General features: G+C 44.9%; 3 protein-coding genes and 1 non-coding gene across 6 annotated transcripts; 2 read left to right on the top strand and 2 right to left on the bottom strand.

Moving 5' to 3' along the window:
- Positions 1–25,381: 25,381 nt before the first annotated feature.
- On the bottom strand, positions 25,382–27,295 carry HOXB13 (homeobox B13). The gene is made up of 2 exons (XM_010987964.3): positions 26,631–27,295; positions 25,382–25,645 (listed from the first exon to the last, which is right to left on the bottom strand). Exons 1-2 carry the CDS (start codon positions 27,232–27,234, stop codon positions 25,392–25,394), a joined length of 858 nt encoding a protein of 285 aa, XP_010986266.3. The 5' UTR covers positions 27,235–27,295; the 3' UTR covers positions 25,382–25,391.
- Positions 27,296–60,273: 32,978 nt separating this feature from the next.
- Positions 60,274–85,290, bottom strand: TTLL6 (tubulin tyrosine ligase like 6). The gene is made up of 12 exons (XM_031468262.2): positions 85,172–85,290; positions 84,927–85,057; positions 82,969–83,125; positions 81,876–82,019; positions 81,192–81,277; positions 75,982–76,207; positions 74,537–74,712; positions 73,043–73,231; positions 72,119–72,296; positions 70,861–71,127; positions 61,042–61,411; positions 60,274–60,610 (listed from the first exon to the last, which is right to left on the bottom strand). Exons 1-12 carry the CDS (start codon positions 85,190–85,192, stop codon positions 60,357–60,359), a joined length of 2,199 nt encoding a protein of 732 aa, XP_031324122.2. The 5' UTR covers positions 85,193–85,290; the 3' UTR covers positions 60,274–60,356.
- A 24,744-nt stretch (positions 85,291–110,034) lies between these two features.
- Positions 110,035–135,267, top strand: CALCOCO2 (calcium binding and coiled-coil domain 2). 3 transcript variants are annotated; one of them, XM_031468265.2, is made up of 13 exons: positions 110,035–110,112; positions 116,753–116,942; positions 122,175–122,277; positions 122,556–122,689; positions 123,675–123,800; positions 124,478–124,566; positions 124,944–125,013; positions 125,615–125,737; positions 126,039–126,125; positions 129,192–129,287; positions 130,969–131,104; positions 132,160–132,188; positions 132,729–135,267. In XM_031468265.2, exons 2-13 carry the CDS (start codon positions 116,763–116,765, stop codon positions 132,900–132,902), a joined length of 1,347 nt encoding a protein of 448 aa, XP_031324125.1. In that variant the 5' UTR covers positions 110,035–110,112; positions 116,753–116,762; the 3' UTR covers positions 132,903–135,267. The 3 variants fall into 3 exon arrangements, with proteins under 3 accessions (XP_031324125.1, XP_031324124.1, XP_031324123.2); XM_031468264.2 differs by having other exon boundaries at positions 110,077–110,212; XM_031468263.2 differs by lacking the exon at positions 110,035–110,112 and adding an exon at positions 110,319–110,517.
- A 3,982-nt stretch (positions 135,268–139,249) lies between these two features.
- Positions 139,250–139,322, top strand: TRNAP-AGG (transfer RNA proline (anticodon AGG)). The gene has a single exon. It is a non-coding gene; the product is annotated as a tRNA-Pro (tRNA).
- Positions 139,323–143,677: the final 4,355 nt, after the last annotated feature.

Genomic DNA, 143,677 nt, shown 5'->3' with positions numbered 1-143,677 from the left:
CTCCCCAGCCCAACTTACAGTCAGAGTAGTGTTCAGATGACCTAAGGATACACTGGAAAGTTCTTTATCCAGTTTTAATATGAGTGCTGCTTACTCAGTCAGGCTCAACCACCTTCAGCCACCCGCAGGGAACTGGGCTGCAGGCTCTCTCACCCTGAGCACGAGGTCAGCTCAGTCAGAAACTCCCCCAACACGCTCTCCTTTTCCACAGGAATCTTAGTTGAGTCAGATCTCTTCTGTTCCAAATGGGGATTCTTGACTTGGGAAGAATACGACAAAGGACCCCTCCCAACACACACACACACACACACACACACACACACACACACCGCCCCCCAGATTGCTACTGAGCTCCTTCTCTGTTGTTTTACCAACTTCACATTATTATGGGGCCATATGTCATATCTCCACCTGGTTCCCTGGCTGTGTCCGATGTTTGGCTGCCTTGCAGACAAGGTCTCCTGCAGATTGCTCCCCCAAGGGTTTCTCTTAGATGGAGAAATGCACATGATTATGTTAAGACATGCTGTTTACTTCTGTTCTTAGAGCATTTAACTCACTTCACTTTGCAGAGAGCAAATGGAGGTGCAGAGCTACTTCGGGACTAAAAGCTGAGAATCCTGAAACGTTTAACTCATTTTTTAGCAGCTCTGGCCAAAGAAAGTGGAGAGCAGGGAGGGAAGGGATGGGATGAAGTGGGGAGAACCCCACACCCACACCTGTCAAGTTGCAGCCTGAAGAGGGTCAGTGCTCTCCCTCCACAAGATTAACCCCTGCGGACCCGAATCCAGGGCCACAGGGAGGATGCCAGGAGGGGGACAAGAAGCGGCTGCATTTGGTGGCAGCCGCCACAGTGTCTCCTCAGCCGGTCGAGAATTGGTTAAGATGCCTCACGCGAGACTCAGGCTCAACCCTAAGGGCGTCCGCCGCCCACCCCAGGTGGCTAGCACCCTAGGCAGGATTGGGTGGGCGGCCGCTAGGCCCGCTATCGGGATGAGGGTTCTGCGTGGCAAGGAGAGGCGCCAGAGATGCCCGGGGTGGGGGTCCATAGCAGGGAAAATCCTTAGTTCTGGCCCCTTCTGGTGAAAAGCTCTGTCAGCGAAGGAAGCGATGCGACGTCACCCTAGGTGGCCCAGGCTGGCATAGGGGTAGCGAGGTGCCGCCACTTCTCTGGCCCTCCTTGCTTTGTTAGGAGAAAGGGGGCGCGGTCCCCAGGGTTCCTTTCAGTCGTGGGCAGCCCGCCATCTCCGGGAGCTGAGCCGCCGGCCTCCGTCCCTCGGGCGGCCGGCAGGGGGCAGTGTTTGGCTGCAGGTGAGCCGACCTAGGCAGACCCTGAACCTGGTTTCCTCTGGTTGGGTCTTGCTACCCATCTGTCTGGACTTGTTCACAGACCACCATCTGCGTTCTTGCCTATCCAGACCGCACATCTCCCCTGGTTCTCCCAGGCTGCACTTCCCAAGTAACGATGCCTGCATCCCTCCATAAACTAACACATCACTCCACCCATGGGTAATCCTTCCGGGCCTCTGGCCAGACAGGGGTGCCAAATTAGAAAGAGGAGGTGGCTTGGCATCAGATTTGGGTTCAAATTCCTGCTCTACCGATTATCAGCTGTGTGACCTTGGACAAATTACTTGACCTCTCTGTGTCAAGTTTCTCATCTTTAAAAATAAGCTAATAGCAATAGCAATAGCTGTTGTGTGATATGCCAAGGATTTATAAGCCATATATGATGTATATTATCATCCCAGAGCTTCAGGTGAGAGTTTGGAAGACTTTCTGTGGCTCTCAGAGAGCAATAGCTGTAGGAAGTAGCAGAGCTGGCATCTGAACCCAGGTCTGGCCCTTTCTACCATGTTACCCTGCCTTGCAGGGCTGCAGTGAGAATCAAAATGTGAAAAATTTTTTCTTATTTTCTTCTGACAATTGGGCCTAGATCCTGGTGAGTGGTCTCTCTTACTGAGAAAGGAAGTAGGGAAAGCCATTTTTCAACTGTTAGAAATGCCCCCAGTTAGTGGGCTTGTGAAACCAAACTGCTAGAATACAAGTTCCAGAAGGACAGGGACCTCATCTTTCTTGCTCGCTTCTCTGACTCTATTGCTCAACATCCTACTTCCTGATGCATAGTAAATGCACAATAAATGTGAAGGGACATATAAGTTTGTATCCTTCCTACAATCATTCTGAGACAGATCCTAACGTGGAGCCATTTTTCACATCAACCACTCAATTACCAGGCGAGTGACACTAATTACTAACTCTAATGGCTATTATCTAATTTAATTAAAGTGGATTATTGGTTCTCTTGAAACTTCTGTCACCCTCCCATTATCTAAGTCAAGGGGATTCAGTAACAGTCTTTTTATTAGTATGTTCACAAGATAAATTAAGCAAATCAGCTTAATGACTCATCTTTGTGACTTATGACATTGAGAAGAAGGTGTGGTGAGATGACAAATGGGATCAAACTGAAGTCTTTGAGCAAATGGGGTGGGATGTGGCTCCAGATGTCCCAAGAATGCCCTCCCGTGTGGTCCCCTCAGCCTGGTCTCCATCCTCACTCCACTTCAACATTTTATTTGCCCTAGTCCCGAGTGGTTTTGAGGCCCTTGGTGCTCCTGATGCTGATCAGGCCCATAGGCCTAAAATACCAAATCCTAGGCAGACATATGAATATTGACCAAAAACAGGAGGGCAGAGCAAAGGCAGCCTTCAGTTCAAAACCTGGCACAGGCTCTGAAGGAAATTGGAAAATATAACAGGTTGTCCATACTGACTGTCTCCCTTAAAGTCCATTTTAGAAAAGCAACAACACAGAATAATCAAAACCCACAGGACTTTTTGGGTAGTGGTGTAGTAGAAAGAAAAAAGGCCTGGATTTGAGTCCTGAATCAGCCAGCTTCTTAGCTTAGCCTCTCAGCTCCTGTTTCCTCAACTCTAAATGATATTGTGATATACAATAAATACAGGGAGGTAGGTATAGCTCAGTGGTAGAGTGCATGCTTAGCATGTGCAAGGTCCAGGGTTCAATCCCCAGTACCTCCATTTATGTGTGTATATATACACACACACACACACACACACACACACACACACACACACACACACATATATATGTGTGTGTGTGTGTGTATTTGGTCTTCTGGCACAGAGCTCCTAAAACCCTTGGAATTTCCTGTGATGAGAGTGATAAAGAGATCATTTGTTATGTTAGTGAGGTGATTTGGGGTCCTTACTTAAGGTTGGAGGCTGGTTGCCAGCAGAGTCAAGCATGTGATTAGAGGATTGGAACTTTCAGTCCCATCCCCCAACCTGCAGAGATGAGAGAAGGGCTTGAGACTGAGTTCAGTTACCAGTGGCCGGTGACTTAATCAAGCATGCCTACGCAATGACGCCTCCATAAAAACCCCAAAGGATTGGGTTCAGAGAGCTTCCAGGCTGGTGGACATGGGAGATTCGGGGAGAGTGGCATGCTCACAGAGGGCATGGAGCTTCCATGCCCTTCCCCCACACCTTCCCCTGGGCATCTCTTCCATCTGGCTATTCCTGAGTTACATCCTTTTATAATAAACCATTATCTAAGTCAAGGGGATTCAGTAACAGTCTAGTAAGTAAAATGTTTCTCGGAGTTCTATAAGCCACTCTGGAAAATTAACGGAACCCAAAGTGGGGGCCATGTGAACCTCTGATGTACAGCCTGCTGGTCACAGGCACAGTGACAACCTGGGCTTTCAGCTGGTGTCTCAGCTGGGGGAGGGGACCCAGTCTTAACCCTTAACCTGTGGGATCTCTTGCTATCTCCGTGTAGGTAGTGTCAGAATTGAGCTGAAGTCTAGGACACCCAGCTGGTGCCCTGAGAACTGCTTGGTTGTGTGGGGGAAATCACACACACATACACACACTGGAAGTGGGTGTAGAATCCAAAATAGGGCCATACTCTCTCCTGGTTTTCTTCCTACTTCTCTGATTGTTCCTTTTATTTCAGTTGTGAACTCTGCTTCTCTCCTTAACCTTTGATAGATTCCATCCTCAGACTTCTTTCTCCCCCTACACCCTCTCTTGTTACAAAATGCTGTCAGGAAGTCTAGTCCATTCTTGGATCTTACTGCTACCGATATGGGGTGATTCCCAGATTTATCACCAGTCCTGTCCTCAGTATTCAAACACACTTAAAAAAAAAAAAAGAACTCTGGGTCAGGCCTCCAATCCCTGACCAATCAGCTGTAGCTAGGGTGGTGGAGTCTGTGTGAACATAGCAACCACCATTAGAATCACAGAGGTGGGGGGAGGGGCTCACCAGGGGAAACCTAGCAGGGAGTGCTGGACAGGCCACCACGGGGACCTCCCATTGAGGACCTTGCTACTTGAATGCCCCCACTGGTATTTCACCATTGGCACCTAAAACCCTGAATCTCCTCCTGTTCTAACCTCAGTGAATACCATTCACCAAGTCACCCCAGATAGAGCTCTGAGAGTCATTCTAGAATCTTCTTCTCTATCGTCGACCCCAATACATCTCATTGCTCACCAATTCCTTCTAATTCTACCTTCTAAATATCTCACCTCTCCATTCCGACTACCGCCTTCTGAGTTCAGGCCCTCCTCCTCAACCAGCTGACAGACTGCAACAGTTCCTTAGCCAGTCTCTCTGCTCCTAGTTTTGCTCCCTCTTATCCATTCTCCTCATTGATTGGCTTTGTTTTCCTGAATGAAATTGTTTACTTTCTGATTCTACGTAAAATGTGTGGTAATTTAAAGTACTAATCGATACAGAAAAAGAACAAGGAAGAATGTAAGCATTGCCTGAAATTTTACTTCCATGAGGTAACTATGCTATCATGTTAGTGATCATTCTCTTCCGCATTTCTTTATTCTTATAAACACGTGTGTAGATATTTGATTTATGAGATATGTATGTATATCATTTATGAGAGAGATACATATCACAGGCCAGCTCCTGCCTTGAAAGTTATGCTCTATAAATAGGGAGTTGCTTACAGTTTCTTTGCACGTACCATGTTGTTTCTCATCTCTTTGTCTTTATGCCCAAGACACCCTGTGCTAGTTTCTTAGGGCTGAGCTAAGTACCATAAGTTGGGCAGCTTAAAACAAAGGAAATTCATCCTCTCTCTCAGTCCTGGAAGCTAGAAGTCTGAAATCAAGGTGTTGGCAGCATGATGATCCTTCCAAAACCTCTAGGAGAGAAGCTTTCCTCACCTTTCAGCTTCTGGTGGCCCCAGGCTTCCCTTGGCTTGTACAGCATAACTCCAATCATTGTCTCTGTCCGCACACGGCCATTGTCCCCTGAGTCTGTGTGTCTGTGCCTTCACATGTCTCTGTGTGTCCATCTCTGTGTCCAAATTTCCCTCTTTTTAAGAGGCTCGCCTTTCTCCGGCATGACCTCGTCTTAACTAATTACATCTACAAGGACTCTGTTTCCAAATAAGATTGTATTCTGAGGCACTGGGAGTTATGACTTCAACATATCTTGGTTTTTTTTTTTTAGGGTGACACAGTTCAGCCCATAGCATACCTTGTTCCATTTTTCTACCTAACCAACTCCTCTCAAACCTTCATATTTCATCCAAGGCATCACCTTTCCAAGGAAGTTCTCCCTGAAACTCCCGTAGGTGGGCCTGTGTTTTCCCACAGCAGCTGTATCAACATAGCACATCTTACTGGAATCATCTGTATATGAATGAGTTCCCTTACTTAAACTAGAACCCCGTTGAGGGTAGGGACTATATCTTTTAATATGCCAAGCATAGGTCTCTTATATTAATTAGTTCAAGGCTAAGTGGGCTTCTCAAAAAGTTCTGAAAAACCCAAAGCATGTTCTGAAGTTTGGCACAAACTCATGTGGTGGCAAAATCTGACTTGATGTGACCTGAGGAATTTATTGAGGCAACTATAGGGAGTCAATATAGTCTTCATTTAACCTACCTAGAATGAATATTAATGTGTTTTGCTGCAAAAGTGTCAATATATTTAAGTTCTGTTCCCCCAGCCCCTCCAGGGGAATTATCCACTTCAGTGTTTGCAGCATATAACCTTTCTGAAAAGGAACAATATTGAATTTCACAACTCATCTACAGTATTGACACTAGGCCCAGGCAAGAGGACCCCCACCTTTGCTGCTCTTTTAGCTGGCCCTTCCCCACAAGGTGAAGAATCTATGAGACAGAAGGAGAGTTCCACCCGGAGCCTGGACACCCCCTCCTTTCTAGACTGTGGCCCAGGTCCCCAGGACACTGGAATTTGCTGTCCAAATGGCCCAAAGCCTGTACAAGCCTCTTTTCTGAGACTAAAGCCTGTGTAGACCTCTTTAATGACTCTTCCTTCCAGACAGAAGAGTATGCCACTGGCCTATTCACTCTCAAGTCCAAGGGCAGCTTTGCTGTAGGTAAAGATGGAAGCTGATCTTGCAGACTGAGATGTCCTTCTGCTCACAAAACCCCTCAAGGTGGTGGCTTGTTCCAAATCTTAGGGGGAAAACACTCAATCTTTTACCATTAAGTAGAATGCTAGTCGGTTTTTATAGGTGTTCATTGTCAAGTTGAAGATATCCCCTTCTATTCCTATTTCTCGGAGAGGATTTTGCTTAATTATAAAATGGGTGTGAATTTTGTCAAATGCTTTTTCTACCTCATTTGATAAGAGCATGTGGTTTTTAATGTTTATACTGTTAATATGGTGGATTACATTTATTAGTTTTTGAATATTGAATCTGCCTTGCATCCCTGAAATAAACTCCATTTGGTCATGGTCTGTATTTCTCTTTATATTTTGCTGAATTCCATCTGCTAACATCCTGTTAAGGACGTATGCATCTAAATTCACTAGGGAGTTCGGTCTATCGCTCTCTGGTGTGTGTTTGGGTACTGTCTTAATCTGATTTTAGTATCAGGGTAATACTGGCTTCATAAAATTAATTGATCAATATTCCTCCTCTTCCGTTTTCTGGAAGAGATTATGTATCTTTTTTTTTTCTTCTTTAAATATTTGGTAGAATTCTCCAGTGAATCCATCTAGGCCTGGAAATGGAGAGGGTAGGGGGAGTGGTTTGCATTATAAATACAATTTTCTTAGTAGTTACAGGATTGTTCAAATGACCTCTTTCATACTAGATGAGTTGAGGTAGTTAGCATCTTTTGAAGAATTGGTCTGTTTCATTTAAGTTGCCAAATTTGTGTGTACAGAGTTGTTCATTCTGTATTAGTTTCCTGGGACTGCTGTAACAAATTAACATAACATAATGGCTTCAAACATTTATTCTCCACCATTCTGGAGGCCAGAAATTCAAAACCAGTATCAATGAAGCAAAATCAAGGTGTTAGAAAGACTACACTTCCTCCAGTGGGGCATCCATCCTTTGCCTTTTCCATCTTCTGAGGCAGCCAGTAATTCCTTGTCTTGCGGCCACATCGCTTCAACCACTCCTTCCATGGTCACTTCACCTTCTCCTCCTCTGAGTCTGTTAAATCTCCCTCTGCCTTTCTCTTGTGATTGTACTTAGGGATAATCTCATCTCAAAATCCTTACTTAACTGTATCTTCAGAGACCCTTTTTTAAACAAGGTTATATTTACAGGTACCTAATATCTTTGTAGGCCATTATTCAGCCCACTGTGTACTAATTCCCCTTTTATCCTTCTGATGTCTGCAGGGTCTGTAGTGGTAGCTCTTCTTCCATTCCCATCATTAGGACCAGTATTTCTTCCCTTTTTTTTTTAAATTTGTTGATCTTGCTAGAGATTTATTGATCTTTTGAGATAATCAGCTCCTTGTTTCATTTTTTTCTTGTTCTTTTCTGTTTTCTGTTACTGTCTTCTTTTTCTGTTTTCAGTTTTATGGATTTATGTTCTTATTTTTATTATTTCCACTTGCTTTGAATTTATCTTGTGAATTCATTTTGCTCTCCTTTTTCTTCTAGGTTATTGAGGTGGGGACTTAGATTATTGCTTTGAGATATTCCTCTAATTTTTTATTAGAAAATATATGCATTTAGTGCTACCAACTTCTTTCTCAGCACTGCTTTAGCCACAATTTTGATATCACATTTTCATTTTCACTCAGTTCAATGTATTTTTAAATTTTGCTTGAGAATCCCCATTTTGACTCATAGATTATTTAGAAGTATGTTGCTTAGTTTCCAAGTATTTGGAGATTTTTCTGTTATCATTTTTTTTTTATCGATTTCTATTTTGGTTCCATTGTCATCAGGGAATGCATTCAGTATGATTTAAATTGTTTTAAATTTATTGAAATTTGTTTTATGGCTAATGATATGGTTTATCTTGGTATATGTTCCACAGACACTTGAAAACAATGAGTATTCTGCTGTTATTGGATGGAGTGTTCTGTTAATGTCCATTAGATCCTGTTGGTTGATGGTGATGTTGAATTCTATATCCTTGTTGATTTTCTGCCTCATGGAAGCCTAAGGGCAGGACTTTAAATGAGAGAAATATGGGGGGGGAGGGTATAGTTCAAGTGAGAGAGTGCATGCTTAGCACGCACGGGGTCCTGAGTTCAATCCCCAATATCTCCATTAAAAAAATTTTAAAAAACCTAATTACCTCCACTGCCCAAAAAATGAGAGAAATATGTAGAAAAGGGGGATGGAAATCAGGCTCAGGAGAAGGAAATGACTCACTCAGGTAGTGGGTGACAGAATAGAACATCCTCACCCGACTGGTTTTGATTAGGGAAGACATCCTGGAAAAAAAATCAGAATGCAACTTTCCCCCTCTTTTAACAAGATGCTACTGAATTCCTCTCTTTTGTAGATGTTCTACCGATGGAATGGAAGCAGCCCAGAGTAGGGAAGAGAGAGCTTCATCCTGTCTGGAATTGGACATTTATCCCCTCATCTCTGGCTGGGTCCACAGCTGGGTTTAGCTGGGTACACACCTAAACCCGAGGTCAAAGGTCTTCCACTATCAGCCTTAACTCCTGCTCTAGCCCTCTCCATCCCTTTCCAGAGCCCTCCCCACATAGGAAGGGGGAATCTGGACCAAGTCTGCACCAGCCACTCTTCCACAGTCAGTGATAATGAGGGAGCCTGAAGCTGGAGGCTGGGCTGTCTCCTGGCAACTGTGCCCACTACCAAGAGCAGGACAGACAAGTTCCATTTGGACCACACTGTCCCCAAAGGCTGCACAACTCAGGCTGTCAAGGGTACCTGCCCTTGGGAATTCAGCTCCTGGAGGTAAAGGGTATTGGTCCTGGAAAAATCTAAGGAAGCCTAGAGAACCTCTCCCCTCTCTGTTGCCTTGTGCTGTAGAGGTGGTATTGGGGCGGTGGGGGGGGGGGGCTGCACACTCCTGGAGGGACCCCTGGGACCAAACCTTTGCAGACTGCCTGCTCCAGGAACATGGAGCCTCCCCATCTCAGAGTCCAGCAGGCCCCTGATGGCATAGGCTGGTCTCACCTGGTGCCTGAGCCCTTTGCTGGACTGGTTTGGACGTTACCCTCCAAGCCTTTCCCAGATACATACTCCCACTGCTTCTTTCTGTCTCTCTCTTTCTCGCTCTCACTCTCTGGGTCGCCTTTGCCTCTATCTTTTAAAATCTGTTTTCTTCTTTTTCTTTTCTTATATCCTGCATCTTTTTCCTATCTCTTCTCTTTCTTTATCTATTTCTTCCCATCTTTCATTCTATTCTGCCTCTCCTCCCCCCTCTTTCCTCCTTTTTATATGATCTGCAAAATGCAGTTTTTCTTCTCAGAGCTGATTCTCTGAGAGATGAGGAGGAGTCATTCTTTGGGTGATCTTAAATTTGTATTGCTAGTGGCCAGTTAAATTCTTCCTGCAAAAGTCTTCTACAATCTTCTTGGGGGAAGAATATAGCTCAGTCGTACAGCACATGCTTAGCATACACGAGGTCGTGGGTTCAATGCCCCGTACCTCCAATTAAAAAAAAAAAAAAGACCTATACCTTTTCTAGCTTTTCATTTTAAAATTATATACACTATGCAAACATGTCTTAAATAAAAACTTGCCATTTATCTGACTGAAAAGAAAATCCCTTTTTTTTTCTCCCTCCTTCCCTGCCCCTGGCCTTCCACATATCAAGCAGAGTTTTACCACCTTCTGCAGGGGCAGGCCTGCCACCTGCCATGGAGTTGCTGGGCCGATGACAGTTTGTGGATGTTGTCACCTCATAAGTGCAGGAACGGCATCAGGAACCAGCATCCTGGTGGTCAAATCACCTCAGCAACCTTTCTGATTTTTAAGAGAATTACATTCACATGGTTAAAAAACCACCCCTCCCATTCTTGCTGTAGCCCCACCTCTTGGCGGAAACTCTTGTGATTCACTTCTTATGTGCCTTTTATGGAAACGAAAATGGCCATGATAAAATAGTCTAATATCCCCTCTTTTTAGACAAAAGATAGACTACTATAATCCTATTCTACACTTTTTTTCACTTAACAATAAAATCATGATTGTATTCATAAGTGTTCATTGAGTAATTACCAGGTGTCAGACCCCATGCTGGGCACTGTGGGACATAAAACATGTGAACAAGACCCAATCCCTGTATTCAAGGATCCTGCTGTCTAGTGATAGCCTGACAGGCTCATCCATAAATAAAAACACTGTGTCTTAGATAAATTAGATTTTATATAACCATGCTGTGTTTTAACGCTGCCTTAAAATCAGTAAAGTCAGGGGCCATGAAAGCACCAAAGAGGGAGGAGACCTGACCACTCAGGGGAGAATCTGAGCTAAACGTTGAAAAATGGGTAGGATTCTGAACACACATGGTTGGGGGTGAGGTTCTATGTGGTCAAAGATCTAGGGATGGGAAAGTTCTGGCACATAGAAGGAAGTAAAAAGTAGCAGCTTCGGGGGTTGGGAGAGGACAGGGCTGGAGAGGGAATGTGTGCATGGGAAGCAGAGAGAATGTGGGCTTAACAACCTGCATCTAAGTCCCGGCTCTACCTCCATTAGCCAGTGGATTCTTCATCCGCAAAATGTAAAACGTGGATACAAAGTGTTATCTCACAGCAAGGTTAGGATTCAATAAGGCAACATTAGTGAAAATGCTGCAAATCCTTCAGGGCTATGCAATGTGAATTGCTAAGGCTGCAAATGTAAATATGAATTTGATCTGATGTGGCCTGGGGAGCATAAAGCAATGGTCGGGGTTTATTCTAAAGGCCTTTGAGAAGATGTCATGGAAGAGCCTGGGATGAAGAAGTGACTTACAGGACTGAAAAGGAAGGAGCAAGGGGTGGTGTGAGAGGCATTTCATTAAGTGCTGTGAGGTGGTATTAAAATCTTACCTCTTGGTTACCAATGAAAGGCAACCACATATCAAATAAATTTTCACTTTATCATAAATGTGATTTACAGTTTTACTTTCCAGTGCAGTTTTTAGTTCTATGATATGCAACTGTGATAGTGTCCTTGGAATATATTGATTTATTCGCTCCTCGTTTATTTATTCATTCAACCAACATTCATTCAGCACCTACACAGAGTTAGGACTTGTGAACCTAAAGTCAAGATACCAAGCTGTGCTCTGAGGGCTGAGTGAACACAACCTCTCATTTGGATCCCGGTGTCCCAGAGCCTGAGAGAAGCTGTCCCTCTCCTCGAATCCCATGGTCATCAGTGCTGACATCCTTGTCAGCTCCCTGCAGCTGGAAGGGATCAAGCACAGCAGGGCTGAGGACCACAGGAGTGTCAGGTTCAGAGGGGGGAAGTGATGGCACCAATGGTGTGGATCATAAGATTAGCCAAGAGAAGCCCAGGGCAGAAAATTCCTTTGCAGGTAATTGGGATTTGGTCATGTATCACTACCCAGTTCAGTTCTCTGCTCCTACAGCTTTGCAGTTTCCTGCTCTGAGAGATCAGAGGAGCCAGACTGAGGTGTTACAAGATGCAGGGCAAACCTCACCAGCCCCTGTAGTCAACCAAGGTGGCAGAGATGGTCCAGTCACTAGAAAACCCCTTGGCAACTTGGAGGCAGACTTTCCAGCCCAGAGTCACACCTCCATCCAAGAGCTTGGACAAAAATCATTCTGGGCAATGGAAACATTCAGAGTAAAAATAGTAAATGGGGTACATTGAGATGCTTCCAAGGAAACCTTCCCAGGGAAAAATAAAATGTTTTATTGGGAAAGGCTGGCATCGATCATCCAAAGCATCTCTAAAATGAAACAACCATCAGTCTCCTGTTACTGACACCTGGGTTGAAGGAGCAGCTCCTCCGGGAAAACACTTATTTTGCACACGAGTGAGGAATCCTTTGTTTTAGAGCCTTGGCTTACGGTCCAGGAATGTGGCAGTAGGAAGGGAGACAGCTGATTCTTAGATCCAAGGCCTAGGGAATAGTTCTGCTTATAAGGCCAAGTAAACACCATCTTGGGCCATGCTGAGAAGGAAGCAAAACTGGTTTTAATTGTCACCTACACACACACACTCCACCAGAGTCCCTGACACCAAGTTTTCAGCTCTCCCAGGCCTCAGACCACATGGCACCAAACACGCGGATAAAAAAATTCAATTAAACACAATGGCATCATTTCCTCCAGGCCCCTGAGATGTTAAACGACTGGAAATTTAGACATGTTCATTTTGTTTATGGAGTTCTCTTAAGAAAGGGGGAACAAGTCTGAAGAAAATATTCTTGGATCTCAGGTGGGGCATCAGAGTAAAAAAGCACAAAAAGAAGGACAGAGCACGTGCCCCCGCTACCCAGCCCTGAACTCCCAGAGGAACAAATCTTTCTAGAGCAGTTTTATACAAGTGATATAAAGTGTGTATGAAATCAGCCACAAAAAGTGTGAAACATCTGCTATTCCATGGCAGCTAGGCACGACTCATGTCGTTTGTTAAGACAGAGACCAAAAAGCAGGGATTTTTAAAAATGTTTTGCTATGAGGCAGCTGAAAATGAACTTTCAACTTCGTCTTCATCATTATTTTTGCTTTTCTCCATATGAATTATTTATTTATTTTTTAATGGAGGTCCTGGGCACAGGACCTCGTTCATGCTAAGGCATTCGCTCTGCCACTGAGCTATTACCCTCTCCACCTCCAACCCCCACGATGTGGCTAATTCTTGACCATTTCCTTAGCTCTCCCTTCTACTTGGCCTGGGCATACCCAGGCCTGCAGGACAGAAACGTCGTCACTTATGTGAATAACTCAGCCATGAAGATCATCCAAAAGATGGGATAGGGGTAAAGAAACCCCATGGGGGCATAAAAACTGGCTCAACCCTGAGAGATCTTTGTGAAATAGTAACCCCCCACAACAGCCCCCTCGCCCCCATTCAAATTTCTCAGCCTTATTCTCAAAGCTGCATAGAAAAGCCTTCAGGACAAAAAACAATGAGTGGAGGCTCCTCTCACCTCCAAAACAATAAGGTGCTTCCTCCAGGGTATTCATTTACCTTCTCTGTAAAATGGGCAGATTCCTTCCCTCTCCTTGTACGTCATTGAACCACATGAGATAAAAGATGTGAATGCACACAGGTACTTGGAAAAACTTTAAAGCACCGTATCAATGTAAGAGGGCTTTTTCCTCTCCCAGAGCCAGGACCTGAATCCAACCCACTGACTGGAAGTCCAGAGCCACCTGCTTCCACCACAGCCACTGAGCATGGAGGTGAGCTCTGTCTCTGGCCAGGGCAGGGCCAGCCCAAGGTAGCAAGTGAGAACCTGTGAACTGTGTTAACCTGCTGGGATGGGGCAGTGTGACCTGGGAAGTACACGCAGATCCTAATTTTCCCAGGGCTCTGGGTGTAGCTGCAGAAATAGCGCTGGGTTTCCTTTCTCTTGAATATTAAAATGCCTCCTAATGTTCTCTCCACATCCCAGATTAGGATATGGAGCTGGAAATTAGTATTCTGTTCCAACACACTGTGGCACCTTCGCTTTGGGGGTTGAAATGATGGTTTTTAATAAGCTGGCTCCAGGCACCTGTCACCAGTAATAGAAGTTCTGCTAGGGAAGATAGATTGCTTCTTGTTAAAAGACCACAGGGCCGTAAATTTCCCAAGTCATAACTCAGCATCCAAATCAGGACTGGGGAGAATCGCTTCCATCTTCTAGCGCTAACCCCTGGGCCCCTGGGCCCTGCTGATCCTGACCATTGACCTCAGTCATAGTTCTTCACACTCGCTCATTGCACTTGCATTTGGGGGAGTTTGGTGAGAGCCGCATAGACATAACTTGCAGATATGACTGTGGCCATGACTGGATCAGTGGAGGGAGACTACAGGAAGAACCAGAGCCATGAGTTTTGATGCTCTGTTGTCAGCAAGCTCAAATCTCTGCTGTCCCAAGGATCCAGGTCATTAAGACTTCGAAATAAGCTCGTTTTAGAAATTCAAGCAAATGTCATCATGTCCATTAATGTTAGGTTTTTCTTGCTCTTTAATCTGACCATTTGCACCAGTTGTAGGGAACTGGGACTGCTGCCTGGATAATTTGATGTTTTAAGACACCACATAGCTAGTACAGTTAAACATCTATCTACCCTATAATCCAGGAATTTTACGGGAAATTAGTCAATCTGTCCACCAGAAGACTTGCTCAAGAATATTCATAATAGTTCTTATTCCGATTAGCCAAATATAGAAACAACTCAAATGTCCATCAAGAGGTGACTGGATGAACTACTCGTAGTTTCTCCATACAATGGAATAGCATTAAACTATTGATACACATAACAACATAGAGGAACTGCACGTACGTTTTGTTGAATTGTATAAACCTGACCCAAAAGATGTCTGTACTCTAACTGTATGCAGGACAGGCAAAATGAATCCGTAGCAACAGAAACCAGAATGGCAATTATCTCTGGAACTTTATACTGGAAAGGGGTGAGAGAAATCCTACAGGGGTGCAGTAAATGTTCTGTATCTTGTTCTGAGTGGTGGTTACGTGAGTAAATACTCCGAGCCATACACTTAAGATAAATGCACTCTGCTGAATTATGCTATACCTCAAAAATTGGGGAAAGCTTGTTTTAAAAAACATCCACAGTGCATTTTACTGACACAGAAAGGTGCCTCTGATGTCTTTCTTATATCAATTAAAAATCCAACTTTATCCCGATGGTAAATGAAAAAGAAGTGAAATGACAATTCAAAATTAAATATCATCACCTAATATTGTGCAGTGGTTGTAGCAGCCTTCTCTCTGAAGCACAACAGGAAGTAACCGTGGTGCCAAATAGTTTGAAGGGTTTTTCCCCTTTCCTCCTGCATCCCAGGGATTAAGCATATGTTCTGGCCAGCACACAGCACCACACAGGATAGTGCCAGTAAAACTAGATACAGACACCAGACACTATTCCACTCCCTGAAGGGTCTTCCCCATCATGATCTGGGAGCGCAGCTGTCTGGGAGCCTCCAAGTCCTGCCTGCTACCTTCTTAAGTGAAAAAGTAGATTATAAAATAGATCCAAAATGATTCTTTCTGAAATTAAAAAAAAATCGTTTATATTACATATAAATGCACCCTACTTCAATTTCATGTGACAATGTTAGCCAAGTCAGCTATTTAAATGTTAATTTTAACTCTCTTTGTAAACCTCTTCTAGCCTATTTTTATTTATCTTCTGCTCCCTAGGAAAATTGAAAGCCACATGCGTGCAACCATAATGGAAAAACTTTCTTTCCTCAACGTGGGAAGGGCCAGGCTCTTTTTTTTTCCCCCCTCATCATCACTAGCTGTTCAATATTTACTTCTGGTCTCTGTGAACCAAAGATAACACCCTAGCAAGGGGTGAACTGATCCAGCTTGGGTTGGTCCCCTCCCCTTTCTTACTTCCTCCACCTACCTATTTCCTGCATTGTTTTTTCCTGTGTAAACAGATATAGGCTTTGGGGAGTGGGGAAGAAGTGTTAAAATTTAAAAAGTAAAGTACACCAATCTTAAATGTTCAGCCAAATGATTTTTCACATGTATACACACCCATGTAACCACCACCCTGATCAAAACAGAATTTTTCCAGCGCTCCAAAGGCCGTCTTTCATTCCTTTCCAATCAATACCTAGCAGGGGGAGTTTTTAACCTAAAAATTTTGAAGCTTTCTATTCCCAGGAGATTCAGCTCTCACCCTCCTACCAAACACACATAGAGACGTAACCATGTTCTCCTCTTTTGTGAATTATTTTAAAAAGTATACATGGAAATGATCAATTATTAGAGAAAAGCTTTTCCAAATGATGGCATATCTGGAGGACTGGATACTATGCAATCATTAAATACATGCTATTGAAGAATGGTTAATGACACTGAGAAATGTTCATAATCAAATATTAAGGTAAAAGGCAAGATTCAAAAATGTTCATGCAGAATTTCAATTTTGAAATTATTCACATTTGCAAGGAAAAACAACTAAAGAAAATAGAACAAAGGGCTCGTTCGGGTTAACTTTTGGTGGTAGGATATGGGCTGGCTTTATTTTTTTCTTCATAATATTTTAAAAATATTTTTGAAATTCTTGACAAGGAAAATGTGTTAATTTTCCAATCAATGAAAAAGTTTTCTTTTTCAATGTGGGGACAAGCTAAATGACCAACATTAGGGAAATGGTTTTGTAAATTATGACAACTCATTTTGTTTCATATTACACATTTTAAAATGGCATTTAGAAACCTGCAATAACTTGGGAAATTGCTAATGACATAGTAAATATATAGTATGTTTTAAAATCAAGATAGGATACATGTAACTAAGTTGGGGAGAGGAAAGACAAAAGTAACTAATAACAGTGGTTGCAAATTTTAAAATATGAGCATTGGAATGAAGAATGGAAAAAATGTTTGTAGATTGTTAATTAAAAAAATTTAAAGTATGTGCATGTTCAAAGCCCCATAAACCTATTTTCTGCTATCTGGATAGGGTTTTTTGCACTTTGAGATTTTTTTTCCTTTTCCTTTTTTTTTTTTTTTTTTTAGATTAGGAATGTTGGGGGTAATTATTTCAATGTCTTTAGTCTGAAGCTTTTGGGGAGCAGTGTAGATGTAGCTTCTTTCACTCTAAATGAGATCTCAGAGAAACGGTTGTACCAAATAAATACTGTAAATCCTTAAATTTCATAAACGGCGGAACAGAACTAACGAAAAACTACACAAATGCCAAAGACTTAAGATCATCTCTGAAAAGCTCACTCCATGAGGCCTTCGCATTTATTTTTCCGAATAATCCTTTCCGATCATTTCTCCTCCACAGAACTGAGGTGGGGGGGGGGTGGATGTGAGAATGAAACAGCAGACTAAAATTTAAAAAGCCTTCCTCAAAGCTTCGCCTCCCACTCCCCACGCCTCCAATCCCGATTGCTTAGGGCCCTCCTGGGCCAACGGTGGCCCTACTTGCCCTAAAAGATGCGGGGCATCTCGGTTAACTTGACCCAGGCGCCCACGCCGCTTTTCCCCAATGGTCAGACAAAGGGAGAGGGGTTGGCTGGGTTCTTGCAGGGCTCCGAAGGCCTGGGGATCGAAGGTTAGGGAGGAGAATAAGACAACAACCCTCTTCGGTCCAAGTCCTCGGGCAGGTAAAAGCCAAATGGGGGTGGAGGGGAGGACAGAGCGCGGAGAGCAGTATCCTGACAACTCCCTCAGGCCCCTTTTCCGGTTTGCCAGTGAGGACCAGCCTCCAGGCATTTTATCTGTCCCTAAATTAGGAGTCCGGGAGCTTGTCGTAAATTCGCCGGGGTTTGGTGCCTTCTTCGCCGCTCGCTGAGCCGCCCGGGCTCCTCGCGGGAAGCCCGGCGCACGGAGCCGCCCCTCGCAAGACCCAGAGCAGCCCTGAGCGCCCAGCTCCCCTTACACTGGGTTTTATTGATCCAGGAAAAGATCCCGGGATCAAGTCTTTGATCATCCCTTGCTCCAGGATCCTAAATTCTTTAAAAAGAAGAAGAAACAAAACCACTAATACCGTCTCAACAGGCTGCTCGCACAGCCTCCGCCGGCGGCCGGTCACTGGGAAGCACGCGCCCGAGTCCCAGGTCCGGCCGGAGGCTCCCCAGGCCAAGGATGGGGGATCGTCCTCCGTCACGGAAGGGGAGCGCCCCGTTTACCAAGTCTGTTTCTGGATCCTGGGGAGACCAAAGGCTCCGCGGGGCTCCTCTGCTGCCCTCTGGGATTATTCTGCCGAGGGAGGGGCGCTTTTAAAATAGGCCTCGGGGTGACCTACTCCAGTCTTTCCTAATAATTCATCTACAGTAGCTATTATTCGTTTGCTGTTTATGCATTTGCTTTTCCTGGTCGTTAAAAAAAAGGGGATTTTACTGCCTAAAAATAAGTTTAAGAAAATATGAATTACGAATGAGTGAAAATGAAAGTTACATTACGTTGATCCTGACGAAATTACTGGTTTGACTTGCCGGATGGCCTCAATAATAGGGGTTTTTAAAATGCAATCTGGCGAATTTTTCCGCGGAAGGCAGAGATCAAAAGCTCGTCGATGAAGCAGTGCAGGCTTGGGTGGGAGAGGCCGGCCTATCGCGTTCCGGATCCTTCCACAACCCTCTTCCGCCAACACATTTCCCTCCACCCTCTCCGCGTCCCTGTCCATCTCCCCGAGGGGTGAAGGAATGTTTATGGCCTGGCTCAAGTTCAACGACAAAATCCAGCCTAGAGTGGGAGGGGCGGCGAATTTCCACCGCCAACCAGACAAAGAGCGAGCTCAGGTCTCCTGCAGGGGCGACAGGCTGGGCCCACCTAAAATGGGAAGCTGAGAGTCCGCGCGAGGGGTATGGAGCTCTCTCTCCGAGAGCTGTCTCTTTATCCCTGACCTGGGGCCTGCGGTGTGCGGCCGGTCGGTCGGTCGGTCCCGCCGGCATCAACACTCGGTGCGTGAGCGCCTAGTGGGAGTGGGGCGGGCACAGTTTGAATGGGCGAGAGGCTGTCTGATCGCAGCACAGGCTTAGCCCAGCGGTGGGGACCCAGTGAGAACGTCCCTGCCCTCTTCCCTGCCAGCTCTGCCCGGCACAACCAGAGCCAGATTCCAGACCTCTCTCCCTCAGAGCCCTGCCTCTTCTGTCCCCTCTGCCGAGTTTTCTCACACCTTCCCACCTGGATTTGATATTCTAAGCATCTTTCGAGGTCTTTCTCCAACGTAGTCTTTTCCAGGAAGCCTGTCCATATGCCATGGGGGAAAGGGGTGTATCTTTCTCACTCCCTGTTCCCCATTTGTAGTCATTTGTTCCACCTTGCAATGCGGAGATCACAGAATATAGTCCCCTGGTTTTAGGTCACATCTAAGGAAGCTGCAGACCCAAAATCTGGCAGGCAATAAGAGGCAGAGAGAGAAGCAGGGCTCGGTAGGAAGGGAAATTGTTTTTCCATTGTATCTCCTCCAGCCTCCCACCTCAGTGGAAGGTTTTGCATGCAGTAGGCACTCAATAAATGAGTGGTGGATTGAACTAAATTTCCACTCACATTTAATCCCCTGTCATTGCACTTATGCCAGTCTGCCCAGCTCACCCGGAGGGGCTGGGTCCAGGGAGTTTGAGTGCACATCTGTGACCTCGGGGGATGGCTCCAGATGGAAACAGGTGTTTGTCGGTGTCTAGAGAGACCTTTGAGGAGCAGTAATGTTGGGAGTGGAAGAGAGGCTTGGCTTCCTGCTCTCTTGTGCTGGTGTGGACTACAGAGCTTAGTCCTTAGGAGCACCTGCTTTGGGCCCCCAGCTCAGCCACTGCTGGCTGTGACACCAATCAAGTAACTTACCCTTAGTCTTAATGTCCTCATTTTATAAAGTGGGTTTTGTCAGTGTAGGGACGGTAGGTCTGAGAGGGCATGGGCAGGAACCGGCTGGGGCTGGGAGGGTTAGGGGAGTCCAGAGTGTATCTGTAGATTACTTTTCCCACCCCAAGACCAGTGAGTTATCAGTGTCCGTGGCCAAGGATGTGGGCATGTGGCCCCCTGCTGCTTCTGGGCAGGTTCTGAGCCCCTGTGCAGATGTGCCAGCCATGGGCATCCCCTCCAGTTGCTCCTCAGATCCCAGCACTCACCACGCTTCTGAAGAGGGCATAAGAATGGCAGAAAAAAGACAGCTTTCAGGAGACTAAGGTGCACTGATTTATTTTTTAAAGGGCCAGAGCCTTTCCCTTAAGTGTGCCTTAGTAAATCATCATTATTCTTATGATTATGGTTAATTTTCATTTAGTTTTCAAAGTAGGTGTTGTGTAAAGTATTATAGTTTTAAGAACGACAACATTAACAAAAATATTAATTTTGTCTGTACCAGGATTCCATTCAGGCGGAGACAAACATAAGGTCCTATGGGGGGCCTTGGTCTCACTCCTCAGTCTCTCCCCCGCCAAGGCCACGGTGGTCCCGCGTGCTGCGAAGGGCTTTCTTTGTCCCTTTCTGCCGAGGCGGCTGCCGGTCTCTCCTGGAACCGAGGACGCGCCTCGTGGGGTGATTTCTTCCAGAGTCAAGAGCCTGACACCTGCCCTTCCCTGCCGCCGCGACCGGGGAGACTCCCAAATTCCAGGGAGGACCCCTAGGGCTCCCGGAGCGGGTTCCAGACTGAGAGAGCAGTATCGCCCTTGGCCCACGAATCAGCTAGTTTACCTTATGAGAGAGAAAAGCACTCTTGGAAGTAGCAAAATGGGCCTGTCTTGATCTGAGAAATGGGAGCATAACACTCTTGCTCTCTCTGCAAAGGCCAGGGCCAGAATTCAGCTGGCCCCAAGGCCCTGAGCTGCGCAGGAGCCGGCCTGAAGTTTCCAGACTCCGAGAGGCGAGGCACAGGGCTCTGCTCGCGCACCTTAGGCTAGAGGAGGAAGGAAGCAAGCGCAACGCTGGGTGCCCCCACCACCACCACCAGCCGGGTCGGGGGCGGGGCTCAGCGAGAGAGCGCACAGCCCCAGGCTCCCCACCTCGCGGCTGAGAGCCCGGCGAAGGCTGGAGTGCTCCTCCCCAGCGCAACCCGGGGCCTCCTCGCCTTCCCGCCAACCGTGGCGCCTCGGAACGGTCTCCCGATTGCTCTGGCCTTTCCAACGCCGCTTGGCCTCCTCCTTCCTTCCTAAGGCCAAGAGATGTCCCTCCCCCTTACCATAAAGAGTTTAGGAGAGTGGATGTAGGGCTGGCGGCGACCACCGACCTGAAACTTCAAGTTCAATGGCAAAGTCCCCGACCCTCTCCTCACCTCTGGGCGCAGACAGACGTTGCCTTTCCCTCCCCATCATTCTGAGGGTGATTGAACTCTTGCTGCCCTCTGTCATTTTTGGAGGCAATTTAGGGGAGGAGGACCAGTGGTGGAACTCTTTCTTCTTCTGCGGCTCCGACCACCCCCACCCGCTTTCTACACAAAAGTAACTGGTAGCCTGGAGGGGAAGGAAGGCTGGCATCAGTTTCCCATTGGATGTTTTAAAATCTCTCTTCAGGCCCAGGCCAGCGCCTGGGGGGAGGGGCGGGATGTCCCACTCGTTTGAGAGGCCGAGGGCCGCTCCATGCTTTATACCCCCTCTACCATAGAGGGACTCTTCTAGTGGGTGAGAATACGGTATACGTTTCTTTCAAAAAAAAAAAAAAAAACGGAACCTCGTCTTTCGCCCCCTCGGCAGCTGTTGCCTCCGCGCTTTATTCCAAGTTTACGGTAACGGATTCATTTATTTAATTCACCACAGTTTGAAGCTCTGGGGTTTTCATTAGACCAGACGGGGGCGGGGGCAGAGGGTTTCCCCCGAAGGAAACCTAAAATGCAGCACTTAGGACCTTGAATAAAATCTTAATGAAGCGGGGGAGGGGAGCTGGAGGAGGGGAGGGCAGTTTGTGCCCCGTTGGAGGAGGGGAGCCGGCGCTGCTGTTGAACTGGGGGGCTTGATTTGGGCCTTTTTCCTGCCGCAGGGGCAGCTTCTGGTCCTGGAACCACTCGGAGTAGGGGTGGCTGGCGGGGCGGGGGACAAGGCAGTGCAGATCCTCGGCTGGCCGCAGACTCGCGAGTTCCGGGGTGGTGGGAAGCTTTTGCCAACAAGAGTAAAGGACCCTAGAGCTGGGGCCTCGAGTTCGACTCCGCTGGGCTGCTTCGGGAAGGGAGATACGAAAAGAGCTTCCAGAGGTCTCGCCTACGCACTTCGCCACTACCCCTAATTCGGCCTCTGGAGGCCTTAATAAAATCCACCTGGTTTGGAGTTGGAAGTAAGTGATTTCGATCCTGGAGCCAGCATAGATGCGACCCTCCGATCCTTTTTCAACATTTGCTAAGATTGAACCGGTGAAGTTTGGCTCGGAGAAAGGAAGAGGGCACGGAGGACAGCCCTGAGTAAAATTACATCTCGCTGCAAAAAGGACGCCAGGTGTATCTCCCAGAATATATTTGTGCGCCTCTGAGTGTATTTGTCCATGAGGATGTTGTTTAAATTTACCGATTTTTGAACGTTATATTCATATAATTCAGTGTAAATAAATTTAGCAAAACACTCTTCTGTTGCTTAAAATGGCCCTATTTTAAAAGCAAATAGCTGCAGGCAAGTAAATGTAGATACCTGGATTTTGTTGTAATTTAAACACAAATTAGGGAAAGATTTTAAATGGTCGGTCTTGGTGGGATAGGGTATAATTCTCCTCGGGAGTGAAACTGGTGTTTGGAAAGGGCTTCCATAAAAGAGTTTAATACAAAACGAAATTAAATTTTTTTGCACAGGTTCCAAACAAGTAAATGATTCATGGCGGGGAAAGAGGGGGTGGAGAGGGGTTCGCCGCGAATTTTTCTGGCGAGAAAGATAAATACAATATTTCACTGAAACGAAGACCTGGATCCAGGGCAGATGGCGCCGCAGCCTTGCTCCCGGGGAGCTCTGGCCGCCCTTTTTTCTCTATTCGAAATCGCTCCTGCTGCCCTCCTTGCCTTTCTCCTGGGTCTCTCGGCCGCTGAACCGATACATTTGCCGGTACCCTGGCCCAATTCCAGGCGACTCCAGGTCCTGGCGCTCTCACAAGCAGCCCCGACTTCCCCAACCCCTGAGGCCCTATGTATCCGGAAACCAGAAGGCTCGATTAGGGGGTTAAAGCTGAGCCCCTGGCGGGTTTCCCTGAAATTGCGAACTTCTGCCGGAAGGGGGCGCCCTTGTCTTTTTAATAATCCAAACGCTTTGGTAGTAAAATAAATCTCTAAAATCCCAAATCTTTTGTTCATTCTGAAATTATTGCGAGAGAATAATAGAGGAGCCCCGAAATTTTAAGCCCCTGATATCAGAGTGGAGAAGTTAGATCCCTGGGAGTCCAGAGTATCGAGGCTCCTGACTCCTTCAGGCCTCTACCTAGGCCATCGCGCGTTAAGTCCAAGTGGCAACCCCTCTTGTGGCCTTTCTCCTTCCCTTGTGGGGAGCCGGCACCATGGCGCTCTCCCTCATTTGTCCCACACTCTACCCACATGCCTATCTGCGCTGAAGTCTCCCATTTCTGAAGCGGCAAGGGAGGGTTTTGTACTACCCTTGCGAACCTACGATGTTAACAGCGACTCGCCTTGGGACTTCGCTTGAAAGGGAACGTGGAAGGCAAAAGCAACCTCCTCTGGGCGGGGCGCATTACCGGGGAGCTGAAACTGGACCACAGGGCTTCGAAGGATTGTTTAAATCAGGAATCTGACACCCCCCTCCCAAGCATACACATTCTAAAGAGACCAAGGGGGACAGAGAGTGAGTAACTGCCTGTCTTCGGGGCCTTTCCCCTCAGCCTCCGACTCCTCTTTGGTAAATAGATTTAGTAGAGCCTTCTCAGCTCTTTCCCTGAAGAGGAGCCAGGACTGGGGTCCCACCCGACCACAGTCTGGAAATACCAGAATCCTTCAGCTGAGGCGGCCAACTCAGGATTTTCTGGAGAACAAGCACTCTGCTTCGAGATGGACCGGCCATCCAGACCGTGGCCGCGGCCCCCCTCGGTCTGCTCGCATCCCACCTGCCCTCTGCTAGGTGGTTCTGAACGTGTGTCCGGCGGCGGCTCCTCTCCGACTGATGTCTGTGCGCTAGAAGAGTGTCTGCCGGGATCCCCTCCCCAGCCCAGGTTGCAGGAAGATCCAGCGAATATCTGCTGGCTTTGCTGCATGGCTAAGGTAGCGAGTCCCACCCGGCCCTGGGCCCAGGCACGCGAAACCAGGGACATGTGTTAGGGTTCCTGGCTCCGCAAGCAGTCTGCCCCAGGTTTCTGGAATTCCGCATTATGGGTCTCTGTCTACATGGATGTGGAAAACACAATTGGCGCCATCCCGCCTTCCACCCACCCGAGATTCAGGGTACATGAACTGAAAGTGAAAAGGAAATAAGTCTGTGCCCACTGCTGTCCCAGCAGCCTGCCATTCCCCACTCTGAGACTGGGTTTTGGGATTCTTCCACCCGTAGTTCTTTCACCTGAAAAAGGGCCTGCCACATCGCAGGCCTGAGCCCTGCAAGCTCCTCTGCGTGTCACCGGAGGCCAAGCAGAGGAGGAATGGATGGCGAAGGGGCCATATTCTGTTTTTTCTGCTTCTGGGCTATACCAGTGTGTTTGGGCCGTGACTGCCATAGTATAGGATACTAGTCTCTCATTCTGTTACCATTTATGCCTGGGAGGGGCTCCATCTACAAAGCCACAAATGTCTATTTCACGCAGCTCCCAAATGCCCAATGAACCATGACCTGATTAGGTCAGAACCACCAGGAACATTAAGGAAGGACTTGGAAAGCTTTGGAGAAGTGGTGAATTATCCAGGCACTTTCTCAAACCCCATTTCTCTGGAAGGAAGAACAGATCCGGGAGGCCAGCCTACTTGCTTCATTTTCACACATGGTCAAAATTGAAGAGTTGGGACTGGGGACTTCTGAGACCATTGGGTACACAATAGGGGGTGGACAGGGAGGGAGGGAGAGGTACTCTCCATCGTTATCCACTCTGCCTAGCTGTCATCTTCTTAGAAAAATGCTAAATGGGCAATGTAATCACAGGGGTGAATCTGCTATTTCTTGTCTCCTCTACCCTCACTGGGATGGGGATGGGCTTTGGAAACAAAAGGGAATCCAGAGAACGCTGTCCTGCCACTTGTCTCCTTCCACATTTATTCATGATCAGCTCAATCCATGAAAGCGGTTTCTAAAGTGCTCTACAGAGCTCTAGATAGAAAATATGAGACTAATTATCATGGCAGCTGGTACTGGTTATGGTGATTATTGCCACTGCCAGGATGAATGATTATGACTAGGACAGGTCCTTCAGGTGATGTTACCTGGTTGGACTGGACTGTATCTCTGGGCCTCCCTGGCTCTCTGGGACATATGGAGTACTCGGGCTGTCCAGGAACAGCCCAGGAGTGTTGGTCTGGGAAATGTATCACCTCTGGGAGCCTCTTATCAGAGTCCTGGGACCCAGCTTGGCCCTGGCAGGCTCCTAGTCTCCCGAGGATACCCCCACTTCCCCCTCCCTTCCAGCCTGGGTGTCCCTCACGGAGTAGCGCTTGTCTTGACCTTGGCCAGGACCTTCTTCTCCTTGACCCGGCGGTTCTGAAACCAGATGGTAATCTGGCGCTCAGAGAGACTGGTGGCCACCGAGATCTTGCGCCTCTTGTCCTTGGTGATGAACTTGTTAGCGGAATACTCACGCTCCAGCTCACGCAGCTGCCCCTTGCTGTAGGGAATGCGTTTCTTGCGGCCGCGGCGAAAGGCGCAGCCATCTGGAGGGTGCTGCGTGCTTGAGTCTGGCAGCAGGAGAGGCAGGGAGAGAAAGACATGCTCAGATCACCGCCTGGTGCAGACCCAGGCCCCACAAGTGAAGTCATCCCATAGAAGCACCCAGGCCACCCTACAGGCATTCGTGCACTCCCATTCCCCCAAAGCACAGGAGGACATCTCAGCATCCAGATGGCTCTCCGATCACCCCTCAGCCGTGGAAAGAAGAGGTTTCTGCAGGCCATCTTTACTCATCACTGCCCTCACACCTGCAAGTCTGCAAACACACCCATCTCTCAGAGCCAGACCTTTGCCCACGGTCAACACACATCCACCCTCACGAGCATTTTCCAGCTCTTGGCCACCCATAGATTCTACAGGCAATTTCTGTATAGGAAGGAACACATTTCTGCCTCCACTCCCGACACACACACACACACACACACACACACACACACACACACACACACACATGCACACACACATGCACCAATGTACACACCTAAGTCATGGCTGCAAAAAATCTAAACTTCCCTTTGGAAAGTGAAAAACTCATCTGAGAGAAAGTGAGATGTTGCATTCTTTACACAGCATCCAATATCTCTGTTTCCACCCACCCTACTCCACCCCCACACTAAAGGAATTGAGAGTTATTTAACCCTTTTGTAGAATTAAACTGGGATCCTGTTGGGCAGGGAGACCCTGAGCCCCAGACAACAGCTAAGAGAGCCAAACACTCTGATATGTTGAAAGACTGGTCCCAAGGCCTCCTGTGGAGGTCAGGGGGCCAGGTGGGCCTCAGGTTTCAGACAGCACCCAGCACTGACCCTCTGGGGTCTCCACCCAGGCTCTCTAACTGCCTAGACTCCTTCAGAATCCTAAAAGCCAACCAAGGAGAACCAAGTTCCTCCTCACCAGCCCCAAATTTCCTTCCACCTCCTCCCAGGCAAGTGCCAGCACAGCCTACAACCCAACGCTTGGCGCCAAAGGGATCCAGAGTAGTGGGCAGTTTACCTGCGAATGCCGCCTTCCAGAAGGGACCCGGTGGGTTCTGTTCTCCCTGGCAACACATCTGGCTGTTCCAGCCACCAGTAAGGGCCCAGGGCTGGTAACTGTCCACAGGCAGCAGGGAGTCGTGGCGAGGCTCCCCAGGGCCGCTCAGGGTCTGTACCACCGACATATCCAAGTAACTGGCCATAGGCTGGTAGGGTCCCGGGTACCCCGGATAGAAGGCAAACTCGGTAGGACGGCTGGCGTACTCCTCCCCGGAGGCGGGAGTCTCCGCAGGGTAGGCGGCCAGGCTGGCCCCCTGGGCACAGGGTTTCAGCGAGCTCCGGGACACTCGGCAGGAGTAGTACCCGCCTCCAAAGTAGCCGTAAGGCACCGGAGCTGGGGGCGCCCCCTGGGGCACCCCGGGGCATGGGTGGCACTGCTTTGGCGGTTCCGCGGAGCCTGGCAGATCCAGGGGGGCGTAGTTGACAGCGGGCATCAGCGTCGGCGTCGCCGCTGGGTGGCTGGTCAGTGGGGAGTGGACGACGAGATTCCGACTCGCTCCCGTTCCCAGCAAGCCTTCGATCTCCTTGGCCCCGTCCAAGGTGGCATAATTGCCGGGTTCCATCGGGCCGAGGGTCGGTTCATGGGGTGCTGGGGGTGGGGGATACAGGGGGCAGCCAGCTCGCTCTCCCCACCCAGGCCCCGGGAATCCAAAGCGTTTTAAATCGCTCCCAGCTCGCTCGGCGCCTGCATTCGCTCAGCCCGGCCGTCCTGACGCAGGAGACGCAGGTGCCCGGGCACGCGCGCTGATTGGCTGCGGCCTGGCGGAGAGAAGCTAGTAAAATCTTCATGGCAGAAATCGCAAAAATACTTTCTCTCTCTCTCCCTCTCTCCCCCTCTCTCCCCCTCTCTCTCCCCCTCTCTCTCCCTCTCTCTCCCTCTCTCACCCTCTCTCTCCTTCCCTCTCCCTCCCCTCTCTCTTTCTCTCTCCCCCCACCCCCGCCTTTCTCTCTCCTCCCCTCCCCCCTCCCGACTCCCCTTCTCCCTCCCTCCCTCCCTCTCTCCCTCCCTCCCTCCCTCTCTCCCTCCCTCCCTCTCTGTCTGTCTTTTATTGCACTTGAAAAACAAGAGAAAAGAGGTATCCTTTTCCTGCTTTCCAGTTTGGAGCAACCCAGCTAGGTCGAGGGGAGGGGAGTAGTGGGAGGCGGGAGAGGGGACATGGAGCCGGCCCCGCCTCAGCCGCCTAGTTGCCTCCTCTCCCTCCCTAGCTCTGTCTCCTGTGCCTTGGCAGGTTTAACGAGAGAATAAAAAGCTCTCCCTATAAAGTGTCCATCTCTCGGGGAGGGGGGGGGAGTCGGGGGGGGCTGCCCCCCACTCTGGGCCTGAAAGGGGAACCTGGGAATGAGCCTGAGCCAGAAGAGGCTGGTAAATAGGAATTAAAGGGTATTTCTGGAAGACTCTTGCTTTGGGTCGTGGCTACTAGCATCCCAGTTCACTCCAGGTGCCACTCCCAACACGGATGCGCAGTGATAAGCTGCTCCCGGGTCCAGGGACCCCAGCTACTGCCCAGAAGGCTCCAAATTCAGAGAGAGGTGGAAGGGAGAGAGAGGGGGACACGAGCTCCAAAGAAGACATGAGAGCTGGAGCCTGGGACGCTGAACGTTCAGACCTGGAGGGAAAATGGAGCTGCTGGACCTGTAAAAGGGGTCTGGATTTCTGTTTAAGGGTGGAGGCAAAGCTATGGAAAGATGACGTACATGACCTGTATATTCAGAGAGAGAGAGAGACAGAGAAAGAGTCATCAAGATAAGACCCAGGGCCAACAGCACAAGGAGGGAAAGAGAGAAGTTGAAGGAGGGAATGGGAGAGGATCTTATAAAATCCTGAAGTACCAGTTGAAAAAGATAAACCCTTTCTCCCGCTCCCCACCCCTCTACCCCCCGCTTTCTGGGATCTAAGGAATTTCTAGGAAACCAGGCCTGGCTAACTGGCCATGAACTACTTTTGGAGATTCTGGACCCCAAGAACTCAGAAGCCTGGCTTATGTGAAGGTGCCTGCCCAGCCTCTCTGCCCTTCAGTCCTCCTCCTATGTTCCAAGGGGCCCATGAAACTCACCCAGGCCCTGGCATACTCCCACCCAAGCTCAGTGTCCAGAAAGCCCAGGACCTCTTTCTGCTTTCTCTGGGCTTTACATTTCCTTAGAAGGAAAAAGGGATGGGAGAGAGAGCCCCAACCACTGGAGGAATTGCTTGAGGCCCCTCAGTTGGGGCCCATTGTGCAGTGCAATGCAGAAGACTAACTAATTTGTCTCACAAGTCTATCTTCAGAGGTTTTCTGTTTTCCTCATTGCCCCACCCAAATCTGATCCTTCTGGGCTCACTTTTTCTAGAACTCACAGTTTCGGGTTTTTTTTTCTGGAGAATACAGAAACTTTTCCATTCTACACCAGGGTCAAGACAATTTTATAGAACAGACCACCCTTCACTCTAGGTAGGCTCAGCCATGCCCCCACAGCAACCTGTACCTGAACTTGAACCATCTTTTGGGAAAGGACCCAGGCAAACTGCAGTTGCCCCAAGCTGTAGGGCTGTAGTGGAGATTACAGATCACCCTCAATGAACATTGCTAATAATTGAAGACACCAAGCATGAAATCCTCACTGGATTTTATTGTATTTGAAAACAGCATGAGAGAAAGGGTAGGAGATGTCTCTTCAATGCTTTCCAGTTTCTTATCGCAGCCTCTTGCTTGTCTAATTAGGTAAGGCAGAATAGCCAGGATTTTTACCTAAAGACCAGAAAAAAAATTTTTTTTTACTGTTTTTTGCTTGGTAGATGACAACACAGGCAAGACTAGATCCCTAAATTTAAAAAAAACAGATTAATCAATTCCATTCCTGGGAATACACCCAAAAGAAATAAACGTATATTTATCAATAGGCATGTGCTAAAATGTCCAAAGCAGCTTTATTTACTATAGCTCAAAAATAGAAACAACCCAAATGTCCTTCAATAGAATGGTTAAATAAATCGTACTATAATTAAAGAATGGACTACTACACAGCATTTTTAAAAAGCACTGCTACACATAACATGGATGAATTGTACAGATATGTAGGTGAAAGAAGCCAGACACAAAAGAGTAACTTTTGTATGATTCTATTTCTATGCAGTTCAAGAATAGGCAAAATCCATCTATGGCGATAGAAGTCAGAAGAGATTACCCTGGGGAGGGGGGCTCCTCACTGGGAGTGACATGAGGAAGCCTTCTCGGGTGCTGGAAATGTTCTCGATCTCAGTCTATGTGCTAGTAACATAAGTGTGTTCACTGTGTAAAAATTCAAGAGATACACTGGATATTTCTGCAGTGTACATCAGCTTATCTCTATTTTTAGAAGAAAAAATGACTAAGTACAAAAACTTAAATCCAGAGCAACATTGCCGGCCACTGTGCTTTTCTGGATATACAATGTTCTTATTCATGTCCACAGAAGTAAGTAGCTAAAAGCATGTAACTCTGCATTGCTGTGGAATGCAGAGATGACCAACTCAAACCTTGCCCTGGAGAAGTTCGCCAGTTGTGCTTCATTTCAGTACCAGTAAATACTATGGGACCTTTGTTTTTGTTTTACTCTACAATTTATTTAGCATCTACTAGATCCCAAGGAACAGGTCTGAATACCCTATTTACTAACATATGAGCATGTTCTCCCATTTTCTGTACATGTATTTGCATCTGCCTGTGACCTATCATAAACCTCAACTGTTGGCAGATGAGGTAGGATTAAGCCTCCTCGTCTGTAAAAAGTATCTGTCTCCTCCTGAGCACTATAATTCCTACCTCACAGGAATGCTGTGAAGATTAAATGAGATTTTGCAAGTGAAAGCATTTTATAAACTGAATAAACATGAGTGCTATTTGTGTTTCTGTATGTGAATCTGTTTCTAGTGAACGATAAGCCACCCGATTTTATTTGAAAAGAAAAGGGTAGCACATTCTTAGAATACATGAGGTTCTGAGTTCAATCCCCAGTACCTCCTCCAAAAATAAAAATAAGTAAAACTAACTACCTCCCCCAACAACAACAAAAGAGCAGTTACTGTAATGAGTAGTGGTCACTCCTCACTTGCCTCTTTCAGCCCTGAGTAAGCCTGAGGTTCCCATATAGAGAAACTGAGACTCAGCATCCTCCCTGGGCTCTATAGGAGTTAGGGGCTGAAGTCCCAGGACGACCCAGGAGTCCTAACCTCCCCGCCTGCCTGGGCTGAGCCGGCCCTCCCCTCAGCCCCGCAGATGCCTTTGTGTCCTGCTGGGAGCCTCCCGGCAGACGCTCCGGACCCCTGAGCCTCCTCCGACCCCCAACCCCCTTTACTGACCTAGCCAAACGCGCTGAAAGCCTCAGCTGCTCCTTTACATACCGGCCAGACACCTTCAGGAAGGTCAAGGCCAAGTTGAAAGTTAAGAGTCTGTTTACCTCCGGGAGCCCATTCAGCGCGGCCCCACAGACCGCCTGTGACCTTTACAGCCGGGCCTTTGAGCGCGGCCGCCGCGCCCCCCGGGGTTCCGGCCACGGGGACTTGGCACCTCCTTGTCAGCTCCCGCCCCGCCCGGGCTCCGGAGCGCCGGCCGCGGGGAGGGGGCGAGGGAAGCCCACCCGCCCGCTGGGGCATTTGCGAAATTATATTTTATTTTTGGCAAAGCGAAGTGAATCCTCGAGGCCTTCGTTCCCCCACCTGGAACAATACGTGGTCGCGACGACAGCGGCCCTAAGGTCGGTCGTGAGGAATAATGAGAATTTATTTACAGCGGCGACGCTTCTTTTTCGGGAAAGGTCGGGGCTCCGCTGGCCCGCCAGACTGCGCCCGCCCGGCCGAACTGCTCCAGGTCGTTTCCTTCTCTCGGTTTCATGAAAATGGCCTAGTCGGGGAGCGCTCTTTCCTTTCTTTCCGCTTTTCTTCCAGCCTTCCTTTCTGTCTGTACGTCCTCTCATCCGCCTTTAGTCTTTCGGTATCTTTCTTTCCTTTTTATATTTGTATTTTTCTTTCTGCCTTCCTTGCCTTCAATTTTGGTTATCTTGCTTTGGGAGCGTTCTTGTTTTCTTTCTTTTTGTCATTAGTGCTTACTTTCTCTCCACCCAACCTACCCCCGTTTACCTTTATTTTTCCTTTGGTTCCTTTCTCCCATTCTGTCACTTACACTGGGTTTTTGGTTTGTTGGTTTGCTAGCTTCTTCTTTTCTCATTTTTCTTTCTTTCGTTTTCTCTTCTTTCTTCCCTCCTTTTCTGTTTTTCTCCCTCATCTATTTCTTTTCTTTTTTTCTATTTCTTTCTCTCTTGTTTCCATTTTACTTTTCTCTACCTGTCCTGTCCCCCAACAGGCACAGTCGTCTTCCCTTCCCGGCCCTCTCAATTTTCCATTGTTCTTCTCCGAAGTCTGCACATGGCCTGTCGGCAGCTCCCCACGGCTGAAGCCTGCCCTTGGCTGGGAGGCCTTGCAGGGCGGTTCTGGAGCAGTGTGGCCGGCCAAGGAGCCCCACCAGCAGCTAGAACAGCCAGTCCCCATTGGGGATGACAGGCCACCCTGGCCCTTCTCCTTGAAAAGAAGTCAAACGGGGCCTCGCTGGGCCGCAGAGGAAAATCTTTTGGACAACATGACGGCGGGGCCAGCATGGAGCCAGAGAGTAGAGGTCTGGATGGCCAGGAGGAGGCCACCATTACTTCGGAGTCCCTCTCACCCGGGCAGCCCTGCGACATCTGTGGGATCAGGACTCTCAGGACAAACCCAAGTGCTTCAGGGGCCGAGGCTGAGGGAACCAGCTACAAAATTAGAGCTGACTGTGGCCTCCACCATCGAGCAAGTGGATCTGAGGAGCAATCAAAGATGATCTGCTAAGGGGAGAAGCTAGTGCTGGCCACACAGCCGCCTCTGCCCTGATGGCACTGAGAAACTGAGAAACTCTGAGCCCAGGAACCGTGAGTGGGGTGTAGAGTCGAGGGAGGGAGGCAGGGAGTGAGAAGGCGTGGGGAAACAGAACCCCTATCCTGCAGCACTAGGAGAGCCGGCGGGCTGGCTGCTCCTTGCCAGCCGATAGGAAGGCCCACAGGCCCCAGAGGCCCCAGCCCCTTCTTCTGATCCTGCGCTTTGCTGGAAGGCCAACCTCAGTCACCGTGCAGCCCCAACCCAAAGATTTTCTGCCACATCTGGCCCCCAGCCAGTAGGAAAGCTGGACCCACGGGGCCGCACTGCGGAGCGCAAGGTTTAGGCAAGATTTTAATCTAGCTTGACGCGGTAGGCAAAGTCATTTCCCCTCTCTGAGCCTCCGTTTTCCTATCCGCCCTGTGTAAGGAGGGGAGGTCTGGACCAGCTACCCTTTAAGTCTGAGTCAGTGTTCACGTTGGGCAGAAGAGTGGCAGGCAGGCAGGCGGGAGCAGGGAAGAGAGCGTTCCTGGAGGTTAAGGGCGTTAGTGTGGAGGAAAACCACACAGAGAGCCAGAAAGAGGCCACTACACTCACCACTGATTATTCCACGCCGGCTTAGGGCAGGGCACAATTATTAGGTCCTTGAGGGAGCCCATCCCCGAGACCTGGCCTCTGAGAAGCAACCCTCATGTACTGACTCAGCTGGGATGATCGGCCCTAGGGTGTAAACTCTGAAGCAGTCCATTAAAAGGTATGAAATTGGTGCGGGAGATCACTTCCTCCACCCCACCTGTAATTCCCGGAGGAGCCCTCCAGCCTCCCCACCCACTACAGACTCTTGGGAGCGGATCCTCAAAGCCCACTGACAGGAGTGGGATCCTCAAGTCCGAGCCCACAACCAACATGTTTGGGGGTTGCAGCAGCTTCCAGGGTCTTGGGCGACTCAGCTTCCTTTGTTCCAGTCCCTGGGACCCTGGATGGGGCTCAGGAATGGGAAATATATATAAAACCTACCTGCAAATTCTAGAAAGCAATCTGAGTCGCTACAACCCCACCCCACCCCCAAGCTCTATCTTGTTTTTTCCCTCAGGGAATGTGGATGTAGGTGATAATTATTAGAACACATTCTGGCTACCAGTGCACAGACTCTACTAGAGACAAACACTAAGTTTTCACTCCTGAAATCAAGAGGAATGTCAGCACCAAGGCCCTGGCCCCTCCAGTCCCAAACCCACCTATTTGGCCTGAAGTGGAGCTGTAGGTTTGAGGCTTAGGGGAAGGTTCAGGTAGAGAGATTTTATTTCCTGCTCTGATTTCCCCCATTTTCCTTGCTGAGAGACCTGAGACCCTTCCAGCGGTGCAGAGCTTGACTGTCTTGTGGCCTGCTTCCCTCTTCTCTCTTCTCTGTCCCCCACCGCCCCCACCACCACAGCCAAAGCCTTTCCCTTCTCTCTGAGTTGTCTTTTCCAAGAAACAAAGTTGGCAGAGGAGACAGACAAGCATTTCATACACACACACACACACACACACACACACACACACACAATGAAGCAAAGTAAAATGGTCCAAAATCCGTGCCTTCTAAGACCTGTCCTGTCCATGGTGTTCATGGGTTCCTGTCTTTGAAAGAGAACAGCCAAGATGGGAGGGAAAGGTGCCACAAAGGAATACCTTCTTAGAACTCAGTAAAGGCTTGAAAATAACTCCAAGAGTGTCTGGCTGTACACACACACACACACACACACACACACACACACACACACACACACACACACACACACACACACCATCTGACTTTCTTTATCCCAGCCCCAGCCTGCGATGAACACTGGGTAGTTCCTGGTTACCATCTGAGTCCTGACTTGGATGAAAGTCCATCTCAGTTAGACCCCCAGGGTTCTGTGCTGGCCATTTACCCCAGACCCCGACACCTTATGAGACTGGAGGAATCTGTCCAATTGTCTACAGTGTGACCCTAGATGTCCAGAGCTGATACTGGGCCATACATATGGAACTCCTTCATCTAAGTGAGATTTGGGATTGGAGCAGAGCTCTTGGCTCATAATCTGCTCAGCTCTGGAACACTTGGGCTTAAACTTTAGCCTCCTTCGGAGGTATTCTTAGAGTTCTGACAGGGTAGATGAAATGCCCTGCACTTTAAGTGGAAAAATCACCCATTAATTTTTTAAAAATCTGATCTCCATCTAGTCCATAGCTTTATCCATGATTGGAGGGGATTGTGGTTGCTATTGTGCCAGATGCCAGAAATCTTTCCCCAGAGACATGATGATCTTTGCTCTCCCCTCTCATTGCTTATAGGGCCAGGGTAGGGCTTGGGAGGAGATTCTGATCTTGGAAGCTCCTGTGTAGAAGCTAATATCAGGGGCTAAGGATCTAGAAGCTTAGACTAGGAAGCCCCAAATTCCCTAGTTACCCAAAGCAGTCAGTTGGTGTTTGGAATTGGGAGGATCCTTAGAGATCATTTGGTGCTATGTGCTTGAGTGGCTGGGTGGCAGAAGCTGTGGGAAAGAAATGTGTCTTGCCCATGTCAGAATAAGTTGATTGCAGGAAATTGATATTCAGCTCTGTAATTCCAGGCAGCTCTGTGCTGCTGTAGTGGGAGCAGGAGGAGGGATGGAGAACACCAAACTGTTCTGTGGCAGCTGGATGTGAGCTTGGAACTTCCAGGGATGCCCTGATTATCCCTCTCTGTGCCTCCCCGAGGGAGTCCCAGAAGTTAGGCAGACAGGGACTTTTGAGTGAGTACATAAAATGGTTTCACAAGTTCAGGGTGCTTTTCAAGTCTCAGCTCCATGTCTACCAAGCTTGGTCACAAGAGCACCCCATCACAGGCTGAGGGACTGCTGGCCTGGCTGCTTCAGCTCCACCAGGCAACTCCAGGACTCCTAGTTTCTTATTTCTGAGGTTGACCTGGAAAACTTTCTGGAGGAACAAAATGGGCTTAGCCCTAGAGGCCCAGATGGGGGATTAGGGACGGGTCATGGGAAGCAGACCACATCTTTCCATCCCGTCCAGTCCCTCAGTATCCCTGGGATCTAGCACCTGGCCCAGCCTCCACTTCCAGCTACCTGTGTGTGTTTGGGAGGTGATGAAGACAGGGATTGGGGTGCTCTCCAACGGTGGGTTGGAATCCCCCACACTAGCCTATCTTTGGTTCTGCCTCATTTGTTCCCTGCTCGCCCCATCTGCATGATTTTTCTAGCCTCAGGAATCATCTGTCCCAGGGATGCAGGCCAAGCCTTGGACCAGGGAAGGCGCGGATGGACCGTGGAGGAGCTTCTGGTCTCGTGGCCTGAGACCTGTGCATGTTAGGTAGGCTATGTGGCTCCCAAGGAAAACCAGAACCTCTCCACCGAAACGAGGGTCAGTCTAAGGGCTTTCTCCCTTTTGTCCAAGAGCCTTAACTCCTTTCATTCCTCGTGTGTAAACACATGGTCGGGCAGATTTTTCAGCAATGCGACGGAAGACACCGCACCCAGCGAGCTTTACACGCCTGCTCGCGGATGGCAGAGCCGCCCCGCCGGCGGCGGGTGAGGTCTCTAATCGCAAAGACACAGCTGGAGAGCATGGGAGCCAGACCTTCCTTCCACCCACCCAGAGACCTCGTCTATGTCAGTAGGTGCATCTTGCCCATCAGGGATCCCGCACCCTCAGGCGGAGTTTCTACCTTAAGGCAGAAGTTCCCGCTGGACCAAAACCCGCTTAGCACGTCGGAGGGCGGCGCGCTGCCGCCTGCCCGCCCCGGGCTTAGGACGCAGCTCCCTGGACGCCACTTTGGCCAGCACCTCGCGCCCCTACATCCCTGCATCCCTGCGCATCGCCCTCCGGCTTCTTGGGGCGGCTCCTTTGGAATCCTCCCCGTCGTTGTAACCAGTGTGCCCCGTTGTGCCCAGAACTGTCAGTGCCCTGTATGCAACTTTCATTTAATTCTTACAAAACTTGAACTGGGTAGAGGGCGGTCATTACTCCTGTTTTGTAGGTGAGAAAACTGAGGTTTAGAAGATTAATTTGTCCAACTTCTAGAGGCTAGTGAATAATGAAGCCTGGACTCCAACACGGGTCTTTATGGCACCAAATCCAGCCTCTGACCATTTCACTTTCTCTTCCCTATTCAAACACTAAGTCGTTTCCAATGTTTAAAATGGAAATAAATCTCATTTAAAAGTGCAAACTGGTACTAAAAATAGACCTAAGATATTTGGGGAGTTATTTTTTTAAAGGGTGGAAATAAACGGATTTGGAAATAATAAAATATTGGCTCCAAAGTGAACACTTTAACACACAGCATTTTTTAAATTGAGGTATAGTTGATGTATATAATATTATATAAATTTCAAGAATACACAGTAATTTTTCTGTGTTCCCCATGATTTATAAAACCACAAAGGTAGGGACTTAGCTGAGTTCCCTTATCCCCACCCAACTTCTGCCACCGTTTCACTTCAGAGCTTTGTCTGTAAGAGCCAGGAGGGAACTATGCCTGGAAATTTTCACCTATAGCTGAATCCCCAGAGATCCAAACTCCCCAGTGTCTGATGGCCCTGTTGCCCACACTGCAGAGAAAAAAAAAAACACTGTGGAGTCAGTCTGGTGCCAAAACACTTTCCAATCCTGCTCTCTCCCTGGGGGAAAAAAAATGGGTTTTTGATGAGCCTGAAGATTCTGAACTTGATTCTATGGGGGCGTTTCAAAGGCTCACCCCTTAATATTAAGGGTGAAAGTTGAGGGGGGGGGGGCGGTTCTGGGATGTGGATCCACAGCTTTATTGATTTGTTTTCTAGTGGCAAATTTCACATCTACAGAAAAGTAAATAGTAAAAATAAAAAGTAAAATTTATACAAACAAAAGAATAACCCTTTAAACCCATCATTCACTGTCAACAATGATCAACCCAAAATCAATCTTATTTCAGTTTTTTTTTCTTCTGGAGTATTTTAAAGCAAATCTCAGACATCATTGCAGTCAAAGATAAGGACTTTCTTTTTCTTTTCTTCCTTTTTTTTTTTAAACAAAAACTTCATGTGATTATCACACATGACAAAATTAATGATAATCTTTTGTGGGAGGGGTTTGATTGATTGATTGATTTACTGCCTTACTTAACAGAGGTACTGGGGATTAAACCCAGGACCTCATGCATGTTAAGCACACCCTCTACCACCGAGCTATACCCTCCCCCCACCAACAATAATCTCTTAATACTATTCATGTTTCAGTTTCCTCAGTTGTCTCAAAATTATCTTTTTACAGTCAGTTGGTTCAACTCATAAGTTGAACAAAGTCACATGCTGCACTTGGTTAATAGGTCTCAACTTTCTTATAACCTATAGCAGTTTCCTTATCTCACTTTTTCTTGTACCATTTATTTAAAAACCCAGATCAACCCAGTTCCCAAAAGTATTGGTCATCTTCAAAAAAAGATTACTGCTCTATGTTAGCTCAAACAACTTATTCGTACAGATTTCTGCCCCACTGTCTAAGGCAGCTGGCTGTAGACAGAGTTGCACAGTTGCTTCCGCCCCCTCCCAAAGAAAGTGGAGCTGAGCCAGGCAATGCTCCTCCCCACACAGGCCACAACATCCTGCCTTCCTTTGGTTCCCTTATTGCTCTCAGAATGGGGGGCCTCCCTCCACCTCCTACTCCCAGGCAGCCAAAAAATGAGATCCTCTGATGAGTCTGGCTTATCCAGGTTTTGAGGAATGTCAAAGACTGACTACACAGCTCTAGATCTAGAGGCAAGATTACTGCCACTGGGGGAGTCTGATCCCTTCCTTGAGAATGTCCCCAGAGACCTCCATGCTTCCCAAGGGAAACAAAGAACATGGTCTGGTTCCAAGGTGGAGTGGCCAGACTAGCTCTGCCATCTCTTGTTCCTTCCTGCCCCTAGGGCATTATTGACACGGGGAGCTTGAACGTCTCTCCCTGCTCTGGCACATGTTGCCAGCTGTCTGTCCTTGGACTGGCCAGATCCTCTCTCTGACCCTCAGTATCCTCATCTGTAAAGTGGGAGTGATTGTCTCCACCTAGCCTTCCACACAGGGGTGCTTGGAAACCAACAAAGATGAGGGAAGTGGAGAGTCTGTATAAAGATTATGACATATGTTACCAATCAGTTGTTTCTTTTATAGTTGGTGGTGTCCAAGGAGAAGGTGAGGATTTCTACTGGAGGAAGATGAACCTACTTACAACCTTGTTCCGGCCCCATGTCTCCAGAGAAACTGCCCCCAACAAACTACCCCCCAAAACCAGAAAGAGACCTGGGCTTGTTGGTGCCCAGCCAGAGAAGCTGTGACCTCCCAGCATGGAGAAGAGTACCCACTCCTCTTTCCCAGGAACTGCCAAAGAGCCTGAAGCCAAGATTTTATCTCATCTCTAAACCCCTTCTCTGCTGCCCACACCCCTTCCCTCTTTCCAGGGCTCCCAGCTTTGGTGCATAAATTACCCGAAAGCCCCAACTCGTCTCCAGGAGGAACTCCAGGAAACACTGAGTGGGCCCTGGGTAAAGAAGCTGAAGAGGGTTCAACTCAGCTGCAATTAATGGCTCTACCCTTCCAAGCTGAAGTCCCCCATCCCCGATGACTTTGCTCTCTGGGACCTGGCAAGAGGGAGTCTCCCTGAGCCAGTGCAGAATGCGGGCGCAGACACCACTGAAGAGTCCTCACATTTTTCATTTCCAAACTACACCTAGCTCATAAAAAGCCAGTGAATGTAATAAATTATCCTCTGCACAACATGGTTTTAATTAATTATTGGGTTATTCAAGGTGACTCATGTGTGAAATGTAATTTGCCCTCATAAACTGAATCTCACATAATCCATTCTGAGTAACGAGCTGCTTGTGATCCTCTCCAGAGACTTACATGAAACTTATATTTATCCTTCGATGGCCTTGGGGTGAAACATAAGTGTGACTTTAGCTTAAAGAGAGCTCACTCAGCTGCCTAGGGATACTAAGAAATTGAGTCTTGTTTTCCCAACTGCTAATTTGACAGGGTTTCTTCTTAGACAGTCTGGTGTTTTGTGCACACGTGCACATTTATGTATTTTAGTTATTTGTTTTGCAGTGGCTGCAAAGGACATGGGGAGCCATCTCACTGCAGAATAGAAATTTATGCTGAATTTTGCATCAGCTGACCTGACAGCTACAGCTCCTCCTACTGCTGGGGACTCTGAAATTTGGTCTGTAGTATCGAAGATTCACGTTTGCCTCCTGTCAAGAGAGCTGTGCTGTGCAAGGACGGAATTGCTCTTGTCTAGGATTTATGCTCCTTTCTGTCTAACTTAAAAGCCTTTTACTCCAGGCTCCACATCTAGAAAACAGGCTCCTTCCCAGAATGAGTGTGGGGCCACCCTAAAGCCATTAGCACTGCAGGCCTGGTCCTGAGTCTACATCAGAGCTCTGACATTTTTTAGACTCTTTTGAGGTGGTGGGGTTGGGGGGCTGAACATGCTCAGTTAAAGAAGAGTCAGAAGATTACGGTGGGAAGGGAAGCAGTCTGGCTACTCAGAGCAGTGATACCTATCTGCCAGGCTCCTTCCCAGATCAAGGCAGTGCTGGGGCAGGGTGGCGGGGGTGGGGGGTGGGGGAGAGGAGCAGGGGGTCCAGGGCCATGAGATGTTGAGCTGCCCACCCAGTGTTCAACCAAAGAAGGGACAGGAGACTCTGGATTGTGTGGCCTAGAGAAGAGTGGGGGGTCTTTGGTGGGGGGAGGAAGAAAGGAAGGGGAGACTTAAGGAAGAGGAGATGGATAGAGTTTTTCTTCTTAGTCTTGGTCAGGCCCCTGAGTTGTGTGTGGAGGCTTTGCCAGGGGCCCTGTACTGAGCCAGTTCTGAGCCAAGAAAGGCCTCCCCAGCTTGTTTTCTTCCTGGTTTTCTTTTCCCTTTTGCCTCTTTTAATTTCTTTCCTTGATTTGGATGCCAGAATGTATTTTTTTAGGAAAAGGGAAGCTGGATTCCAAATACCCCTCAGCTCCCTCTGGACCCCAGAACTCTGTCTTGGCTGGTCCCTGAAGTGAGGTCCTTCCAAATGGCCAAAGAATGTCTGTCTCAGCTGGAATCTCGGCCTGGAATTTTTTTTTCTATTCATGGTCAAGGCTAAGGAGAGTCCAAACTGAAACAAAACAAAATCCTCTTCCCTCTCTGACCTACTTGAATTTTCAGTGTCAGGAAGAAAGAAAACTTTATATCATTTCAAAGTGTATGGGAATTTGATAAACACACTTGGGTGGGTCACCCTTCCCAGGGGAGCAGCTCATCCAGTCCATAAGGCCTCCAAAATGGTACCCATGAGCTCTGCCTGCAAAAAGACAGACCGACAGAACCACAGATAGCAGCTGCGCCCTCACACAGATACTCTGACCCAACATTTGAGTCAATTAACCAATGATCCATTAATTTTTTCACCAGACGTGAACAACTGAATTCAGAGGACACCCCCCTAGAAAAATGGATGCAATTTGTGACAGACAGAGGGCAGAGGGCCAGATGGGAGCATATGTAGAGAAAAGAAGGGGCATAGAAATTGGAGCAAAGAAACTAGGAAATTTCAGCACATGCAGAGTGGGGGTGGGGGGGTGGGGTCCTAGCAAGCTGGACAGGAGGGCAGCAAGGACTGGGATCTACCAGGACCGTGCTGACACAGATACAGATCGCCCAGTTTAGCACTGCTAAATTGGCCTTCTAAGATGCCAGAATGATCAGCCAGCTCAGCCAATTCTGGGAGAAACCAGCCAGAGCCATTGTTTGGCTTTTCTTCGATCAAACAATAGTTGATAGGCTGGAATTTTCACTTTCCCTGAGCTGTTAACTCCTGAGGGGAGGTGGTCAGGCCCCTTCTGCTCTAATCTAGGCGTACAGCCCCTCACCTCCATGGGGGAAAATCTCTCACCTCTACTTCAGTATTGAAGAGGAAGAGTTTTGGCTTGTTATCTATAAACAAAACAACCTAGGGCAATCCCACTGATGACAAATCTAATCCTTGATCAGGTTTCAGGCCAGAAGCAGAACCAGAGACATACCTATAATTTAAAAATCCCCCAAAGCCAATGACTTTTTATTTTATTTTTATTATTAGTCTGCTTGGTCATCTCCTCTTGCCTGATGTGACAGAGCCACAACAATATTTACACAAAGAAAGCTGGATCATTAAGGCAAAGATGCAGATTTCAAGCCCTCCTCCCCTCCCTTTTTAGCCACACCAGTCATATGGGGGACAATGTGACAAAGGAACTAGATTCCCAGGGACTAGCTGGGCTGACTCCGATCTTTCTTTCACTTAGAAGTTCCTTTGGAAGGGACTGAAAATGAGTAACAGAATCCCCAGGAAGGGAGAGAAAGGAGGAAATTGGTAACTTGGAGTCTGTTCCCCTTCACGGAATTCATCCTCGGGGTCGCCAAGGATCCTGCTGGCCAAGAAATCTTCCCAAGATCTCTTTCTTGACCCAAATCCAACAGATATCTTTCATCTTTCTGAGCCTCGTTTTCCCTATGTTTTTAGCGAGGGAGAATGGGAAGATAACTGAGGCGCCGGCCGAGACAGGAAAGGGGAGAATTTGGACCCCAGGCTCACATTTCTCCTGCACAGATTGGCATCAGTCGCTGGTCGCTCCAGGGACGCAAAGAGCCAGTGCCCAGAGCCATCCCAACCGAAACAGGTGGGAGCAGCGGACCACAGGGGCCGCCCGCTCAAGCTCACTTTTCTCTCCCGGCCCCCTAGCTCTGTGCAGGGGTCAGGAGAACTTCAGGCCCTCTGACTTCCTCACCAAATCCTCAGATAATCTCAATGGGCTGACTTTCTTTTGAATAATGCGCGAGAGCCGGCCCAACCCAGTGAGATGCCCCGCAGTGGGCTGGCGGTCACGGTGGGTTAGGGGAGCGAGGGACTCTGGAATCAGAGCCCTCGCGTCCGCCTGGGGGTCGGGGAGGCATTTCTCTCCGGGAGAATTTACTCCCATCAGGGAAGGGCGCATCTTAGCCTTGTCAAGTCTCCATCCCCGTATGCCCCCATCCCTCTGGAGGCACCCACCCGGGCAGCCCCAGCTCCCATCGCCCGCCGACTCCCTGCCAAGTGGCCGCCAGAACAGCATCTCCCAGAGTGGCTCGGGGCCGTCCCTGGGCAACAAGCCCCACGATGTACAAAGCCAAGCCGACCTGGAGATAGCAGGAAGTCCCGCAGCAATACATATTTCAGCTTGAAAATGAACGGCTAGGTCTGGCTTAATTTTTGCCAGACCTATTTCAAAAAATTTCAAATTTTATTTGAAGGTGCAAATAATTTCCCCTTTATACTCTTTACTCAGAGAACTCAGATATCTAGACCTGTCTGGGAGCTAAAAGTTAGCTGCTACTTTTTATTTGGACTACCAACTAAGTACCTGCTTTAGCATCGTCCTCGTCAAGTTGAACTCGGAAAACTTGCTTCAGAAAAAATAATTACTTATATTTTTTAAAAAGAATATGTCAACGGTCTGATTTTTATTAGTTCTAATTTTCTGAGAGAAGTCCACATATGTTATTATAAAGATTGTGTAGATCAGATCTTATAAACAGAAATGTAATTCATGTTTTAATTTTCCTGTTTTCAGAAACTTCCATAATAAACTTTATTGTCTATATAATTAAAAATAAACACTATTAAAATAATAAATTCCAGATTTCAATCTTTTTATAAATTTGACACTGCGTGCCAAAGGCAGAATTCAAAAGTTATAAAAGGACATAGATTGAAAAGAAAAGTAATTCTTCTGCCACTTCGGACCGCCATTCTTTCCAGGAGCAACCACTGTTCCAGAGTCCTCTGTATCCTTACAAAATACAGCCTTTAACACAAATGGCAGCATACCACACACATAGCTTTGTATTTTGTCTTTTAGTTTTTAAAAAGTGTTAATACTGGTTTATATCTTTATTAATGTATTTTAATAGCTCCATTTTATTGTACGGATGTGCCACAATCTATTTAACTATTGACAGATATTTAGATTATTTCCAATTTTCTCTTCTTTTCTTTCCTTCACCAATATACTCTACCCTGTACGTATATGCAACTGTATCTGTTTGATGTATTCTTAGAAATGGGCATGTCAAAAGCTTTGTGCATTTTTGATGTTCATAGAGGTTGAACCTATGTTCACAATGTTAAAAGCAAGTTATGTGTCCTTTTTCAGAGAACTGTCTTTTCTTGTCCTCTCATTTTTCCATTGACTTCTGTTGATCTAGTTTCTTCCTAATTTGTTTTTCTGATATTTTACTAAAATGTGAGATTGTGACTTGGTTTTGTCAATAGGGTTACGCATGTGACAGATTTATATGCATTACTTTTGTTGAATGCACTAGAGTTTTCCGGACGATTTTTTTTCTGGAGAGAATGGGGTGTAGATTTCAGACCATTGCCCATTTGGATTTTCTCTTGCAGAATTCCATTTTTATTGGAAAATGGGGAGAGATTTGTTTTTTTTTTTTTTTTCTTAATCATTTTCTCTGACTCTTCGTAAGATTAGAAGACATAGAAAAGTTCCAGATTGGACTCTGATGGAAATGGCTTCAGAGCCGCAGAACTGAGACCTCAGACCCGGCACTCCCTCAGCCTCCTTCCCTCGATGCCTCAGCCAGCTGCCCACCCAAGAACTTAGAAAACTCTAGAAAATTGGGGTGGGATCTAAGACACAGCTCCTTCAGGCATCTGGCAGATGGGCCTTTCCAGACAGCCCTTCCACGCTGGACAAAGCGGGACGGGCTGTCAACTCAGTTTCTGGTTCTGGGGAAACTGAGAGAAAGCTGCTCCCTCCCAGGACCTGGTGATCACCAGGCGCTTATTCATCCCCAGGGGACGTTTGGGACAGCAAGGAGTGACTTGAGAAGGGATGGGACAGCAAAGAGTGACTGGGGGCTGAACTTGAGGGATGAGGCAAGGATCGGAGGGGCTACAGAGGCTGCGTTTCGCTCTCCCCAGAGGTGCCCGTCGTCGTTAGCTGCGGGATCCCGGCTATGAGCCCACCGCTCCCCATCCCACCGCCCAAAACTCCAAGTAGTGCTCCACGGTTCCAGGATCAGTCGCAAACACAGCCTCTTTCAACCGCACCGGATATTCCACTGGTGGGCCAACAAGCCTTAGCCAGCGCTTTGCTGGGGGCGGGTAATTCCTCAGCTCTGCATTCTCACCACTTTCTGAAATTCTCTGAAAGTCTATATATCTCTCTGGGGCACAGTAAAGAAACTGGGGGAAAAAAAAAAACCTTTAGGCAGATCTTCATAGGAAAGGTCAAGAGAGACTTCTGGCCTTGTAGAGTTCCATCCTCCGGAGCCAGGTCTATCCAAGGAGGGGAAACGCTGACACTTACTAAGCACTTACCCGAACTGGAGAATGATTTCCAAGGTGCAGGGACTTCAAGCTTAGTCAAGTGCCTCAGGGCAGTGTTTTAAATTAGAAAACAAGATGTACTTCCCCCCAAGGTTTTGTTATTAAGTTTTATCCCCTCAAAATTGTTGGGATTGAGGTATAGATTTGGTAAATTGAATTTTAATGTTTTTCGAAATTAGATAATGACTTGCTATCAATTTCTTTTTTAGTCAAAAGACCTCTTTCCCGGGAGAAGCCTGAGGGGTTTTCTTACCTGGTTTTTGATCAAAGGATATTTAACTTTTTGGTCCCATTATTGCATTATTTCAGGTGAGAAAATGTTCCCATCTATCCAAATAGTTACTTGAATTGTGTAAACCACATACTTGGGCTTAAGAGCTCAGCTCGGGTCTAGAAAGGGAGGTGGCCCCTCCAGGAAGCAGAGCTCTCCATCCCCATCCCAGGGACCCTTCTGCCCTCCCCTGTGGATGCCACTTCCCGATACTCCCGCCCTCCCTCTGGTCAGAGCCAGTCTTCCTGGGGTCTTTTTCTGAGAGCCTTCTCTTTCCTGGGAGAAGGATTGGGGAGAAGAGAGCTAGGGAAGGATCTGAGGGCAGAACCAGTGTCTCTGGTGGCAGTGGGGTTGCCTGAAGAAGCTGCAGAGAGAAGCAGCAGCCTTCTGACGGTGAAAAGTTTTCCAACGGCTCCCTCCACCCTGGACAGATGGTCTGCGAACCTGGGGCCATGACCCACATGGGCTTTGTCCATGCTCCAAGACACCAGGGGAAAACCATCAGCAACCGGGTGTTTCCCAGCAGCTGGTTGTTTTGATGTAGACAGTCTCCTGTCAGCCTGGTCCCCCTTTTTTTGTGTGTGAGCAACGCTTCAAAAAGCAAAGGCAACTAAGAAAGCAAGAACATTATTTTGTGGTTACTTCGTCCCAGTGGACCATATAATCCTTTTCACTCCCCCTATATTCAGGGTTGAGCTGAGAGTGATTTTAAGCTTCAATTCCTGCAATCGTTGCTGACATCCTCTGACATCAACTTCCCCCTTTTCTCTCTTAATTTTTACTGTTTCCTGGAGGTCTTCTGAGACAGAGTCCACAAGTGGCAAGGGGAGTTGCAGGGGGGTAGAGGGTGACGGGACACTATTTTGGACCAACCGCATTTCACAAAAACGTTGGCTCTGGGTCCAGAACTATGAGGATGGGGGAGAGGATGTTGGGGGAAAGGCCAAACGTGGTGCACCCAAGTCCAGCCCCTGGGGGAAGTGCAGACTCACACCGGGGCAACCTTTCAGCTGGGGTCATGGAAAGGACAAGGCAGAGAAGTCTAGAAAGGCAAAGAAGTTAACGATGTTTGGCCGTCTGGGGGCTTATCAGTGTGTTGGGGTCAGGCGGGGGCCGAGGCGACTGCTCAGGCAGGCTCTGGTTGCGGCTGTGCAGGTGAGGAGGCTGACCCGACCTGGGACCACGTGGTGGCTGGGCTCAGGGACAGTCCTCTCCGGAGACTCCAGGTGGATGGAAGAGGGTAGCTAGTGAAATATTAACTGGTTCTGAAGCGGGGGACTGGTCCTCAGAGGTCACGGACTAGAAGAATGGGGAAGCTGCGACCCCTTCCTCCCAACATCCTGGAATTCACTTCCAAACCCTTTGAACCCCCAACCCCTGGCCACTGGGATGATGCAAGTTCTTGGGTTTCCTCCACCTCCTGGCTCCTCCTCAAGGAACTCTTGTCCCTTAGCCCAGTTAGGGGGTTGGGGGCTGGTGAGCAGAAATCTCTAGCCATTGGACAAGGATGCCCCAGACAAGCCAGAAAGGACTTAAAGTGAACTAAGGGTGGGGAGGCGGATTAAGGGAATCCCTTCTTCATAGCCCTTAACCCAATTCTGAGAGCCACTGGGGGTAGGGAGTGCCTAGAGCCCTCTCCGATACTCCCAAGCATCCAGGCCTTCTGGCAGGCTCGGGAGGAAGGACCGAGCTGTGAGGGGGATGTCTGAGAGGCTGGGGAGTCACAGAGGCATTTATTGGCCAGGAGGGGTGGGGTTTCCAAGGCTGGATCTCCTCACCCTCTGCTGTGCTCCCAGCTGCTGGGTGGGGGCGGGACTCGGGTGCCTCCCTGCGGTGAATCAGGCTTCTGACCCCAGCACCATCCCTCCGGAGGGTAAACATCCTCTGCACTTTGAAAACTGGTGGGACAAGAAAGGGGGCTGGGAGAGGGAGGGAGGTTAGGGGGGGAGGCCAAGAGGACGGGAGGTTCTGAAATCCTCTCTCTCTCTCCCACCAGGAATCCAGTGGCCTTCCTTGAGGGCAGCCATTCTGCCTACTCGAGGCCGAAGAAGGAGCATCCCTTCGGGGAATCGTTTCTCTCCAGCCAGATAAAGAGTCGGTTCACTAGGGCCTCAGAAATGGCACTTTGAAAATGGTCCCCATCCCCCAAGAGAGTAGGAAAGAGCAGGCATCAGCCAGACTCCCACTCCCACAGAATCAGCTAAAAGACATCCCTCCAAAGGGAGACTGAACACCTGTGAAGGGTTAAGGGCACATGCAAGCCAGAGTGGAGACCCCCACACACTGGGGAGGGATTTGGTCACTAAACTGTAAGAACATAGTTACTATGGCTATCTTTTTTTTAAATTGAGTTATAGTCAGTTTACAATGCTGGGTGGCTATCATTTTTAATATTGAAGATGGTATGGAGGGAGCCTGTTTTGACTCCCAATTCAAGCCATTCATGGTGGAGTAGGGAAAAGCTATGAGATCAAACAGATCCAGCACTGACCCAGATCCCTCTCCCCTCCAGCTTCAGGAAGAGTCTCCATTTCCCTGAACAGACCCTCCTTGCCTGTAAAAGAGGAATAAAACTAATGGCTACAGAGTTGATGCTGGAATCATATCAACACAGTGACTCACTTAACACAGTGTAGTCCAGGACTTTGGGGCAGCAGAAATGTCCCACCATCCTCAACTTCCTGTCAGCCCTTGCTAAGGCCCCCAATTACATGTGTCCCAGAAATCCTCAGCCACTTGCCCCCCACCTCCCGCCCAGTCACAGCCAAGTGGCTAGAGTGACTGAGAAGTGAATTAAGGGAAAAGTAACAACAAACTCCATTCTTCTTCACAGCCCTCTAAGAGGGAGGGAGGGAGGGAGGGAGGGAGGGAGGGAGGAAGGAAGGAAGGAAGGAAGGAAGGAAGGAAGGAAGGAAGGAAGGAAGGAAGGAAGGAAGGAAGGAAGGAAGGAAAAAAGGAGGGAGGAAGGGAAGGGGAGAGAGCTCTCAGTTCCCTTTCTTCTGGTGTCCAGGCAGTAGCCCTCCACACCAAGAGAACCAGTCTGGGAACAGGTAGGTGCTGGTACATCATAGCTACTGTGGGCAGAGGCACGCCTAACAGCTTGGGTTTCCAGCACCCCATTTACTGCAAGGATAAAAATAACTCAGGAGAACAGCCTGGCTGAAAGCTTTTCCTGCGTTTAGGACATCAGAAGACCTTCCCTGAAACTTCTCTGTACTACCTATGACTTGAATGTTGCTGAGCCCAGTTCTGTAAAGCTGGGGTTGCCACCACTCCCACCTGTCTTCATGGGAGTCCTTCTGGGAACAGTAGCAGAAAGGTGGTGACCACGCTGGAATGCACAGCTCTGTTCCCGTGTGGCCTTACACTGATCTCCATGCTAGAAACTAATTCCTAGGACGAAGTACAAGTTCAAGCAGCCATGGTCCACGAGGGGTCACACCAAAGTTTTGCATGGCTTTGGAGCCACGGGCTGTTCAGTCTTGAATCTCACACGTAATTGGTTTACTCCGCCTATCGGGCTCAGTTTTCTCATCTGTAAATGGGGATAATAGCCTCCTTATCATGTGATTTGGGGGATAATAAAGTTCGTTATGCGCTTTGCTCCAGTGCCTGGAACATAATATTCGCTAAATAAACAGCAGTGACGCGTACAGATTCATAAAGTCGATACCGGAGGAAGCCAGTTTCCGCTCGCAGGGGAACTGACTTCAACTCTGCGGCTCTGTGAGGCGGAGCGGGTAGCGGAGCGAGAGGGAAGCGTTTGGTAACTGGCTGTCCCGCCCTGCCCTGAGCATTTCTACCCGGAGCTCAGCTCCTCCAGCCTCCGTCCTACTTCCAGCCCTGGACCGACCCTCCTCGGATCCCGCTGGGACGGAGGCCAGGCCTCTCTGCGGGGAGCCTTCTCGCCGCCCGCAGCAGCCGCGGTGGCGGGTCGCGGTCCTGGCGCCCGAGCCGGGATGCGATCGGCGGGACGGCGCCTGTGAGGCACGGTGTCGGGGAAGCAGGCGGGGAGTCACGGTCCACCCGGGATTTTTCTCCGCGGAGGACTTACTCCTTGGGTCACTTGGAGCCGCGCTTCGGCCCTGCGTGGTGGGAAGGGAACTTTTTACTCCTCGCGTCCTAATCTCCAGTTTATCGGCAAATTCGCCCAGATGCGCCTTTCTCGGGAGCGCCTTTTCCAACAGAAGCTCCAAACAGCTCCGCACAGGCCTAGCTCTCTCCTGGGGACCCCCAGCCCCATCCTGGCCTCTCAGCCCTTTCACGCCCTCCGCCTCCACTTTCCCGGGCCCCTTCTGACAATGAATGGCATTTCCCTGCACGGTTCCCAGAAGCAGAGTAAAAGAAAATGTTAGGGGAAAAAGAACTGGTAACAGGGTCAGAATCCAATGAACGATTCCTCTTTTTTTCTCCTGTCCTTCCTTCCCCTCAGTCATGTTGGAAAACAATCAGAAAGTGTCAAATAATCAGGAAATCTGCTGAGGAGTGGGGACGCAGAGGGAAACAGCCAATTCAACAGCTGGCTTTTCTTTTCTCAGTAGGCGCCCAGTCCCTCCATTAGATATGAACACAGCTAAATGTGCATCTCTCCGTGAAATATAAATTTCCCAACCATGTGGCAAGGGATGTGAATTTTCATCAGGCCCTAGAGACACCAAGAGGCTGCAAGTCAGAAAAGGGTCTGTTCAGACTATGTCCAAACTCAATCAAATTATAACATGACAGAGATTTTGATTAAAATTTTTTTATGTTTAAAGAGGGTGGCAGAAACACTGTTGAAATGGCCAAACAACTGAAAAATACTTGTAAATATATTCATCTCACTGGGCCTCCTGGTTGTGTTGTTGGCTGTGGCAGACAGAATCAGGGAGGTCAACTAGCTGTTTGCTGGTCTAAAAACAAAAATAACCCTTTCCCCCTCCTTTGAGCATCTGATTCTCAGCTCCAAAATGGAAAGAACTCAAGTCCAGTTTAGACTGTGGGAGATTTGCCGATGAAGGAACTGTGGGAATTGACAAGGGAGAGTTTGGGGTGGAGAGGTGGATGGGCAGAGGGAGTGAGAAGTGCAGCAGACACTGAGTCAGACCCCTGAGACAGTCCTGGCTCTGTGTCTTTGATGGCCCCTAGCCTCAGTTTTCTCATCTGCAAGATGGGGATAATCTTCATACAAGACTGCTGTGAAGAATAAACAAAGTAATACATACGAAAATTCTTTCTCATTATCAGACTTTCCTTGGCCTGTGCCAAATTCAAAGGGGACTATGGCAAGGAAAACCAGGGTCCAGCTTGTGCCCTAGTCCAGAGATGGATATGAGCATCCTCATGGCTGTCTGATGCCCTGACACATGGGCTTAGCTGGCGGAATCTCACCCTCTGCCAGATCCAAGGGGAAGTGAGAGTCCACTACTGCTTGCCTCAGCCCCTGTTTGCTTTGGCCACGTAGTGATGGCCCTGCTGGGTTTGCCAACAGGATTTCGGTGTTTATTCTCCTGCCTGGCATGACTGCTGAGGCAGCTGGCATTCTGCTCCCAATAATCATGCTGACCAATGTTGCTCACAGCAAGAGGATCTCAGTGCTGCCTGCAAGGACATCCTGCTGCTCCCACCCCTTTCTCAGATGGTTGGGGCCCCTTTTTCTTATCATTCCTAAGACTTCTAGGTTTGGACAAGCAGGGTGGTGGAGGGACACCACAGTCTTTCACTTTAATGGCTGACCAAGAACTGCCTACTCAAGAATTAGGAGGAACCAGGAAATAAGCCAGGAAAAGAAATCAGCCAGAGAGATGGAGACACCAGGTGCCAGTTCTAGATTTTTTAATTAAATCCTAGGTTTTGCTTTCCCACATTTCTTTCCTCATGCTTTTTGGGGACAGTAGATGTTCAGGAGTAAAGAGAAAGGGGGGCCTTGCCAAAGGCCATCCTAGACCAATCAGGGCCCACGGTTAGGGAGAGTCATGGCAGAAGCCAAATGAACAGGTGCCAACAGGACACACATGCTCAGAACAATCCCCTCCCACCTCAGAGCAGCTCCTGGAGCCTCTCACCACCTCCCCAGCACACAGTGTGCTCTCGGGGGACATGAAGTACCCTCCACAAGACATACTGCCCAATTGGCTTTCGCAGACTGCTGGTTAATAACTTAGGGTCATGCCTGGAGAATGCAAAATAATTGAAAGCAATGCTTAGTAAATTGCAGCTTCAAGGTCTTCATTGCCTTCCTGACAATTTGCAAAACCCATTTTATTGCTTTTTTAGATTCCTTGAGCTGAAATGCCACTGTGTGCTGTAATTAAGCTAAGTGACATGCCAGCTGTAAAGACAAGGGTTGTGAATGATTACATTCAGCTCATGTAATCATCCCGTATGGGTGGGGGAGGGCGCAGCTCGGAACAGCTGCCAATCTGCCTCCCTTACACTCCCTGCCAGGGTGGAAGGAAAACTGGAATCAGAAATCGCCCTCAAAAAAGGGAGAGGTGCCCGGCCTGTTTGAGGTAGGCTAGGGTGAGCCAGATAAGTGGCTCCCGTACATGGCTCTGCATCAAAACCCACAGAGGGAGCTTTCTGAATCCAGGTCAACACCCCTGCACACCCTACCCCGAGACTGACTAATTACATCGGTGGGGTGGTGGGGACACACATGTCTTTTAAACTATCCAGATCATTCTCAGCCTGGAGAATCTGCCCAGTCCAAGATGACTACATTTAACAACTTTGCCTTCAGGAAATCATTTTTTTTGCATTCGGAAACATTTCCTTCAGTGCTGCTCTTTTAAATCCACCAGGAGACAGGAACTCATCCAGCTGCCTTACAACACAAATACCCTGAACCCCCTGTCCCCCAAAGCAGCTCCTTTTCCCAAGGTTCCTATTTTCTTCCAGGGGACTCAGTTCTTTTTTGGGGAGTGGGGAGGTAATTAGGTTTGTTTGTTTGTTTGTTTATTATTTTTAGTGGAGGTACTGGGAATTGAACCCAGGAACTCATGCATGCTAAGCATATAATCTACCACTGAGGTATAGCCACCCTCAGGGACTCAGTTCTTTTGACGCTGTCTTTTTTGTTCCCCTTTCTTCGCTCCATTCATTCAGCTGCTATGTCCCAGGTCTATAATGTTCTTCTCACCTGTCTCCTTCCTTTCTTCCCCACAGTCAGCCATCCTCACAGGGGCTGCAAGGGCTTGAAACCTGGGCCACTATATGAGTCTCCCAACCTCTCTCCCAGTTTCCATCTCTCTCCTACAATCATCCATTCTACCATCTACTACCAGATTCACCTTTCCAACTAAATAAACTCTCTCTCTCATTCAAAAACCTTCAGTGGTTTCCCACTGCCCACTGAATTAGGTAAACACATCCCAGGGAAACATTTTAGACTCTCCACAATATTAATTCTTTCAGCAACTATTTACTGAATCCCTATTATGTCCTAAGCACCAGGCTGAAAGCAGGGGATACAAAGAAATACAGACATGATACAGTCCAGTAGAGAGACAGCCATGTAAACAAGTTCACCATCATGAGGAGTGAAGTAATGGTGATATACTCAAAGAGCACCTGGGTCTCCAATATGTTCCTTTAAACTAGATTTTCATTGTCATCTCCCAGTTTTCCTTTCTGATCCAGACAAATTGGACTAGACCTCGATCATTTTCAGGGTTGTTTTTATTTTTCTCCAGGGCTTTATAACGCAGTCCCATATTTCATATACACTTTTAAAAATCCTATTTATTAGGAGAAGATATTTACAAATGACATATTCAATAAAAAGGGTGACTATCCAAGATATAGAAAGAACTCACACAACTCAATAGCAAAAAAAAAAAAAAAAAAAAAAAGACAACAACAACAAAAAACCCAAATGATCCAATTAAAAAATGGACAGAGGGCTGAATAGACATTTTTCTAAAAAAAAGACATATAGATGGTCAACAGACACATGAAAAAATGCTCTTTATCACTAATCATCAGGGAAATGCAAATCAAAACCACAATGACAGATCAGCTCACACCTGACAGAATGACTACCATCAAAGAGATGACAAATAACAAGTGTTAGTGAGGATGGGGGGAAAAGGGAATCCTTGTGCACTTTTGGTGGGAACATAAATTGGCGCAGTTACTATGGAAAACAGTATAGAGGTCCCTCAAAAAATTAAAATAGAACACCACATGATCCAGCAATTCCACTCCTGGGTATTTATCCAAAGAAAAGGAAAACATTAATTAGAAAAGATATGCACCCCTATGTTCACTGCAGCATTATTTACAATAGCCAAGTTATGGAAGAAACTGTCAATAGATAAATGGATGAAGACGATGTAGTATATATACATATATATACTACACACACAATAGAATATTACTAAGACATAAAAAAGAGTGAAATCTTACCATTTGCGACAACATGGATAGATCCAGAGGGTGTTATGCTAAGTGAAGTAAGTCAGACAGAGAAAGACAACTATGATATGATTTCACTTACATGTAGACTAAAAAACAAAACAAATGAAAAAAACAAAACAAATGAAAAAAACAAAACAAAACTGAACAGACTCACAGATACAGAGAACAAACTGTTGGGGACCAGTGGGGAAGGAAATGAACAAAATAGGTAAAGGGGATTAAAAGATACAAACTTCCAGTTATAAAAGAAATAAATCACAGGGATGTAAATGTCTAGTATAGGGTATATTGTCAATAATATTGTAATAAGTTTGCATGGTGACAGATGGTTACTACACTTACGGTCATCAATTCATAATGTGTATAAATGTTGAACCACTGTGTTGTACACCTGAAACTGATACAATGTTGTATGACAACTATATTTCAACAGATAGTTTTTTTTAGAGGAAAGAGATTTTGAACCTAAATTTTTATATAAAATTTCATACAAAGGCAAATAAGTCATCATTGAAATCTGCAACTTTTTACATTAAACTTTTTCAATTAAAAAAAAATCCTTATCTTTTCCTGCCTCAAAATCACTTCCTTTAATGAAGCAGAAGTGATCCTCCCAGCTGGATGTGAAGGCATTTCCTTTGCATCCACTGACACTCTTTTTCAGTGTCACTTAACTCAGGCTAGTTCTCCACAGACCTGTCTTACTCTGCTGCACACTCCATGGGGGCAAGGATTGCCACAAGCATTTTTTGTCCCCCATGAGCATCCTGCCAGACAGTTGCTCTGCATAGCCCCGTGGGTGACCAGGCAGGGGGTGGGTGGGGCTAAGGAAGGCAGCCTACTATTTTGCCTTCTCATTGGATAACCTAGAGCCAATACAATCTCTAGGCAGGACCAGCTACATAGTTTGGTGGGTCCAGTGCAAAGTGGAAATACAGGGCTCTTTATTTAAACATTATTCAGAATTTCAAGATGGTAACAACAGACCATTAAACCAAGTGCAGGGCTCTTCTAAGTGTGGAGCCCTGTGTGACTGCACAGATCGAATGCCCATGAAGCTGACCCTGTCTTTAGGATTAAAGGTGCTGGCACAAAACTGTCCCTTAGGAAGACAAACAATTCCAATTTCACCTTATTAAGAGACTTCCTTTTTATCAGCTCAGGAACCTTGACAGGTGGCTGGTGACTAGGGAGAAAAAGGGAGAGATGTAGCACTTCTAGGAAGCCCCATTTCAGCAAATCTTAAAATCTTCTGTCTGGGCCAGGTTATGATCTATCGCACTCTGATAGTGACAATGGGAAAAGTGGCCTTGGGTCAGTCTATTTTGAGCCCTCTGAATGGCATGGGAAAGGGCCAGTGAAAGGGGGGTTGAGGTGACAGGTAAGATTTTACTGGTCTGCCTAGTGGTAACAAGGGCTCCCTTCTGCCGTTTAGTTGGGCATTGACTTTCTAAAAAGAACCTTCTACCAGAAGTCCTTGAAACCAGCCTAGGTGGGGATAGAGGTGTGTCTGTGCTTGTGTTTCACAGCCGGACACAAATGGCTAGAGTCTAACTTCTCTACTCAGTACCTTGGATAATTAAAGTCTTTTGCCTGAAGGGTAATATAGACTTCAAGCATCTCAGAATCCCCTGACATCCTTGAGGCCAGAAATTCATTTCATTGGGAATCCATCAAGCCAAGGGAGTCAACACTGTAAAGCAGATGCTTGACGTCAGACCTCACCCTTCTTCCTCCTCTGCTCCATCCTTCTCCTCCAAGCTCATTCTGGGGATCTGAGGGAGAGCGATTGAGGCAAAAATCTTGGATCACATTCCTGAAGAGGGTAGTGAATGAACTTGCAGCCAAAGTGAGCCCTGTGCTGGGCAGAGATGTGGCAGCCACAGTGCCCCCAGAAGGGCCACCTTGAACTGCCGGCTCCCAGCAAGGAGGGCAGGCCTTACTGAAGACCATTGGTCCAAAGAAATTCTTCAAACACTCCAGATACATGTGGAGCTCTCTTAATGAGGGGTGCTCAGGAGAACTCTCTCTCCCACCTCCCCTCCCCACCCTCACTCTGGGTCAGGCTTCTCATCCTGGCATGGGTCATGGCAATTTATTTTATTAATGCACACTTTAGGGGAGGATGCATCATTTCAGCAGGTCAACAGGAGAAATACTTGCAGGCTGGGTACTCTCACCTCACCTCTGTCTTTGCCGGCAAAGCTGAGTTGGGCTGGTAAGGGAGGAAGCAGGCAGATATTTGGGCCCTGAGCTGCTGGGGTGGGAGGAGGTCTGGTCTTCATCTGGTGAAGTTACAACTGCCCCAGCTCCTTTATTCAGGGCTCAGAGTTCTCTATCAGGCCCAGCCCTTCCTCTGTCTTTTCTCTCTGGAGTTGAAGGCTGGCTGATACAGGCCTATCGGTGCTCTGAGGCCTTTGGACTCCTGCAAGTTGTGAGTCCTTCTCTGAAACACTCCTCCCTTCAGGTTGCTCTGTCCCTGGGAGTGTTCTGGACGACAGTGCCATGTGATGTACCCATAGAAGTGCAGCTGGAGGGGCCGCTGGGGTGTGTCCTGGGGCAGCACCAGTGACTCCCAGAGGTCATGGTCCTACAGCACTGTAAGCTAACTGGGAGGGCATGAAAGGCAAGGTTCCTAGCCTCAGTGGTGCTCATGGGAGGTAGTCAGAAGACCAGGATGTCCAGATGAGGAAATTAAACTTTCAGCTGCTTCCATGGGCATCAGAGACACTCTAAGAAGAGACAAATCATTTCTTGGGGGTAAGCGGAGGAAAGGGACAAAATGGCAGAGATCCGGTCTGATTCTGGAAAGGAAAAAAAGGATTTTTCTTTGATTTTCCTTTAAAATAGCTTCTAGTTCTCACCTGAAAAAAAAAAATTAAAAAGGGAGGGTATAGCTCAGTGGTAGAGTACATGCCTAGCGTGCATGAGGTCCTGGGTTCAATCCCTGGTACCTCCACCAAAAGAAATAAATAGATAAACCTAATGACCTCCCCACTATAACTAACTAACTAACTAACTAACTAACTAACTAACTAAATAAATAAATAAATAACTAAATAAATAACTAAATAAATAAATAAATAAAATAGCTTCTAGAATAGTCAAGTCAATTAACTCATCATCACCATCCCTTTCCAGTAGCTGAGGAGGCACTTAGGTGATTCACATCCACAGAAACTCTTTTTTATCTACACAACATTCATCTTCCTGCATCCTCACAGCCCCAAACATTTGATACGGATCATTTAAGAGCCGCCAAGATGCTGGCCAGAGACGAGCGGTAAGTGGCTAAGAGCGCAGGCTCAGGAGCTCTTGCTGCCTGTGTGCCTTTGGGCAAGTTACTTAACTTCTCTAAACCTTGGCTTCCTCATTTGAAAAAAAAAAAGAGAGAGAGAGAGAGAATGACAATAGTACTTAACACAAAGAGTTGCTCCAAGGACTGAGATGATGTAGGCAAAGCTTGTAGTACAACAAAAGCAAGTGCATCCCGGTCCATCCGGAGGAGCCGGGCTGAACACCATCAGCACAAAATCATCACCATCACCATCACCATCACCATCATCTTGGCAGCTGCCGTTTATTCAGTAGGGTGCCAGGTACCCTACTTTAGCCAGCTTTTAATCATCCTTAAGATCCTACAAATTGGGCTGTTTATCCCCTAAAACTCAACTGCTGATAGATCTGAAACCCTGGGCTCAGGGGCCCACCCACTGTGAAAGTAGCTCCAGAGGAATGATGATGAGATTATAGTGATTTAAGCAGAAACATAGAGGAATTTGTCAGGGCTCCATTCCTCACGTGGGTCATGATGGGATCTAAGTCGATGGAAGGATGGTAAAAAGACAGAAATATCAGGGGCTATTTTCTCTGGAACCCATCACTTGTATGAGGTTAGACAAATCATCGAATATCCCCAAACCTTGATTCTCTTCATCTTCAACGTGAAAATAACGTAATAATGTCTGCCTTGCCTCACAGCATTGACCTCAGGATCACATGAGATGTGGCACGTAAACTCGATGTGTGGAAGGCATCATGACACCTGCCAAGAGAGCCCTTGATCCATAATTTGGACTTCTACTCGGCTCTCTCCTTCTTTCACTCAGCCATCATTTATTATGCAGAAGTCCTATTCTCACACCACATCCTACTCCATTTGTAAATCAATGTGTTGATAGACAGGCATTCTGCTTTATGTAATTAGACTTTTGCTAGTTTGCCTTGTATGTGTCAGTCCTCTGTGGTCTGATTAGTTGGGAATTTTTAGAAGCCATCATTTGACCTAAAAGCAGAGGACCAGCTCTGAGACCTGGAGACTCCACATGGTATTCAAGGAAGCCCTGCTTGGCTTGGGCCAACTCTGTTCCCTGCAGAAATGCCTTCACTAAAGAGCCATTTATTATCTCCTTGGCTTTAACTGAAGACTAATATTAAAAATGCCATTTGAAGGAAAGATATTGTGGCTTTAAGAGTCTGAGGCCTGCGAATAGAAACATCTGACTCAAATCCTTGCTTTGCCACTTAACAGCTGTGGTCCCGTTTGAATGTTAAACCCTCTGAGCCAGTTAAATGAGCCAATGTTAAATGCTCTCTGAGCCAGTTTTTTTCTTTTCTAGAGTATATAGTTGTGATTGGAATTAAATTAGATAAAAAATATATTCAGAGGAGTGCTGGTGCCTGTGTAAGTACGCTACCAAAAAGGGTAACTTTTATCATTAGTCATTAAAAAACATGTGAGTACCTTCAGCCACTGTCCACTATGGTAGTAAAAGTCTATAACAGACAAGTGACCACATGACAGGCTGCTCTTAAGAAATCAGAGGCAGGGAAAGAAGTCTCTTGTAAAGAACTATCTATTTACTAGATGAGTAAATTTATCTTTACTCATTTAGGAGAAAATAGCAAACATTTCTCTGCCCCCAAAATCCCAGAGCTTCTTGGGGAGTCGGAACCCCAAGCTGGACTTTGCTAAAAAATGGCGTGAAGAAGCAGCTTCCCACGTCAGGGCTCTTCACCAAGGTTCAGCCATGTCCCCAGCTCACTACAAGCCGAAGCTGGTGCTGAGTGACCAGTCACGTGAGTGCCCACGCGTTCAGGGATGTGCCAAGAGCTTTGGGGATGGAGTTACCCAAGGAACCAGACCTAATCTTGGGGACTGCCCAGTCTGAGAGGGGGTGCAGCCCTTGCCCTCAGGGAGACCCCAGTCTGATGGTGGAGACATAGTCCATGTCCTTAGAGAGTCTCTAGTGTGACTGGGGAGACAAAAAAAAGTCCAAAACAGAATGTTATGTTTGGCCTTTTCTGCTAAGAAGTCCAGAGCCAGATTCAACAATCCATGTGGGAATCATCACACCCTTTGAATATCGTTATCTCCTCCCTTTCTCTGTGTGGCTTCTGATCATTGTAACTTCATTTAATAGTCATGCTGAACAAAAGTTTCTACTGTAATCTGCTACATCACCCCCCTTTCTAAAAGTAGGAGCATAAAAAACTTAAAATTCTGGACAATTATGAACCACAGACAGTGGGGGTGAGTTTGAGCCCCATGAGGACTGGGGAGCTTTGTTCCTCTAACAGGCCCACGCATCAGGCTGGCCGGCACAGGTTCCTCTGCCCAGGCCTGGGTCTAAGGTAGGACAGTCTTCACTCCCCCTGAGATACTTCCTCCAAAGGCAAATTCCCAACGGCCCCTCCCAAATCCCTTGTGTTGGGATTTCCAGAGGTGTGGCCTGGAAAGCCCTAGGCTTAACAAGGGCCCCCATATGATTCGTACCATCAGGGACGTTTGGGAAACACCAGGCCCACTTTTTCTCTGACGGTGGTGAGAGGACCATCAGGATCACCTAGAGGAGCTTATTTTATTTTATTTTATAGTGGGGGATGGTGGTGGTAATTAGTTTTATTTATTTATTTTTAGAAGATGTACTGGGGATTGAATCCAGGACCTCCTGTGCGCTAAGCATGCGCTCTACCACTTGAGCTATACCCTCCCCTCCAGAGGAGCTTCTTAAAATGCAGATTCCTGGGCCCCCAGTAGGACCTATGAAATCAGGATTTCTGGGAGCAGGCCTTGGAATATGCATTTTTATGAGCACCCACAGTGATGCCTATGGGCTGATGTTCACTCGCCAGCCCTTCTGCAGTGGGAGCTACAGGTCACTCTGGTCACGGTCCACTTTAGGTGGTGGGAGTGAGGGAGACGATTAAAATATAACACCTTCTTCTATCCGCAGCCGAGCAGCACAGATGCCTCCACTCTACCGTAGAGTTCTCCTAAATTTGTACGCACCACCTTCCTTTGGGAGCACTAGAGTTTGCTCTCTCTTTGGTCCTTTGACACACTGGAGTCAAAGCCTAAGGGCCTTTGTTTCCAGATCTCCTCGGGCTCCACTGTCCTGTTGCCCTGTCCCATCAGTACACTCTGCTCCAGGGCCAGCTTTGGGCCCAAGTGACCTGGACCTGGGCCAGGCTGGCACAGCACAAAAGGTGTGGAAATCAGCCCCTCTTGGTTGATACAGTCCTACTTCTGGGACTGGCACTAGTGACGGTCTCGATTTTAGCACCATCTTGGAAGACAAGGCAAAGTGTGCTTGGATCAGTCATAGCAAGTCATTGCAAGGGGGTCACATTTCGATGGAAGTTAGTCTGAACTGTCTAGTTACCTGTACATCTTTATCAATCCATCTGTCTGCCTACCAACCCAACATTCCAGAAATAGAAATATATAGTGCCTGACAACGTGCCAGACACGTTAAGGGACTACAGGTGGGCGCACCTAGTTCCTCTCACATCCTTTCTGGCCAGAGATCAGGCAGCGACTGTGTATACACGGGTCTCTCACAGCACCTACATGGCTTCTGCCAGGCCTCAGATCCAGTCGGGCTGGAGTTGCAACCACCAGCAGATCATTCTGGGAAACATCGTGGCCCTGAAGATTCTGCAGGAGGAGAAGGGAGGGCACATGCAGCTGCCTCTTCTCGCCAGAGCTTCGGCTGCGCAAGTAGCACTCCCAGGGCAGGGAGAGGTATTCTGGAAAGGCAAAGTCATCAGCATCAGCAATCTGTGCTTCTGGACTCAGCACAAATTCCTGGTGAAGGCCACCTCCTCTGGGTCCCCTGGCTTAAAACTGGCTGAAATGCCTGAAATCAGATTCAGCCATTGTGCTGGACACCCTCAACTTGTAAAGGCCTGGCTGAATGGGGCTCATCTGAATGAGAACTAGGACAGGCTGAAGAGGGTATTTAGATAGTATTCTATTTTTTTTTTCATTTTTTGTCTAACCAGTAAGACTAGAGACTCCCTAAGGATATGGACTATGTCTCCACCATCAGACTGGGGTCTCCCTGAGAGCAAGGGCTGCACCCTCTCTCAGACTGGGCAGTCCCCAAGATTAGGTCTGGTTCCTTGGGTAACTCCATCCCCAAAGCTCTTGGCACATCCCTGAACGCGCGGGCACTCACGTGACTGGTCACTCAGCACCAGCTTTGGGTTGTAGTGAGCTGGGGACATGGAGAGCTCCTCCCTCGGTTGAACCTTGGTGAAGATCCCTGATGTGGGAAGCTGCTTCTTCACGCCATTCTTCAGCAAAGTCCAGCTGGGGTTCAGACTCCCCAAGAAGCTCTGGGATTTTTGAGGCAGAGAAATTTTTGCTATTTTCTCCTGGATGAGGTACCGAGGTATCCACTGCTGCTTGCATTTAAGGGAGGCCACCCTAACCATCTCTGGGCTACTGCATTCAGAGCTGGTGGTCATGGTCATACTCAGCAGGGACTTGGGAGAGTCTGAGCCCTGGGTGGTGGATTCTGGGAAAGTTTCTATTGCGGTTAGAGGCTGGAAGAGAAAAACAGTCCAAAATGAGATTGTGGAAAGCAAAGTGCTCCTTTCCTATGTCATTCTTGATTAAAACAAACAGATGTAGAGCTGAGTTCATGAGCAGCCAGAAAGATTTCAGTTAGTTAGTACAGTTTCCTAACCATCAACTGGTTAAACAGTAGGGCAGAAGATGGTGGGGGGTGTCCACAGAGCTTCCTCTGGAGGTTTTTAAACATGAGAGAGTGTTTAAACACTGGAGACTGGTAATCAGAGAAATAGGCAATATTTCATAGCTGTTAGACTGGCAAAAATTAGAAAGCTGGATGTCAGCATTGGTGGGAGATACAGGGACTCTCATGCACTACTGATGAGACGGTAGGCTGGTCCAGCCATTCTGGTGAACCATCTAGAAATACTTGGTAAAATAAGACGACAAATATCCTGTGATCTAGCAATTCTGCTCCTAGCGGTACATACTAAATAAGTTATTAGATAGCCCTTTAGAAAAAAACCTATGTACACCAATGTTCCCAGCAACATCATTCACAATAGTCAAAAGGTGGACACAACCCATCGATCCACCAACAAAGAAATGGATAAACAAAATGTGGTATATACACACATGGAATATTATTCAGCCTTAAAAAGGAAGAAAATTCTGATACAGGCTACGACATGAATTAACTTTGAAAACATTATGCTAAGTGAAATAAACCAGACACAAAAGTACAAATATTGCGTGATTCTATTTATATGAGGTACCTAGAGTGGTGATAGAAACAGAAAGTGAAACAGAGGAACAAAATAAGGCAGAAAAAATATTTGAAGAATTAATGGCCAGGAACTCCTCAAATTTGTGAAAGACATCAATCTACAAAACCAATAAGCTCAAGAATCCTAAATAGGATAAATACAAATAAAACTGCATCCGGACACATCATACTGCACTTCAAATTGCTAAAATTCAGAGATAAAGAGAGCAGCCAGAGAAAAACGATGTATTCCATACATGGGGCAATGATACGAATACAGCTGACTTCTCATTAAAGAAGAAAAAGATCAGAAGATAATGAAACATTTTTAAACTGCTGCAAGAAAAATGATAATGCAGAATTCTAGGTCCAACAAAAATCTCCTTCTAAATGAAGGCTAAATAAAGACATTTTCAGATAAACAAAAACATAAAATTCGTCACCAGCATACAGATGTGCACTACAATAAATAATAATAATGTATGTTAGTATAAAAGAGGGGGTAAGTTTCCTATGTTTAAAATTAAGCACATTACCTCCAAGTAGATTCTGACAAACTGAAGATGAATATTGCAATCCATAGAACACTCCCCTCCAAAAGGCAAAAAAGTTATAACTAAAAAGACAGTATTCACTTTTCTTATAAATATTCACTTTTCAATTAACCCAAAAGAAAGCAGAAAAGAAGAGTCACAGGAAAAAAGCAAAAATAGAAGAAAAGAATAGATAATAAACAAAATTTCAGCCCTAAATTTAATCACATTAATAATTATATTAAACGAAAATGGAATAAACAGTCCAATTATAAGGCAGATGTTCTCATGCTGGATAAGAAAGCAAGACCCACCTATGTCTGTGTATAAGAGGTATCTTTTACATATAATGAGAAAAATGAGGTGAAATTAAAGGGATTTTTTTTAAAAAAGATGTAATACCATGCAAACACTAATCATAACCAGCTGGAGCAGTTATATGAATATTAAACAACACAGATTTTAGGGCAAGGAATATTACCTGGTACAAAGAAGATTTTATCATTTCATGATGATAAAAGGGTCACTACATCAAAAAGACAAAATTATAAATGTGTACCTAATAGAAGAGCTTTAAAATACATGAAACAAAAACCAATAGAATGAAAGGTAGAAATAAACAAATCCACAATTAGGGTTAAGATTTTAACATCCATTTCTCAGTAACTGATATAAGAAATAGACACCAAATCAGTCTGGAAATGGAAAATCTGAGTGACACTACCAACCAGCGTGATGTAACTGACACACAGAACACGATATTCAGCAACCATAGGATACACGTTCAAGTGCACGAGGAACATTCATCAAGATAAATTATTTGCCGGGCCATAAAACAAGTCTTGGTAAATTTTGAAACACTGACATTTTACGAAGTATTTGTACTAACCACAAAAGAATTAAATTAGAAACTGATAACAGTAAGATATCAAGAAAACCCCTAGATATTAAAAAATTAAACAACATACTTCTAGATCACCCACAGAACAAAAATGAAATCACAAGGAAATTAGAAAATATTTCAAACTGAGTGATAATAAAAATCCAATGTATCAAAATTTGTGGTAGGCAGAAAAGCTAGTGTTTACAGGGAAATTTATAGTGCTAAACACTTATATTAGAAAGGAAGAAAGACTTAACATAAATAATCTAACTTTCCACTTTAAGAAGCTAGAAAAAAGTGATTGAATTAAATTAAAAGCTAACAGAAAAAAAAGAAGTAATAAAGATAACACTGGGGCATCATGAAATGCAAAATAAACCACAGAGAAAATTAACAAAGGCTAAAATTGGTTCTTCCATAAGTAAAACTGATAAGCCTATAGTAAGATCAAGATAAAGAAAGAGGAAACACAAATTACTTTTATCACCCATGGGATATCACTACGAATTGTGCATATATCAAAAAGATAAGAAAATTTAAAACGGCCAGAAGGAACAGTTTGGTTCTGGTTCTAGCTAAGATGGATTAAACATATTGCCACCTGTCTCTCCCACTGACTGTTCCTATAAAACCTGCACAGAATGCATGCATAGAGAAGCTCTCTGACAATTCTGAAAAGTAAACAGTAGCAGGCAGACTGAAGATGAGAATTCAAAGTACCAGCAAGTCAGCAGTGAGTTTACTGTTCTTCCTCCAGTATCCCCTGACCTGAACTCAAGCCAACTCAAAACTCAGGAGTGGGTACTGGAGAGCAGACAGAGAAGGCTCTAAGAGAAGCCCTATAGTTTTGGCTCAAAGATCTTTTTTTCTTTTCTTTTCTCCACTCTCTGTGCCCCCACGTCCGTGATCTTAGGTGGCGGCAGCAGTAGTAGCAACAGAATCAACAGCAGGACCTGGAAGGACCTAAAGCTTCCTCTCCCAGTGGAGGAGCTGTCGTCCCAAGAGGGTAGAATGATCTCCTAATATATTTTTTCCCTCTGTGACCTCCTGCCACTTGGCCCTGGAAGTAGGTAGAGTCACATGAAGTCACAGCAGAGCAGGGTAACTAAAGTCCCAGCTTTCAGGTGAGAACTCTCAAAAAGGGGGGCCAGGGAACCAGAAAGTACCAGGGAGCTTGTGGAGAGGAAGGAACTTGAGAAAATGACCCAATAAAGTAAACCATGAATTTCTGGGCTCTCACATAAGCTGCCCATCTGTAACTCTGTCCTTAAACAGCTGACCTAAACCTTTAAGAACTGGACTAAGGGATGGATCCGATGGAAACTGGACCAATGGAAAAAGATCTACGAGGCAAACACTAATCAAAAGAAAGCTGGAGTGGCTCGATGAATATCAGATAAGGTAGACCTCAGAACAAAGAAACTGGAGTAAGAGAGAGAGAGACATCACATAATGATAAAAGGGTCACTTTGCCAAGATGTAACAATCTTAAATGTGTATGTACCTAATGCCAAATTTTCAAAATACACGAAGAAAAAGCTGCCAGAAATGAGAGGAGAAATAGACAAATTCACAATTATAGTTCGAGATTTAACATTTATCTCTCAGTAATTAATAAAGCTAGTACACAGAAGATTAACAAGGATATAGAAGAACTGAGCAACAAAATCAACCAAACAGATCTGACTGACCCACTACCCAACAGCAACAAAATACACATTCTTTTGAAGTGCACATAAAACATTCTCCAAAAGAGACCATATCCTGGATCATAACATAAACTTAAGTATATTTAAAAGAACTGAAATCATATAAAGTATGTTCTCTGACCATATGGAATTAAAGCAGAAATCAGTAACAGGAAAATCTCCAAATAATTGAAAATTAAACAATGCATTTCTAAATAAGTCATGGGTCATAAAGGAAATCTCAAGTGAAATTAGAAAATATTTTGGACTAAAAGAAAATATAATATCAACATTTGTGGTATACAAATTTTGTGGCTCCTAGGAAGAAATTTATAGCATTAAATGTTTATATTAGGAAAGAAGGTATTAATCAACAATCTAAGCTTCCTCTTAAGAAACCAGGAAAAGAAAAGCACAATAATCCAAAGCAAACAGAAGATAAGTATTAATAAGGGCAGAAGTCAATGAAATAAAAAAGAAAAGAAAAGAAAAAAAGCCCATGAAACCAAAACCCAGATCTTTGAAAAGATCAGTAAACTGATAAACTCCTAGCAAAACTTACAAAGAAAAAAGAATAAACAAATTACCAATATCAGGAATGAAAGAGAGGGTATCACTACAAACTCTACATTAAAAGGATAATAAGCATAACATTGCAAAATGACTATAACTCAATAAAGAAAAAGTTAAAAAATTAAATAATAAAATAAAAGGATAATAGGGAACTACTATAAACAACTCTTCACATATAAATCCAACCACTTAGATAAAATGGACCAATACCTCAAAAACCACAAACCACCAAAACTCACTAAAATAAAATACATAATTATTAAATACATTGAGTTTATAGTTTAAAATATTTCAAAAAAGAAATCTCCAGGCCAACATCATTTCACTGGAGAACTCTAACAGAAGATTTAAATAATACTGATAATCTTACACAATGTCTTCCAGAAAACAGAAGAGGAGGAAATATTTCTCAATTTATTTTTATAGAGTTAACATTATCCTGATATTAAAGACAGACCCCAAAAAATGTAAAAGAAGAAAAAACTATAAACCAGTATCTCTTATGAATATAGGCATAAAAATTCTCAAAAAAATTAGCAAATTGAATTCAGCAACATATAAAAAGAACAATTCACCATGGCTATGTGGGGTTTATTCCAGGAATATAAGACTGGTTCAAGTTCAAAAATTAATCAGTGTAATCCATCATATTAACAGTCTAAAGTAGAAACATATATGATTCTATCAATTGATACCCAAAAAGCACTTGACAAAATTTAATATTGATTCATGATATAAAACACCTCTCAGTAAATCAGGAATAGAAGTGAACTTTTCAACCTGATAAAGGACATCTACAAAAATGCTACAGTTAATGCCATACTTAATAATAAATGAATGACTATTTCCCCTTTAAGACTGGAAGCAGGGCAAGGATGTCTACTCTCCCCACTCCTATTCAACATAGTACTAGAAATCCTAGACAGGCAATAAGGCAAGAAAAAGAAACAAAAGGCATAAAGATTAGAAAGAAGGAAGTAAAACTGTTCTTATTAGAAGATGACATAATTCTTTGATGAAAATCCTAAAGAATCAATAACAAAAAAGCCTTACTTGAATGTATAAAGCACCTAAGCAATTCAATGAGAAAGGAAAGTCTTTCAATAAATAGTGTTGTAACTAGACGTGCATATGGGGAGAAAAAACGCTGGTGCCCATCACTTAGTGTACTCAAAAATCAACTTGATATGGATCATGGACCACTACATAAAGCTAAAGCTATGAAGTTTTTAGGAAAACCCTAGGAGAATATCTTTGCCTAACATTCATGAGGTACTGGGGATTGAACTCAGTACCTCCATTAAAAAATTTTTTTTAATAATAAACTTTAACAAAATTCTTAGTACATAGAAAGCAATGACTATAAAAGAAAAATTGATAAACTTCATCAAAATTGACAATTTTTCACTAATCAAAGGGCATTATTAAGAAAAATAGGCAAGTTTCCAGACCATACAAAGAATTCCTACAACGTAATGGTAAAGACACAAATAATCCTGTTTTTTAAAGGGAGGGAGGCAAAAACTTGAACAGACTCTCCACAAGGAAACATATATGAATGACCAATAAGCAACTGACAAAGTACTTGACATGCTTAATCATCAGGGAAATGCAAATTAAAACCACAAACATAGCCATTACATAAAATCACAACATAGCCATTAAAGTGGCTAAAATTTAAAAGACAGATAACACCAAATGTTGACAAACATGAGGCAATTGGAACTCTCATTCATTGTTGACTGAAATGTACAAATGATACATTCACTTTAAATAAAGACTTTGGAGTTGCTTATAAAGTTATACATAGATCTACCCTTTGACCTGCAGTCCTTCTCCTAGGTAACTATCCAAGAGAAATGAGAACTATATCCATGAAACATCTTGTACACAATGTTCACAGGAACATTAATCACAATAGAAATAAAAGAATAAAAACTGGGGACAACCCCAAAGTCCATCAACAGGAGAATGAAAAACAAACTGCACTCTATTTGTACAATGGAGCACAATTCAGCAATAAATAAGAACAAACTACTGATATACCCAACAACATGAATAATTTCATAGATATAATACTGAATTAAAGAAGTCAGACACAAAAGAATATATACTATATTATTGCATTTACAGGAAATTCTAGACTAGGCAAAACTAAGGTGAAAAAAGTCAAAGTCAGGATAGTGGATGCCTCAGGGAGGGATGCAGGGAGCAGGAGGGCAATTGCCTGGGAAAGGGCAGGAGGGAATTTCAGGGAAATATCAGAAAGTTTTATATCATGATAGGGATATGAGTTACACAGGTGTATTTATTTGTCAGAATGGTACAGTTAAGATTTGAGCATTTTAATGCATGTAAACTTAATCTTTCAAAAAGAAAATAAAAGGCAGGGCTCAGTAAAGAAAAAACAACAAATGGGAATAACCTAATCATATGTAAATAAATTTTAAATGCATGCATTTAAAAAATCCCTTCTTTTCAAGGAAATATACTAACAAAAGGTGCTGGATGAGAGAATGGGAGGTGACCATAGAGATAAAGTGACAAGGAAATAGAACAGGCAAAGCCTTGAATGAATCAAGTATGATACAATAACCTGAACCAATGATTCTGATGAAATCAAACCTATGCACATGAAATCCAAAAAAGGAAAAAAAATTAACAGTTGCTGCCTTATTTTTTTAAAAAAAATCTCTTTACAGTTGAGTTGTAGTGCTTTAAGTCTTAAGTTAAAGCACTGCTTTAATTCTTAGATTAATGAGAAAAGACCATGGGCAGTCTTGATAAGTAGCAGTAATATCAAAATAATAGCTAATGCTTATTGTCTCCTGTGTGTTGAGCACCCCTCTAAGTAAGCATTTTCATGGATCCTTTCATTCAATCCTCACAGTAATCCAACATTGTGAAAATTGTTTTCTCAGATGGGGAAACTGAGGCTTAGGGCAATCAGAGTGACTAGATGGAAGTCATACATATAATAAAAGGAGATCCCAGGATCTAAACAGAGGCAGACAGATTCTGCAAAGCATACTCTCTACTCTTTTTTAAATTATTATTATTATGTAAAAAAAAATCACATAACATAAAATTTACCATCTTGACCATTTTTAAGTGCACGGTAAAATAGTGTTAACCATCTGCACACTGTTGTGCAGCAGATCTCTAGAATCTTTTTAACTTGCAAAATTGAAATTCTGCACCCATTAAACATCCCTTTTTTTGCCTCCTCACAGCCCCTGGCAACTGCCATCCTGCTTTTTGTTCCTGAGACTTTGACTACTCTAGATACCTCATGCAGGTGAAATCACGCACTATTTGCCTTTTCTGACTGGCTAATTTCACTTTGGAGAAATGTCCATTTAAGCCTTTGCCCATTTTTCAATCGCCTTATTTGGTTTTGTTGTTATCATGAGTCGTAAGAGTTCTTTACCTGTTCTGGATATTAACCCCTTATCAGATATATGGTTTGCAAATATTTTCTCTCATTCCACAGGTTGCCTTTTCATTTTGTCGATTGTTTAAGTTGGATGTAGTCCCACTTGTCCATTTTTGCATTTGTTGCCTGTGCTTTCGGTGTCCTATCCAAAAAAATCCATTGCCAAATCCAAATGTGACGAAGCAAACACGCTTAAAGGTGTTTATCAAACTACAGGTTGCAAACCTACTAGTAGGTCAAGAAATTAATTCAGTGGTTTGTAACTGGTATTTTTAAAAGAATAGAATGAGTCACTATATGTAGCGTGCCTAAGCATTGTTTTAGAAACTTTTTTCCAGTTGTGTGTGTATGTGATGGACAGTGAAATAAAGTGGATTTCTACTATGGTCTGAGGTTAGAAATTTGGAAAACATTGCACTACTTTATTCTGTACTTGGAATAAGCAAAGGCCCGACAATGCAGAAGATTTCCCAGTAATTACAATAGAATCATCACATAGTTCATACTTAGGAGGGCCTAAGTATGATGAATACAAAAAAAATCTGTGCTGTCAGTACCACGTTCACGTGGCAACTTCATTTCTACAAAAACAGAAAATCAACTGTCAAATTAAAATTTTTGTGCAAATTTTATTGGTGCTATTTATTTGTTTTTGTTTTATAGTTCCATAAGAGCTATAGGTATAAAGATTTCATATCTGGTTTTATGCTTGTAAATATTTATAAAAATAATGTAAGTCTACAATTGGAATTTGAAAGAGTTTCCTTTCCTTCAAAAGGTGTCCGTTAAACAACAAGGTCCTACTATATAGCACAGGGAACTATATTCAATACCTTGTAATGGCCTATAATGAGAAAGAATATGAAAAGGAATATATATATATGTATAAATGAATCACTATGCTGTGCACCAGAAATTAAAACAACATTGTAAATTGACTATACTTCAATAAAAAAAATAGATTTTTTAAAAAGGTGTCCGTATGTCAATGGAATTTGAGAAACACAGATTAGGTGATGTACTGGGTTCAGCAATGCCCCCCCACCCACAATTCATGTACACCCACAACCTCAGAACGTGACCTTATTTGGAAATAGGATCTTTGTAGATCTCCAGACAAAATATGCTCACATCGGTTTAGGGGGAGCGCTAAATCCAATGACTGGTGTCCTTATAAAGCCGTGTGAAGACACGCAGAGGAGAAGCACAAGGAAGAAGTCCATGTGCTGACAGAGGCAGAGATTGGAGTCACGCTGCCACAAGCCAAGGGATGCCAAGGACTGCCAGCACCCACTGGAGTCTAGCAAGAAGCAAAGAAAGATCCTTCCTAGAGAGACTTTTTATGGAGCATAGCCCTGCCCACCTCTAGCCTCCAGAACTGTGAAAGAATAAATTTGTATTTCAAGCCACCAAGTTTATGGTAATTTAAAGGTATGCCATTCCACAACTTGGGCTCCACAAGTGGCAAAATTGAGGCCCAGAGAGGTTAAGTGCTTACTCAAAGGCCCACAGCAGGTCAGGGGCAGAGAAGGGACCAGAAAGAAGACTCCTACTGCTGCCTCCCAAGCTCGGTCCTCGGGGGAGGCAGGCTGCTCCACTCACCACAGGGCTGGCGATTGTGTCCACCGCAGAGGCTGACTTGGCTTCCTTGATTCCGGAGGTGGCTTTATTGAGCTCCGGCCTGGAGCAGTCAAGAAGGCTTGAATTCCTCAAGGCAGGTACTGAGCTGTAAGGCCTAGCAGGAGCAGGGCCAGCCTCCTTCTTGGGGGCCTCTTGGTCAAGGCTGCTGTCTGGCTCACTTTTCTTTGCATCTCTAACACTCGAGAGCAAATCAGGTGCGCAGAACACCAATGTCAATGGCTGGACGTACTAGGAAGGAGGGAACCAAACACACAGCCCATGGGAACCCAGCGCTGTCCACTTCCAGATTCATCTGCACCCAAGGGAAGGTGCAAAGGAGACGAGGAGAGGGAAGCGTTCAGAATCAAAGTCTCTCCAATGGGGGGCTCTTAACCTGGGGGTTCAAGGACCTCTAGAGGGCTCCTGGATGGCTTCATGGGACCTTCAAACCATTTAAAATGGCAGTTTTTAAATTGTATCTTTGTATACTTTATGGCAAGAGATTCTATAGCTTTTATCAGATTCTCAAAGGGTTTGTGACCCTAAGAAAGTTATTTTAAAAAGAAAAAGGAAAGAGAAAAGAAAAGAAAAGAAACTGGCCCAATCCTGTCCCTTCAAGTAAGACTTTGAGAAAAAGGAGACAGACTGAAAAGTCAACCGAATCCTTCCACGGAGCCAGAAGAGAGAGGTAGGCAGAGAAGGGGGACTCCAAAGATTCAGATCATAGGACAGCTGGACACTGGCCCCCCATCTGGGGGCTGGTCCCCACTTTGAGCAGAGAGCAGGCCGGAAGGACCCAGCTGTGTTCCATCACCCGTGTCATGTTCTGAGGTCCCGCCTCCCAAAAGCTTTTCCCTATGGCTTCCTCTCTCAGCTGTGCCCCTGGCCTGCTGGAGGGGAGCATCCAACCCAAACTGGAGTTGGGGACCATGAGTACGGCTGGTCCAGAGCCTACTCCCTACATGGGGATCGTGCTCAGCCTCCCAGCTGCTTTTACTCCTACTGGAGGAAGAAGGATGGACCAGTGAGAGTCTTCTTGGCCTGGATGGAGGGGTTGTCTGAAGGATGCCATGCTCCTTGTAACTTCCGGGCTCCCCTCCCGTGTCCCAGCCCTCCATGTGGCCCCATTCCTTCAGTGTGTCTGGGCTCTGAGGAGTGGTCTCCTCAGCACCCCACTCTGGACTGGCCCCAGCTGGGGAAGGGTGCTGGGCATGCGTGCTCCCCTCCCATCCACGTTTACCTGTTTGAAGGTGTGAGTGGTGGCGGTCTTGCATTTCTCCCGTTGTTTCTGTCCCCAGCTCCGCATGCTCTTGCCTCTCCCTTGCTCGCCTGCTGATTCCCCCTGCATCTCTACCTTCTTCTCTTTCGTTTGGAAGGATTTCTTCTCCTGTTTCAGCCTCAGCTCCTGGATCAGCTGCCTGCCCATTGAGGAACATGAGTGTCATGCAGGTTAGGGACGGGCTGTGAATGCGGACACTCTCCTTGAGGGCTGGACAAGACTGGGCAAAGGAGGGGAGTGCTCCATCTCCCCTGCCCCAGTGTGTCCAGTGTGCACAAGTGATTGAGGGTCCCAGAGCAGGAGGCGGAGGAGAGAGTCTTCCCTCCACCACACTGTTCCCAGTCGGGGACAAGCACCAAGGAGAGATGTGTGGTGGGGGCCTCCACCCCGCTCTGCCACACCCCATCTCTCTCCTCACTTCCCAGGAGGCCAGATCCCACAGCTGGCAGGTGCTGGGAACAGGGTCTGAGGAGGATGCTCAAGTCAGGGGCTCCTGTGAACCCCTTCATATGCTGGGCCTCTCTGGTCAATGATGGGATGGAAATAACTCAGTCACATGAGCTGGGAGTCTGGGTTCCAGTCCCTCTTCTGTCATTATCTGCTACATGACCCCTTTTCTGCTCTGACCTCCCCTCCCATAAAATGATGTGGCAGGTGGGGACTGGACTGGATGGGATGAGTCCCTTCCATGCCTTAGATTTGACACCTACATGAATCCAGGAGGCAGCTCTGAGGGGCTGGACATTCTGGAGTGGGGTGGGGGTGCCTGTTTCAGGGGTGAGTTTCTAGAAACATCCACATATCTACTTAACAATTCCCCAGCAGGTCCAGCACAATTCCCCCTTCCCCCGGAGCCCTGGCCCCTCACTCCAGGAGCCTTCCTACCGCGCGTACACCTCCCGAGCCCTGGAGGTGACAGTGTTCTGGAAGAGGGAATTGTTGTCCTGGAAAAACTTCTCGTACTTCTGTGAGTTCACACTGGGATAAATCAGGCGGAACCCTCCACAGTTTTCCATCTCATACTTCTCAGTTTTCTCTAGACGCACGGCCTGAAAACCCTTGACTTCCTCCATCCTGTTGGGAAGCAGAACACAGGGCTGCAGTTAGGTTTTCTTGGGACCAAACTTGGAAAGGACGTGGCTGGGCGGGATGTTGTCTTGAGCCAGACAGAGGCCTTGAACACAACAGAGGTCAGTCAGCATTTCCCAAGTAAATGCATGAACGTTTCCCTGAAAGGAGATTCTAGCCCTCCTGGGACAGCCAGTGTCATAATGCATAAAGAGCTGGTTAGAACCGTCTTCCTGACAGCTCACCAAATTACCTCTCGTTACAAGTAAACTCCATCTCCTGCTTGGCTTGGTCCTGACAAGGCAGACTTTCGCCACCTTTCCAATCACAGCCCCTGTTACCCTTCTCTGGAGAGCAGCAGCTAGTGTTTAGCTAAATTTGAGGGCTTCTTGGATGAGCTTAATGAGCTTTTATGAGCTGTGATGATCTCATTCTTCCTCACAGCCCCCAGGGGAGGTCAGGGAGGGAGAAACCTTAAGCCCCCTTTACAGCAAGGAAATCAAGAGCCACTGAGCCGTCCAGGGCCAAGTCACGATGAGGAGACTGATTCAGAGGAGGGTCCTGGCCACTCCTGAGCTGTCTCCTTCTCAGGAGTTTAATGGACAGTGTCCTGGAACCCCAGGCGGCCCATCCACCGGGCTCTGGGTCCAGACTCGCCGCTTACCCGCAAGGTGACCAGTACAAGGTAGTTCCCCTTTTGGAGTCTTGGTCTCCTTAGCTCCAAAAACAGGACCATACAACACCTCATGCTACCTACCACCTCCACACCCTGTACAGGGAAGACGGTGCCCATGAGAGTGCGCTGAGAAACAGTGCCATCCAAACAGAGATGCCACTGCCCCAGTTCCAGAAGCTCAGTCCCAAAGGATCAGGCTGGCTCCCAAAGGATCACTGCAGCCCCTGCAGGAGGGCAGGGGCCGCAGTGGGATCTGAAATGCAACAAAGGGATCTCCTGGACCAGGCTCCAAGTCTTCAGAGGCAATTGCCCTGCGGAGGAAGACCCCTGTTAAAAGGCAAATGCTACCCAGCTGGGAGCAGGGCTCCCACCAACACAGTGACATGGGGAAAATGGGCAAATCTTCCTTTTCGTAAAGGTAAAGGAATGGTTTTACTTTTTGTGTTGGTAATCCCTGAATCTTCATGTGATATTAATCAGCTCACATCTATCACATATACTTATGTCAATAAATAAATCTATTGCTAGGAACCAAGGAATTTTCACAGTAAAACTTGTCCAACTGCCATGTCCTGCAAATATAAATTCATTTCCAAATCGGATTATCCTCTGTTAGGACTGACCCACTACTGTACCTGGTCTCCCGCGAACGACACTGCTGCAGGAACCGCCCCCGTTGCCTCTCCTCCTCCAAGACTTTCTTTTTGTCACAGCTTCTCAGGTTGATCAGGACCAACGTGTCATACAGCAGACTGTCCTTTACCTCTTTATCCAACCAGGAGTCAGTGGAGAAGCTCGGAGAGTGGTTGACCTGTGACGGCAAGACGGCAGCTGGGGCTGGCTGGCCAGGGTGGAAGCAGGGAGTGAGGCAAAATGCCCCCTCCGGGAAGCCACCCACGCCCACCTTGGGGCCCTGGCTACCACGATGAGCAAAGGAAGAGACGGTCGGAACCAGAGCCACGGTGAAGAAAGGAGAAAGCGGAAGCCCCTCCAATTTAACTAGCTTTTATTTCAGTCTTATCTTCCTGAGAAGCACAGGGTGGGGGGTTTGCCCTTGGTTTCCCCTCCATCTGGTGTCCGTGTGCCCCCTCACATGCACTGGGCATCCCAGAGAGCAGATGGAAGGAGACAGTCCAAAGGGCCCGGCTGGGAGGGAGGGAGGGGAAAGGAGCGATGCATTCAGGATCCTGAAGTGGGAGGAGGGGAGACAGGCCGGAGGAGGGAGGGGACGCATTCCTGCTCACGGAAGAGTCTGTATTGCTCACAGTCTCTATGTGACATATGAAGATTTCTAGAAGTTTCGGAAGGCTTGCTCCCAGTGGCTTATTCTGCTCTTTGGGTAAGAGCTCCAAACGGCCATACACTCCTGCCCACCCACACTGGGGAACAAGGGCTGGGAATGGAGGAAAGGTAGGGCCCCAGGACTCCGGTCTATAATTCCGGGTCCTCCGCTCTGTGGGCTGACTCTGTGTCACTGGCAGCTGTCACAAGCTCCTCAGATGTGCACCTCAGCCCCATCCCCATCCCCGCTCCTGTGTGTGTACTGAATGGTCCAATCAGGAAGAGAGGTGGCCACCCAGAAGTTTCTCTTCCTCTTCTTCTCACCACCCCATGGGTCTGGGGGAGGCAGGAAATTCACGGAGTGGCTTCCCACCCGTCCCCGTGCCCACAGACACTGGGCTGCTCTCTGTTGCTGCTCGGAACTGAGTGGTCCAGGCCCCTGAAAGCCAGACCTGCAGCTCCCACCTGATCACGAATATCCTCCACCCAGTTTTGGTGAAGAACAACTCCTGTTATAAAAGATAGAGCTGTCTTCAGAATTACTCTGTGCCTGAGAGCAGAGCTTCCGAGTCTGGGTGGACCTCCAGAAGGCGCCAGGAATTCTCGAATTCCCGGCCGTCTACCTCCCTCTGGTGGCCACTTTTCAGCGAAGGGAGAAGCCCCAGGCAGCAACACCACGGCAGGCAATGGCTGTTGAAGTGGATTACCAACCTAGCTGAGCCAGGGCGGAGGGACGGCCCCGACCAGCCGAGACCGCAGTGACAGGGGCCAGTTTCACCCCTCGCCCCAATCTCCCTACCTCCAGCAGCCAGGGCTTGAGTTTGTGATCCAACAAAATGTCGAAGCCCAGGATTTCAAAGCAGGCACTGTTGAGCGTGTGGCTGGGGAAGCAGGTGTGGTAGTTATGCTTGATGATGGGGTGGGCTGAGATGATGGTCTTGACGATGACGTCCTCGATATCCCTCCATATCTGCTCCACATTGTAGCCATGGCTCTGCATGTATGCGTTGAAGGTGGAGAGCTTCCTGGAAGGGAACCATGAGCCATGAGGCGGGGCAGCCAACCTCTGGTCATCTAAGGCGATGGCATGCAGGAAACCAGAAACTTCTGGAGGAGATAAGGCTCTGAAGCCAGTGGGGAGGAACACCCAGGAGCCAGGGTGATCCCAGGGCTGTGTCAGCTCAGGAAGGTCCTGCAGGAGCCACAGGGCTACATGCCTCAAGCCTCCACAGGCCTGGAGTGGGCACAGTTATCATGACATGGGAATACACTTTCACTGTGACCCAGAAAACACCCATGGGCTGGGGCAAGGATTGGGTCTCCTGGATGGATGAATTCAAAAGCTGAAAAACAGAGGGAAGGTGTAGCTCAAGTGGTAGAGCGCACGCTTAGCATGCAGGAGGTCCTGGGTTCAATCCCCACTACCTCCTCTAAAAATAAATAAACAAACCAAATTACCTCTCCCCCCAAATAATTAATTAAATAATTAAAAAACAATATCCTACATCATGATCTTGCTTTGGTGGCAATGGTTTCTCGGCCTTTGGTGTTCATCAGAAGCACATAAGGAGCCTTTAAGAACATGGATATCTGGTTTCCACCTCAGCCATCTGAGGGGATCCTGGGGACGCTAAAGACACAGTGATTTTGTTTTAGGGCTGCCTGTAGGGAAAAGGCAACCTCAGGGCATTTCCAGAGAGAGTTACCACATGTCCCAGGCAAACCAGACAGTCTGAGTTTAGAACTGGAAGTCTCATATCCCAGGAAACCCCTCAGTCGCGGGCAAACCAAGATGGCTGGTCACCCTGTCACAGCGATCGGAGGATATCTACCCCACGTGGGGAGGTTCGTGAGGAAACATCTGAAGGAATGCACACCAGTCAGCTCTGGGCTGGGCAGTACAGAGACAGGGCAAATCTGACAGGTCCAAGAGGCAATGGCAGGGACAGACAGCCACCCGCTCCCATGCACACACGCATGCACCGAGAGCCCAAGTGGAAATATTGGAGGAGGAAATATGGGCAATGCAGGGGAATGAACAGCAAAGAGAAGAATGAGAAGACCAGAATCATGGCTCACCCAGGCGGTTCAGAGCTCCCGGGATCCCAGTCAATGGAGCCAATGCACATTTGCTAAGGGCCTGCTGTGCATGTAAAATTCATGCACTGGCGGATCCCAAGAAACCAGTACCTCTGTCCTACAGACCATTTGAGGAGTCAGCACACATATGAAACAACCAAAGATGCATTCACAGAAAGACACATAAACAGACAGGCCACTCAATCACGAGCCAAACCTTTTCTACCTACCACTGTCAGGGAAAGGAGTGTTGCACATAATGAATTTTCCAGATGGCTTGAAGCCAATCCATTTAAATGCAAAAAAAATAATGTGTTTAATTTGCCAAACTGGGAAATAAATTTTCCCAAAATAGATTATACATGCCTCTACCTTCTTAAAACAGACATTATGAATCATCACATAACCACTTCTTGATGACTCAAGCACATCACAATGAATACACATTATTGTATAATTTCATAATGCCCAGTGGTGAGCCACTTCAATTTCACACACCAGCTATGTGCCAGGTACCCTGAAAAACGATGAGAACCCAGTCTCTGCTCCAGAGGCTTGCCAGGTTTCTAGTTTTTCTGTCTTCTTCTCTGCTCCTACTTAAGTTTGCAGCCTGGTGGGGATTTACTGGGAGTGCAGTTGGCCTCAAGGTGGGGAGGGGGGATGTGGGGGTAGGTGAGCAGTCAGTGTGAGAAGCAGATTGTCTCAAAAGATGGGGAAGAGGAAGACGAGGAAAAGTGAAAACAAAAGGGAGGGAGAGAAGGACTCTGCCCAGTGACATGGGAAGCACCCAGAAGTCCAGGGCACCAACTTAAGTACAATTAGGACTACAAGGCAAACAGGTGCATCAAACAAAGAGCGCTTATGGGCTACGGCTCATGGTGACCATAAGGGTGGTGGGACTCCAGAGATGAAAAGGTTGCTGCAGGTGGTTAGACTCAGATTCCACAGGCTTGTCCTGAGAGGTGGAAGCCAATCCTCTCATCTGATAGGTGAGGAAACAGGACCACAGAGAAGATGGATCTCACCCACACTGCAGTGGTTATGTAGCTGGACCAGAACCTAGGTCAGAGAAGGCAACACAGAAGCTTAGTGGGACAGAAGGGCCTTCAAGGATGTTCCCCCATGTTTTTGGTTGGAGTTGAGCAAACGCAGAGAGGCAGGAATGAGCCAGGCCTGGGTGTCAAATGTGAACAAAAGAGGGTCCTGGTAGAACACCATGGAGTGAGTGGCACAGGCAGCGTTGCCTAGTGGTTAAGGACACGGACTCGGGAGTTAATTTCACCTCTACCGCTTCCTAGATGTGCGACCTCGGGCAAGTTACTTACCCTTTTCCACCTGTTTCCTAATATGCAAAATCAAGATGATAATAATCATGCCTACTTTATAGCATCATTGTAAGGATTAAATGGATTAAGGTATTTAAATTTCTTAGAGCAGTGCCTGGCAGATAGCAAGCGCTCAACAAATAAAATGCTGACTATTGGTGTAGTAACAATAATAGTGGGAAATGGGGTCTGGTCAAAGCATAGTAGATTGAGCAGAGGAATTTGAACTTGATGCTCTGGGAGCCACACTGGTTAGCTGAGAGTGGAAGTACTGAGTATACGGAATCCACAATAATAAAAGCACCCACTTGGATGGGGATGATTGTTTTTCAAGCCCATTCATACATATCATCTCAATAGGTCCTGATGGCATATCTGGGAGGCTAGCCAGCCAGTATTCATTTTCCTGTGTCATTTTCGAGGTGAGAACATGGAGGTACAGAGAGGTCAGGCAGAGATGCCTGGAGCAAGGGAGAAAAGCAAGGAGGCTGATGCCGCTGTCCAGTCTGAGGCTGAAGCAGGGTCTGGGGCTGGAGGAAAGGAAGGGATGAAGGGACATTTGAAGGAGGAGACTTCAGGATTTAGTGACTTGCTGGAAAAGGAACCATCCAACATGACACCAAGCTCTCTCCTCCTGCAGGTTAGAAGGCGGAGAGGGGGACATTTGGGGTGGAAGTGAGGAGAGAGAACACATGACAGTGGGAAAGGCTGAGCTGGAAGCAACCGGGAGACGCCCAGGTGGAGCTGAGGAGAGACGGGCCTGGAGCTCAGGCAGGCAGCACAGAGCAGGGATGGCGAGGCCAGGCCTGGCTGAGAGGCTAGGAGAAGAAAGAGGAAGGAGGGAGGGGGAATGAGGGCAGCAGAACAATACTCCCCAGGCTCAGCTCAGTCCTGGCATCACGGAATAATGCCCCCATCACGGCCTGAGGGCCCAAAGCCTGTTGGTGGGATGTCCGTTCTCATAAGAGGAGGGAAACGCAGGCCCTTAAATTACATGCCCTTAGACCAAGGAAAAATCACAGTAACTGTGACCACTGTCCACGCTGCAACCACAGATCACTGGAGTCTCAGTGACACTGTGAGGTGGTCAGGGCAGGGCACCTCATTGCGCTTATCTTACAGACCAAGAACTGGAGGCTGAGAGAGGTGAAGGGAATTGCTCAAGCTTACTGGGCTGGGGAGAGTCAGAGCTGGGACCGGAAGCCGGGCCTCATGAGCACTGAGCAGGGATGCTCCACGTGCAGCAGTGCAGGAGGCTTCGCCAGCGCCCGCAGCACAGGTGGGAGGAGAGGGGGTGGGTGAGCTGCGGTTGAGACGGGTGGCCGGCGCCCTCCAAAAAGGCACGATCACCACCTCCCAGCCCAACACGTCCACTCCCAGGAGGCTTAACCTAGTGATTTTCCATTTGCTTCTTGGAACTCTGCCACCGAGGGAGTCGTGAAATTTCATGTGCTTCTCTGATGCTCTGAAGCCAAACAGATTGCCTGTTTATCCATCCTTTGAAGTCTGATGCGGGAGAGAGAGCATGCGCCTTGGGCTCTGACAGACCTACCTTCTCAGCCAGCTCTAACATTCACAGTATGTGACCTTGGCAACTTATCTAACCTCTCAGAGGCCCGGTCTCCTCGTCTGGAAAATGGAGATGGCATCTAACTCATAGTTGCCTACCGATGTCTCTGCCACAGTGTTGTGAAAATTCAATAAAAACAAAAAATGCACACAAAGCGCCAGCATGGGCCCCAACACACAGGCCTCCATAAATCCCTCCTTGCCCTCCTGCTTTGGCCTGGTCACTTGCACATTCTTCAGTCCCCCTTTTCCTTAAGACTCAAATGAGACAGGATTAGCTGATAAAGGGAATGTAAGATCCACTTGGGAAGAGACTCATGCATTCCTCTCATTTTTTCCCCCTTCTTCTAGGGAAACGTCCAGCCAGCCACCCACATGTCATGTCACACCAGGGCACTGTGACACATTATTTGAGAATCTCTGCTGGAGCAACACCCCAGGGAACCACAGGCCAAGGATCTACTGACTGGTGGGTCCTCCTCCGGTGGCAGATCAGCAATCAATGATTATCTGCTGGTCTGGAAATGTCAGAAGGGCCGACTGTAATAAGAGTATATATTGGTGGGGGGGAAGAGTATAACTGAGTGGTAGAGTGTGTGCTTAGCATGCACGAGGGCCTGGGTTCAATCTCTAGTACCTCCATGAAAGATAAATGAATTTTTAAAAACCTAATCACCCCCTCAATAAAAATAAAATAAAATAAAATAAAATAAAATAAAATAAAATAAAATAAAATAAAATAAAATATTTTAAAAAGAGTATGTTTTGGTGTGTGTGTGTGTCCGTCCTGCTGGGGAAACAATTCGTGTTTATCTCTCCTCCTCCCAACCTCCTAGGGTTTATGATGTGGGCCTTCTTTTAATGATTAACGGCCAGAGAGCAGAGAATAAGGAGTCTGTTCTGGATTTAAAGGCAAAGAAAATTTTTCTGAGACCATGTGACCCAAGATGGAAACACTGGTGGGTCTGAGGAGAATCTCAGAGAGCAGCTCTGAGACTGGCAGGGAAAGAAAAGAGAAGTGAAGCCACTTCCTTACCTCTTGCTGCCAGAGTGAGCATCTTGAAGGAAATTGGAACTGTGCTTATTAATGGAATAATTAGTCAGGTGCATGCAGATATCGTCCTGGGGAAAGAGACACAAGTCGGCAGGGTCAGGGGGAAGGGCAGGCCTCCCTCTTCCCCTCTGGGCCCCTCCCCAGCCCCCAAGGGTTGAAGAGACGGAAAAGAAAGGTGAAGTCTTGGGGCTTACTTAGACTGGCAAAAGAAGGAATAATTAGAAGAAGAAAGAAGGGGAATCCTACCACCTGGAGAATAAGAAACTCCACCTCCTCCTGAGAATTCAGGAGCCCTAAAGGGGGGTGGGGGAGGTGGAGGGAGAGCTGGGGGCTCGCCCACCGCCTTCCTTCCTTAAGCATCACAGTATCGTGGCTTTGCAGTTAGAGACCTGACCACCAGTCCCATGCTCCCCTCTTCCTAGTTCTGTGGCCATGGACAAGTCCCTTGTAATCGTCTGGATTTTAATTTCCTTCTCTGTAAAATGGAGATGATAATCCCTATTCCTGAGGACTCTTGGAAGGGCTAAATGAAAGAACAACCTGGCACGTACTGAGCATTCAGCAAATGACAGGCACCGCCACCATGCCTTGAGAATGTAGATTTATCTAGGATATTTTTTTTATCAGCGAGGGGAGGCGGGGGAGGTGGTGTGTCCCTCAGCTCACCAGGTTGTCTGTGCAGGGATGGGAGTAAAAGGTGGTGGCGAAGCGGGCCAGGCCTTCATTGTACGCAAAAATCCTGAGAGGGTCACAGGATGTCATGAGCACATAAATCCGTAGGTCAAACTTGAACCCATCAATGATAAAGGGCTGGGAAGAGAGAAAAGTCACACAGTGTCAGAGGAGACACGCAGACTTGCAGATCATCAGCGCCCCGTCTTGTTTTGGTGGAGTCAGCTCCAACAGTGCCTGCGTTACAGAGTGTGGGTTGGGCCAGGGTCGGGGAGGGAGACAAGGGGATTTGGGCTCCATGACCCACTATGTGACCTTGCGAAAGTCACTAAACCACACTGGGACTCAGTTTCCTGATCTGTCAAATGGCATGAGTAACCACCTCCAAGAGCTCTCCTAGCAACGAAACAGAATCACATGAAAAAGTCCAGTGATGAGGGGAGGGTATAGCTCAAGTGGTAGAGCGCATACTTAGCATGCACAAGGTCCTGGGCTCAATCCCCAGCCCCTCCTCTAAAAATAAATAGACCTAATTCCTCCCCCCACAAAAAATAAATTAAATTTAAAAAAAAATGTCCTGTGATGAAGGTCATGCTGTCACCACCCATGGCTGTGCTACTGTCACGCTTCTGCCAGAGTTCTCCCTGCAGCTGCAACCCTGACCCCAGTGCCGGCCAGGCCTCCCTCCCATGCACCTTCTGGAGGGTTCCCTCCCTGCAGTGGGCTATACCCCTGGCCATTGAGGAAAGCTGTTTGCCATTGTCTCTCAAGGGCCATCCCCTCTCCCAAGCAAGGTAGGGCGTCCACAGACCAAAGGTGCTCTCCCAGCTGACATCTGTTAGAGGCAAGGAGCCAGCCTGGCAGGGCCAGGCCCCCTGACAAGGCTGCAAGGGCAGGGGTGCCCCAGCCCAGGTACTCATCACAGCCTTGGTCAGAGGGCCAGGTCTGACAAAGTCCAAGGCAGGAGACAGGACTCGGCTGCGGCCTCACCCAGCCCTCCCTTCTCTCATTTCACAATCGGTCCAGGGGAGCTACAGCCTGAGGTTGGGCTGTGGATGATAAATAAATAATCACCATGAGGCAGTACCTTTGAAATATAGAGTTGACAGATCATATCCTCCCCTGGTTTGATTTCTTTCACTGTCCGGGTGATGAATATGCCTCTCCCCTGGCAGCCCGAATCCGGCTTGCAGATGTATGTCTTATTTTTTCTTGACCTGCTGTAGTTCTGCAAATCTCCCCAGCTACCAGAGCAGGGAGGGAATGAGACACACCTTTAGCTGGGGATCAGTGAACATGAAAGCTAGCTCTTTATTTTAAAAATGTGACATAAGCCACGGAGTTGATAGACAGACACCCAGAAATAGGCGAGACAGTCGAGCACACGCGGTGGAGAAAGGATGGGCAGTGGAGGGAATTCAAGCCTGGATTTAAACCCGGGCAACAGCACTCCCCAGCTGTGTAGCCCTTTGCAAGGACCTGAAGTCCCTAAGCCTCAATTCCATCATCTACACAATGAAGATAATGACACCTATCTCATATATGACATGGTGCAGCCCAGGTGCTGGTACATGTCACACACCCCATCAAGGGAGCCGTGATCCGAGCGGTTTGACCTTCTGAGTTTGCGGATAGGGATGTGGGGTTCTGAATCTGACTCAAGCCCCGGCAAATGATGGGCTTGAATCAATCAGCCTGTTCCCCGGCTCTGGGTCTCAGCCTTTCCTCTATAACACCTCCACTCCAGCTACAGTGTGAGATGGCAAATACAACCTTTGAACACACTTGGCAAAAAAATCTACTCAGAAGGAAGAAAGAAACCAAAGTAATGGATTACAAATCTCAGTCTGGTTCTACTTCTTGTTTTGCATTTTAACTCAAAGAAGCCTTGTGACCACAGGAGAAGTCGCTTAACTGCAATGCTCCTTGGTGACCATGAAATCTGGAGGTGCCTGTTGACCTGATGGCAAACACACTTCCTTTTAAGATACTACTAAGTCCTGAGAGTTGTTCCAGACAAGCTAGAAAGGCTGGGAATCCCAGAGCTCTTGGTTTGGGAAGGCACTGGGTGGGGAGGGGAGAGTGAGATTCCCGGGGGGCCCTTGCCACGTGAGTACAATTCTTTTTCTTTTTTTAAATGTTTTAATTTTCCTTTATTTAAACTTAAAACATTTAGTAGTATATCAGCCATTTTTTCAGGGCCATGGTAGATGCTCAATTAAAAATTTTTTTCTGTATTTATTTTGTAATTTTTTAAAGAATATTTTTATTGAAGTATAGTCAATTTACAATGTTGTGTCAATTTCTGGTGTACAGCATATAATGCTTCAGTCATATAGGAACATATATTCATTTTCATATTCTTTTTCACCATAAGTTACTACGAGATATTGAATATAGTTCCCTGTGCTACACAGTATGAACTTGCTGTTATGAGTACAATTCTGAAGCATGGCAATGCTTCTCTCCTGCTCCCTTCGTCTCAAACACCAGACTGTAACCAGGCCCCGCTCACACCTTCTCACATTTCTCTTGTTTCTTGGTGGTGTGGTTCAGAGTATTTTATGTACCAGGAATGGCCGTCCAGTTTCCAGATGGACAGAGTGAGACCAGAGCTGGGGAAAGGCCGGCTGCCACCCACAGCACTGGCTATGGGGCAGAGGTCAGGTGTCCCTCCCTGTTCTTAACCTGGACACTAACCATGACTTCACTCCCTCTGAAGTGCTCGCGGGCCTTACAAATTCAGAAACTGCACAGTGAAAAGGTTGGAGCAAGTTCAAAGTCAACAGCTTTCAAGGTCAGAACCAAGTCTCACCCCAACTGCAGGCACAGGCTCCAAGGTACCCAGCCCCTAAATGTCATCTAATTTTATAGGCAGAGCTTTGTGTTTTCTCAACCTTGGACACTCCCTTTATCCTTCTCTTCCTGAAGAGAGAGAGATGGGAGATCCTATGGGAAGGGAAAGCAGTAACAGGGAATCAGGGGCAGGAGGGAAATGTAAACCGGGGGTGGGGAGTGGAGAAGGGAGCGCAGGTGGGCACTCACTCAGCAGGAAGACACCAGGTCCTGGGGAAAAAGTGGAAATCTTTAGGGAACATCTTTAACATGCGGCCCATATTCCTGGCCAGCAAGTCCTTGCGACAGATTTCACTCATCCCTGGAAAGTGATTGATTTTCTGCAAAGGAAGCAGGAAATCGTGAGCGAGGGGGCACACAGGAGTACCCCTGAGATCCCCCTGGGGGACAGTCATGAGTGAGACCCCACTGAGGACCAGCTCTGACCCAGATACCTGGTAACTTTTCATTTCCATCACCCGTTCCAGCGACACCGAATAGTCAGTCCAGTAGAGAGTCCAGTCATCACTCTCCCCTCCCTCTCGAAGGCCATACTGTTGGGCGGCCCTTCGCACTGCCATGGAGTTGGAGAAAGAAAGACCTGTTAGCCAGGAAGTGGGGGAGGAGCGTGAGGTGGGGAAGTGACATTTGCAGGTGCTCCTAGACTGTATAATGAAGCCAAACTGGGCTCCTGGGGACTGGAAGCCATCTTGCCCTGTCTGGACACACCATCACCAGGAAGGGGACACAGAGTGGAAAGCTGCTGGAGAACACAACCTGCTGCCAGTGATCTCCACTGAAGGTTTCCTGGGGTGAATGTTTTACCCGCCTTTGCCAGGAAGTAGGCCTCTGGCTTCCCTCCAAACACTCACACTGAAGGTTCAGGGAATATAAAGCTAATCCTTAACATCAGCCAGAGCCAAGATTAATTAGGTAAATTGACACCAAAAAAATTACACAATGTATTTCAAAACCACAGACTTGCTACCACATCCTTGTTCCCCTGCCCCTGTTAGTATTAATAACTGGGAACTGACTCCTACACAAACTCAAATGCCTTCAAGGGCCTGGAAGAAAAGTGCCTGCCGTAACCAGAAGAGTCAGAACCATCCAAATTCGAACCAAAGCATCCAAATTCGAAATGCAAATAACAGCGCTCTGCTCTGCAGTCAGAGTAGTTCTGCAGGTCATTGTCAGCCCACAGACTGCCAGTCTGTAACTTGTGCTCTAAAAAAGAACCATTGACTGCAGCCACAGGTGCCTTCTCTGCAATCAGATCCCCAAGCAACCATAGACAAGAACTATAGATAGCAGAAGTACACACCGCCATGGTCAAAACCCATTTTTTTTCTTGGAATGAGATTCCCAACTTCCTCAAATAGTTAACTGAGCTGCGAGTAGCAAAGAACAGGATTTGGAGACAACCCTTTCCATCTTCAAGAATGCGTTAGTCATCCTTCCCAACCCTTTCGGGGAATCCGGTGGGTCCCCCTGGTGGATCCTGTGGATGCAGATGCTCACCGCTCTCATATCGGCAGCTGGTTAGATTGATCACCAATCATCTGGAAAAAAGGAAAGGGAAAGCACCAAGACAGAGGCAGACACACTTGCCAGGACAAGGGACTGTATGCAGAAACATCCTGTCCCGCGGGGCGCTGCATGAAACCTAAGCGGCCACACTAAGCCCGGTGTGATCATCCCCGTTACTGAGGACACACGTCCCAAGGGTTGCAGAGCGGCAGAAAACGTGGGTTCAGAGTACTACTACTCTGCCCGTGAGCTAGAAATTCTGTAATGTGATTGCAGCTGATTTTGCTTGGAGCTTCACGTTAACACTATCACCTCCTCAAAACATTTATTCCAGTGACCCATCAGGAACCAGAAGTGAAAATCTTTTTGGTCAAAATACTTAATTGTCACCCACCTCTTGCCCCACCCAGTAAGGGAAGCTGTGAGTTAGAAAGCAGATGAATTTTCAGACATCAGTCAGTCTGAGGAGCAATTCATTTTCCCCCAGAATGGAACAGGTATGGCAAAATGTTAAATGGGAACTGGAATACCAAAGCTGCAGTCAGAGCCTAAGAAGTCAGTGTGGTTCTGTTACATTTTAAAAGTGACTTAAATTCCCAGGACGATAAGGACTTTCTTAAAACAAGGAAATCATCTCTCCCCACACAATTTCTTAAAAGGTACTCTGGAGGGGAGGGCACAACTCAGTGGTTGAGTACGTGCTTTGCAGGCATAAGGTCCTGGGTTCAATCCCCAGCACTTCCATTAACTAAATAAAAGAAAGCGGAAAAAAGGCAATCTGAACACAAATAGAATGATTAGGACAAGGCGTGGTTTTAGATTACACACACCATTATTTGAATCTATAAACAGATTATCAAAAGTGGGTTCTTTTGACATGAACCGAAAGCGATTCCGCACCCAGTTTCTCCTTGACCCACTCCTTAGCAGATGAGACCCCTCCCTTCCAGGCCCCTCCTGCTCTTACCAACACGGATATCTATTCCCCTTCTTCCAATCCTAACCTCTTTTTTTTCCTCTTCTTGCCTTGCTGCTGGGCATTCTGAAGCCCCTTTTGCGCCCCAGAGTTCTCGCTCACAAAAGCCAGGGTGATGATGTCTTTCGAATCTTCTGTGGAACTATCCTCCCTCTCTTCTGAGTCTGTCCCTTCCTCTCCTTCCAAAGGCAGGCACTGGAGCATCTCCCCTGCCTGGGAGGAGGCTCTGGGGAAATATTGGCCCCCCCCTGGAGAAAGGGCAGACAGAGCGGCAGTTACTTGGATCCACCTGCAGGGGGACCCCCTCCCTTGCTCATGTGGGTGGTGGACCAGCACTCAGAGACCAGACAACAGGTTGCAGTATATAAAATGCCACCCCACCTCCACAGTTGGTGCAAGCTCTAGCAGGGAACTAACTCCACCTTTTGCCATGACTATGACCTTGGGGACTCACTCAGCCAACTCTGGCCTTGGTTTTTCCCTCCTGGGGTTTTCAGGAGCAAGCTGAGATACTATCTACGCGTGGCACCACCTGGTAAACAATCGTATTATTAAAGTGAGTGAGTGTCTGGAGACAGCCTCAGGACCAAGCCCTAAGCCTCCCCAGCTGAGGGAGTTAGTCCCGGTGGATGCAGATGAGGTGCTTTAGGAGGTCTGTTAACTATTTGGGCACTGTACCAAACCTCTCGCACGCAATCTCCTGGCACAGCTGGCACTCAGGAGTGCAGGACTGACTCTTAGCTAATGGAACAAGATTCGAGCCCAGGGCCAGATGCAGACCTTCAGAGACCTCAACCACAGAAAAGTCTACAGTGTCTCCCTATCTATCCAACTCAAAATAAAAGCAAGACCAAATCATAAAACATGTCTAAGGAAGTCCAGCAAAGTTCTCATCCCCCAACCCCAGCGATGACTTCTTTGATGTTTGCTTAAAATTTCAAATATCAAATTTTGTACATAGTTCTTGCTGCTCCTGCTTCACTAATCCTTAGGAATGTGCTTAGTCTGCCTTTGTGGACCCAGAACTGCCCAGGCTCAATTAACTGATTCATATCCTCTTCACGACCAAAGCTTCTATGACCACAAAGCCAAATTTCTAGTCCTCTCCCCTCCTCTCCTCATCTCCCCAACCCTGCTGACCTCCTCATTATTTCAATCCCTCTCTTCTGATGCCCAGAGTCCTCTTGCTTCTTACCCTGCTCTTCCTTCATAAACTCTTTGGCTTTTCAAAAAGATATTAATAATGTCTTTACTACAACTTATTCTGATTTATTATTATTATATATATATAGCATTAAAGGAAGCTCAGAAAATTTTCTACCCTAACAATGCAACTTTGGCCCTTTTGTATATTCTTTTTTATTCTAAACTTCTAAGCATGATTATTCTTATATAATTGTAACCCTAATATATAAACAATTTTGTATCTGCTTTTTGCCCACTTACGATCATACTATATCCATCCCATTGGTTGTGACAAAGTTGATGTATCTCTAGTATGGGGGGGTTATTTTTATTTTTTTGGTGGGGGGAGGTAATTAGGCTTACTTATTTATTTATTAGAGGAAGTACTGGGGATTGAACCCAGGACCTCGTGCATGCTAAGCATGAACTCTGCCACTTGAGCTATACCCTCCCCCAGTCTAGTTTTTAATGACTGTGTAATATCATCCCACTGAAGGAACGTAGCTGAATTTAACCAACCCTTGCCCTACTGATGGCCATGTAAGTTGCTTCTGTTTTTGCTATTACATAAACAGCTCTAAAATGCACACTTTCATGTATAGAAAAGCTTTTACGAAGTTAATGAATATGAAAATTATGTAGCCTCTGATGGATGGATGGATGGATGGATGTCACCATGTTATATCCCAGAGTGATTCCAACAGTTTGGACTACCACCAGCCATATGCAATTACAGCAGGCTCCCCCATCACAAGATCTCTTGGGAACACCTGCCCTGGGTACACAACCTTGCTAGCTAGACAACTTTTATACCTTCCGGCCATGTTTTTAACATTACTACATCCTTCCATCTCTCTCTGCTTCTTTCCCAAACCAAGACTGAGAGGGGAAAGGCTCTAATATGGAGGCTACCCATGAATAATTTAATAATAAGCCCTTACATGGGTACAATTCTTAAGGTTTTCCAAAGAATTGTCACATGCACCATCACACTGAACGCTCGTAACCACCCCAAGAGGGAGAGCAGGGTTATTAAGTGGCCAAGGACTGCTGCTTCTTCCTCTCTCCTGCTGAAGGGGCTTCCCCTTATAGCCAAGTCCTCAGGAGGTGACACCTGAGCCGGGGCAGAAGGCGCCATGCTCAGCGCAATTAAAGGATGAAACATGGGCCTCGCGGATCGGTTTTGCTCAGTGAACAGGCACATTCTTGGCAAAGTTCAAGAGGACTAAGGTACATGAAATCTTGACCTTGGGCTGCTCCCTTCCTGCCAAGTAAACGGCCAGCTCCCCTCCCCTGGCCTCCACAACGGCTCCTGTTGACCAAGCCCTCGAGGAGGAGTGGCTCCGTTTACCTTCAGGTTAATGTTAACTCGAGGAGAGAAAACTGACCCTGAATTTGGCCTCTGCAGTTGCTGGTTGTCTTTGCCCTTTTTCGAGTCCTGGCCCAAGTGATAAAAACAAGTCATGGCTGCTTATATTATTCTGCCTCAAAGAGAAGGAAAAAAACAACAAAAACCCAACAAATTCTGTTTACTCTTGCACGAGAGGGCCTTGGGCACTAGAGCAAGGAACAGAGCCCGTGACTTCTGTAGAAAATGGTTCATTGTGGCAGTCTGGGCCACCTTCCCTTCTATGACACAAGAGCCACTTGGGTGGCACCCGAGACAGACCCAAGGTGGCAAACCACCATCACTGCCTTGTGTGACTATTTTTGCCTTGTCTTTGGGCCCCTGGATTTCTCTTCTCCGAGCCTTCTCCTTCCTCTTTCATCCCCAAGGTTAAATCCTGCTGACTTCTCTCCAATAGCTCCTGAAAGAGAACACTTCATTCAAAGGTTTCCCACTACGGCTTGCATCCTGAATCTAGCCTGCAGAAGCACTGACCTGGCCCTCAGTGGCATGCTGTCACTGTTACAGCTGTAAAACAGAAGCAGCTGACCATAACTAGGAAATGTAGATGTCTCAGAAAAATCTAAGTTCCCACTCCCCTTGGAAAAGTAGGTCCCCACTGCTTCATGCCAGCAATCAACCAGAGCCAAGCAATGGCTCCCTCTTTAGACGTTTTCCAGTCCACCCCAGTCCCTGTTACTCCCTATTGTCTCCCTGATTCAGGAGCCAAGCAGCAGTTGCCCCTGTGCTATTACTTTCCTGATAGTAGCAGTAAGAGAGAGGGAACATTTTCAGATGCCCCAGATCACACTTCTCTAGTTTAGGCTACACACCTGACCCCAAAGACATCTGAATTTACCCACCCTCCACTCGCGTATCTCTACTTCTCTGTCCCAGTCTGAGCGACTACTACTCCCTGCTAACCTGGGAGCTCCTACCAACTCTCCTGCCTTAAAATTCGGTCAAAAGCAGTCTTGTAACCTTGAGGAATCCAAAGAGGTGAGGCCAAAGGTCAAGGCTAAGGAGAATACGAAAGAGGGAAGGGGGCTGCGGCTGGCATCCTGAGTTACTGTACATACATCCTGCTCTAAGGGCCTCTTCAGTCAGAGATGTGACTTTTGAAGAGGCAGCTGTAGTGTAGTGGCTAAGAACTTAAGATTCTGGAGTCTGTCTGCCTATATTTAAACCCCAGCTCTGCCACTTCCTAGTTGTGACCTCAGGCAATTTATTTAACTTAACATTCCTCTGCCTTAATTTCCTCATCTGTAAAACAGTTTGCCCCAGCTATGGGAATTAAATGAGTTACACTTTCAGTAATACAATGTGCTTAGAACAGTGCCTGGCACATAGTAAGTGCTCACTAAATGCTTTCTATCATTATCAGCCATGCGGCCCTGGACTGTGAACTCCCTGATGGAAAAGGCTGTGTCTGAATTCTCAGCACCTACCACAGTGTCTAGCTCATGGCAGGGGTTCCTATGCTTCTTGAATGAATGCACTGGAAGAATGAATACATGCATAAACTAATTTTGCCTTTTGAGGTTCATTTTCCTCATCTCTGTAAGTGTTGCTGTGAGCATTAAAAAAAATAACATTTTTAAAGAGTTGACCTTGCATTCTTTAGTATAGCAAGCACTTAAAACACGTAGTTTCATTTGCTTGTAACAGTAGCTATGACGTACAACCTACTTACCAAGTAACAGTATTAATTATACTAAAGTACTTTATATACATTCTGTCTCATCTTCATAATATCATATCATAGAGATTATCTTTCATCTATTACAGATGAGAAGACAAACACGGAAAGGTTAAGGTAAGGGGCAGAGCTGGAATTAGAAGCCATGCCTGTCTGACCCCTCGGCCTGTCTCCCCTCCAGACTCCAGCCTTTTCCTCTGTGTTGATCACCCATAAATGATCACGATCATAAAGTGAAGCAACTGATTTCCTCGCTCCCAGAAGCAGTCTTGGTGATTTTAGTCCCTTAAGAATCAGCTGGTCCTACATCATTTTCCTTAAAGCCCAGTGCTTTTAAATTCCTGCCCCCAATAAGGGGCCTGGATCTCCCCAGATTTGCCATAACCTGGGACCAGCTCTATTGTTTCTATTTTGTATGTATTTTCACTCTGTTTTTTCCCTGTCTTTCCACCAGTGGTGTCCACACTGTACCAGGGCTCTTATTTGGAATGTAATTCAAACATTTTTCTAATGAAATTCCTGAATATTACAGCTGGGAGGGATCTTGGAGAGTGTCTAGTTCAACCTGTTTGGTTTTTAGAAGTTTTGAAATCCCCCCTCCCAGCTAGCAGAGGGGACTTGCACAAAGCCAGAGAACAAGTCAGTGGAGCCAGAATCAAAGCCCCAGCTTCCCATCCTTGTACATATCTTCCCATTATGCCAGGTTAGTGGGCAGGCAATGTGGACCAGGGGTTTTGGGGATTTAAAAAAGAACACTGTGGTGTAAACATGTAGTAAACATAGCAACTACCATCTTCAGTTTTTCTTAATGACACAAGACACATTCAGTTCACTTTCCCAAGTATGATAGTTAAGACAGGGGGAAAAAACCCTGGTGTTTCCTTCCATTCTGGTATAGGATTTGATCCTGAGATCTTCCAAGTCAGGGGCTGCCAACCAAACCCTGGTTAGACAGCATGAAAATGACCTTCCTTGGCCACCAGGGGGAGTGAGTGAGCACCGGGATGGCTCCATGCAAACAAACACAAGGCAGGCTATTTGGAGGGACTCATTCCCACTTCTGAAAGACTAGGCATGTTCACTACTCTTCTCGGCCCTGGAGGTGTTGCAGAAGGGTGGGAAATCCTTGCTTTCCTTCGCAAGGCTGATTTAATACAAGTGTCCTGTAAATGGGAGGAAAGAATCATTTGGTTAAATGTCTCAAGTTTTAAAAACAAAACTTGAAAAAACAAAAGCCAAGTTTTTTCGCCCTGACCTGCACAGCCTTGCTTTCAGCTTTGCCTCTTTGACACAGTATGTCATAAGAAGTCAAGTAATGACTTCTTCCCTCATTTCCTATCTTCTCTGTCATTACAGGATCACCAGGAAGGTAAAAACTTCATATCCAGAAGACTGCTTTAAGCTTTGAAGCAGGCAGGATAAAAGAAGATGCCTTCTATGACTTTTGGCTTTTCATTCTAGCCACTTTTTTAATTTGAGCACAGGGCCTGAAAGGATCCTTAGCAAAATGTGAACAAACAAGGGAGGGATGGGGGACACTCAACTGCTCAGGGCTTTGCCAATAAGTGCTGACAATGACTGGCCACATTCACTGGGAACAATAAGAACCTTGCCAACTCATATGCCATCCTTTGTTCTGCTAGAAATTGAGGGATTCTGCAAGACGGGAAGATGCAATTTTAAGAGCAGGCTCATGCCCAGTCATTTTCTCCACAATAGTCAGTGCATAACTAGCAAAGACAGGTGGTTCTGGATCCAAATCCCACCTCTACCACTTACTGGAAGGGTGACTGGGTGAGTTAACTGAGCCTTTTTGAACTTCAGTTTCCTCATAGTAAAATGAAAATAATATTCATCTCGTGGGGATGCTTTGAAGATTAAATGAGTGAGTATTTCTAATGTTCTTAAAGCAGTGTTTGGTTCAAAGTAAGGGCTATATTACAAAATGAAAACATAACGGTGGGGTTGGTGTACATAGTAAATAACTTATTGAAGTGCCTGGCAAACACCAGTGCTTGGTATATGTTAGCTGCCTTCTCACGTCATCCCCCAAAGTTGCATTTTTCCTAGGGTTCAAATCCCAAAGAACTTTCCTCAAGCCTAGAAGAGTTTTCCTTCAGGAGGGTGAGAACTAACACATGGAAGTGAAAGAAAAAGAGGCTGGAAAGAGGGTAGGTTATTTGCAGAGGGTTGTGCTGCTATGAAAAACAGAAGAGTCTTTCTGTAAGGATTCTCCAGACAAAGGAAGAAAGGTGATAAAAGAGAAAGATCCAAAGATGGGGAAGGAGGAGGTGGAGAGAGTTGTGCGATTCCCAGGGATCTCTGGTATCTAAGGGACAGCACTCTGGGGACCGGGGTTTGGGAAATCCGGGGAGGGCAGAAGTGTGGGTGCACCCAGAGGGTGACCTGGGTTCGGGAAAGAAGCGAGGACAGAAGGGAGTAAGGAGCCGGGAAAAGAAGGGTAGCTGGGTGAGCAAGGCCCTGGCATCGGGGTCTTAAGGATGAGAAAAGGGAATGAGGGTATTTTAGCGGTGAACTCGAGTTTGCGCGAGGAAGAGGAGGGAGCGTTACCTGCTGAGAAGAGATGGGCTATGGAGCCGAGAGGGAGCAGGGGCTATGCGGCTGAGTGGCTTTTGCCGTAGAATGCCACCAGGGAGGGCAGAGGGGGAAGCCCTGGGGGACAAGCTGGGCACGTAGAACCTGGTTTTCAGTGGGGAGGCCCTAGGAGCCGCGATCTGGGGCCAGCAGCGAGCTTTGGGGCGCTCTTACCCGTGATTCCTACTCCCCTGTTTCTCCCCTGCTCTGCTTCCCGTATCTCTCGCAACCACACTTGCGGGTCCCCTCCTCGAAGGATTAAGGAGACACGCTCCCCTTGGCTGCCAGACAACCCCTAACCCCAACCCGCGCCCCTCCTAACTTGGGGTCCGCCCGGCCCTGCTATTTGCATATCGGGCTTTCTAGGCCTTCGATTGGCCCCTGTGGTAGGCTGACAGGCATCCCCCGCTGCCGAATCCAATTAACCGCCCCTCCGCTCGGAGAGGGAAGCGCCCGAGGTCGTCCCGGGAGACGCCGAGGACGCGATGCCGCCGGACCGCGCTCCGGGCGCGCGCGGGCCCTGACTACCGCTCGCCCTCGGCGGATCCCCGCCCGCCCCGCCCCGGGTTGGCGTCCGGCCAGGCCTGCGCCGTCGGGGCGTCGTGCGCAGGCGCGGCCGGAACATCGGGGCCGCAGTGGGTCCGACCCTCTGGCTCCGGAGCTACGGTTGTGCGGGTGGAGCTGAGGAAGGGGCGCATTGGCCTTCGGCCCTGTGCGGAGGGAAAACGTCTGAAACCCGGGGCTGGAGGCGCCGTGCGGAGAGCACTGGATTGAGACTCCAGTTAAGATCTCAGGCGTATGTTATTGCCTGTGTAACCTCGGGCAGCTGACGTTACCTCTGGGGCCGAGCTTCTTTAACAGTAGAGTGGGTATCACAAACGTATGATGAACCGCTCAGGCTTATTGAATCATGACACCTCCTCAGAGTGTCGGGGATCCTGGCCCCTCCACTGAACTGGTTAATAAAGAGGGCCGCTTAGGGTTCAGGAGTCTTGGGTTTTCACAGCAACATCTTGTCTACCCTCAGACAGGTGGGAAATCGGAGTAGTGACTGGATTCAGATAATTGTGTTTCCTTTTATTTCCACCTGTCTAAACCCAGACTCCTGCCTACAAAGGATTGGCAGCAAGTAGAGCTGTTTCTGCCCGGGTTAATTCAGGATTGAGGAAAGATGAAACAAAGGATCGATTTTAAGGTCCTGAAACTTAGTAATTTTGAGAAACTCCCTAACGGCTGGAGCCAAGGATTCTTGTTGCCCATGTCCATCCCCCTCCGTTCTTGAAAATTTTCCAAATGCTCGACTTGGTGCCACTGAAATGTAGCTGCTCCCGTGAAAAAAAAGATTGTTTAGTCCCACGGAGGAAGATTTATGTAAAACTAAGGATCATTACTCTCTATTGAAGGTAGAGTTCTTTTCCAGCAGGTGAGGGGAGACAAGTAAGGAGGAGAAACAGGGCCTTCTCAGAAAACTTTAGTCCAGGAAAGTTTCTTAGAGCATGTCAGCTTCTAGTAGATTCATGGGGAACACTGTGTCCAGTGACAGTACCCAGGACTTCAGATAGGATGTTGGAGAAATGGCAGAAATTGCAGGTGAAGGGACTAAAAAAGACCCTTAAGGGTGGTTTTTACTTTAAAGTGAAAACATTTGAGCTGCAGCAGATACAGAAAGAAATCTTATCTGAACTTCCCTTAGGTGAATAAAGCAGACATTTACAAGGGTCAGCAGTCACAACCCCCACAACCCCCCCCCCACACCCCAACCCTCCAGGGAGATCTCCAGTCAGGGAGGCACCATCCTTGGATACATGGACATTCCAAAAATAATTGTGTAAACAAGTCTCATCAGAGCCTTACATTCTTTGAAGCCCTGAACCCGCCACCCTTACTAAGCTGATGTATAAACCTTAATCCCTAGCTATTTGGGGGATTACTCACTACTGAGTGCTCATATGCGTATAAACTTTGTTACCTTTCGGAACTAAGAAGAGGAAAAGTTTTCCTCCCAACACAGGACACTGCCCCTTTAACAGCTGATCTGCCCAGGCAGGAGGGTAGAGGCAAAAGTATGGCTTAACCCCAAGCAGACACTGAAAGCCTGCTATGTGGTGCTTAAATTCACACTGGAGTGGACTGAGGTGGAACCCGAGGCGCATCTGCTGCTTTTCCAGAAACCTCTCTGCCATCCTGTCCTCTTCCCTCTTCCTTCCAGGTGGCCCAGGGCCATCTTGCCCCTCCCCCTTCCAGGGCCTTGGGGACCCAGGTGACCATCGTCAACTGGCCACGCAGCAGATGCTTCCCCAAGACCAACTGTCCCAGCTTTATTCCCCTCCCCCATCCTGCCTCTTTCTTTCCCCAGTGTCCTACCAATCTGCTCTGCCAAGCTCACGCTTTGGTCTCAGGTCCCTCTGGAGTGATATTGTGATGGAAATTAGGGAGAGGATGCAGGAGGGAGCGGCAAAGATTTACAGCTTCCAGAGGGTTTCCATTAAAATCCCTGACAATGGGTTATTTATGAGAGGGCTGTCTGCAGGGGGAGCTAACAGGCCAGAGCCTGGCATTGCTGTCTTTTCAGGGGTGATGATAGAACAAACACAGGGTGAACAGTACAGTTGCCCCCACTGTAGAGCAGAGCAGGCCTCAGCCCTATCAGCCACCCCCTCCAGGGCCAGAGAGTGACAACCAGGAAATCAGAGAGCATCCATAATTTGCACCAGACAAACCAGAAACAGAAAAATCCACATGACAAACCCTGAGGGGTTTTCTGAGCCTGAGTGTGAAGATTGAGGCAGTATGTTGGCGGGTCTTTCCAGTTATCAAAAAAATTGGACTATGTCCCCTCCTCTAAGCTCCAACTCAGAGTGTGTGGGAAAAATACAGATCTGAAAATGTTGTTTTCATTGTCTTTTTGTTCCTAAGTCACCCACAGGACAAAGCAAATAAATAGTAGGCTAATAACAAAACCCCCAGAAGGCTGTTTGTGCTACAGTTGACACACTCTGTTTCTCAGTTTGAGACCCTTCCTTTAAGTAGTTAATGAAAAAAGAGAGTCCTGCTTTTTGCTCCTCTGAACCGAGGTCCTACCAAAAGAAAGCCTTGGTATATGTACCAGGGATGAAGTAGGGAGTGGACATGCTGCAGTGTATGAGGGAATGTTGTAGGCGTGTGTACAGTGTGTACAATCACAGAATCAGGATTCTTGTTAAATCAGAAGAGAGCTTTTAAGACCCCCTGGTATTTCTCTTGTTTTCAGATGAGAAAAGGGAGGCCCAGAAAAATACGGTGGCTTGGCCAAGGCCTTGCAAGGGATTCCTACTCCTTCCTTCACTCTTACTACTCTTACTGGCAAAATGGGAACAGCAATTGTTGCCCAGTGCCTCTTGTGAGTACTCGCATTTTGGTATGTGTCCGATGGGGCTGCTTGGCTGGGGGCCATGGAGCTTCCAGGCTTGTTTTTCTCTTTTCCTTCTTGTTCATCTTCCTCCCGCCTTATGGGGAAAATAACTTTCCCTGAAAGGAGCTATTCATGGTTGTTTTTAGGGCACCCTTTTCTTGGTGTAGACGGCTCTTAGAAACAAGTTCCATAGAAAGTGCCCTGACTGCGGGTGAAGTCACAGGCACATTATTTGAACACCTTTTATGTGCAAAGCAGTTGGCTGGGCATCAGGAGAGACACCTAGACACGTGCACTAATCAGCTTTCTACATGTAGCAGAAGGATCCTCTGCAGTCAAAATGGTCTCTTTGCTTTTTCTTCAAAGTGCTTGGAACACCCACTTCCCACGAACACTTATTTTTGGTGGGTCAAACACTGTGTGTGTGTGTGATATAAGTGTGTTATGTGGAGTCCTCTCACTTAGACATTGGTATCATTTTACATGGTAAAGATAGCAGGGATAGTCCAATCCAAGACTTACAAGGTGGTTAAATAGATGCAGAATCTTTCCTTTTTAAAGGTTGTTTAATGAATAACTTAAATATCAATGGTTAGAGAACGGGGAAGTCAATTATGGTAGAGTCACTTATGGAACAACAACCACCCCAAAAATCCCAGTAATTATGAAGTTTTCCAGCAGTATAAAAAAGTTGTTTTTACCTCATGGTAAGTATGAAAGTGAAAAAAAAATTTTTGTAAGGGCTATGACTTAACTATGTCAAACATATATTTGTATGCATGAAAAACTGAAATATTAAGAGAATTTTCACCAAAATAGTTAAGCCATGACTCATACGGGTATAAAAATGAACACACGTTATAGATTTTATTTAATTCATTCAATGATGATAGTCAGATGGTTCAGCTGATTCAAAAAAGGCAGCACAATTTGTCTGAGAAAAGGAATTGCTGACGCAAATAATAGGAATAGAAAAAAATTGTATTTGAGCCAAACCAGGGACCATAGCCTGGGAGACAGCCTCTCAGATAACTCTGAAGAACTGCTCTGGAGAAGTATGGTTTTTAGCACAGTTTTTTATCTTGTCAGAACAAAGAGCATCAAATAAGTCAGGGATTAAAAAAAAAAAGTCAGAGATACATTCCTTCAAGGTTTCAAAAACACAGATCAGCATGTACCCAGCAAGTCAGGGTGGCTTTCACACCTGGGAAGGGAGTCTTATCATCGAAGGAGGACCAGCATTGGTGTCCCAGGAAGAGAGGCCAATCTTTAATCTTTATTTTTAACATGGACATTCTTTACTTCAGGTCAATGTATCCTTTCCTTTGATGAGTAAAGCAGATATATAACATATGTCTGATAGGCCACGAACAGGCTGTTTTAGTTAGCATAAAATTCAAGTTAAATCATCTACAAGCCAGAATGACTTCCCCCCACCTCTAGATGTGAAAATTTCTTCCATTATTTCCCACTTTTGATCATAAATCTTTGTTTGTTTGTTTTTACTGAAATATAGTTGATTTACAATGATGTGTTAGTTTTAGGTGTACAGCAAAGTGAAACAGTTATACTTTTTCAGATTGTTTTCTGAAAGTTATTTTAAGATATTGAATAGGTTATTACAAGATATTGAATATAGTTCCCTGTGCTATACAATAAGTCATTGTTGTTTATCTATTTTATATATAGTACTGTGTATCTATTAATCCCAAATTCCTAATTTATCCCTTCCTCCACCTTTTCCCCTTTGGTAACCATAGTTTGTTTTCTATGTCTGTAAGTCTATTTATGGTTAGTGAATAAGTTCATTTGTATAATTTTTTTAAGATTCCACATATAAGTGATATTTGTCTTTGTCTTAGTTCACTTAATGTGATAGTCTCTAGGTCCATCCATGTTGTTGCAAATGGTTGCAAATTGCATTATTTCATTCTTTTCTATGGCTGAGTAATATTCCATTATATATATATACCACATCTTTATCCATTCATCTGTCCATGGATATTTAGGTTGCTTCCAATATCTTGGCTATTGTAAATAGTAGTAGTTTTGATTTGCATTTCTCTAATAATTAGTTATATTAGTTAGTTAATATTGTTATATTAATATTGAGCATCTTTTCGCATGTCTGTTAGCCATCCGTTTTTGGAGAAATATCTATTTCTGCCCATTTTTTGATTGGGCTTTTTGAGTTTTTTTAATATTAAGTTGTATGAGCTGTTTGTATATTTTGGTTTTTTGTTTGTTTTTAATTTTTGTTATTTTTGTTTTTTAATTTTTGTATAGAGGTAATTAGATTTATTTATTTAGTTAGTTATTTTAATGCGGGTACTGGGGGTTGAACCCAGGACCTCTTGCATGCTGAGCGTGTATTCTAACCACTGAGCTATACCCTCTCCCCTTGTTTGTATATTTTGGAAATGAGTCTCTTGTGGGCCTCATCATTTGCAAATATTTTCTCCCACTCCATAGGTTGTCTTTTAATTTTGTTTATGGATTCCTTTGCTGTGCAAAAGCTTGTATGTTTAATTAGGTCCCATTTGCTTATTTTTGCAACTATTTCCATTACTGTAGGAAACAGATTTAAAAAAAAAATTGCTGTGATTTATGCCAAAGCGTGTCCTGCCTATGTTTTCCTCTAGGAGTTTTAGAGTATCTGGTATTACATGTAGGTCTTTAATCCATTTTGGGTTTACTTTTGTATATGGTATTAGAGAGTGTTCTATTTCATTCTTTCACAGGTGGCTGTCCAGTTTTCCCAGAACCACTTATTGAAGAGACTGTCTTTTCTTCATTGTATATTCTTACCTCCTTTGTTGTAGATTAATTGATCATAAGTGCATGGGTTTATTTCTGGGCTTTCTACCCTGTTATGTTGATCTATTTGTCTGTTTTTTGTGCCAGTGCCATACTATTTCAATTACTGTAGCTTTGTAGTATAGTCTGAAGTCAGGGCACATGATTCCTCCTGCTCCGTTCTTCTGTCTCAAGATTGTTTTGGCTATTCAGGGTCTTTTGTGTTTCCATACAAATTAAAAATTTTTTTGTTCCAATTCTGTGAAAAATGCCATTGGTAATTTGATAGGTTGATCATAAATCTTTTGATAGAAAGCAATGATGGTCAAAATATTTGTCCCTCGATTCCAGGGTGGTTACTGCCTGCGCTGGGACCATCGTGTCCCTTGGAGCTAGGCCTCCTTTTTTGTTTGTTTATGTATGTATAGAGATTTCCCTAGTTATCCACACTGGGGAGAAGCTAATCAGACATAGTGAACAGCATACCAGTAAATGCTGATGGGGAAGCATTTTATAGGCTATACATTTTATCAATTATATCAAAATGTTATATAAACATTGCCTTTAGCAGTAGGCTTAAAGAAAGCAGTGATACACGTCATGAGTAGCTTGATAGCTAGGAAAAGAATAATAATACATACTATGACAATGATACAGACAATCATCTATAAATTAAAGTGGACAAATTGTCTATTCCTGACGGGAGCCAACTAAATAGATCACTTAAAAAGTCAAGGGTTTTTGTTGTTGTTTTGTTTGTTGGTTGGTTTTACATCTTGTAATCATTTTGCCTTTTGGGAAAATTTTTCTAAGTATGTCTCAGCTTCTCCAGAGGTATTGGTATAAGTGCAACAAGTAACATGAGAAATAACACAAATACCTCCTTGTTTAGCCAGCAGAAAATCTAAGGCAGCCCTGTTACCTAATACTACTTCAGCTAGGAGTTTAGGGATGTTTGTTGTGCTGCAGTATTTTTTGCAGTTTCTTTGGCTTTTTGACCAATGGTGGCTGATAGATTTCTGATTATCTCTCTGTTTACATATAGTCCTTCACTAGGAATTAAGATTCCAAAAGACTTGGCCACCAAGTATGTTGGTATCCTGTTAACATGGATCTCTTGACTCTGTAACAGGGACAGAAAGGAAGTTCATCTGTTTCCTTGTGTTTAGACAAGGGAGTAACATAATGTCCCAATAAGCATAAACCTTCTGTCTGACCTCTATTAAGACATTTGTGTGCCTATCCTTGGGAAGGTGGTTTAATTCCAATACCACATATGAGATAAAACCTGGAGGGGCACAAGTGATCCCTCCCAGAGTGCTCTCATTGATAGCCTCATTAATTGGAACTTTTGCTAACATGGTGTTAAACCTGCATTTCTCTTGCAGGCTTTCCAAAAGCCATCAATACGGTATTTGGCATAAAGGAGTTGCAAGCATAACTACCTTGTTTTTTCTCTGTAAGACGTTTGTTTACTAAGTAATGGATGGACTGAGGGAGTCCTAGGATAAGTTGTGTCCGGTCTCTAAGGATCAATGATACTATCAGAAAAGGGATGGACATATTAATATGTTGAAGAATTTGAACCTGAATGGTTAGGCCAGAAGGAGGTAGGTCTAGGTAAGTGGTAATGTTAGGAACATCTGAAAAGTTGGTGACAGGATTATGAGGGCCTACATAGATCTTGTACTGACTGGGAAATTTGATGACAGGTCCAACAATCAGTTAGATTGCCCCAGTAGCTATACTTTGTGACAATTTTACTAAAGAATTTTCTTTTCATCCTGAATTTTAGGGCAATAGAATAGCTAGAAGTAAACCAATAACTTTCAGTTTTGATAGGGAGACTAATTCAGTTAGTACAATGGGTCTTACAGGCCTGGTCCGGATTCTTGGGTCAGCTGTCTACCACTGATGTTGTCTTCTCATCCTCATGTGGGTGTCGATTGAGGTCACCTTTTTATAGACCAGTCCGGTGCAGAGGCCCTTCTGAAGTGGGAAATATGAATTTTAAGAGTCATTTCTGTTTTTTATCACTGTGCATGAGCTACTTAAGAATACCTAATAAGACTTCTTCCATCTAGGTTGGAGAGAGACCTTTAAATGATGGCTTTTCCAGTATGTATAATCCCCTGGTTGCAGGTCATGGAGCATCTGATCTTCATTGAAAGAAAGATTACTGTAATCAGCTTCAGAAACAAGCTTAGATACATCAAGAGTGAACCCAAATGTAAACTATGGACTTTGGTTGATAATAATGTGTCCATGTTGGTTCATCAATTGTACCAAATGTGCCACACTGGATGTTGAGGGTAGGGGAGTATATATGTGTGGGTGGGGAGGGCTATGTGCAAACTCTCTGTATTTTCTGCTCAATTCTGCTGTGAACCTGAAACTGCTCTAAAAAATAAAGTCTATTTGGAAAAAAAAGAAAAGAAACAAGCTTAGAATATCCTTTTAAAAATTTAATTAAACTTTACAATAATGTAACAACAACAAAGAGGCATCTTGGACGTATAAAGTATATACAAAACCTCAATATCCACAAAGTTATATTATTGAAATATAGTTTTTCTTTCTAAATTACCCTCATTTTTATCAAATATAATCAAATTAAGACTAATTTGTTTGCAGAATAAGTCTGGTTTCAATAAACTTGGCCTGCTTATTTACATAAGTGTAATTGATCATATAGGCTCTTTTAAATTTGGCTTTGCTGCAACTTTTATTTAATTGTATTTGTTTATTTAGTTATTTAAACTGAAGTATAGTCAATTTACAATGTTGTGTTAGTTTCTGGTTGCTGGAACTTTGCCAAAGCCATGGCAAAGACTTGCCATCAGATTCTGCCTGCAATTCCTACACATTTAGATGGCTTCCTCTCTTCTCAAGATCCAAAATATCTTGAAGTCCTTTTCATTATTCACTTGGAAAGGCTGCTGGGAACCTAAGAGTTTCCAAATTCTGGAGGGATCAGGTAGAAAGAAAAAACAAAATGCTTCAATTCTACTTCCAAAGGTATAATTTAACAAATTGCTCTAAGCCATAGCTTTCCTTATATCAGGGAAACAAAGATTAAAAGCCAGAGTATTTCTGAGGGGGAAGGATATAGCTCAGTAGTAGAGTACGTGCCTTGTATGCACAAAGTCCTGAGTTCAAGTCCCAGTACCTCCATTAAATAAATAGATGAATAAACCTAATTACCCCCGCCAAAAAAGGTTAATAAAAAAGCCAGAGTATTTCAGACAAAATGTCACAAAAATCATACTCATATTTACTAATTAATCCAATCCCATGTAATTGATTTTTGTTCTGCTTGAGTCTAGTTTTTCCATTAGTTTTATTGACCTTGCCCAATTATTGAGGATGATAGGGACAGTGATAATTTCAATGTTTGAAAGGTTTTTGTTAAGGCTCCTATGATTTGCCCCGTGAAGGGGGTGCCTTGATTACTGGAGATTGTGGAAAGCATATCTTAAGTGGAAAATACATTTTCTAACAGTTTCTTTGTCATGTGAGGACATCAGCCTTGCAGCAAGAGAAGGCTTAACCCCATCAAACAAAAATACAGTTCGCCAGGGAGCCAGGAAGAGCCAAGCAGCCGTATTGGGTTTCCCAGCTTCCACTGTTTCATTTACAGCTATAGTTTACCCATCTTAATTCCTCTGACTTAGGAGCAGATTGTTGTCATGTTACAAGGCATAGGATGGCAAAAGTCTGACAATGAGGGGCTTATTTTTGCAAAAGCAGAATGGACTTTATCTACACGTGCCATAATCTTTACGTAGTCCCTTGTTGTTGCCTTGGCATGAAAGTAAGCTAAGGCATTTCCCTAATACTCAGGTTTAGTCCCTTTTGAGTGAGCCTCAATTTTCATGACAGATAACATTTTTCTGCGAGGACATAAAAGACTTTCAGGAATTTCACATAATTTCTGGAACGTTTACAATATATATTTATAAAGACATAACATAAAGAAGGCTTAATGTTACTTCTTACCTGACAATGCTTCCCACGTAATTTAACATACCGAATAAGCCTAACTAGCTTAATATCTCTCTTTGAGGCACTTTAGGACAAAATCATCTTCTTTTCCCTTAACAAGATTTATTTCCTTTCCTCATACCTTCTTCTACTAAAAACACACGTGTTAATTTTCCTTGTATACTGAAATGTTTCCCTTATTATTTCTAGTGGCTTTAATTACATATATATTATAGTTTTTAGCCCTAAAAAAACCTTAATCTCTAGTGAAAACCAAGAAACAAGCAATTTGTGAACTGTTTGTCATACCAGCATTTCCTGATTGGCAAACTCATGAATACATCTCATAACCTGTAGAAACATACATTTTCTCTTCCAATAAACCCAACCATCTTTAGTTTTTCTCTAGTAAGAAGACAAAGTAGGTAAGCTTAGACTTGCTTAGCAATTAATGTTTTAGTATTTTATCTTAATTGAAAATGATCTGGATATTCAATGAGTTCTATTATTTAAATTAATTTAGAAAAACTCTAAAGTTTTGAGTTACCAAAAATCTGGAGAACCTATTTTTAAGTAGACATACGATAAAACATAATTATTCTTAAAGAGTTCACCTGAGAACTCTTATCCTGTTTGTCTCTATTTTATTAATTATGACAATATCATCATATCAAGTTAATTTTCTTGTTGACAAATGTTATAACAGAGATAACCATAAGTTTATCGGCTTTCAGTATACCTAGGATTAAAAGTATTATACTTAACGTTGATGACTCTAAAGACATGCCTGTATTAATAAAACCAACAACTTAAAACTTATTTTCATTCATGAAAGATTAATCCTAGATCACATAATCCTTTAAAACATTGGGGTTGGTTTTTTGCTACATTTAGAAATATTTGATTTGTAAGTGTTTACTTTTAAGTCAAATAGAGCTCTTTTACAAATTAATTTTGATAACATCAGCAGTCAAGGCAACATGGCCTGTGTTTGCATTTCAAGGACTTAGTAAGAGTTGTAACTTCAAGTTTTCTCCCAGGGGTAGTTTTGTTCTCTCTGGGTCAGAATTTTGAAAAGATGTTTTATTAAGCCAGCTGTCTTTTTTGGGGGGTTGGGGGTGGAATTAGGTTTGTTTGTTTGTTTGTTTTAATGGAAGTACTGGGGATTGAACCCAGGACCTCGTGCATGCCAAGCACACACTACCACTGAGCTATACCCTCCCCACCTCAAGCCAGCCTTCTTTAACTGCACATGCTAAAACCAGTTTTGGAATGTCAAAAGAACTCCATTCTGGCCATTTTAGGGTTAGATAACTACTTGCAAGTATTGGCTTGGTAACAATTATCCATGAAGCCAGCAGGAGTTCCAGTGGGTGGGCAGTTCCAGTAGGTACCTATCTGGGAGCTGGTAGGCTTTAGAAGCATCATTTCCCACGTTTTTTGGGGGTTTTTGTTGTTGTTGTTGTTGTTTTGTTTTTTACAGTTTCATTTTATGATAAAGTATAAACCTTTCCAATTTTAAGCCACATTAAAAAAAAAAAGTCAGTCAACCTAGTTCACTCCAGAGTTCCTTCTAGCCCTTTCCTGCCTAGAAATTTCTTCTAGGTCCTTTGCCTAAAAATTCCACCTAGGTCCCTGCCTAGGAATTTCCCCCAGGTCTTCTGCCAAGGAATTCTCCCTAGGTCCTTTTCTCCTGGGTGATGAACTGTTACCCATTTAAAACTCCAAATCTTAAGATAACAGCTCAAATAAAAGTCATGGACCATCACTTAATAAAAGGATATCCAGATAGCAGGAAAAAGTCACCGAAGCCCCTGAAGAGTGCTGTGAAGCCCAGGAGGGATGGTGGGGCGGCAGGAAGGGGAGTCCTCAGAGGGCTTGGTACCAAGTGCCAGTATAAAGTAAAATCCAAGCTGTTTTAGTTAGCATAAAATTCAAGTTAAATAAATCATCTATAAGCCAGGATGACTTCCCCACACCTCAATATGTGAAAACTTCCATTAGAATGTTGAAAGAAATTGCCATTGGGGGCAAAACTGATTTTTTTCCACAAGGAAAGGAGGGAAAACAATCAAACTTCTATCAGACCAGTCAGAAATTGCTTGCCCATCAATTACTTACAGCTTACAGAATTGTGAAATAGTTCCCATTTCAATTTGAATCGGCTAATTAAAGGAAGAGTGTGCCACAGGCACATTTTTCTCTACACATAGCAGTCTTGAAAACATGGGTGGGCTTATGGAATTTTTTTAGTCTATTTAATGTAATTTTTTTAAAAGAAAGATATCCCTCCCAATTTTTTAAAAGGACCATTGCAAAGCACTTTGAAATATTAACATCCCCTGAAGTGCTTGGTAGGTGATTTGGTTTGCCAGCACATTTTAGAAACATGTGGTTAATGTGAGGCATACCTGGCTCCTGTTTCTCCACCATATTTGACCTAATTAATACTGTCCTTCTTCCCATTGCTTAATCAATCCTCTTTTTCAAACCTTGGCACAGAAGCTACCTGTACTTTAACAGCCATCAAACTGCAGAGTCTCTAGGTGGTTACTGAGACAGCAAGCTTCAGGGATAAATTTCTTCTCACCTTCTGTTTCCATGGAATTGAGAGTCTAAGGCCAGAGTCATTGCTGCTGGGCAGGACTGGGCAGGGCTGGAGCTGATGGCACAGGTGAAGGTAGCAACAGCCGCTTGGGCACCTTCTCCGGGGTTGCCTCCTACATCTCCTTCCCATAGTCCACACCCCTGTCACCTGATGCTGCAGCTCTGCACTGGCCAGGACAGTGATCACATAGACCTAGTTAAATTTACACTAAATAAAAATCCAGTTCCTAGTTGTAATACCCACATTGCAGATGCTCAATACCCACATGTGGTTAGTGGCTACTGGGTCAGATAGTACAGATACCAAACATTTCCATCACCGCAGAGAATTCTCTGAAACAGCACTGCTGTAGATGACCACTCCCTCCCTCCATCTCAGATTTCTCTCCCATTCCTTTTTCTGCTTGCCATGCTTATTCCAAAAAAAAATGTCAAGTGTCTGACAAAGACTCTTTGATCAAACTCTAGTTAGGCTTTTCTGAGCCCTATTCTCTATTAAGCCTCAAACTTGGGTTTCTGTATCTGTCCTTGCTAAGTCCAGTTTTAGAAAAAATCCTAAATCAGTTTAGAGAGAATTTTGCACCCTTGGTATTTGATCAGTCCCTAGCCTGACCTCAACAAGAATCCTATTAAGTCCATTTGGTAAGAATCCCCCCTTACCCTTGATTTCTTCTCTTAGTAACTTTCCATCCACTAACCCCCTCACTCTGCTTGATGGCTGTAAATTCCCAGTTGTCCTTATTATATTTGGAGTTGAGCACATATCTCTCTCCCCTGTTGTAATGTTCCTATAGCATTAGTCCCAAATAAAGTCTTCCTTACCATTTTAACAGGATTCAGAATAATTTTTTCTTTAACACCTCTTCTATGAAACCTTCCTTCTTGCCCCAAGGAGAAATTAATTCTGTCCTATGTTAGCAACATCTCAATTCCTCTTCTAAAGCCAGTATCATGTGGTATTATACTCATTCATGTATCTGTCTTCCCTTTTGGATTGCTGAACTCTCATGAAAAGTGTAGTTGAGTACAATGATTAACAGTGCACCTGAGTCAATATGCTGGGCTCAAAGCCTTCTAATGGCACTTAGTAGCTGTGTGAGGTTAGGCAGGTAACTTTGTCTCTAAGCCTCCATTTTCTCATCTGTAAAATGGGGATAATAAAGGTGCTCCTCTTATAACGATTAAATGAGATAACCCTATCAGACAGAGGGTAACTACCTCAAGCCCCAGTCTCTGTTTGCCTCCATACCTACCAGTTGAAGACAGAAGCATAAGATTTTCTCTGTAGGTCTAAATATCAATTCCTATTTCTTCAATATCCAGTTGTAAAAAGTTGTACTTGCAGCCTTCCCTTGACACTTCTATTGGAAAGAAGTCACACTGATTAATCTTTTTTTTTTTCATTCTATGTAGTCAAATTAAGCTCCCCAACACATCAACAAAACACCCTGTTGAAAAGACATAACTGAGTTTATTCTTATTGCAGTGAGGAAGAATACCACCTTGGCAGAGCTGTAGTACTAGCCCAGAGGTGGTAGGACAACTGACAATCTGAAGAACGAATGGTTGGGTGCAGGGGTGTCTTTCAATGTGGAAGTAGGAGTTGGTTAGAATTGGGCAAGGGTCATGATATAAAGTTTAGGATTGGAGGACACAGCAAAGCAAGGATTCTGAGGCCAAGGGTTCTAAGAGTCTTGGAGTGTACAGAACTGTCAGTAATGCTTTCTACTGAAGAGTTGATGGTTCTTTCAGGAAGTTCCTAAAATGAGTAATGGGTTTATTTGCATTTTTAACTTCCAGGCAAGAGTGTTAATAGTTGTCATGTTTGTGTAGACAGTAAGCTGTGTGTGTGTAGGAGGTGTCAGTTCTCGTGCTTTTTAAAAAGCTAGAAAGTAAAATTAATGGAAATATTTCCAGGATTTTGAAGTCACTTATCCCTGTAGACTGAGTTTAAAATGGAAGCATATTATTTTATTAACTCAGAAAGTAAGATGAACTTTCAACAGAAGCCCCGCTCCTAAGTTTACTTGTTTTTTCCCACTAACCTTTCATCTCAGCAGAGTGCAACCAGTCTTGTGAGAAGACAGAATTAAGAATGTTCATTCTCCTGCCTGATACCTCAAGTGGCCTTGGGGACAAAAATTCCCTGGTTAGATGGCATGGAAAATTTTCTTTCCAGATTGAGATAGATGCTACCTCTTGGAGAAGGGACACTTCTGAATTTAATCATCCATAGATAGCACATGCAATATTAAGAAATAATTATTCTGACACTTGTTAAAACAGTATGACAGACTTGATCCAGGACTATTGCAGTAGGGACATTACAACAGGGGAGAGAGACTGCACTCAACTTCAAACACAATAAGGACAAGTGGCTGGAAAAATCACTGAGAGGAGATACCACAGGTTGGGGGATTGTTGTTAAAGCAACACAGGATTCTTGCTGAAGGCAGGCCAGCGTTTGATCAGATATCAAGGATGGGGAATTTTCTCTAAACTGACTCAGCAGGATTCTTGCTGAGTTTACTCTTACCCCATTAGGAAAGGTACTACTGGGGGAGGATATAGCTCAGTGGTAGAGTGCTTATCTAGCATGCACAAGGTCCGGGGTTCAAACCCCAGTACCTCCATCAAGAGATAAGTAAATTAAAACACCTAATTACCCTCCCGAAAAAATAAAACAAAGCGGGAAGAGCACTACTTAGAATTAAGACTAAAGAATAATTTCTTTCTAGAAGGGGAATGATAAAACACAAAAACTGGGGCACCCAGGGAGATTGCTGGAGAGCGCAAGTGGGAGGCATGATTAAATGCAAAAGGGATTCTCATTTATGATACTCTTAGTGAAGTGTTACGTGGAGGCAGGAGAAAAATAAAGATGACCTCTCAACGGCCCTTCAAAAGTATGGAGCTTTCTCCTTCAGGACTGAAAAAAATATAGGATTTTTTTAGAAAACCAAAACGTAAATAAACGGCTCGTTCAAAGGTAAGAAATAGGCTCCTTTGGATGTGACCGCTGCTCCAGACTGGGGAAAACCCTAAAGAGCAGCGGAACAACGCCGGGTCCCAGTCAGCTGTGCACTACATGTCCCTACAAGCACCGCGGTGAGGGCGGGGCTTGCTGGCCGTTATGACCTGGTGGGCGGGACCAAACGGTACAGCTTCCCCCTTGGGTTTTTCGCCCCGCCCCTGTCCCCTTCTCCGCCCTGTTGCCGTTGCGCCGCCGCCGGCTGCAGTACCCCGGTGAGTCCTGGAGTGAAGGCGGGCAGTTAGGGACAGTTGGGCCGTCGGGTTCTCCGACTTCACATTTCACGTCCTGAGAAAGGACCATGGACGGTTGGAGGTGCGGCCGGTTTCGGTTTTCACCCTCTTCCATCTTTCTAGGGTGACAGTAAGTGGGAGTGGCGTCATGGAGCCCCGGGAGCCCCTCCGCGGCCGTGGAGGACTGAGGGCAGTTTTCTCTCGAGGAGGGCAAGGCTTCAGTGCCAGGGCTCGGGTGGAAGCTCCTGGGGCGATGAGTGTCTTGACGTCACGCCTCATGCCCCCTCTCGCGGTCCGAGGTCGTGCTGCTTCCTTAGTCCCTGTGCTTGACGTCATCGCTGTCTGCTTCCAGGCCGAGGCGGGAAGCAGAGTGCCCAGTCACCCTAGGCAAGTTACTTTCTCTTTGAACCTCAGTTTCCCTGTCTTGATGATCCTTGAAGCCCCTTTCCTTGAGTAGAGGCCGTCTCTAATTGGGGGAGATGTTCTAGACAGAGAAGAAAGCTGCTGAATGTAGTGACCTGCTTCTTTACCGTTGGTCTCCCTTAGCCCCTCCCCACCGCCACCATCAGCACGATTTGTTTGGGGGGAGGGGGCTAATGTCCCTACTCTCATGATTTCAACTCCTCCTGAGCATGTTAACTTTTTTCTGACACTTGGATTCTTTTCTCCTGATGTCAGCAGCCAACAGGTGGCCATGATTGGTGCTGAGTAGAATAATACGGATGCTATATATTATAACATACTCACTATTGCAAAAACCGTTTAAAGTGAAGGGCTTTAAATGCAGTAGGTCTTTGTAGATTATGTAGAGCAGATGTTTAAGGAATATCCAGGTGACTCGCTTTCAGGTATTTTGAGAGAGCTACTACCTGAAACTCTACCCTTTTGCAGACATGACAGCTGTGGAGTGGAAAGAACCCTGAGAAAGGTAGTCAGTAAGAGTTATGTAGCACTAACGAGTCATGTTGTCTTTGGAGTCAGTACAAAACAGGGCTCTTTAAAATGTTTGGCTGTGCTTATTAATATAATACCATGCTTTCTCATTTTCTTAGATGAAAAGAAATGCTTTCACTTCCTTTTTCCTTCACTTGGGATCTTATAGCTGAAAAGTTTCTTAGAGATTTTCAAGCCTGATCCATTTTACTGATGAGGAAACAGATCTAAACGGAGGCGGTGTGACTTGGCAGAGACCTCAGAGCTAGTTAGCGACAGAACTAAGACAGGTACCCAGGTCCCTTGGCTCCAAGCCTAGTCCCCTTTCCACTGTGCTTCAAACACTGTCACTATCCATGTCGCTTCAAGAGTTAACTCTCTCATGGAAAAAGTATAAAATCTCAGTAGAGTAAAATGGAATAAAATGAAGATTGAGTACACAGTTTTGAGCTTTTCACACAGCTCCTGCTGGTTGCTGCATCTCATGTCCCAGAACTATTTTTCTGCCCTTCCTTAGTACTGTTGGCCCTGTGGTGGTGTGGGATGTGGTGGAATGAAGGCTGCTTGGAACAAGCTGGGCGGCAAATCCAAACAGTTCTTAATGAGTGGTATGGAAAGTCTCCTGGGGTATAAAATTTATCTAAGGCACTCTGAAAGATTTTACGAACTAGAATGAATTTGAAAAATTTGGATTAGATTGAGTGGCTCTGATAATTTGAGGACGAGTGACATTGTGTCTTTGCTTTTGCTTCCCATCTCAGGACCATCTACACATCCATAGTATTGATTGTCAGTGTTCTCTGAAGGGTGGTTCTGGGGGAGCATCTCTTCCAGGGCCAGGGAGGAGTGGGATTCAAGTCAGTTCATCCATTTTGCTAACTGCTAATAGTTTAATAAGTTAAGTAAGCAGAAGGATGAAGGAATTAGATTGAATGTGGGTTTAGTTTTTACTTATCTTTTTCACTGTTCCCAAATGAAGAACTGATTTGCATCTCTCTCTTGGCTGAGCATTTGGTTTCCTTCTGTGAACCGATACCAACTGTCTATAGTCTTCATTTCTCTTGAAACATAAGCCCAGTGGTATAAAAGGCTAATGTAAAACTATTGGACATTCTTTATGGTAGAATTTTATTTTTTATAAGGTTATTGCTTCCTCGTGGTTCAGCATACATGAGGGAAAATCTTTAGGAAAATTGGTGTGTCACTTTGGTTGAACATTTGCATTGTTAGGATCTGAACCAGGAAGCTTAAGAACATTTTTCAGTTTTTCTGCTAAGAAGTATATCAGTGTAGTTTGCAGATTCATTCAACAAAGAGCAGAATTAGAACTGGCTGTTTGTTCCTTTTCTTCTAAGAGAATCTATGCTCCCATGGAACAGTCCTGGGAGTAGTATATTAGACTTGAAAAGCTCATTAGATGAAAATATGTCATGTTTTCTTACAAGCCAGGAGCCAGTTCAGGGAACTCATTTTAAAATACATTGCCTATTATCGCCTGCCTCCTCTGAGGACCCTAATTATTTTGGAAGAGGAGTAAAGGGCCTCTGACAGTCTGTGGAATCTCTGCATTCTTTTCCCATGCTTGACGGTTTGTTTTTAAAAATCCATGTTTGTTTTCTCTGGCCACTCCTTCTGTGGCCAGTCTTTGACCTGAGGATAGGAGTAAGGAATTAGGTGGAATACTATTCTGTGATTTCTAGGGAGCCAATTCATCCCACTGCTTTTTCATGACTCAGTAACTCTCTTGGCTTCTAAATTTAACTTTTGCTCTTCTTATATTTCTTCTCTCTTCCTTGCCTCTATGGATGTTGCCAGAATTAGAAGTGGATGATGGACAGGTTCTGTAGTGGGAAGAGTGGTTCAAGGAAAGGGAAGTTGATGCTTAAATCATTCTAATTTTCCTTCCACATCCTTCCTGCTCCCCTTCCCCCACAACAGACATTTATAAACTGCTTTGTCAGAAAGGCAATTTCCCAAGCCATTGTTGGAGCCTCCTTCTCCCAGGGAATTTTATCACTGGGAGGAAGGACAAGCTTTAAGGATCACTGACCTTAAAAATTAGTAGATACCTTCCTTCTAGGAAAAGTTGAAGGAAGTACCTCCTCACTGACCCAGTTCAGATTGCTATAGTTATGCTTGAGGTTTCCCCATGACCTTTTCTGTCCTGAGTTTTGGTAAGAAGCAGAGAAGAGAAGCCACTGCTGTTCTCCTCTGCCTGCCTCCTCAAACCCTTCCCTGGTCTTGGCAAAGGAGAGTTTTTTTAATTTCAAAAATGATTGAGTTCTGAATACCCAGAGTGCCACCGGGTGCCCTCTGAATCCTTCTAGGAAGTGATGAGATCTCTGAAATGGGAAATTTCATGGAGTCTCTTAAATTTTTGATAAGCATCTAACTTTCCCAGGTAGATAATTAAGTTTTCAGATAAATGAAGATCAAATTTCCGTGGACTATACATTCAAGGCTCAGAACATGAGCTCTTTCTTGTCATTTTGTATATATATCCTGTCCTTTCTTCAGTGTTCTGTTCAGGAGCCAACTTATAGGTTGTTTTTCTAGAAAATAAAGAGAGGCTGGACCAAGCTCCCCTACCCTTAGCTGGTCTTGCCTTTCAGCGTAGCATACATTTTGGAAAACAGCTTGCCAGAGTTTGAGTGTGTGAAATGTGGGCAATGGAGTGTGAATTTTATGGGTCCTTGAGGAAATCAAATCTGTGCCTTTTGTTTAGCACCATGCTACATGAACCAGCTCTGCCAGCTGAACTAGCCGTACCAAGAACTGACATAGCACTTGGAGATTATCATCTCCTCACCCTGCTTTAGAAAAGAAAAAGCCAAGAAACAGCAGCTTCTCCTGATTTATCCAACAAATTAAGAGCAGGGCTAAAAATATTAGCGCCAGCATCATTCACACCATTGTTTACCTATAAGGCCCTTTCCTTTCACTTTTTGATGAATTGCATGCATATCTTATTCATTCATTTATTCAGTGAATACTTAACCAGCCTATGGGCCAGGCATTATGTGGTATATATAGTGGTGGTCGTGTTCCGAAGGAAAAGAACAGGGAGTATGGTACTTAGGTTAATTAAGAAACAGGCCCTGAAGTCACTCTTACTAGTGTTCTCATGATCCATAGTCAAAGGACAGATTAAGTCAGTTTACACACCCAGATAAATGGTGCTTGAGGCGTAGGACAGAGGAGCTGTGCCGGCCTCAGTGTGACTGAAGACCGCTGGGAAAGACAGGCGTCTGCAAGCTGAGAAACCTCCCTGCCCACGCTCCCACAGCATCCCACAGATCAGCAGGCAACAGCTTATCATGAGGAACAAGTCCTGGCCTAGAGTGGAATGTGACCTCTCTCTTCCTCAGAAACACTGATCTGAGGTTTGAGGTTGAGGATGTGGCTAAACTGTGTCACAGACCAGAAAGCCAATACATTTCTCAGTTCCTTAGCTCAAGCCCAAGAACAGAGAGTTCAGTGCCTCAAAGTCCCCTTGCCTTCTCTGTGAAAAATTTGTCTTCTGTGCAAGTTGGAAGAAGAGGAACGGTTGCTTAGAGTTCAAAATAAAACCAGGAAATAAGGGGGTTGGGGCAGAGTTAGAAGAGCTACTGTGTTTTGGGGTTATTGCACTTACTGTATTTTTAATTGTGTGTGTTTGTGTATGTGTGCAATCTTCCAGCATGTTCCAGCAGCTGAATTTGTAAGGTACCATGTAGTGTTTGCATATGTACAACTCTTCCTTCATCTGGTATAGAGTTGCAATATTGTTTTCATTTCCTGGTAAAACTGGATTGAGAAACATAGACTCACTCAATGTTAGACGAGGGAGGCATTTCCAAGACAAGTCATGTTACTTTTGAGGGGCAGGAAGTGTCAGGTCCCAACAGCTCAAAAGACTTTGTTTCTTTTATGTATTGTTTTTACCTCCCAAATAGTTCCCCTACCTTTGGTCACATTTTGTCTGAACTATGACCTAGAAAGTTGAAATACAGATTTTACAGATAGGGATCCAAACTTGCTTGCAGTCCTCCCAACATGGGCTGCATTTTTCTGTTTCTTTGCTTTTATGCATGTTGTTACATTCATCTGGAATTTCCTCACCCCCAAACCCACTATCAAAATCCTAATCTTCCTCAAGGGCTTATCTCGGATTCTACTCACTCCTCAAAGCTTTTCTTCATTCCTCTAACCAGATGCATCTCTCCCTCTTTTGAACCCAATAGCAGTTTACACTTATTCCAAACATTTGGCAGTCACTAAAATTCTCATCTAACCTCCATGTTGGATTGGGACCCTTTTGAAGGCAAAGACAGTGCCAGAAAAGAAAAAAAAAACAATAAGTAATAATCACTAACATCTGTTAAACCCTTTCTTTATGTAGACTTTGTGCAAGTACTTTATTCTGTCATCAGCATGACTTAACTTTGTGTGAATTGCCTACTCTATGGCAAGTACTGATTTAAGGACTGGACACTGTACATTGCAGGCATGCCTCATTTTATTGCACTTCATGATACTGTATTTTTTATAAATTGAAAGTTTGTGGCAACCCTACATTGAGCAAGTCTGTTGGTGCCATTTTTCTCACAGCATTTGCTCACTTCATGTCGCTCATGAATAATTCTCGCATAATAATGCAAATAATAATGAAGAATTCATGGTAATTCTCGCAGTATTTCACACTTTTTCATTATTATTATATTTGTTATGGTGATCTGTAATCAGTGATCTTTGATGTTTTACTATTGTCATTGTTTTAGCATTTGTTAGCAATAAAGTGTTTTTAATTAAGGTATGTACTTTTTTTAGACATAACGCTATTGCACACTTAGTAGACTATAATATAGTGTGAACGTAATTTTTATGTGCACTAGGAAACCAAAAAACTTATGTAATTTGCTTTATTGAGATACTTGTTTTACTGAGGTGGTCTGGAACTGAACCTACGTATCTCTGAGTTATGCCTAGATTTCAGTTAATGCTCACAAAAAACAGATGAGGTAGATGTTATTAGTCGCATTTTACAGATGAGGAAACATGTACAGAGCCCAGTTAAGTAAATTACCCAAGGTCGTGCATTTAACAGGTATTGAAGCTAGAATTTGAACTCCAGCATTTTGATTTCAAAACCCATGCTTGTCACCCCTGCAAGTCAAGAATCTCCTCACATCCTGATCTTCCTTTCTGCACCCATCCCCACCTCCTAGCAGAGTGCCGTAATATATGGAAGGACCAGATAATTATAGGATAGATGGAATTGAATGGAAAGGCTGAACTCTATAGAGAACTTGACATTCCAAAAGTCACAAGGCTTGTTGGGATGAAAAATCTAGAATCTAGGTCTTACAGTTCCCAGCTCAGGCCATTTACCTCTGGGCTGCCTTGCTTATTTAAGGCACTAGAAGAAGGGAGGCAAACTAGCCATGAGCAGAGGATCAGGGTATGTGAGGGTGGTGGTGCCTGTGGTGAATATGTCAGAGATCGTCTCAGAAGATGCTTATAGAATAGGAAGCTATGAATGCAAAATGGCTCATAGTGAAACAGAAAGCAAGTTGTGTGATCTCAATACTTACCAGGCTTTGGCTTTTCCTGACTTACCCCAAATGGAATGTTCCCTGGGTGAGAGCCCAGAAATGTCCAGTATTTCAGACAATCCTTGAGCCTTACTGTATCCCATGTCTCATAACAGGACCCCCACCATGGAAGAGACAATAGAAGATCCCCCCACATCAGCTGTCCTGCTGGACCATTGTCATTTCTCTCAGGTCATCTTTAACAGTGTGGAGAAGTTCTATGTCCCTGGAGGGGACATCACATGTCGTTACACCCTCACGCAGCATTTCATTCCCCGTCGAAAGGATTGGATTGGCATCTTTAGAGTAAGTGGTTAATTTAGTACCAAGTGACTCAGAACTAGAGGTGAATCGTAGTTACCTGAGTGTGTGACTATCCTTGTATTATAAGCATTTTGCATGTATATCTGGCCAATGTGAAAATCCTAAACTAACCTCCTTAGCATTTCCCCCTTTACACACCAACATGTGCTGTGGCACTCAAAGTTTAATCTCATTCTTAAGCTAAAATAAGATAGCAAATCATAAAATCCCCAAGTTACTTTATACTTTCATAGACCAAATGTAATTTTTTTTAATTATCCCATTTTGAAATACTTACCTGTGACTTGATTGGTATAGGTGGCCCCTTACATAATTTCTGTGAATTTAAACATCACTTTCTTACTTAATACAGTGTTTAATTTATTTTAATATGAGTATTACAAATCTGGAAAGGATGTTGAAAAACTACCTTGTTCAACATCCAAGAAGTTTGTTCCTGAATAAGCGTGTCTTGCTTCTTTGTGAAGGTTTCCAAGAACAGAAAGTTTACAGGCTCCCTTGGTGACCTCTTCCAGTGTCTGCTCACCCTGTCAGTTCAAGTACAGAAATAGTACTTTTTTATAATAGCCAACTTACTCTCTACCTCCCCACGTCCCTGCATCTGTGTCTCTGTCTCTGACATCACACACACACACTCACACACTTATACTTTCACACACCCTAATGACAAATCTCCCTATTTCCAGAGACAAGATAAAGGTCAAATTAAGTAATTTACAATGCTGAGTCCCAACATCAGTGACCTTTGTTTCGACACCTCAGTATGTCATGTGCTTGTTGGCCTACACTGTTCATCCTGAAATTAGACATCATTCTTGACTGTACTGTGAAGGAGCTGGTGCGCATTCACATCCCTCACTGAATTCCTTTTCTTTGATTGTTTGGAATTCCAAGCTAAGTGGCAGAGCGATGGAAGCTGGAGGGAACAGGGCTGGTGTTTAGAGGCGGGGCTAGTAGACAACTGGAGGGACACTGGCAGGTGTCATGACAGCTCCTGAGACTGCAGGCGATTAAGTCATTAGACTAAAGCTGTTCTAACACAGAAAACTGACATACCAGAATGTTTTCTGTTTTGGAAAGATGATAGTTGTTTTTCTCTTCCCTGTATATAGCAAAGCTGTCCAACAGAACTGTCTATGACCAACACTAGCCAGTAGAACTTTCAATGATCAAGCTACATCTTTGCTGTCCAGTACAGTAGCCTCTAGGCACATGTGGCTAATAGCACTTAAAATGTGGCTAGTGTGACTAGGTAACTGATTTTTAAATTTTACTTAATTTTAATTCATTTTAATTTAAGTAGCCTCATATGGCTCAAGGCTAGCATATTGGACAATGCAGGTATAGATAATTTTAAAAGAATGATTCAAAATTACGTATATATTTTGAAATGTAATCTAACTTTTTTTGCAATGCAATCATATTTCCATTTTGCTCAGACTAATTGTTTGTAAATCTCCAAGTACTTAGCAACTTGCAGTGAGGACTTCACTTTAAACCAAATGAAAATCTTTTGCTCTTTAAAAACAAATGTTTAGGAGGCAGGGTATATAGGTCAGTGGTAGAGTGCACACCTAGCATGTGTGAGGTCATGGGTTCAATCCCCAGCACCTCCATTAAAATAAATAAATACATAAAAACCTAATTACCCCCCCAAAAAAATTAAAATTAAAAATGTTTAAAAGCATTTTAAAAAATATTTGAAATACTTCATGCATTTCAGCGGTATTGCCATGCCACAGTCGTGGTTAGTCCAGAGAATGCCCTATGATGTTCTTTATCCATAAAGCTGTTGATTTGAACACCAACCCCAAAGCCTGAAAGAAAATTTTAAGACTGATAAGGAGAGAACACAACCTTTTTGAGAACATACAGTGTGCTAGGTCTTTGATGAGTTTGTGTGTGTGTCTGTGTCTCTGACCGTGTTTCCTAATTTCATCCTCACAGCACAGCAGCGCCCTGGGGTAAGCAGTATTACCGCTTGTGCACAGATGAATACAATGAGTATACTCATGATGGGGACTTCCCCAAGGTCTCCCAGTGGTTAAGCAAGCTGGTTTGACTCCCAGACCTCTGCTTTTCTTCCCCTTTTCTGCTGAATTCCTTTGAACAACAGATGGTGAATTAGACAATTAAGGGTTGAATGTGGAGTTCTGGCCTTCCTATCTAAAGCGCTCCCAGGGTTCCTTCAGTGTTGTCTTCATCACAGTCCTCAAATCCTTATCTCCCCTAACGCTGCCAGTAATTCCTGCCTCCAGGTAGGCGCTCCTGAGGTGTTTCTGAATGTGCAGCACTACATCTTCTCCATACCGCGAAAGCCACCACCAGTGACAAAGCCTGAAGTGGGTAGGAGTCAGCTTTGCTTCCTTCAGTGTGTAGCCCTGTGGTCCGTCACCTGGGCATTTACGTGTTCCAAGATTTCAGGGAGGGGAGACAGCAGGCTGCAAGAGGCAGACTGGGACAAGCCCGATGGAGGAGCCAAGGACAGAAATTGCAGGTAGCTAGAAGTTGTTTCCTTGTTCCAAGGCAGCAGTAATTCTCAGGCCTTCCCAGATGATATTTTGGTCACAGTGCATTAAGAAACTCCAGGATGTGAATGAAGACTCCATAAAATTTCTGCTTCCTGTTCCACCACAGGCTGCCGTGGCTCTGCGATGCTTACAGCAATGGGGTGTATATTAATGAGACACTAAAACATGCCCTGGTATGTTCAGCTTTTAGTGTCGCCTTTTCAACCCTGCTCTGATTCCTCAATATATAAGCATAGAATTTATTTTTAGTTCTTTTCTCTTCCCACTGGGTTCAGACAGGGTCAAAACATGACAGTAAATGTAATTTTGCTTCTCACTTGGTGAGTGTTCTCCCCTTGAAGACACAACGGCTCCCTTTTTATTCTCTGGGGGGTCTTATCTTCCAGAAATGATTTGAGCCATCTTTTACCTCTCTTCGTATTTAATGAGAATATTTTCCACTTAGCCAGCTTTCTGCTCTGGGGCATATTTTACAGTATCCTTATGTTTTATGACTTACTATATTTTGTACCTAGAAGAGGCCTTTATGACTACCAGATTGTTGTTATCTTTACCACCAAAACGCTTTCACTAAGCAGGCATTAAGAAAAACACTGAATGGACAGCTACATGTAAAAGAATGAAATGAGAACATGGTCTAACACCATATACTGAAGTAAACTCAAAATGAATTAAAGACCTAAATATAAGGCTGACTACTATAAAACTCCTAGAGGAAAACAGGCAGAACACTTTGTGACTTAAATTGCAGCAATATTTTTTTGGATCCATCTCTTAAAGCAAAGGAAACAAAAGCAAATATAAACAAATAGATTAAAACAAAACTTAAAAGCTTTTGCACTGCAAAGGAAACCATCAACAAACACAAAGATATTTGCAAATGATGGACTAATAAAGGGTTAGTATCCAACATATATAAACAGCTCTACACAACTCAACATCAAAAAAACAAATAACCCAATTTTAAAAATGGGCAGAACTAAATAGACAGTTTTCCAAAGAGGAAATGTAGATGGACAACAGGCACATGGAAAAATGCTCAACATCGCTAATGAGGGAAACGCAAACCAAAACCACAGTGAGATACCACCTCATACCTGTCACAATGACTGTCATCAAAAAGAATACAAATAACAAAACACTGGTGAGGATGTGGAGAAAAGGGAACCCTCGTATGCTGTGGGTGGCAATGTAAATTACTGCAGCCACTGTGGAAAGCAGTATGGAGGTTTCTCAAAAAACTAAAAACAGAACTGCCATATGACCCAGCAATTCCATTCCTGGGTATATATCCAAAAAAAGACAAAAACACTGATTTGAAAAGATACATGCACCCCAACGTTTGTTATTATTTACAGTTGCCAAGATATGGAAGCAACCTAAATGTCCATCAACAGAGGAATGGCTAAAGAACATGTAATATATATATGTGTGTGTATACACACACACACACACACACACACACACACACACACACACTGGAATACTATTCAGCTTTTAAAAAGAATGAAATTTTGCCATTTGTAGCTTCGTGGTTGGACTTGTAGGGCATTCTGCTAAGTGAAATAATCAGAGAGAGAAAGACAAATACAGTATGATATCTCTTATATGTGGAATCTAAAAAATACAACAAACTAGTGAGTAAAACAAAATGGAGGCAGACTCACAGACACAGAGAACAAACTGGTGGGGAGGGGGAAAAAAGGAAGGGTAATGTAGGGGTAGAGGAAGAAAAGGGTTATGGGATTACATGAAATCATGTTTGTGAAACTTGAAAATTGTAAAGCACCGTAGAATTTAAAGAATCATTCAATTTTTAAAAATTAACATTAAAAAAGAAAAACACTGAAGAAAGAAAACTATATAGGCTGGACTCAGTTATCTGGTTACCTTATAATCTAAGAACTCTCTTGCCATCCAACCCCAACACACATTATTTAAAATTATTATTTAAAATGCTTTTTTAAATGCAATAATATAATCAGGTTGATATAGGTGACGAGACTGAATTGGATAAGGGAGAGGACAAACCAATGGAAACCAAGATCAGAAGTGCTTTCTGATTATGATGTTCTTATATTGTTTGTTTTCTGAGGTGGGGGTAATTAGGTTTCTTCATTGATTTCTGCTTGGAGGAGTTACTGGGGATTGAACCCGGGACCTCTTGCATGCGGAGCATGCACTCTATCACTTGAACTATAGCCTTCCCCTTGATTAAGATGTTCTAAGAACACTGTTATAAGAAAATAGTGGGGTCAAAGTTCACATTCCCACAAATTCTTTCCAACCGCTCTCAGTTTAGTATCTGAATTGGAGATGGAATTTTTGGAATTCTTGTCCTGGGTGTTGAATGGCCAGTTTTTGTTTCCTTCTCAGACAAGTAACATGGACTGTGTGTGTGCATACCAATTTTTAATCATATACATAGTTATTATAAGAACTAAACAGACATTTTTCCAAAGAGGAAATGTAGATGGACAACAGGCACATGGAGAGATGCTCAACATCGCTAATCATCAGTTACATCAAAAAACAAGATTTGATCAATGGTGGGTAGATCTTGTCATAATGAACTCATTTGATTGTAATTTCAATGTAAACAAATATTAAGAAGACATAGTCAAAATAAGAAGAATCCACTGAGCACTTTCAGACACTGAACAAGAGCCCCTTTTCATTGCAGGTGGGATGGAAGACAACCCGTGAGTATTACACCTTCATGTGGGTTACTTTGCCCGTTGACCTAAACAGCGAATCAGCCAAACAGGAGGAAGTCCAGTTCAAAGGTGAGAAAAATACTGGATCAAAGGTGAGAAAAATACTGGATCAAAGGTATTGAAGACCGGGGTGGATATAGCTCAGTGGTATACAGCACGGGCTTAGCATGCAGGAGATCCTGGGTTCAATCCCCCACGCCTCCATTAAAGAAAAAAGGTACTGAAACAGTGGCCAAGACTAATTAATTCCCTTGAGCTTGAGCTTTCTGGAGCAGATAAAAGACTTCCAGGTTTTTAGTTTTCTGAATAGACCTTATTTTAGATTAAAAATCATGTTCTGTTTTCAGCTTACTACCTGCCCAAGGATGATGAGTATTACCAGTTCTGCTATGTGGATCAGGATGGTGTGGTCCGGGGAGCAAGTATCCCTTTCCAGTTCTGTCCAGAAAATGAGGAGGACATCCTGGTTGTTACCACTCAGGTCTGTAAACATCTCATCTCAGTCTCCTTCTGCCATTAAGAGCAGCAGTTCCAGGGTAGGGTGGAATTCTAGTCAGTAAGCCTTTATTGGATATTTAACAGATACTATTGGGAAAAACGTATACAGTACCCACTCAAACCCAGCATTCCTAAGGGAATGACTTCAGAATGTTAACAAGAATCATAACAGTGAGTGATTTTTCCTTTATCTAAAACTTCTGTAACTCAGTTGGCATTCATTTATTTCCTTCACTTTTCCAGTTACTTAAGTTTTGTCATCTGCACATCTTATCACCGCAGTCAATTTTATAAGCTCCTTCAAGGAGAAAGTTACCAAATATTCTTCTTTGTATCTTTTAGTTCTGGCCCCGAGCTTGTCATATATGAACATTAGATTCATTTACTTACTCAGTTATTTACAGGACACCTGCTTCCATCCAGCACTATGGTAGGCACTAGGGATGCAGTGAAGAGTCAATTAAAACTGTGTCCTGATCTCAAGGAGCTAAGTCCAGTAGGAGAAACAAACAGTGTTAAGTGTTTGCAAGAAAAAACATTCTTCTATCATTCCCTCTGTTTTTTTTTTTTGGAGTGGGGAGAGATGATTAGGTTGATTTATTTATTTACTTTTAGAGGAGATGCTAGGGATTGAACCCAGGAACTTCTGCATGCTAAGCATACGCTCTACCACTTGAGCTATCCCCTCCCCCCTTATCATTCCCTCTTTTAAGTTTTTGTGGTCTCATTTTTAAAAAAATCTTTCTTGGTAATGGCAGGCTTAGTGCTGCAGTTTTATAGACATACCTCTCTTAACCCCTTCCCTACACACTGAGGAGCTGATTCCGTTTGGGGTACTGTGCTGACAGTGATAGAGAATCCCCCAGACCCTCGCCATCCCAGCCTCTGGGAATTTTCTGCTGGAGGGACTTGAATATCCACTGAGCTATAAAGGGCCAAATACGAGTTTATAGAACGCTTTTTCGTAGGGTGAAGTGGAAGAGATTGAGGAGCACAACAAGGAACTTTGCAAAGAAAACCAGGAGCTGAAGGACAGCTGCGTCAGCCTCCAGAAGCAGAACTCAGAAATGCAGACTGAGCTCCAAAAGAAGCAGGTAAGAAGCTGCTTAGAGGTGAACTCAGCGTATGGAGATCGGAATTGGATGGTGCCTCTTACCCAGCACCATTTTCTGTTTTGCTTGTGATCTTATTCCCTTATAAGAATATCTGGCACCGATTTTAGTATGTTAGATATTTCCTTTTCATTGTTTACTTATTGAAATGATATTATAGATATCTGGGATTAAATACGTAGATTATGTTTACATATTGAAATGATATAGATATTTTGGATTAAGTACATAGGCTATTAGTAAAATTAATTTCATCTATTTCTTTTTACTTGTTTTAATGTGGTTATTAAAATGCTTTAAATACATGGGTGGTTTTCATGAATTTATTGGACAGCACTCTTTTAAGAGAAAAAGCAACTTTATTTCATCCAGTGTTGTGTTTGCAGTGCCAGAACGGTGTTTGGTACATAATAGGCGCTCATTAAACATTTGCCTAGTGAATTAATGGACAGATACAAGCTCCAGTAGAAGAGAAATTAAGGTAGATGCATTTTTAATATAGGAAGAACATATTTGAATATTTTAATATGGAAATCTCTTTACTTGGATATTTCATTCACTGCTATGCCTGACAGTAAGTGCTTAAGTATTTGTTAACTGCCTGAGATACTAAACACTGTCTTAGAAATGGTCAGTCCGTTTGACGTTTCCAACTGCAGGAGGAGCTAGAAACCCTGAAGAGCGTCAATAAGAAGCTGGAACAGAAAATGAAAGAGCAGAAGGACTGCTGGGAGACAGAGCTGCTTCAGTGAGTGTGATCCTTGGATGGGAGGAAGTTTTGTGTTACAGATACCTTTAGTTGGGTCAGATTAGATTTCTAGAATTTGTTAGAAAACAGTCTTCCTATCATGACAATGATAAGTATGGTTCTCCCTCTTTGATTCATGAATTCTGATTCTAGGTTAGAGAATTAGAATGGATAGGGACAAATTACCTGAATTCAAGTATTACTGTTAAATATTGAATTCTTGCAGTTTGAGGTCAGGAAGCCAAAACAGGACTGAAGAAGAGACTGGTGGATTTTAAATGCAGGCTTAGGGCCAAGGCAGCCTTAAATCATTTAAGGTCTGGAGGAGCTGACCTGGAATTAGCATATTTTTCACATAGTCATCTCCACCTCCACAGACTAAAAGAACAAAACCAGAAGATGTCCTCAGAAAATGAGAAGATGGGAGTCAGAGTGGATCATCTTCAGGTAGGAAACGCCAAGCCTTTGCCAAAGTATGTTTTCTTAGCCTTGCCACCACTCCAACTCCGGTGGCCCAGGAAGATGCAGATCACTGTAGCTAGTGCCTGAGGGTGGACCTTTCAGAGCAGCAGACTACACTTTCAGAGTGTGTGTTTGCCAGTCTTAGCCCCCCTCACCCTTGTTTTGTTAGTCACAGTCCCCAGAGAACTGAATCATTTGCTCAGTTTATATTTATCGTGAACTCTTAAGATGATGACCAGCCTCTATACCAATACTAACTTTTTTCTTTTAACTACAAAATCTTTTCAAGCAAAATCTCACTCAGAAGCCTGGAATGTAAAGCAGGTAGCAGCAGAACTGTTCTCATTTTTAGGAAGCTGGGCCTTAAAGAGGGGCTGTAAAGGATGGTTTGTTGAATTTTTCCCACTTGAATCTTAGATTCTTAGAGTGTAAGGTAGAGCTGAAAAGTGCAGAAGTTCTACGGAGTATTTGGCATTTGGGAATTGCTGGGGAACACACATCTCTTCATGTTACTCTACATTGTAAAGCATTCCTGTTTAGTTTTTATTATTTTATATCTTGGTTATATTCACTGTTTCTGCTTTAGGCCCAACTGTCAACACAAGAGAAAAAAATAGAGAAGCTTGTTCAGGAAGTTCAAGATAAGACAGAGCAGCTGGAGCACCTGAAAAAGGAAAATGGCCAGCTCTTTCTCAGTTTGACTGAACAGGTAGAGTCATGGAAGACAATCATACTTTTTAGGCATTTGTGAAAAAATATGTACATTGCTCTTTCTTTATTGTATCATGTACCTGGATATCAGTGGCTTTAGGAAAGGTCTCAGAGGAAGCCATCTGAAGTGAAGTATCTCCTGGCTTTTCTTGGGAGCTAATAAGAGAAGACTTGCTTCTCTGCCTCCTGCTTGCTCTTTAGCTCAGCAGGCCCTTCCCCAGTGCATGCATGCATGTGCGTGTGCGTGTGCGTGTGCGTGTGTTTTCCCAGCAGTGGTACTGAAATCTGTTTTTATGCAGAAGGAGCACCAGAAGAAGCTTGAGCAGACAGTGGAGGAGATGAAGCAGAAAGAAACTGCCGCAGTGAAGAAACAACAGGAATTAACGGCATGTCTGTCTTTGCATGGCTATGTGGGAGGGAGCTAAAGAAAGGAAGGGGTAGGGTCTATTTTCACGTGGTGGAAAGCATAGATATGACAGATTAGAATAGCATTTACCTCTGGACTCTTTCTCTCCAAAAGGATAGAGAATCTGCCATTTACACACTGTTTAGGAAAGATGGGCATTTCTAATGCGTGATGAGTGATAGGGAAATACTAGAAGTTAAACTTCATGACAGGGTGTAGTAAATAGAGCCCTGGGCTAGAAAAAACACAGAATAACCCCTGCCCCCTCCTTGAGGAGTTACTGATTAATGATTATAAATTGAACTCTATAATTAGAAAATATTACAGTGGTCAAAACAAATTTTGTTATAATTAATATAATGTTAGCAATTATCATCATTATAAATTATTCTGAGCTGTATAATATAGTAATGAAAGCCTAACTGACTAATCATTTCCTATAATATATTGTTAGAAAAGAGGCCTCATGGTGATGACAGGTGCCTAGAAGCCCAGTTTTCTGCACTGATGTAAGGGCGTGAGAAATCCTGATGCGTACTGGGAATGTAACCAATACATGCATCATTTATTCACTCTTAATATTCATTCAGTTATCGAGTACCTACAATATCTAAGAAACTGTGTATTTTAGCATGATACAATAAAGAGTGGGTCCAACAGAGTGTGAAAACCAGCAACTCAAAGGTTAAGTATAGCCCACAGAAATGTTTGGCTTTGGCAGTGTTTTCTTAAAAATTGGATTAGTTACCAACACTTAAAAATGGAAATATTTCCCATAAAAAATTTTGTATTTCCAGCTTCTTGAAAAATTAGAGGCTTTGGCAACATTTGAGCCCACATTCTCACACAGCAGTAGTACCCGGAGCTGAGTAACTGCTGCCCCTTTAGATGGGTCTTGGTTCTCCATCGGGCTACAGTCCTCACTGTTTCATTGCATTCAGTTCCTTCGTTCAGTTACATTACTTGCTAGGCCCCTATTGGCACTTTTGAGTTTGTGATCTCTTTTTTCTTTTTCTTTTTTTTTGGGGGGGCAGGGGAAGGGAGGCAATTAGGTTTTTATTTATTTAACAGAGGTACTGAGGCTCGAACCCAGGACCTCGTGCATGCTAAGCATGTACTCTACCACTGAGCTCTACCCTTCCTCCTGAGTTTGTGGCCTCTGATGTAGCAAAGAAATTACTGTTTTAAATAATCTATAGCCATTCAAGGGAACTATATTCAATATCTTATAGTAACCTATAATGAAAAAGCATATGAAAAAGTGTATATATATCTGCACATAGCTGAATCACCATACTGTACACTAGAGACTAATACAACATTGTAAATTGACTATACTTCAGTTTAAAAATAATTTTTTTTAAATAAAAAAACAAGGCAGATCTCATGTTAAGTATTCTTATCACACACATACACACAAAAGGACACAAGGAAACTTTCAGAGATGAGGGATATATTTATTACGTGGGTTCTGGTAATAGTAATAGGAGTGTAATACATATGTCCAAACTCACCAAATTGCATATATTAATTATATGCAGTTTTCTATATACCAATTATATCTCAATAAAGTTAGAGAAAAAAATTTTTTAAATTATAACTAAATAAGTCATCTATAGCCATTCAAAGGGTTGAACTCCTTGTGGCAGATATGGGTTTCCTTGGTTTTTGCGGAATACTTTTCAAGACCCAGGGGCTCCCCAGTTGTCTCATAGCCATTCTTTATTCTTCATGCATCCAAAAGGCCCTTAACTCTGAGGACTGTGTATCTTATGCTTCAGGAGCCTAGGAGCAAGAAAGCAGCAGTGGAGGAACAGTTAGTACAAGAGGTGGAACGCCTTAAGGCAAAGGTAGAGGCCGGGAAAGCCTGTTTCTTAGAGAAGTACAAAGAGTGTCAACGGCTCCACAAACAGATCAGGCAGCTCAGGGCTGCCACACTGGTAGGTGACAGATGAGGGGCCCAGGAAGCAAGGGGTGTGAAGGTGTGTGGTTCCTGGACCAAGCCCGGAGGATTGCACACCCCTGTTAAGGAGAGGAATTTATCTTTCTGCCAAAAAGAGGAGGGATGGAGTGTGCGGCCAAAAACCAGCCTGGGGATACCCAGAAATAGAGACCCCCAGCTCAGCCACGGGTCTCAGGGAAGGTTTTTGTAACTACAGGTTTCTGTGCAGTCTCAGATAGTCCTTTCTTATTTCTGCCTTTTGAGGAAGTGAAGCAGGACCAGAAGAGCCAGCAGGAGCCAATGGGGATGGGGAGCCAGGAGCCTGCAGTCAGCACTGTCATCGGGTAGCCCCTCTGGCATTACTACCTCAGGGGCGGCTAGAAGCGCACAGCAGTTTGGGCACCAGCATTCAAATAAAAATCTTGGAAAAAACACCACAACCAGTAGGATTAGCTTAAGTGTTTTTGTGAGGTATGCGCATGTGTCCGTATGTAGGCAGGAGATGGGAAGCGCTGAAGCATGCCTGTGAGTTTTGGGTCCGTGAAACTAGTCAGTGAACCCATCATACTGGGGCGCCCAGGACCCCAGTCTGGGTTCCTTGTGGCCTTGGATAAACGCCTCCCAGGATTCCTTCTTCCTCAGTGTCACTTGAGTCCAGATGCGTATCCTCACACTGGGAGGGAGTCACACCAGCTTGACTCACTGCTTCATGCTGCACTGAGTGAAATGTTTATTCACGACAAAGCTGATTGTTTCCATGGTTGGGTGGGGTTAAACAAAGCTCCATTTATCCCTAATTATGATAAGTCAGTCTTGAGGTTTTCCCCAAGCTAATTTTTTCTCTCTGGTCACTTAACTCCCAGCTAAACCAAAAGAAACTGGCATCTCGATGCCAGCCCAAGCCTTCAGGCATTTTATTAAATCACTTTTCTGTAAGTCAGCATCTCCTCATGGTGCAACTCCTCCCTACCCCAGTTCGTGTCTCCCCCGCCTCAGTCCTGCCACTTTGGAAAGCCAGATCCTCTACAAACTCCTTGTTTTACCCCACCTTGATCCAGACTACAATATGTGATCCTAATCCTAATGATTTTTTTTTATTGGCAGGACCAGAACTTGGACCTGTCAAAGAGACTGAGTGAGAACAAGATTCTGTATGATGGTCTGCAAAGAGAGAAAGAGACGATGCAAAAAAAAAATGAAGTAAGTGTGTAAAAGACAGTAGAAAATCCCAAGGTTTTAACAGGAAGGAGCAGGGTGACCCAGAGACGTGATGATAAAATAAAAAGTTAAATAAAAGAGCCCTTTCTGGAACAGCTCCTAAACAAAGAGCAAACTGAATCTGGTTTCCTAATCTGCCGCAAAACCCACACTTTGTTCTATGACTAAAACTTGTTTGGCATGGCAGTAGTCAACTTGAAAGGAACAGCCTTGATGAAGACCTAACTTATTATTTTTGCTTTTAACTTGACAGCTCTTGTAAGTACTGTCTTTGGGGAGTAACATCCTACACCACTTTTATGCTAACTGAGGGACCCCTTTCCTTCAGCACAACTTATTTTCTTTTTCTCTGCTGCCAAACCAGAAGCAGAACTGGTGGTCTGTACAAGAGCTGAACCCATGGTAGGCCCCAAATAAATACTATGCATTCATTCACTCATCAGTTCATTCATCCAACCAGTGTATTTTCCTGCTGTGTGCTCAACACAAGTTACTGATTAATTGAGGATCACAGCAGCAAATAAAGAGGTTGAACTTGAAGTCACTCTTACACTCTTGTTAGCATCCAAGAGTAGGTGCCCGTGCATTCTGACTGTTCCTCTGATCTACACCTCCAGCCATTCTCCATCTCCACCCTCTCTGTCACCCTTCTGGGCTAAGCCCTCAAGTGATCATTTCTATTTTTGATAATATCATTTACGCCAGTGTGTTTCAGTTTTGCAGAAGGCCTTTGGGGTCTATTTCTGGTCCTGTCATTCTCATCCTTTTTATTTAGTTAAGTGACCTTGACTTTGAAATTGTCTGATGGTGCCAGGGGGCTGGGAGGCGGGGCAGAAGAGGGAGAAGGAAGAATGCACACAATTTGCAACGAGAAGAAAAAGATCCGATATTTGGAAGCTTTGTTGAGAACTATAGTAAAGCCCTCTTAAGATGTTAGGGGGAAGTTTACTAATTTTCTTTCTTCTAAGAACTTTAAACATGGTCTACCCTCCTTGTAGCTTGTCCTCTTTCACTCTTTCTCTCTCACCTTCCCTCCCTCTCTTTCTTCTTCCCTCTCACTCTCAGCATATCCATTTGATGGGATAAAACATGAAGAAGGGAAAATTATATCAGGTGAATATTCACATTGTGTAAGAAAATTGTTCTTGGAAAGAGACTAAAAGTATTCTGAGGAGGGAGGGTATAGCTCAGTGGTGGAGCACATGCTTAGCATGCATGATGTCCTGGGTTCAATCCCCAGACCTCCACATAAAAATTAAAAAATGAATAATTAAAAAAAAATTTTTTAAAGCAGCATTCTGCTCTCCATACTGTACAACAGGTTCCATCTTATTAATGTAGCCCCTGCCACCCTCACATACCCACACAACTTTTGTACCCCCCTTCAGTTGGTATATATTTAAAGATTTTAGTTTCTTTTTTGCATTAATTCTAAAGAAAATTCAATATACTTTTAAATTTAGATATTAAGAACTCAGATCTTTGAATATTGAGGCTGCTGCTTCCGCTTTTTAAGAATTGTGATTTATCATTTCCTGGGCTCTCCAGTGCCACGTTGTTAATTAAACTCTACCTAGAAGGGCCGTCCCTGGCCAGTCGGTGTGGCCATTCTTTGCTGTTGTCTTTCAGCGTGTCTGTAAATACTCTATCCTCTCTATCCTAGCTTTTGAAGAGCGAGAACAACAGATTGCTGAGTTACATGGGTCTGAATTATGACTCTTTACCGTATCAAGCGCCTACTTCAAGTCAAGGAGGTGCAAGACAAAACCCAGGACTTGTCTATGGAAACCCGTATTCTGGTAAGACAACTTTACCATCGAGCTGGAAGGCCCCTGCTTGTATCCCTTTCCCCTACTAAATTTTGTTTTTGTCTGAGATGCTAATTAAGACCAAACTCATTGTTAATACTTGCTGGGCAGAAGCTGAGTATCCAATAGAAAGATTGCTGGGCAAGTAGTGTTAATTGAGAAATAAATCTGAATCTAGAAGACGCAAATCAGATCATTCGCCTAGAGGCAGCAGACACAAATTGAGTCCCGTGGCTATATTCCAAATATATAAATCAGAGAAATGTCTCTGTGTAGAAGATATACACATACAAAGCTGAGGAAGCTAATTAAGATTTGGAAATGGAAGCGTGAGCGGCGGGATATGCTGCCCAGGAATGGGCTGTTGCAGGCAGCCGCCCCGATGGCCTGACCAAGGGTAGCAGGCGTGTGCCCCCCGGAGACCCCTGGGGGGCTTGGAGGACAGGAAATGGGGGTGACACCCAGTCTTGTCATTCAAGGAACTGGGGGTCAGATGTCCCTGCCAAACAGGGAACTTTCCTCCTTTTTTGTCTCCAGAAGTGATCTGAGACCTCATTTGCTTTTTTTGGACAGTTTAAAGCAGGCATGTTCTCTTAACAGTCACAATCAGATCTTTGCAACAGGCGGGGGTACAAGTTTATTTTTTTTCCTTAAAAATATTTTTAAGCTTTTCATTTGAAACATAACTGTTTGCCTGGATTCGGTCTTAAAATCTATTCCCAGTCTACTTCCTTGTTAAATTGTTACTGTTTTCACTAAAATCTCATATTCTCTACACTGCATATAGGTTTATTGTTCTTCCTAATTATATAATGGGTATTGAAAATGCCACTTCATTATTTTTTCCCTCCATCGTTGACCTAGATCCCCTCCACCGAAGTCAGTGGTGTTTATGAGAGAGAGAGAATATGGCAGTATCAGAGAGGGATAAAGAACTGGGAGGGGAACAGTGAGGATTACAGAAAACAGCTGCTAGCACACAGTTGGAGAACGCGTTCTAGGGATGATATTTTTTCATTGAATGAAATCTTCTTTATCACCCTCAGGTATCCAAGAAAGCTCTGCCCCTGACCTGGTGAGTATTTGATTCGTAAGATTGCCCACATCAAATCTTTGAGAAAATTTCCCTTCCTGCTCCATCCAGTTCATGGGAGAACCATGCATGGGGAGACTGGTTCATTTTGATAACTCCAGACTGAGTCAGCTGGATCAGTTTGATCAGTGCCTAAATCGGAGAGAGCCTGTTGAGGTGGGGGATGCACAATTCATCATCCATCAGCATTCTGCTCACGACCTGCACCTGTGAGTTGAGTTGAGTAGCAGGCCTCGGGAGGCCATGTGAACCGGGCAGGTAGCCAAACAAGGTATAGCCCATGCCCCATTCAGGCTGCAAGTTATCTGACTACTTCAGCAATATTAAGCCCTTTGAGTCTTTGAGTTAGAGAAAGCCCCAGTGAATGTCTCCAGATATGACTTTGTTGATTCATCCTCTAATTCTTGATCACCCACCATCTGCAAGCATTACAATAGGTGCTGAGGACATAGTAGAAAATCAGACACGGTCTCTGCCGAGTATAGCTTACATTCAGACTGACCTCTTTGCTCTTCCTCCCAGCTCTCCATCGAGCCATGCCCCACCTGCACAGCAGACTTTGCTGATGACATTTTTGATCACACCTTGGAGCAGCACAAGCCAGCTCTTTATTTGAATTGTCCAATTTGTGGCAAGACCTTCCCAGCAAAAGAGAAGCAGATCTTTGAAGACCACGTGTTCTGCCACGCTCTATAAGTGTCCCAGCCTCTTGGATCTACACTGTACATGGATTTTTATAGAGTAGAACCTGTAGCTTCTGCTATGAGTTATGCCCAAGATCCTGCCTAACCTGAATTATTAGGGATTTACTTAGTCCTGCTGCCCTATAGGTGGAGCCATGTCGATTACCTGAAGCATAGTGTTGAGGGCTGTTACTTCCATCCTGTGGGTAACTACCTTTTAAATCGCTTAACTCTGGCTGTGTCAGCCTGTCACCTAAAGTGCCCATTCTTCCGAGCATCTCCAGTATAAGGTCCCTGGGATGGAACTGACCTGGCTATTCACTCCAGTACTAAGTGAGTAGTTTTCCAAGTTGTCCCACTCCATTCAAGGTCAGGCCTTGTACTCAGTCGTCAGTTCTCACTCTGGGATTGGCGATTGATCAGAGGTTGAGAATTTCTTCCTCCTCCTCCTCCAGCCTCTTTCTCTAACTGATAGTGTTAGAGTAGCCAAAAATGGTATGCCAGAGAGCTCAGTCATCTAGTTTGGATACCAAAGGTTTCTCATCTTGATTTCTTAGCTCCCAACAGAAGCATCGTATCCCTGAACCATGGGCATGAAAAATTATTTCAGTCCCAGAAAGTCTTCTTTCTCTCTGGATACCTCTGATTGGCATTTTCTACCCTGATTTTCCTTGTGCACATAACTTTTATTGTTATAAGTCCTTTCTTAATGGTTAGTAGGACTTTGTTAGAAACTGTATGGGTTTGCAACTTTCTGAGCAGGTGAGTTTAAATATGAGTAAGTCAGAATAATGAGAACTATTGTTAACCACTTTAATACTAAAAAATAAACTAGTCCTCTACTTCAGGGACTTTGATAATTTAAAATAAACCTTGACTTTATGTTTTTTTTATTTTTAAGCTTATGGGGAAAGTGTAATCAAAAGGAATGTGGGAATTACAGACCCCACCAGTGATTTCTCTCCACCTGTCTTAACCAGTCAGTGAAAGTGTGTCCCGGCTGTTATTTTGAGGTGGAGAGGGAGTCTGAGAAATCTGGAGCCCTGACTTCTTGGTCTAACTTCCTATGCATTATTGAAAGGGAGTGGATTTTGGCATCTTTTGTGAACTAAGGTCGAGTCCCTCCATCCAGCTTTGCCTAATCGAACTATAAGAAAGCAGTTCCATTTTCTATACCCCAGGGACTGAACAAATGGAAATGACTCCCAGGCAATCAACCAGCTGGTCACTATAGAGACTTTTACAAAAACTTTTGAATGATTTGAAACATGATGTTGTGAATCAGGTGGAGCCAACTATAGCTCTACATTCCTTCTGGGGTTTTCCCTGATGTGACTGGCATTATACCTTAGATTGACTATATTGTTCTAGTCACAGCTCCTAGCCTTTATTCTCCTTTAATAAACTGAAGATAAAGCTATACTCCTCCTCCTTCTGTATCTCCATTCCAATGAGATGTCTCTTGGACTCATAAGCCTCTGTCCCTTTAGAATCAAATGTGACATTAAGACAAATTCTAGAATAGAAATATAATGGGAAGACAATAATGCAGTTTCTCTGGCAGATACCTTCCTCCCTGCAAAATTTCTGTTGCTCCCCAGATAATTCCAGTGAAGAATTGCAGTTTCATTTATTTTGTACTAGTCAGCTCTTAATTAAGCACATGAATGGAGAGGAGCAGTGGTGCGCATAATCCAAATCGGTGAATACCATTTTCTAGTGAATTACCCACACCCCTTTGCCCCTGCTACCCCGAGGGTTACCGTGATTATCAGCAGCAGCAGGAGCACTTCCACAGACTTGGTAAGAAAACAGTCGAGGTGTTAATGAGCCTTTTTGCTGGATGTAAAGCAAAGCATCTTTAACCATTGTTCATTATTCCCAGCTGCTCTTACCAAGGCTTTGAAGGGGACATTATGTAGCAGGCAGCTTCCAGTGGTAAAGAAAATAATCCTTCTTAAATAATCCAGTCCTCAGCCTAGTCTTTTGCTTCTATATCCCTTGTACCCACAGATTTTACAGCTGTAAAACACCTGCAAAAAAATAGGTTGTGGGAGCAAAATGGTATTTGTATCTAAATTGAATTTTAGAATCTTTGTACTTGCTATGGCAACTTTTCCTTCCTGATTCATTTTCTCTCTCCTAATAGTAAAGTGTCTTTGCATTACCTTTGCACACTTACTTGCTAAGCAGTAGGAAAACAGTCACCCTGGCACACGTGAGTGTGAACGAGTGGTGAAGGTGAACATTAACCTAAAATCAGAGAAGGGAGAGCTGGCAAGATAGTAAACCTAGGCCCCTAAGAACACCTGTAGCTTCAGCCCTTTTCCCTCATCTTGTTAAAAAATGGGATGAAATGAAACTGCCTTGATGTTTAATCATTCTCCTATGATTCGAGTGATTTTTCTACAGTGGATTGCACTGAGCTAAGCATACTCTAACCTGGTCTCCTAGCAACAACTGTTAATGAGATGATAGGCCGGGCTAAAAGATGCAGTCCATTACCTAGGAAAAAAAGGCAAATGGACTCAACGTAGGGATCAAACCTGAAGAGGTACTCACCTAAGTCCCCTGAGTTAACTATAACACGTTACACTGGCTCCAGTGTTCTCCTTAATTGATCTCATATAAATATTAAAATAATGTCTACATGCATGTGGTGAAGCGCCGCTTTACCGTTTATTTCATATTATTTCATATACTCCGTGTGTACTTTCAGTAACCCTTTGAAATAGACAGTTATTAACTCCCATTTTTATAGATAAGTAAGTTGAAACAAGGAGAAATAACTTGCTAAAAGTTGAAACAACCCAAATGGTCATCAATTGATGAATGGGTAAATAAAATACAGTATATATATACACATACAATAGGATACATGTATATATGTGTACACTATGGGGTATTATTTGGCAAAAGAAATGAAGTACTGATATATGTTACAGCACGGATGAACCTTGAAAATACGCTAAGTGAAAAAAGCCAGTCACAAAAGACCGCATATTGTATGATTCCATTTATATGAAATGTCCAGAATAGGCAAATATTTTGTTAAAATAAAATAGATTAGTGTTTTCGTAGTGCTAGGTGTTGAGGGAAACAGAAGGTGACTATTAATGGGTATGGAGTTTCTTTTGGGGGCTAAAAAAAGTTCTAAAATTTATTGTGGAGATGACTGCACAGCTCTGTGAATATACTAAAAACCACTGAATTATACACTCAAAATGAATGGATTTTATGCTATGTAAATTACAGCTCAAGTTGTCATGTTTTCAAAACATTTTTAAAAATAACTTGCTAAGGTCATATATACATTGGCTCATGATAAGATGTCTTTTTTTTTTTTTTTTTTTTTGATAAGATGTCTTAAATACAGCTACAGAGCCAGTTAACACTGTTGACCTTGGTTAGAACACACTTAGTACAACCCCTGCCTCCACAGTATCTTGGGTTGGAGGCAGCGCTTCCATTGTAATTATCAGGGTCGGGCCAATTAATAGGAGCCCACCATTTGGCCGGCAGCATTAGTAGCCTCTGGGAATATCTATTCTGTGGAGATGAATGTACCCAATAAAGTCGGGGGAAATAGTCACCAGCCCACAAATCCCAGGTAATCATATTAAGGGATCCAGCCTGCTCTGCCTAATATTATTACTTTCTCCCTGTGGAAAGAAAGATTATGACACTCCAGAGGACCAAGTCTATTGTTTACCCAGTCAGTCAACATTTACCCAGCACCCACCAGGTGCAGAGCTAGTTATCAGGTCAGCATTTAAAAAAATAGAAGACACGTTCTTCTCTCGAGGGATCTACAAGGTTAATGAAGACATTCTCTCTGCCCTCAGTGAGCCCTCAAACTGCTCGGGGAGAGTCTCAGGTTTCAGGGGTCTCCTACTCCATTGGGGAAAAGAGACAAGCACCCACAAAAGCAATTTAAGGATATACAGATAAGTCATCTTGCAAACTGAAGACATAAGGGCTATGAGACCTGGGTGTCAACTGAGGTGCGGTCAAAGCCCAAGTTAGCATTGTCTTAGAAGAGTGTGCTTTGGAAGAGGCCAAGGGACAGAAATGGCAGATAAAAATGGGGAACGCATCCTGAGGGTCTCTACAAACCAGGGAAGAGACGTGGGTCCAAATGCCAAGGACTTTAAAGCAAAAGCACGGGCATATAAAAAGAAACCAGTTTCTGTCCTGAAAGACACTACAATCTAGTTGAATCATACCAGCGATCTCATTTGAGCTCAGAAGGGACAGGAACACGGGTGGCTGAAGGGCGGTGGTCACAAGGATATAGGAATGTCTCAGAGGCCCCAGGCTTCAGGGCTCCCAGTCCCGGGGCTAGAACACCGTGTGACACAGAGACGCATCTCTTACCATCTCTCATCCTGCTGCTCTGCCTCGGAGTCAAAACTTCCCTTTCACTCCAGGCTGGCTCTACCTCCCAGACCACAGGAAGTTAAATGGTTGCTGCCCGTAGCTCTGAATTTTTAAGCTACTCTGCTAAAAACAAAAACAAACCAAAAAACAAACAACAAAAACGAAAAACAAAACAGTTGTGAAAGGACAGGATGGGAATCTCAGTCCAACTCTAGATTCCCTGAGGAAGGGACTCCTTGGCCCTGCTAGGGTAGACAAGTGCCCACATCTTGTTCAATCAACTATGGCCAGAGGATGTGGTCACCCTGCAGTAACGTGGCTGCTCTAAGCCACAGTGAGACTGGGGAGGGTTGGGTGTGGAGAGAGGAAGGTACCACGGAAGACAGTGTGAACTGAGTGTACAACAGATAATTGCAATAAAACATAAAAAAAATGCTGGGGATAGGGGAGTAGGATTTGAATCTGATATTAAAAGATGAGTGGCCCTTAGGTGAAGAAAACTGAGGGGGATGCCATAAAAAGGCACAGGACGGAATACTACCCAGCAACAAAAGGGAACAAATCTGGTACATGCAATAACTTGACTGAAATCTCCAGGGAATTATGCTAAATTTGAAAGCATCTTAAATTATACTACATATTCTATTTAGTTAACACTCTTGAAATTTCAAAATTATAGAAATAGGGACTGGGGAGGGTACAGCTCAGTGGTAGAGCACATGCCTAGCATGCATGAGGTCCTGGGTTCAAGCCCCAGTACCTCCATTAAATAAATAGATAAATGATTACCTCCCCCCACACACAAAAAAAAAAAAAAAGATTAATTAGAAATAGGGAGAAGAGATTAGTGATGCTAAGGGTTAGGTAGAGGCAAGGGGAGGGAGAAGAGAGGGGGTGTGGTACGAAGGCTATGCCAGGAAGGGGTCCTTGTGCTCTATCTTGACTATGATGGTGGATCCACAAACTACAAGTGATGAAAATGCATTAAGCCAAACACATAATGAAAACCAGAAAAATTAGAACTCTGAGTAAGATTGGTGAATTGTATCCATGTTGATATCCTGGTCACATTAGTGTACCAAAGTTTTGTAAGATGTTACCATTGGAGGAAGCTGCATTAAAGGTGCATAGGGTCTCTGTATTATTTTTTACAACTGCACATTTATCTACAATTACCTCAAAATTAAAAATTGATTTAAAAACAAAGCAGGATTGTTGCAGCCACTATGGAAAAAAGTATGGGGGTTCCTTAAAAAAAACTAAAAATAGAGTTACTATCACTCCTAGGCATATATCTGGAGAAAACACTAATTCAAAATGATACATGCACCCCAGCGTTGATAGCAGCACTATTTACAAAATAGCCAAGACACGGAAGCAACCTAAATGTCAATCGACAAATGATTAGATAAAGAACTTGTGGTATATTCAGTGGAATACTACTCAGTCATAAAAAAGAGAATGAAATAATGCCATTTGTAGCAACATGGGTGGACCTGGAGATTATAATATTAAGTGAAGTAAGTCAGAGAAAGAGAAATATCATATATCACTTATATGTGGAATCTAAAAAAAATGGCACAAGTGAACTTATTTACAAAACAGAAACAGACTCACAGACATAGAAAATAAATTTATGGTTACCAAAGCTGGGGGGAAGGAGAGGGGATAAATTGGGAGCTTGGGATTAGCAGATACAAACTATTATATATAAAACAGATAAATAACAAGGACCTACGGTACAGCACAGGGAACTATATTCAATTTCTTGTAATAAGCTATCATGGAATCTGAAAATATATGTATAAATATGTATATGTATAACTGAATTGCTCTGCTGTACACCTGAAACTAACATTGTAAATCAACTACACTTCAATTTTAAAAATTCAATTAAAAAATAGATAAACAACAAGGACCTACTGTATAGCACAGAGAACTATATTCAATCGCCTACAATAAAAACCAATATGAAAATGGGGAGGGTATAGCTCAGTGGTAGAGCACGTGCTTAGGATGCATGAGGTCCTGGGTTCAATTCCCAGTACCTCCATTAAATAAGAAAATAAATACACTTAATTCCATTCCCCCCAAAACAAAAACAAACAACAAACCTAGTGGGGCATAGAAGACTGCAAAGAAGGTTGAAGGCGGACTGGGAAGGGCCTTGTACACCATTCTGAATACCATTCTGAGGAATAATCTGGATTTGGTCCTATTTTAGGCAATAGAGAGCTTTTAAAATCTTTTAGTGGAGAGTGATGTAGTCAAATTTATATTTTAGAATGATCTCTGTGGTTCTAGGTTGTAAAAGCACCGTGGAGGATGAACTGGGTGTAGGGATAGTAATCAGGCGAAGCGTGGAGGAAGGAAGCGTGGAAGGAGGAGACCACTGCGGTGCTTCAGGAGAACGCAGCGAGGGCCTGGATCAGACAGTGGAGATGCACAAGGGAGGAAATCAGAGCTAATTTCGAGCTGAAATCAACAGGATTTTTGTGATCAATTAAATGCCAAAGAATGAGGCTTTATGAGTTTTCACAAGTTAACACCAACTGGGTGCCGTAAAGCAACAGAAAGTTATTCTTTAACAGTGGCCGATTCTGGAGGCCCTTAGAAGTTCAAAACCAAGGTGTTGGCAGGGCTGCATTCCCTCTCGAGGCTGTAGGGGACAGTCTGTTCTTTCAGTGGCTGTTGGTATCCCTTGACTTGAGCCACCACTCCCACCTCTTCCTCCATGGTCACAACACCTCCCCTTCTCAGTGTCTTCTCCTCCCTGTGTCTCATAAGGACATCCATTATTGGAATTAGGACCCACCTAGATAATCCAAGATCCTTAAACACATCTTCCATCTTATAAGGCAATACTCTTCAGCCATATAAGGTAATAGACATGGACATCTCTTTCAAACCCACAACCCAGGGGTAGGGAAGAACAGACTTACTAAGTAGGTAGGAAGAACAGGTGATTACTAAGATTCTGACCCAGGCCACCAAAACAGATGACACAGAAGGAAGAATTGCTCTCAGGGATGGGATTTAAGTTTTAAGCATGTTGAATCTGAGGGACTTGTAGGAATAGTCAGTAGGTGATTGGAGAAATGTTTCAGCAAGAAGATGTTTTGGCGCTGCAAGTTGTTATTGACATAGGATGGTGTAGCTGAAGCCATGGGCATCAGTGCGCTAACCTGGAGGGTTGGTTGAGGACAGACCCTGAAAAACATGAATTTTAGGGTTTAGGCCGCCATCCAAGAAGGGAAGGAAAGTTGCCGCCTGAAAGCCAAGCGGGAAAACAGCTTCAGAAAATGAGTTTCAGTAGTGTCAAATAAAAGCAAGGTAGGGCTGGAAAGAAACCTTTGATTTCAGGAATTTAATGTTGACATGCAAATATGTTTGCCTTCTCTCTTTTTAAAAACCAATATATGCTCACTAAAGAACATTTGAAATGCACGAAATAGAAAGAAAATTATAGTTCCATCAAGCAAACAATTACAATGAACATTTCCATCCAGGTTTTTCTATGCATGGGTGAGCTTAAAAAAAAAAGATCATTTAATTATGTGTGTGCATAGGCGCCTGCCTTGATTTTGAACACAAGCATCCTCTTCCAAATCCTCCCAGATGATCTGTCCCCATTTAGGCAGACTGAGTTCTGGACCTCAGCAAGGCTCCCCCAGGACGAGTCTGTGAGAGGGTGGGCCTGGGGCACCTTCCTGTACCTCCTCCCACGGAAGCTGCTGCACCAGTTTGGCCTGGACAAACACCAGGCACTTTTCCCTAGGTCAATATTCCACATCTGTTGTCAGAGGCTAATCTGTCCTCAGCATCTGCTCCCTGCGATGTTGTTCTCTACCCAACCACCTCTGACCCCTCCAGGTCTCTGCCCTGAAAAAAGGCTCTCTACAAGACCCCAGGGTGGAGGTACTTTCTCCACCTCTGGGCTTCTTGACTTTTATCCTCTTCGCCTTTTTAAATCATCTAGCCTTTGCCTGAGCCAATAATCTGCAAATTATAAGGAAAAGCCCCCTCCATCTGGAAGCCTTCCCTGATTGCTGAACACCCAGGTGCCTGGTAGACACTTCTTGCTTTGTGTTGAATTCGATGATCCCTGCCTAGTCTTCAGCCAGCACAGTCTAGTCCCTGCCAGTCCCTTCTGTGCTTTTGTAATGAAATGGTCAATTCCCTGAGTCAATTCCCCAGTATGCCAGTGGGCCCAGAACACGTTCTCACCAAATGTCAGGCTTGCCACCCTGGGCTTCCTGACTGCTGCTTCCTGTTGTCAGCCTGTGGGAGCCCTGGGGACACACCTTTATTGGAATAACATTTCCAAATTGGGAAGAGAAAACCAACACAAAAGTGTGACAAATGCACTTTAAAAAGCAACTAAAAATTGCTTCTAATATTTGTGTTTTGCTCCCCACTGTTGCCTGGCAAAGGTGTTTTCCAATTGCATTTCTTTTGATTTATGCCTGGCTTGTTCCTCTAATCAGCTCTCAAGAACAGAGAGCGACCCTGTTCTTTGTTCCTCCCCTCAATGCAAATCTCTGATCTCAGGAACCATCATTTATTTTATTATTTAAATCCAACATACACTGAGTGCTTACTATCAGTAAACTGCTGCTATTGCCACCCCTTTTTATAGAGGAAGGAGCCAAGGTTTAGTGAGGTCAAGGACTTGATGAAGGTGGCACAACCAAAGAGGCCAAGCTGAACCAGGGTTTAGGTTAGTAACAGTGAATCGTGCTGTGGGGGAGGGGAAGGGCTGGGTGTGGAGCCTGAGGCCAACCTCCTCTCACCCAGCCATACTGTCCTCTCTTCAATAAAGTTCATAGTCCAGGAAATTCCCTGCAAGTGACAATGACTCTCAGATTTTCCCCAAGATAAGAACTGCTTGGCGGGGGGCCTCCCTCACCGCGTGCCATCCCTTCAGCTAACTCTCAGTAACCTTTTCTTTGCCAGCAGCCAGGCTTTCCAGCTACCTGAGTCAGAACAAATCCTCCTAAAGAGGCCCTAGTGACATCCAGGACCAGATCCAAGCCCATCCCCCATTATGGGGGACCCATCCCTGCCACCCCACCCCACCCCACCCACATTTCCCTTCCTTCCTTTCTTCCTTCCTGGAGTGTTTGCACCCAACTCCCACTCAGCCAAAGAGAAGTCAACTGTCAATGTTAAGCAGTAGGGAGATTTAGGTAGGGGCCCAAGAGGTACTTTTAAAACAGAAATTTACTCAGGTCCAGGAAACAGCTATAAATGGGAATCTTGGCAATGCAGGCTACCCAGCTCCTGGTTGTAAACTCCAGGCACTGCCACACGGAGCGTCTGTCAACTGTCATGGATTCAGGAAGTCACACAGATCTGCCCATCACCAGGGCAGCTCCAGGCCCTGCCCCCCCAGAAACGACTACCCCTGAGATGAGCTCTAGTCTTGCAAAGAAGCTGAGGAGGAGCTTTTACAATTTGCTCAGGCTTCACATCCTTTGTTGTTAGGCAGTTCTTTCTGTAGCCAACTTCAGTTCCCATTAATACATCCTGAACAACAGAATTGTTCTCGTTGTTGCCCCCCATCAGCTATATAATATCTCTTTTTAATTTGAATGAAATTATAGGCATTGAATGTTTGTACAGTAAGCATTGTGTTAAGAACTTTGTATTTGGTCATTTAAATCCCCACAACAAACTGTATGAGCAATTAATGATTAAAGGTATCACTAATACACCAATTTTGGGGGAAGGCTCAGTGGTAGAGAACATGCTTAGCATGCATGAGGTCCTGGGTTCAATCCCCAGTTCTTGCATTAAAAAAAAAAAAACAAAAAATTTATTTTAAATATACCTATTTTACAGATGGGACACAAAGACCTAGGCTGAGTAAATTACCCAACATCATACAGCAACAGAGGAGGGATTTGAATTCAGACAGTCCAACTTCAGGGCCCATGTGCTTAATTAATTATTAATGTTCTGTATCCCCCTACAGTTTTCCTTTCTCCAAATGGGACCATTCCACCTCCATAAACCTGTCCTTATTCTTTCCCTTTGAGCCAAAAAACCTAGAACTGGTCCCAAAGACCCTGAATAGATTCATATTAGGGACCAGAGCCATGGGAGTTTTCCTTTCCATCACCTAGTTCAATCTCTGACCACGTCTACACCAGCTGTTCCCCCCAATACAGCCCCATCTTGCTAACATGCTTCTAACCCTAACTGGAGGACCATGTGAACCATTCAGGAAAGCACCAGCAGACCAGTGGCCCTGGTCACAAGGAGAAAAGGAACCCCTATTTGCAAAGCAGTTGTATTTGTTAATTAAAAACCACTTCAATAAAATGCCTTTGAAGGAAAAGGTATTTGGGGAGGCGTTATGCTCTCAGCAGTTTTGATAGGCACTCACCTTTGAATTCCTGCTGT

The sequence above is a fragment of the Camelus dromedarius genome, chromosome 16 (genome assembly GCF_036321535.1).
Source record: "Camelus dromedarius isolate mCamDro1 chromosome 16, mCamDro1.pat, whole genome shotgun sequence".
Lineage (NCBI taxonomy): Eukaryota > Metazoa > Chordata > Mammalia > Artiodactyla > Camelidae > Camelus > Camelus dromedarius.
This window is presented reverse-complemented; position numbering and strand designations above follow the sequence as displayed.

Bases quoted from the DNA above. Each gene is read 5' to 3' on its own strand.
- HOXB13 (XM_010987964.3), bottom strand. From the start codon at position 27,234: ATGGAACCCGGCAATTATGCCACCTTGGACGGGGCCAAGGAGATCGAA. The intron at 25,646-26,630 runs GTAAACTGCCCA...TCCTGCTGCCAG, and splicing joins CTGGAAGGCGGCATTCGCAG to ACTCAAGCACGCAGCACCCT.
- TTLL6 (XM_031468262.2), bottom strand. From the start codon at position 85,192: ATGGAAATGAAAAGTTACCAG. The intron at 83,126-84,926 runs GTGAGTGCCCAC...CTGCTCTGGTAG, and splicing joins ACCTGGTGTCTTCCTGCTGA to CTGGGGAGATTTGCAGAACT. The intron at 76,208-81,191 runs GTAAGGAAGTGG...GTTCCCTTCCAG, and splicing joins GCTCACTCTGGCAGCAAGAG to GAAGCTCTCCACCTTCAACG.
- CALCOCO2 (XM_031468263.2), top strand. From the start codon at position 110,384: ATGAGTGTCTTGACGTCACGCCTCATGCCCCCTCTCGCGGTCCGAGGT. The intron at 110,518-116,752 runs GCAAGTTACTTT...GTCTCATAACAG, and splicing joins AGAGTGCCCAGTCACCCTAG to GACCCCCACCATGGAAGAGA. The intron at 132,189-132,728 runs GTGAGTATTTGA...TCTTCCTCCCAG, and splicing joins AAAGCTCTGCCCCTGACCTG to CTCTCCATCGAGCCATGCCC.